The sequence below is a fragment of the Neoarius graeffei genome, chromosome 17 (assembly GCF_027579695.1).
Source record: "Neoarius graeffei isolate fNeoGra1 chromosome 17, fNeoGra1.pri, whole genome shotgun sequence".
Taxonomy (NCBI): Eukaryota; Metazoa; Chordata; class Actinopteri; order Siluriformes; family Ariidae; genus Neoarius; species Neoarius graeffei.
Genome location: NC_083585.1, coordinates 48,969,399 through 49,113,577, shown reverse-complemented (window position 1 = coordinate 49,113,577; position 144,179 = coordinate 48,969,399). Strand labels below are relative to the sequence as shown.

Genomic DNA, 144,179 nt, shown 5'->3' with positions numbered 1-144,179 from the left:
AATGCCGTTATTCCCATCACTGCTTATCCCAGTCTCTACTCACTCCAACCCTTAAATAACAGGTATTCAAAAACAATTCAACTGGTCAACAACCATTTCATTTTAGCATTTCAACATTTTTACAGTTTTAACATTTCCTTAGTCTGCAACTATTCAGGTGCGAAATGCAATGCGCCGGACTTTTGTTGTGCGTGCGTGTGTACTGTCCAGTGTGAAAAGCAGAGAAGAACACACCGCTCGAGAAACAGCGGGATATGATTGCGGGTTAATGTGAATATTCTTAGCTTCAATCAGATATATGAGAAACAATGTTATTAAGCCGTTGTGGTTATGAAATGATTCAATGCCCTGTGCGTTTGATATGATGTTCAGTGTGACTTGCTCTCCCCTCGTTTGTAACATGAATTGTGTGCCGCGTGTGCCTTGGTTGGGGTTACTTTACGGGGCTGGAATAAGTTGGCTGTGTCTTACCTGGCTCAGCTGCCCCACTGCCTTTGCTAGTACCTGCTGCATCATCCGAATCTTTTTAAAATATTTATGCAGTGATCCCCTGAGTCTCTTGGCTTCTTTTTCTCTTTTCTTTTCTGTGCTCCTGACTTGTGCATGTTGGCAAATGGCACGCACGCTGATTGTCGAAGCGCTATGATCGAACGATGTCATTTTTTTCCCCTTAATCAAAGAGTCAGACCAAACCATTTTTGCATTGGGGTGGTAGGGGGTTCTTGACACCTTTTTCAAAGACAATAAAGGCAAAAGATCTAGAAATCATTTATTGAATGCAAATATAGCACATTTCTCCCCCAAATCAACACATTTTGAAATGAAATAAAATAATCACAACTTCATGAGAGCCCAGTTCTGGGCCCTCCCCATTCCTGGGCCCGGGACAACATACCCGTTTGTCCCCCCCTGTCGGCGGGCCTGGTTACATGTGAGGCATTTCATTTTCACAAACATTTTCTGATATAACATAAGTGAAATTTAGATCAAATAAGTCTTTCAGAATTTATATTGTGCAGAAAAATCCATAATTTTTTTTGTATTTTAGTTTGAATTAAACATTCGAAGAAAACACCTTCGATGATTGCAGTTGGTTATATTTTAACAAGTCCACGTAACTGAATTGAATGTAATGTTTAGTCACAATTTTTGGGGAAAAAAAAGTTATGTAAATGCCACCTTTTGTTTTTTCAGCAGTATGACAAATGAATTTCTAATGTCTCTTGTTTTCATTCCATATATAATTGGATTAATAATTGGAAGAATGGTGAAAATCATCAAACCACATATTTGGCGTGCATTGGGTGGTACATTCTGAAAACGATATGAAACTATGGTAAAGATAACAACTATTTCATACAGAACAAAGGTAATTATCTGTGCTAAACATGTGTTTACAGCCTTACTTCTAACATTAGTTTGTGTGTGGGAAAGACAGGCTTTAAGAATTTGTACATAGGAGAATAATTGAATAGTCACACTAATGCCCTGCATAACTCCAGTTATAGTTAATCCATAAACATTGTTCACAGTAAAGTCACCACCACACGAAAGACTTAACAGTGCACTATTGCTACAATACACATTAAAAATGATTGTGTTACATTTTGGAAATCTTGCCTGAAGAGCAAACAACACAACAATCATGGAAATGTCAAGGCCCCAAGCCAGAGCTATCACACCACCAACTGTGTATGGACTCATGATAGAGTTATACCTCAGTGGCTTGCATATTGCGATGTAGCGATCAAATGACATGGCTGCCAGAATAAAAAGTACACTACCTCCATAGGAATGAAGCAAAAACCCCTGCAGGACACATGTTGGATAATAGACCATATTTGTCTGGGTTACAATATCCAGAAGCACTCTGGGCAAGGCACATGTAATTGCCATTAAATCTGCCAAAGGAAGGCTGAACAAAATGTAAAACATTGGCTTATGAAGGCTTTGCTGGGTAACAATCAATGCTAAAATTATTACATTACAGAATACTGCAAACAAATAGATCAGAGCTCCAGTGATAAAAACAGGATAAATGGCTTGAGGAGGGACATCAAATCTGGCAATTTGAAGGTTGAAACTGAATGTGGTGTTGTAAAATAGATGTTCCATTCACAACCTGCAGGAGAAGAAAACAGAAAGGTGTTATCAATTTAGCAGTGTGCATTCCCCCCCCCCCCCCCTTTTTTTTTCATTTACAGTGACTTTGGCCTCAGACTCACCTGGCAAAAGATCCAATTATGTGAATAGAGGGGAATGATATGGCCCATTTATATCCATTTCTATCCTCCCAAGATGATGCATGTTACTCATAAGCCACCAGAGAATATTAGCACCTTGAATCTTCTCATAACCATAAGATGTATAGCTTGACAGAAGAAGCTCTGTCCACAAACATTAGCACAATAAGTTAACATATGTGAATCTTATGAGAGAAGGAATTAAACAATCAGAATGACTGACTGATTTTCTTCGAAGTTGCTTTGTATTCTTTAAAGTGTCTGAAATTTTAACTTGCAGTTTATTTAAATGTATTTGTTTTTAAATGTTAACTTGTACACTCACTGAACACTTTATGAACACTACACTAATGCTGGGTAGGGCTTCCCTTTGCTCTTAAAATAGTCTCAATTCTTCATGACATGGATTTGAAGAGATGTTCCTTTGAGTTTCTGGTCCATGTTGACATGATCACATCAGACAATTCCTGCAGATTTTTCTGGTGCATTTTCATGCTGCAAATCTCCTGTTTGAATTCAGATTGGTAAGGCCAGTGAATAGCACTGAACTCATTGGCATGTTCATGAAACAAGCTTGATGTGACTGTTACCTTGTGACATAGTGCATTATCATGTTGGAAGTAGCCATCAGAAGATGAGTAAACTGTGCCCATGAACAGATGACTGATTTGTATTAATTGGCCCAAATTGTGCCAAGAAAATAATCCCCACACCATTCCACCACACACACCGAACTGGACTGTTGACGCAAGGCTGGTTGGGTATATGGATTCATGCAGTTGGTGGCAAACTCTGACCTTTCTGTATAATCTGTGTCTCTCAACAGAAATCAAGATTCATCAGACCTGGCTATGCTGTTCCAGTCTTTGACGGTCAAGTTTTGTAGGCATAGCTTCACCTGCAAACTCAGCTTTCTGTTCTTGGCTGACAGAAATTGAATCCAACATGGTCTTCTGCTGTTGTAGCCCATCTGCCTCAAGGTTTGACATAATGTGCATTCTGAGATGTTTTTGTGCTAACTACAATTGTACAAAGTGGTTGTTTGAGTTACTGTATCCTTCATGTCAGCTCAAAACTGTCTGTCCATTCTCCATTGACCTCTCTCATCAACAAGGTGTTTCTGTTCACAGAACTGCAGCTCACTGGATTTTTTTTTTCTCTTTATTGCACCATTCTGTGTAAACTTTTGAGACAGTTGTGCATGAAAATCCCAAAACATGAGCAGTTTTAGAAATACTCAAACCAGCCCATCTAACACAAGCAATTATGCCAAAGTCAAAATCACTGAGATCACATTTTCCCCATTCTGATAGTTGATATGAACATTAACTGAAGCTGCTGGTCTATATCTGCATGCTGCACTGCACTGCTGCCACACAATTGGCTGATTTAAATAATTGCATGAATGAGTAGGTGTACATATGTTCCTAATAGTGTTCAGAGTGTATGTTTTTATTTATTTATTTATTTATTTCTCTGCCTTAATTTTAAACAAATGCATTTTTGCTTAATGCTGTACCTACCTGGAGCTGGGTGTAGTCCTCTAGTACTCCACCTGACACTGACCTGCATACATGATACCTTACCATCATGAAAATGACTCCACAGAAATGATCCAGAAATGTGTGTGGAGTTTTTGAGTGTGCAGCGGTAGTGTGGGAATCCTTGTGAGCAGTTCTGCCCCCTTCTATCTGAGGAAGCCCAGCTGGTGGAGAAAAGCTGGCACTAGAAAATAAGCTGGAGTGCATGGATGTAAAGAGCGCAATCCTAAGCGAGTCCACCAAACTCCAGAACATCAGCACTGGATTCAGACCTTCAGTGAAGGTGGCTTGCCTTTTGTGTTTGCCCAGCAGCTCCAAGACTTAGATAAAATAGAGGGGAAATAGGAGGCATTTCTCATGAAGCCAGTTATTTACACAATGTGTCTACCTGAGCGATAGGATTTACAGTTTTTGAATGAGAAGCATGAAAGTAAGGAGAGGACAGGCGCGTAGCCCCATAGACTCCCATTCAAATCCTGAAAGCGCACTGACTGCAAAATCAGAAAAGTCACTCGTTTTTAACTTGCTCTAGTGTTCTCATTTTTTTCACTACAGACAAAAAAATTACATCAATATGTTCAGGAGAGCCTTGTGGCACTCAATGTGAAAGAATTTTGTGAGTATCTCCTTCCGTTTTCATGTAAATCCCCGTTGTTTGGAGGGAGCACTCTGAGGAAAAAACACCCTTTTTGTGTGCTTCTCTGTGTCTCTGCTCGCAGCGCGTGGGTGGGGGAGGGACTGCTCGCTTTCTCACTCACTCTCTCTCACACACACACACACACACAGGAGGGAGGGGCTGCTCCCTCTCAGACAGAGACATGCCTGAAGCCTCAAGGCAAGTCACACAGTCACACAGTACAGCTCAGCTCCTGCAACTGTGACTGCTACGTGCACTGCATCATTCTCACAATTTCCCCCAGGGGAATTGTCTTACAGCGCACCTAGAGGTGTGGCATGTGTATTGCATCATTTTCAGCAAGCGTTCCATTCCCATATGGACCTTATATTTTTCTGATCCGTTGCCCATGTGGACACTGAAATGACGAATTTTCCTATTTTAAAATGTCCATTTGTTTCATCCCTATTGGTGGTGACTGATGATCTTTTTGACTCGTGTTTGTGTGTATGACCCAAAATTCCAAATTCAAAACAAACAACGTTTGAAGTTGAAAAGAATGTTTTGTGTTTACTTTCTTGTTTATGTTTCTTTCAAAAATACAAATCAAACAAGGCTCCTTTAGCCGTTTTGAACATAAAGACAGGCTGGGTAAATTAAAGGCACAATGTTCAAAGTAGTGAGTCACAGTAAGCAAACAGGTACGGTCAAAAGCTCTGTGCTCCCAGTCAGCCACACCTTCTCCAGGTAGCCTCCCAATTTATAGTCACTTTCGACCTGTAGGGGGCACAGACTCACCAAATACAAAAATGCAGGCCTTAAAACATAGTAAGTAAATAAACAAAGGGAATGGCTCCTACATAACCGGCCCCTAATTGTTTAGCACGGACTTAAACAATTACAAATTATACACAAATTAGGAGCCCAATAGTTCATCATGCAATACAATTTCTCATAAATATGATTTAACATATAAACAAAAGGGCGGCACGGTGGTGTAGTGGTTAGCGCTGTCGCCTCACAGCAAGAAGGTCCTGGGTTCGAGCCCCGGGGCCGGCGAGGGCCTTTCTGTGTGGAGTTTGCATGTTCTCCCCGTGTCCGCGTGGGTTTCCTCCGGGTGCTCCGGTTTCCCCCACAGTCCAAAGACATGCAGGTTAGGTTAACTGGTGACTCTAAATTGACCGTAGGTGTGAATGTGAGTGTGAATGGTTGTCTGTGTCTATGTGTCAGCCCTGTGATGACCTGGCGACTTGTCCAGGGTGTACCCCGCCTTTCGCCCAAAGTCAGCTGGGATGGGCTCCAGCTTGCCTGCGACCCTGTGGAAGGATAGAGCGGCTAGAGATGATGAGATGAGATGAGATATAAACAAAAAAAAAATTCAATTTACACAACCTTTGTTTTCTGGTCCATTTTCTGTTTCTTCGCCCTCCAACATTAGACATAGTTTGGTGATTGGCCTTTGTATTATGTTGGTTTGAGTCTTAATTTTTGCTGTTCTCACCATTCCTCTTTTGTCAGGGTAGACTTCTGTTATTTTTCCTAGAATCCAGGAACTTCTTGGAGCTGTTGGATCCACCACTAATACTACATCACCGCACTGAAAGTTCCTTTTCTTCACGTTACATTTTTGGTGTTCTTGCAGTAAGGGTAGATACTCTAACGTCCAGCGTCTCCAAAAGATGTTTGCCAGGTATTGTGCTTGTCTCCAGCAGCGTCTGGTGTATTGGTCACTCTTCTCGAATGTCCCAGGAGGGAGAATGGGCCTGGCTTTAAGGAGCAGAAGGTCATTGGGTGTTAATGGGGTTAAATCCTGTGGGTCGTGGGTGACTGTAGTGAGAGAACGGCTATTTAGGATCGCTTCAACTTCACACAATACAGATGGAAACCCTCATCATCTAACGTTTGTTGTTTCAGAACAGAGCAGAGCACTTGTCTTATGGACCTTATAAGCCTTTCCCATATGCCTCCATGATGGGATGCGCCTGGTGGATTGAATGTCCATTCTATGCCCATTGTTCTTAGTGTGCTATGCACCTTGTCCGAGTCAATTGTTGAGAAGGCCTTTTGTAGTTCTGCTTTTGCACCAACAAAATTGGTTCCATTATCTGAACGAAGGTACTTTACTTGGCCTCTCCTACAAATAAAGTGTCTTAAAGCATTGATGCATGAACTAGTGTCTAATGAGTTGGCTGTCTCAACACCTGCCAAACAAAAGGGAGCCATTCTAGTCAGAAAAGCATTTCAAGAAGCTGGAGACAAAACTCTGACATGAGACACATGGGACAAACCTCTGTCTGAAAGACTGAGAGAAGACGCCATCCACCTGTTAGAGGAATATACGCGGCTCAACCAAATAACCTTCCACATAAGCCTCACACCAGTCAAAAGGATTGGAGGACCCTGGGGGATAACATTCTCTGATGGAAGTGACCAGAGCTATGGTGCTGCTGCGTACTTCAGATGGAAGACCGAACAAGGGCTCCTGGTCTGGCTGGTTGAGTTCAAAGCAAAGCTCACACCACTTGACCAAAAGGGAGAACCAGTGAAGGCTGAGGTCTGTGGAGCTGTCTACGCTACAAGACTCAGAAGATACATTGAGAAGCACAGTCGAATGCAAATTGAATGTTGGCTCCCTTTGTTGGACAGTCAAACTGTGTTGGGAGCAATCCAAAGAGAGAGCTATGGGTTCCAGACCTTTTTCGCAAACAGAGTTGGAGAGAACCAGAAGACCACATCTATTGAAGACTGGAGATGGATTCCAGGTGAGCAAAACATTGCTGATCTCATAACAAGAGGAGCAACCCCAGAAGATCTCAAAGAGGGCTCTGTGTGGCAAAATGGGCCAGAGTTTCTGAAACGACCTGTGAAAGAATGGCCGACAAAGTCAGCCAAAGACATTGCTGCACAGGGCAAAGAAAGTATAAACAAGCTCCAAAGGAAATGTTTCACAGCAGCATTGACTTGAGCACAGGTGAAAATGTTTCCAACCTCTGCTCCAGCCAAGACTGACCAAAGCAAGGACTTGCAAAGTGGCCCTAGTGGAGAACACCACCAAATCCAAGTCTGGAGACCACCTGCTGGTTTTGCAGTGAGGAAAATCCTTGACATCAGCAGATTCAGTAGTTTAACCAAGCTGACCAGAGTCATTGCCTGGGTGTGGAGAGCTGCCACAAAGTGGAGAAAAGTGCTGGCCAGAACCTCAACCACAAGTAAGCCAAAGGGGGAGAGAGTTCCTTCAGCCCAAAAGATCAGGTCCAGAGCCAAAGAAGCTGCACTTACCATCAGGGAGTGTGAAGACACGCTCAGGGACCTCTTCCTTGCAGCTCAGGAGGAGGTAACCTTTCCTGACACCACACTCAACAGACTTGCTGTGGTAAGGGATGAAAACACTGGACTTTTGCTCTGTGGAGGAAGGTTCCAAATCTTTAATGAAGAAAAAAATGCAGTACTGATCTTACCTTGCACATCATGGATATCTACTCTTCTAGCTCAAGAAGCCCATAACACAAATCAAGAAGAAATTGCAGGTACACTACTCCAGATGAGAAGAAAAGCTTGGGTGGTAAGGGGCCAGAGACTAACTCAAAAGATTGTTGATAACTGTGTGACATGCAGAAAAGTAAAGGCCAGAAGATGCCAGAAGATTATGAGTGAACTTCCACCTGAAAGAACACCAGCCAATCCATTTGAGTACACAACAGTGGACTTATTTGGACCTTATGAAGTGAAGGATGATGTAAGAAAGAAGGTGAAGCTCAAAGTGTGGGGAATTGTCTTCTGCTGCATGGCAGCCAGAGCTATGCACACAAATCCTGTCAGTGACCAGTCAGCTGAAGGCTTCTTGTTAGCTTACCAACAGTTCACAGCACTGAGAGGGCATCCACGGAAACTGTGGTTGGATCCTGGAAAGAAACTTGTTGGAGCCAGACCTGCCCTCGAAAAGTTCTATATGTTTCTGGACCAACTGGAAAAGTCAAAGCTTGAAAATGAAGCCTCCAAACACGGCACAGAATGGAGCTGGAAAATCTATCCAGCAGACTCACCTCACAGGAATGGAGCCGCCGAAGCTGCTGTCTGCACTGTGGAGCGGGCTTTGCACAATCTGGGAGGTAATGGAGTCTTCACATGAGGTACGTTTCAAACCTTCCTTTATATGGTTTCCAGCCTCGCCAATGAAAGACCTATTGATTCCAGGACTCAGAGCCAGGAGGACTGTATAGAATACATCAGCCCAAATTCACTTCTGCTTGGAAGAACTGGACCCAGCGGAGATCCAGGGACCTTTGACTTTGAAGGCTACTCTTATAAAAGATTAAGAGCAATCCAAACAGAAGTTGACCGGTTCTGGAGGAAATGAAGCCAGTTAGCAGGACCGAGCCAGTTAGCAGGACCAAACCTGTTTATCAGGTCCAAGTGGCACACAGCACAAAGGAATGTGGCCATTGGAGATGCTGTCTGGCTGGCTGATCAAAACACCCTGAGAGGTCAGTTCAGGCTTGCCAGACTCGTTGATGTCAACACTGACAAGAAAGGAATTGTAAGGGATGTGCATGTCAGAACCTTCCCCAGTTACCCAGTCTCTACTGTGAAACTTAAATAAAAGGTGAAGATGCTATCAACCAAAATACCTGCAACAGTTCTTCACAGGGATGTCAGATGGATAGTTGTCCTGCTTCCAGTTGAAGAACAGCAACAAGATTGAAAATGGAACAAGTGAATCCAGTACATTATGCAACTTGTGTGACCTCCTTGGGTTGAAGAACCAGGAGGTCAAGTGGGAGGTGTTGTCAGATTTCAATTCATTTCTCATGAGCACTCACAAGGCACTCCAAACCAACGGGGGGCACGCACAAGATAGTGGTGAAACCCCAACCCTCAGCAAGTGTTTTAGAGGGACCATATTTACCTGCGCACCCACTGGGAAAGCATGGTAGGAAATGTTTGGACAAAGCCCAGTTAGCCTTTCACCTGCTCCTGGAAATATGGAATGACCACAACTCCAGATCAACCTCAAAATGCAACTGGTAGGGAAAAAAAAAAAAACAACTTAAAATGTGGAAGACGCGATGAGGTCATGCTTCATCATGACTGTTAATTATTAAGTAAATGCGGTTTAAAATGGATAATTTTGGTTATGCTAATTTAAACTTGTTAAATTTACTTTGTTGAAAATGTATCTGAATTGTTAAATTTATCTTAATTTCATAGTAGTATGATACTTTAAGTTTGTTTGTTACTTTTAACCATTAACTGACTTGAGGCCTTAATTTGAATGACTTTTTGTTTGTTTGAGGGAAAATGTTTATTTCATTCATTTGGAGACTTTTTTTTTTTGGTTCACCTGTAAGGTTATCAACCTATTCAATATTATCCAATTTCATCATTTGATTATATCCACTAAAACCCAAACCCTCTTCAAGAAAAAAAAAATCAAGGAATAAGAAGAATTGAGTTGTCCATTGCATCCTTCAATGGTTGATCAGGCAGTTTTTCAAGTTTGGGCAGAGTTGTGGTCACAAAAAGCACAGAACTTGACACCTACTGTAGGTTGTGAGTCAATAGAATGTTAAAACCTTCAATGTTTCCCAGAAATGCTGATGTGCTCCAGTGCAGAATTTGAGTTTGATATTCCTGCTCTGTAGGGTGGCCTTTTGATATTAAGGGGTATTAATGTATGCCAAGAAAAATATTCCCTACACCATTACAAGAAGACAAAACCTTTACCTTTCACTGACTGTTAATATGTAAATAACTAGACAAATGTCAAAGGTGTATGCCAAGCAGATTTCAAAAGCCAATGTACTCTATGTGAATATGTACACCTACAGTTCCATGTAAGATATGTTATAAAACCAGTTGAAAGCTTATAGGCAACGGTTTTAATTTTATGCACATTTAAAACTTTTTTATATGTTCAAAAAACTCTCTAACTTCTGGTCCCAAGAAGTATTGTTAATAAGTAATAATTAAAATAAGTTAGCGCAGATCGTGGTGAATTTCTGTTTGGCTATTTTTGTGACCACTCGGCACGTGATGTCATTTAAGACAAACCAACCACTTGAGTTGAGTCCACTTCCATGTATTTTCATTGCCATTCGGCTTGAGTGCACACGTGCGTTCGGGAATTTCCAAAGAAAAAACATGCCTTATTGTTGTGTAGTGAACTACCGTATAACAATGGGACCGGGTCAGGAAGAAGTTTTTACATTTTTCTGAGAGAGGAGAAGAGGCGGAGTGAGAGGACTGGCTTTTTTGAGAAGAGGTGGAGTGAGAGGATTGGCTTTTTCTGAAAAAGAAGAGGTGGCGCAAGTGTTTTTTTTTGTTTGTTTGTTTTCTGAAAAAGAAGAGGCGGAGTGAGTGGGTTGGCTTTTTCTGAAAAAGAGGTGGAGTGAGTGGGTTGGCTTTTTCTGAAAAAGAGGCGGAGTGAGTGGGTTGGCTTTTTCCAAAAGAGGAGGGGCAGAGCGAGTGGGTTGTGTGCATGAAGCCAGAGGGTTTTTTTTTTTTTTTGGAAGAGGAGAAGAAGCAGAGAGAGTGGATTGTGCGCATGAAACAAAATCAAACAGTCAAAGAAGAAACGGAGCAGCAACGTTCAAGCAAAAAGGAGAAGATTGGAGGTAAACGTTTTTGCTTGCAATTGACAAGTCAAGAATCCTGAGGGATCCTGTACAATCATTGTGGAAATGAGACAAAAGGATATTTCCTCACTTGGAGTAGGCTATAAATAGTATAATGCTGCGGATGGCAGGCTACAGGCTAATGTGGCCTACTGACGCACTGTCAAGTAATTGTTACCTATATCCACTAGGGAGGGTGGCTTAATTATTCTTCAAAAGGGCTCTTACTTAAATTCCTACTTTTGTCGTAATACCATCATAACTACCAGGATAACTTGTTTGGGCGCGAGTCTTGTCGAGGTCTGGGGTCACTGCGATCAGAGTCGTCCGAGTCGCTGTCCGATTCCATGGCTGCATGGTCAAACCAGTGAGCCACATTCACCGATTGCTTCACAACGGCCATAGGTTCATATATATATATATATATGGTTTCACCTCTCGGTATTCAATTTGGAGAGTTCCTACTTCAAAATCGCTATCGCTTTCAGGCATTTTACACAACCTCTCACGACCAAAGTCCGTACATGTGTGCTCGGTTCGCAGGTAAACACAGAACTGCTCCCAGTCTGTTTGGCTTAAATGACGTCATGACGACGGTCCCCTGGTGGTGAAAGTGTGCATAAGTGAGATGTAAACAAACCTTCGGAAATTGGGCAAAACAGTATATTTTTAACCGTTTTCAATTTTAGGGTACCAATTAGACACTAGGAAGATTGAATTCACTTTTTGGGTTGTTGTTCTAGACAATAAAGTTGATATTCTACGTTTCACCTCCGACCATTGCCTATGACCTTTAAAATGTACTTTATAAAGAAAGCTACATTTTCATTTTTATACCTTGTTTATGAACACGCACAGGTCTGAGTTACATGCAGAGCCGCTGACAGCTTTGGCTGGGCCCGGGACAAAATGCTCTGAATGCCCCCCCCCCGGCACGTTACTTTCAAAAAGTAATTATAGTTACTTTTCCCAAAAAGTAACTGAGTTAGTAACGGAGTTACTTTGTCATAAAATTAACTAATTACCAGGGAAAGTAATTATTCCATTACATTTTGTTCCCCCTCAAAAAAAATCTAATTCAATTAGTGTAATCATAATAAAAGTGAATGTTAAATGTGTTTAATGACTGAAATGGACACTTAACAGAACCAATTAGTAACGTTATCTACACTCAGGGGCGGTCTTACCATAGAGGCATAGGTAGGCGGCTGCTTGGGGCCCCCCATCAGTGGTCGTATGGGGGGCCCCCAAACAACCTCAAAAAAAAAAAGAAAAAGCCCCTTATCATGATTCATGAACACTTCAAAAGTATGGTACATTTTACTAATATTCCTAAGAAATACGTTGAAGTAGTAGTTAAAATGTCCAGTTCATGGTTATCTGTCCCTACACATACACCCCATACTTTCACACTGGACTAGTCCATAACGCTGCGCAGCGCAGCGCGAAAGGTAAACACACAGTGACCGGAGTCTGAACAATGCGAAAATGAAAAGGAGTTACCCAAGCGGATCAAAAAAAAAAGCGAAAAGATGCTGAGAAATATGTGACAATGCTGCCTAAGTTGGGAAACTTTTTTACAACTACTGTTAGCAATAGAGACCGCGACAACAACATCAACGTCATTCAAAATGCTGAACATGATGCCGGTGCAGCAGCTCGCTGCTGTGAAGTGGCACTAGCTGAGGAGGATAACATCAAGCAAGACACGTTGTTGCCACCTTCCATCACCGATAGTGTCAACGTTGACACAAATGAGGTGGAAGAGTTATCCAGTGATGGCCATTTTGACACCGATGATGATGACCATATTGTTAGTTGGTGACAATGTTTTTTTTTATTACAACCCCGATTCCAAAAAAGTTGGGAAAAAGTACAAATTGTAAATAAAAATGGAATGCAATGATGTGGAAGTTTCAAAATTCAATATTTTATTCAGAATAGAACATAGATGACATATCAAATGTTTAAACTGAGAAAATGTATCATTTAAAGAGAAAAATTAGGTGATTTTTAAATTTCATGACAACAACACATCTCAAAAAAGTTGGGACAAGGCCATGTTTACCACTGTGAGACAGCCCCTTTTCTCTTTACAACAGTCTGTAAACGTCTGGGGACTGAGGAGACAAGTTGCTCAAGTTTAGGGATAGGAATGTTAACCCATTCTTGTCTAATGTAGGATTCTAGTTGCTCAACTGTCTTAGGTCTTTTTTTGTCTTATCTTCCGTTTTATGATGCGCCAAATGTTTTCTATGGGTGAAAGATCTGGACTGCAGGCTGGCCAGTTCAGTACCCGGACCCTTCTTCTACACAGCCATGATGCTGTAATTGATGCAGTATGTGGTTTGGCATTGTCATGTTGGAAAATGCAAGGTCTTCCCTGAAAGAGACGTCGTCTGGATGGGAGCATATGTTGCTCTAGAACCTGGATATACCTTTCAGCATTGATGGTGTCTTTCCAGATGTGTAAGCTGCCCATGCCACATGCACTAATGCAACCCCATATCATCAGAGATGCAGGCTTCTGAACTGAGCGCTGATAACAACTTGGGTCGTCCTTCTCCTCTTTAGTCCGAATGACACGGCGTCCCTGATTTCCATAAAGAGCTTCAAATTTTGATTCGTCTGACCACAGAACAGTTTTCCACTTTGCCACAGTCCATTTTAAATGAGCCTTGGCCCAGAGAAGACGTCTGCGCTTCTGGGTCATGTTTAGATACGGCTTCTTCTTTGAACTATAGAGTTTTAGCTGGCAACGGCGGATGGCACGGTGAATTGTGTTCACAGATAATGTTCTCTGGAAATATTCCTGAGCCCATTTTGTGATTTCCAATACAGAAGCATGCCTGTATGTGATGCAGTGCCGTCTAAGGGCCCGAAGATCATGGGCACCCAGTATGGTTTTCCGGCCTTGACCCTTACGCACAGAGATTCTTCCAGATTCTCTGAATCTTTTGATGATATTATGCACTGTAGATGATATGTTCAAACTCTTTTGCAATTTTACACTGTCGAACTCCTTTCTGATATTGCTCCACTATTTGTCGGTGCAGAATTAGGGGGATTGGTGATCCTCTTCCCATCTTTACTTCTGAGAGCCGCTGCCACTCCAAGATGCTCTTTTTATACCCAGTCATGTTAATGACCTATTGCCAATTGACCTAATGAGTTGCAATTTGGTCCTCCAGCTGTTCCTTTTTTGTACCTTTAACATTTCCAGCCTCTTATTGCCCCTGTCCCAACTTTTTTGAGATGTGTTTCTGTCATGAAATTTCAAATGAGCCAATATTTGGCATGAAATTTCAAAATGTCTCACTTTCGACATTTGATATGTCGTCTATGTTCTATTGTGAATACAATATCAGTTTCTGAGATTTGTAAATTATTGCATTCCGTTTTTATTTACAATTTGTACTTTGTCCCAACTTTTTTGGAATCGGGGTTGTATTATTATTTTACATTTTCCTACATCTGGCTGTGCATCATGTACGTGTGAAGACCTGTGAGAAGACATCAACAAGTAGGACTCTGTGATGTGGAGAACAATCTCTCTTTTCTCTCTCATAGACTCTCTCATTCACTCACCCTCTCTGTCTCACACACACACAACACTCTCTCTCTCTCTCTCTCTCTCACACACTGTCTCATTCTCTCTCACTCACTCACTGACACATACATTCACATGGATATGGAGTTGCTTAGAGCCAAATGCCACCTCATCTCTCCTCAGTCCACACTTCTTACCTCCCCTCACTCACTCTCACACACACACACACACACACACACACACACACACACACACACACACACACTCACTCACTCACTCCCACACACACACACACAGAGAAACACTCACTCACACACAAACACACACAATCATGTACATAGTTTTATTTATAGAATGTTTGAAATGTTCTGATATTTAAAAAAAATAAACAGTGCTGGTTTTCCTGGCATTTTGGCAAAGACAGATGTTATCTGAAATCTTGTTCTCTGTTGGGTTCCATCATGACTATTAGTTTGTGTAGTGCTACACTTTGTGTGTTCTCTGCTTTCCATCTTCATTTTGGAGTAAAGAAGTGTATGCAGGGTTTAAAGGGGAATGTTTTTTTTTCTCCTCTCCAACCTTTACTTCCCTATAGATTAGCATTACCTGCCTATCCACCATGCAGTCGGTACATTGTTTTGTTTTTTTTTGTTTCGGATTGGATGGGGGGGGCCATACATACCTTCGCCTGGGGCCCCCAATTTGCTAAATCCGCCACTGTCTACACTATATATTTTTGTGGGACAATGTGAGATGACATCTATCAAATTTAATATATTTTTGTAGTTATTAAAATTGTTACTAATTACTGGCCACTGACGAGGACAAACGCTTTGTTCCTCGACATAATGTGCATTGCACGTAGACATTTTTGCCTTTTATTTCAAGTAATGAAAAGTAATGGCTGTATTTCCAATGTGAAAGCGGAGTGTTGGGTTGACCGCTTGCCACACGAAAGCAGAGTAAAGAAAGGCTGAACGAGCAGCGTGCCAGATGAAAACAGCTTTAATAAAGTAACGCATATTTTATTGTAAGTAACGGGAACGGCATTATAACGATATAAAAAGTAATTAGTTAGATGACTCGTTACTAAAAAAAGTAACGCCGTTTATTTCTAATGCCGTTATTCCCATCACTGCTTATCCCAGTCTCTACTCACTCCAACCCTTAAATAACAGGTATTCAAAAACCATTCAACTGGTCAACAACCATTTCATTTTAGCATTTCAACATTTTTACAGTTTTAACATTTCCTTAGTCTGCAACTATTCAGGTGCGAAATACAATGCGCCGGACTTTTGTTGTGCGTGCGTGTGTACTGTCCAGTGTGAAAAGCAGAGAAGAACACACCGCTCGAGAAACAGTGGGATATGATTGCGGGCTAATGTGAATATTCTTAGCTTCAATCAGATATATGAGAAACAATTTTATTAAGCCGTTGTGGTTATGAAATGATTCAATGCCCTGTGCGTTTGATATGATGTTCAGTGTGACTTGCTCTCCCCTCGTTTGTAACATGAATTGTGTGCCGCGTGTGCCTTGGTTGGGGTTACTTTACGGGGCTGGAATAAGTTGGCTGTGTCTTACCTGGCTCAGCTGCCCCACTGCCTTTGCTAGTACCTGCTGCATCATCCGAATCTTTTTAAAATATTTATGCAGTGAGCCCCTGAGTCTCTTGGCTTCTTCCTCTCTTTTTCTCTTTTCTTTTCTGTGCTCCTGACTTGTGCATGTTGGCAAATGGCACGCACGCTGATTGTCGAAGCGCTATGATCGATCGATGTCGTTTTTTTCCCCTTAATCAAAGAGTCAGACCAAACCATTTTTGCATTGGGGTGGTAGGGGGTTCTTGACACCTTTTTCAAAGACAATAAAGGCAAAAGATCTAGAAATCATTTATTGAATGCAAATATAGCACATTTCTCCCCCAAATCAACACATTTTGAAATGAAATTAAATAATCGCAACTTCATGAGAGCCCAGTTCTGGGCCCTCCCCATTCCTGGGCCCGGGACAACATACCCGTTTGTCCCCCCCTGTCGGCGGGCCTGGTTACATGTGAGGCATTTCATTTTCACAAACATTTTCTGATGTAACATAAGTGAAATTTAGATCAAATAAGTCTTTCAGAATTTATATTGTGCAGAAAAATCCATAATTTTTTTTTGTATTTTAGTTTGAATTAAACATTTGAAGAAAACACCTTCGATGATTGCAGTTGGTTATATTTTAACAAGTCCACGTAACTGAATTGAATGTAATGTTTAGTCACAATTTTTGGGGAAAAAAAAGTTATGTAAATGCCACCTTTTGTTTTTTCAGCACTATGACAAATGAATTTCTAATGTCTTTTGTTTTCATTCCATATATAATTGGATTAATAATTGGAAGAACGGTGAAAATCATCAAACCACATATTTGGCGTGCATTGGGTGGTATATTCTGAAAACGATATGAAACTATGGTAAAGATAGCAACTATTTCATACAGAACAAAGGTAATTATCTGTGCTAAACATGTGTTTACAGCCTTACTTCTAACATTAGTTTGTGTGTGGGAAAGACAGGCTTTAAGAATTTGTACATAGGAGAATAATTGAATAGTCACACTAACGCCATGCATAACTCCAGTTATAGTTAATCCATAAACATTGTTCACAGTAAAGTCACCACCACACGAAAGACTTAACAGTGCACTATTGCTACAATACACATTAAAAATGATTGTGTTACATTTTGGAAATCTTGCCTGAAGAGCAAACAACACAACAATCATGGAAATGTCAAGGCCCCAAGCCAGAGCTATCACACCACCAACTGTGTATGGACTCATGATAGAGTTATACCTGAGTGGCTTGCATATTGCGATGTAGCGATCAAATGACATGGCTGCCAGGATAAAAAGTACACTACCTCCATAGGAATGAAGCAAAACCCCCTGCAGGACACATGTTGGATAATAGACCATATTTGTCTGGGTTACAATATCCAGAAGCACTCTGGGCAAGGCACATGTAATTGCCATTAAATCTGCCAAAGGAAGGCTGAACAAAATGTAAAACATTGGCTTATGAAGGCTTTGCTGGGTAACAATCAATGCTAAAATTATTACATTACAGAATACTGCAAACAAATAGATCAGAGCTCCAGTGATAAAAACAGGATAAATGGCTTGAGGAGGGACATCAAATCTGGCAATTTGAAGGTTGAAACTGAATGTGGTGTTGTAAAATAGTTGTTCCATTCACAACCTGCAGGAGAAGAAAACAGAAAGGTGTTATCAATTTAGCAGTGTGCATCCCCCCCCCTTTCATTTACAGTGACTTTGGCCTCAGACTCACCTGGCAAAAGATCCAATTATGTGAATAGAGGGGAATGATATGGCCCATTTATATCCATTTCTATCCTCCCAAGATGATGCATGTTACTCATAAGCCACCAGAGAATATTAGCACCTTGAATCTTCTCATAACCATAAGATGTATAGCTTGACAGAAGAAGCTCTGTCCACAAACATTAGCACAATAAGTTAACATATGTGAATCTTATGAGAGAAGGAATTAAACAATCAGAATGACTGACTGATTTTCTTCGAAGTTGCTTTGTATTCTTTAAAGTGTCTGAAATTTTAACTTGCAGTTTATTTAAATGTATTTGTTTTTAAATGTTAACTTGTACACTCACTGAACACTTTATGAACACTACACTAATGCTGGGTAGGGCTTCCCTTTGCTCTTAAAATAGTCTCAATTCTTCATGACATGGATTTGAAGAGATGTTCCTTTGAGTTTCTGGTCCATGTTGACATGATCACATCAGACAATTCCTGCAGATTTTTCTGGTGCATTTTCATGCTGCAAATCTCCTGTTTGAATTCAGATTGGTAAGGCCAGTGAATAGCACTGAACTCATTGGCATGTTCATGAAAAAAGTTTGATATGACTGTTACCTTGTGACATAGTGCATTATCATGTTGGAAGTAGCCATCAGAAGATGGGTAAACTGTGCCCATGAACAGATGACTGATTTGTATTAATTGGCCCAAATTGAGCCAAGAAAATAATCCCCACACCATTCCACCACACCCACCGAACTGGACTGTTGATGCAAGGCTGGTTGGGTATATGGATTCATGCAGTTGGTGGCAAATTCTGACCTTTCTGTATAATCTGTGTCTCTCAACAGAAATCAAGATTCATCAGACCTGGCTATGCTGTTCCAGTCTTTGACGGTCAAGTTTTGTAGGCATAGCTTCACCTGCAAACTCAGCTTTCTGTTCTTGGCTGACAGAAGTTGAATCCAACATGGTCTTCTGCTGTTGTAGCCCATCTGCCTCAAGGTTTGACATAATGTGCATTCTGAGATGTTTTTGTGCTAACTACATTTGTACAAAGTGGTTGTTTGAGTTACTGTATCCTTCATGTCAGCTCAAAACTGTCTGTCCATTCTCCATTGACCTCTCTCATCAACAAGGTGTTTCTGTTCACAGAACTGCAGTTCACTGGATTTTTTTCTCTTTATTGCACCATTCTGTGTAAACTCTTGAGACAGTTGTGCATGAAAATCCCAAAACATGAGCAGTTTTAGAAATACTCAAACCAGCCCATCTAACACAAGCAATTATGCCAAAGTCAAAATCACTGAGATCACATTTTCCCCATTCTGATAGTTGATATGAACATTAACTGAAGCTGCTGGTCTATATCTGCATGCTGCACTGCACTGCTGCCACACAATTGGCTGATTTAAATAATTGCATGAATGAGTAGGTGTACATATGTTCCTAATAGTGTTCAGAGTGTGTTTTTATTTATTTATTTATTTATTTATTTATTTATTTCTCTGCCTTAATTTTAAACAAATGCATTTTTGCTTAATGCTGTACCTACCTGGAGCTGGGTGCAGTCCTCTAGTACTCCACCTGACACTGACCTGTCTACATGACACCTTACCATCATGAAAATGACTCCACAGAAATGATCCAGAAATGTGTGTGGAGTTTTTGAGTGTGCAGCGGTAGTGTGGGAATCCTTGTGAGCAGTTCTGCCCCCTTCTATCTGAGGAAGCCCAGCTGGTGGAGAAAAGCTGGCACTAGAAAATAAGCTGGAGTGCATGGATGTAAAGAGCGCAATCCTAAGCGAGTCCACCAAACTCCAGAACATCAGCACTGGATTCAGACCTTCAGTGAAGGTGGCTTGCCTTTTGTGTTTGCCCAGCAGCTCCAAGACTTAGATAAAATAGAGGGGAAATAGGAGGCATTTCTCATGAAGCCAGTTTTTCACACCTGACTTCCTCTTTTGTTCCTTCTCCCTCTCTCTTCCACCACACAGAGTATGTCATTGAAACCCACAGCTGCAGGGGTGAGACCAGGGCAGGTGTGTTGGTGTTGCTGGGAAGCTTGGGAATTCCAAGACCAATGCCACATGATGGAAGTGGAGAAATTGGTCAGGCTCCGAGACATGCCATGGGCCTCCCTCAATCAAGCTGGGACATACTGTACTGTGTGTATATATGTAAGTTTCAAAGGGGTAAATACCATATTTTGGTGGATTCTAACTATAATCAAGCCACTATTCATCCAGATAGGGTCACACACACACAGGTTTATATGGATTAGAGGGACTTTTTCTCCGAACAGGCCCAGTGATGGTTTACATGGACTACCCTTTCCTGAGGTTCTAGAGCAATGGGAGTTGGATTAAAACACTGCAAAAAATCTGAAAAAATGTTTAGGTCACTTCAGCTTTCATGTACAAGCTACACAACTTCATGCACAGCACCCCAATCGTATTGTGGTTTACGTGGGCAGTTCTCTTTTTGACAAATGTGTGACTTACGAGGACAAAACAAAACACTTTTGGGTCTTTAAAGGGACAGTGACATCACTTTTAAATAGCTTATCATTAACATAAATACACACACCTGACAGCACAAAGCATTACTGGAACAGTTATTTTATTAACTATAAAGTGCTCTTAAACTTGAAATATTCAGCACGTATACACACATTTTAGTATTATCAGCATATAAACAAAAATATGTATAAAAATAACTGCACTTCTTAATTCTATTAGTTATCTGGCTGCATATATGATTTTGTTTTTGCAACGCCAATTGAATTATGTTAAAATGAACGTTAAACTGAACTGTAGTTACACAGTCAACCACAGTCACAACTTTGAACGCTCACATTAAGGCCCTGTCCACACGGCAACGGATTCAGGTGAATATGATAAAATTGTTTATCGTTTCGGCCTGGCGTCCACACGGCACTGGCATTTTGGGTGCCCCAAAATGAAATCTTTTGAGAATGGGTCCCAGAGTGGAAAAATCTGGCAACGGCCCCGTTGCGAAGTCGTCTGGATGAGTAGAACGGATTTGTTTACGATGATGTCACAACCACATGACTGTCAGTGCTTCACACCGGGTAGAAGTGTAACGAACTCGATGCGAGTTGTCAACAAATCCTATAACTTGGTTCATGAAACACGCTTACAAACCAGTGGGGCTCTGGAATTTAGAGTGTAGGCAGCCTGAAAAAAAGCTCAAACTTTCTTATTTAAACTGTGTTTTTAGCCACAATTTTCACTCTACACACACGATTTTCTCAAAAGTAGTAGCCACACTTGTGCTGATTCACACAATGTGTCTACCTGAGCGATAGGATTTACAGTTTTTGAATGAGAAGCCTGAAAGTAAGGAGAGGACAGGCGCGTAGCCCCATAGACTCCCATTCAAATCCTGAAAGCGCGCTGACTACAAAATCAGAAAAGTCACTCGTTTTTAACTTGCTCTAGTGTCCTCATTTTTTCACTACAGACAAAAAAAAATACATCATTGTGTTCAGGAGAGCCTTGTGGCACTCAATGTGAAAGAATTTTGTGAGTATCTCCTTCCGTTTTCATGTAAATCCCCGTTGTTTGGAGGGAGCACTCTGAGGAAAAACCACCCTTTTTGTGTGCTTCTCTGTGTCTCTGCTCGCAGCGCGTGGGTGGGGGAGGGACTGCTCGCTTTCTCACTCACTCTCTCTCACACACACACACACACACACAGGAGGGAGGGGCTGCTCCCTCTCAGACAGAGACATGCCTGAAGCCTCAAGGCAAGTCACACATTCACACAGTACAGCTCAGCTCCTGCAACTGTGACTGCTACTACGTGCACTGCATCACTCTCACAATTTCCCCCAGGGGAATTGTCTTACAGCACACCTAGAGGTGTGGCATGTGTATTGCATCATTTTCAGCAAGCATTCCGTTCCCATATGGACCTTATATTTTTCTGATCCGTTGCCCATGTGGACACTGAAATGACGAATTTTCCTATTTTAAAATGTCCATTTGTTTCGTCCCTATTGGTGGTGACTGATGATCTTTTTGACTCGTGTTTGTGTGTATGACCCAAAATTCCAAATTCAAAACAAACAACGTTTGAAGTTGAAAAGAATGTTTGGTGTTTACTTTCTTGTTTATGTTTCTTTCAAAAATACAAATCAAACAAGGCTCCTTTAGCCGTTTTGAACATAAAGACAGGCTGGGTAAATTAAAGGCACAATGTTCAAAGTAGTGAGTCACAGTAAGCAAACAGGTACGGTCAAAAGCTCTGTGCTCCCAGTCAGCCACACCTTCTCCAGGTAGCCTCACAATTTACAGTCACTTTCAACCTGTAGGGGGCACAGACTCACCAAATACAAAAATGCAGGCCTTAAAATATAGTAAGTAAATAAACTAAGGGAATGGCTCCTACATAACCGGCCCCTAATTGTTTAGCACGGACTTAAACAATTACAAATTATACACAAATTAGGAGCCCAATAGTTCATCATGCAATACAATTTCTCATAAATATGATTTAACATATAAACAAAAAAAAAATTCAATTTACACAGCCTTTGTTTTCTGGTCCATTTTCTGTTTCTTCACCCTCCAACATTAGACATAGTTTGGTGATTGTCCTTTGTATTATGTTGGTTTGAGTCTTAATTTTTGCTGTTCTCACCATTCCTCTTTTGTCAGGGTAGACTTCTTTTATTTTTCCTAGAATCCAGGAACTTCTTGGAGCTGTTGGATCCACCACTAATACTACATCACCGCACTGAAAGTTCCTTTTCTTCACGTTACATTTTTGGTGTTCTTGCAGTAAGGGTAGATACTCTAACGTCCACCGTCTCCAAAAGATGTTTGCCAGGTATTGTGCTTGTCTCCAGCGGCGTCTGGTGTATTGGTCGCTCTTCTCGAATGTCCCAGGAGGGAGAATGGGCCTGGCTTTAAGGAGCAGAAGGTCATTGGGTGTTAATGGGGTTAAATCCTGTGGGTCGTGGGTGACTGTAGTGAGAGGACGGCTATTTAGGATCGCTTCAACTTCACACAATACAGTTGGAACCCCTCATCATCTAACGTTTGTTGTTTCAGAACAGAGCAGAGCACTTGTCTTATGGACCTTATAAGCCTTTCCCATATGCCTCCATGATGGGATGCGCCTGGTGGATTGAATGTCCATTCTATGCCCATTGTTCTTAGTGTGCTATGCACCTTGTCCGAGTCAATTGTTGAGAAGGCCTTTTGTAGTTCTGCTTTTGCACCAACAAAATTGGTTCCATTATCTGAACGAAGGTACTTTACTTGGCCTCTCCTACAAATAAAGCGTCTTAAAGCATTGATGCATGAACTAGTGTCTAATGAGTTGGCTGTCTCAACACCTGCCAAACAAAAGGGAGCCATTCTAGTCAGAAAAACTTTTCAAGAAGCTGGAGACAAAACTCTGACATGAGACACGTGGGACAAACCTCTGTCTGAAAGACTGAGAGAAGACGCCATCCACCTGTTAGAGGAATATACGCGGCTCAACCAAATAACCTTCCACATAAGCCTCACACCAGTCAAAAGGATTGGAGGACCCTGGGGGATAACATTCTCTGATGGAAGTGACCAGAGCTATGGAGCTGTTGCATACTTCAGATGGAAGACCGAACAAGGGCTCCTGGTCCGGCTGGTTGAGTTCAAAGCAAAGCTCACACCACTTGACCAAAAGGGAGAACCAGTGAAGGCTGAGGTCTGTGGAGCTGTCTACGCTATAAGACTCAGAAGATACATTGAGAAGCACAGTCGAATGCAAATTGAATGTTGGCTCCATTTGTTGGACAGTCAAACCGTGTTGGGAGCAATCCAAAGAGAGAGCTATGGGTTCCAGACCTTTTTCGCAAACAGAGTTGGAGAGAACCAGAAGACCACATCTATTGAAGACTGGAGATGGATTCCAGGTGAGCAAAACATTGCTGATCTCATAACAAGAGGAGCAACCCCAGAAGACCTCAAAGAGGGCTCTGTGTGGCGAAATGGGCCAGAGTTTCTGAAACGACCTGTGAAAGAATGGCCGACAAAGTCAGCCAAAGACATTGCTGCACAGGGCAAAGAAAGTATAAACAAGCTCCAAAGGAAATGTTTCACAGCAGCATTGACTTGAGCACAGGTGAAAATGTTTCCAACCTCTGCTCCATCCAAGACTGACCAAAGCAAGGACTTGCAAAGTGGCCCTAGTGGAGAACACCACCAAATCCAAGTCTGGAGACCACCTGCTGGTTCTGCAGTGAGGAAAATCCTTGACATCAGCAGTTTCAGTAGTTTAACCAAGCTGACCAGAGTCATTGCCTGGGTGTGGAGAGCTGCCACAAAGTGGAGAAAAGTGCTGGCCAGAACCTCAACCACAAGTAAGCCAAAGGGGGAGAGAGTTCCTTCAGCCCAAAAGATCAGGTCCAGAGCCAAAGAAGCTGCACTTACCATCAGGGAGTGTGAAGACACGCTCAGGGACCTCTTCCTTGCAGCTCAGGAGGAGGTAATCTTTCCCGACACCACACTCAACAGACTTGCTGTGGTAAGGGATGAAAACACCGGACTTTTGCTCTGTGGAGGAAGGTTCCAAATCTTTAATGAAGAAAAAATTGCAGTACTGATCTTACCTTGCACATCATGGATATTTACTCTTCTAGCTCAAGAAGCCCATAACACAAATCAAGAAGAAATTGCAGGTACACTCCTGCAGATGAGAAGAAAAGCTTGGGTGGTAAGGGGCCAGAGACTAACTCAAAAGATTGTTGATAACTGTGTGACATGCAGAAAAGTAAAGGCCAGAAGATGCCAGAAGATTATGAGTGAACTTCCACCTGAAAGAACACCAGCCAATCCATTTGAGTACACAACAGTGGACTTATTTGGACCTTATGAAGTGAAGGATGATGTGAGAAAGAAGGTGAAGCTCAGATTGTGGGGAATTGTCTTCTGCTGCATGGCAGCCAGAGCTATGCACACACATCTTGTCAGTGACCAGTCAGCTGAAGGCTTCTTGTTAGCTTACCAACAGTTCACAGCACTGAGAGGGCATCCACGGAAACTCTGGTTGGATCCTGGAAAGAAACTTGTTGGAGCCAGACCTGCCCTCGAAAAGTTCTACATGTTTCTGGACCAACTGGAAAAGTCACAGCTTGAAAATGAAGCCTCCAAACACGGCACAGAATGGAGCTGGAAAATCTATCCAGCAGACTCGCCTCACAGGAATGGAGCCGCTGAAGCTGCTGTCTGCACTGTGAAGCGGGCTTTGCACAATCTGGGAGGTAATGGAGTCTTCACATGAGGTAAGTTTCAAACCTTCCTTTATATGGTTTCCAACCTCGCCAAAGAAAGACCTATTGATTCCAGGACTCAGAGCCGGGAGGACTGTATAGAATACATCAGCCCAAATTCACTTCTGCTTGGAAGAACTGGACCCAGCGGAGATCCAGGGACCTTTGAATTTGAAGGCTACTCTTATAAAAGATTAAGAGCAATCCAAACAGAAGTTGACTGGTTCTGGAGGAAATGAAGCCAGTTAGCAGGACCGAGCCAGTTAGCAGGACCAAACCTGTTTATCAGGTCCAAGTGGCACACAGCACAAAGGAATGTGGCCATTGGAGATGCTGTCTGGCTGGCTGATCAAAACACCCTGAGAGGTCAGTTCAGGCTTGCCAGAGTCGTTGATGTCAACACTGACAAGAAAGGAATTGTAAGGGATGTGCATGTCAGAACCTTCCCCAGTTACCCAGTCTCTACTGTGAAACTTAAATAAAAGGTGAAGATGCCATCAACCAAAATACCTGCAACAGTTCTTCACAGGGATGTCAGACGGATAGTTGTCCTGCTTCCAGTTGAAGAACAGCAACAAGATTGAAAATGGAACAAGTGAATCCAGTACATTATGCAACTTGTGTGACCTCCTTGGGTTGAAGAACCAGGAGGTCAAGTGGGAGGTGTTGTCAGATTTCAATTCATTTCTCATGAGCACTCACAAGGCACTCCAAACCAATGGGGGGGGGCACGCACAAGATAGTGGTGAAACCCAAACCCTCAGCAAGTGTTTTAGAGGGACCATATTTACCTGCGCATGCAAAGCATGGTAGGAAATGTTTGGACAAAGCCCAGTTAGCCTTTCACCTGCTCCTGGAAATATGGAATGACCACAACTCCAGATCAACCTCAAAATGCAACTGGTAGGGGAAAAAAAAAACAACTTAAAATGTGGAAGACGCGATGAGGTCATGCTTCATCATGACTGTTAATTATTAAGTAAATGTGGTTTAAAATGGATAATTTTGGTTATGCTAATTTAAACTTGTTAAATTTACTTTGTTGAAAATGTATCTGAATTGTTAAATTTATCTTAATTTCATAGTAGTATGATACTTTAAGTTTGTTTGTTACTTTTAACCATTAACTGACTTGAGGCCTTAATTTGAATGACTTTTTGTTTGTTTGAGGGAAAATGTTTATTTCATTCATTTGGAGACTTTTTTTTTTTTGGTTCACCTGGAAGGTTATCAACCTATTCAATATTATCCAATTTCATCATTTGATTATATCCACTAAAACCCAAACCCTCTTCAAGAAAAAAAAAAATCAAGGAATAAGAAGAATTTAGTTGTCCATTGCATCCTTCAATGGTTGATCAGGCAGTTTTTCAAGTTTGGGCAGAGTTGTGGTCACAAAAAGCACAGAACTTGACACCTACTGTAGGTTGTGAGTCAATAGAATGTTAAAACCTTCAATGTTTCCCAGAAATGCTGATGTGCTCCAGTGCAGAATTTGAGTTTGATATTCCTGCTCTGTAGGGTGGCCTTTTGATATTAAGGGGTATTAATGTATGCCAAGAAAAATATTCCCTACACCATTACAAGAAGACAAAACCTTTACCTTTCACTGACTGTAAATATGTAAATAACTAGACAAATGTCAAAGGTGTATGCCAAGCAGATTTCAAAAGCCAATGTACTCTATGTGAATATGTACACCTACAGTTCCATGTAAGATATGTTATAAAACCAGTTGAAAGCTTATAGGCAACGGTTTTAATTTTATGCACATTTAAAACTTTTTTATATGTTTAAAAAAAACCTCTAACTTCTGGTCCCAAGAATTATTGTTAATAAGTAATAATTAAAATAAGTTAGCGCAGATCGTGGTGAATTTCTGTTTGGCTATTTTTGTGACCACTCGGCACGTGATGTCATTTAAGACAAACCAACCACTTGAGTTGAGTCCACTTCCATGTATTTTCATTGCCATTCGGCTTGAGTGCACACGTGCGTTCAGGAATTTCCAAAGAAAAAACATGCCTTATTGTTGTGTAGTGAACTACCGTATAACAATGGGACCGGGTCAGGAAGAAGTTTTTACATTTTTCTGAGAGAGGAGAAGAGGCGGAGTGAGAGGATTGGCTTTTTTGAGAAGAGGTGGAGTGAGAGGATTGGCTTTTTCTGAAAAAGAAGAGGTGGCGCAAGTGTTTTTTTTGTTTGTTTGTTTTCTGAAAAAGAAGAGGCGGAATGAGTGGGTTGGCTTTTTCTGAAAAAGAGGCGGAGTGAGTGGGTTGGCTTTTTCCAAAAGAGGAGGGGCAGAGCGAGTGGGTTGTGTGCATGAAGCCAGAGGTTTTTTTTTTTTTTGGAAGAGGAGAAGAAGCGGAGAGAGTGGATTGTGCGCGTGAAACAAAATCAAACAGTCAAAGAAGAAACGGAGCAGCAACGTTCAAGCAAAAAGGAGAAGATTGGAGGTAAACGTTTTTACTTTTGCTTGCAATTGACAAGTCAAGAATCCTGAGGGATCCTGTACAATCATTGTGGAAATGAGACAAAAGGATATTTCCTCACTTGGAGTAGGCTATAAATAGTATAATGCTGCGGATGGCAGGCTACAGGCTAATGTGGCCTACTGACGCACTGTCAAGTAATTGTTACCTATATCCACTAGGGAGGGTGGCTTAATTATTCTTCAAAAGGGCTCTTACTTAAATTCCTACTTTTGTCGTAATACCATCATAACTACCAGGATAACTTGTTTGGGCGCGAGTCTTGTCGAGGTCTGGGGTCACTGCGATCAGAGTCGTCCGAGTCGCTGTCCGATTCCATGGCTGCATGGTCAAACCAGTGAGCCACATTCACCGATTGCTTCACAACGGCCATAGGTTCATATATATATATATATATGGTTTCACCTCTCGGTATTCAATTTGGAGAGTTCCTACTTCAAAATCGCTATCGCTTTCAGGCATTTTACACAACCTCTCACGACCAAAGTCCGTACATGTGTGCTCGGTTCGCAGGTAAACATAGAACTGCTCCCAGTCTGTTTGGCTTAAATGACGTCATGATGACGGTCCCCTGGGCCCTATACTACGAACGGAGGTTAACCTACCCAGAAGTAACCCAGGGTTCCCCCGCTAAACCGGGGTTAACAAAACCTGGGTATCTTGTTTGGGGTTAAACGGTACTACGACGCCAGTTATGAAGTTGATTTGTTGAACCTGTGTTAACCTAATCAGGGTTAATGCGCGTTCACGTTAAAGGGAAGGTTATCAGCGCAAATCCCCACTGTTCACAATGGCACGGTCGCCGTACTTCACGGAGGAAGAATGTTCCGTCATAATGGAAAGCTACGAGGAGTTCAAAACAACATTTAGAACCAAATCTAACACAGCGGCTGCCAATAAGGAGCGGCAAGCATGTTGGCAACGAATTGCCGATCGGGTAAATGCGTAAGTACATTCTCCCTTCTACATGTTCCAGAACAGAAGTATAGGATGAGAGAAAGCTTCATGATCAATCACAAGTCACAGAAAATGGTCCTTCGACGTGGCGCCAGTCATATATAGCTTGTTTAATGTCCGAAAAATCCTGAATAAAATTTGGTATGGTAAATTCATGGAGTAGCCTACTTAAGCTGATATGTGCACAGAGTCACATGAATTAGGATGACTGACTGTTCAGTCCCTTTGACTAAGTTGGTGTATGTCCTGTGAACATTTCAGAGGCAACAGCAGTGCCAAATGCACCTGGCAACAGGTGAAAATGAAGTATAAAAACATCATTCGTAATGGTAAGTGTGTGTGTGTGTGTGTGTGTGTGTGTGTGTGTGTGTGTGTGTGTGTGTGTGAGGCATATATAATGAAAAGATGCTCGTCTTTCACAGCCAACAAGAAAAAGGTGGCCGCCAGGTGCACGGGAGGAGGGAGGGCACCAGAAGCCCTTACCGTGGCCGAGGAGTTGGCACTCGCCAACAATAGCGGTAGGCCAATCATGGAGGGGGTAGAAGGAGGCCTACAATCCACCCCTGGTGCTGTGGAAATGTCCACCCTCTACGTGCGGGGTAATATGGCATTCAAGTTCCATGTAAGAAGTGTGTTTTCTTGTTCATCAGTGGCATGTCTTATGTGTACAGTTGAAGGAAGCAATCTGGAGACCATCCAGCCACCACAGCCCATACCCGGCTCCAGTGAGCCTCCGGCCGAGGTACCTGTAATAGCTAACATTGCATGCATTATGTTGTGTTCAGAAATTATGTAGGTGCAGCCTATGATTTATGTATGTTCTCTCAGGAGGAAGATGAGGAGACCCTCACGGCCAAATCCGACACCCACATGCAGGTTGAAAGACTCTACCACTGCTACTATATGCTGTGTCAATATTCTAGGAGGGTGCCCCATTACTCTTCAGCAGTACTGCATTTGAAGTGTGACTTGTATCAATGATGCAATCAGTCTGTGTGCTTGTGTTCCTTTGTAGGAGGAGTTGGAGCTGCCCCTGTCCCCTCCTGAGGCTTCCCTGCCAGGGACGTCACAATGTCACAAAGTACAGTTTCTTCCTCTTCGGTCCATCATTGCCAACTGTTATGCATACTAGGCTAATATGTTCATTCTGGGGTGGGGGTTCTGTAGGCCAGAGTGGACAATGTGCGCAGCCTGTATAAGAAAATGTTACAGCTAGACTGCAAAAAAAAGAGGCTGCAAATTCGGAAGCTCGAACTAGAAATTGAAAAGTTGGAGCATGAGAAGAAGGTATTATTACATTGTGTGTGTGTGTGTGTGTGTGTGTGTGTGTGTGTGTGTGTGTGTGTGTGTGTGTGTGTGTGTGCGTGCGCAAGCATTCATTTGGCTTTTCTGTCTTTTCTTTTCAGGAACGGGAAAACTTAAATAAATAAATACAGTAGGAATGAGTGGTGATTTTGGTTTTTCTTTATTTTGTGTTACTGGCTGAAAAATTGGTTTGTGATGGCCTCTCTCACTGAACGGCCTGTGGGATGGTCCAGGGTCATGGGGTCAACAACATTGGGGGGTGAGGGAACATAATTGGGAACCCTTTCTTTTCTGATGGTGGCTATGTTATGCAGTACCACACATGCCACTGTTATTTGACAGGCCTTCTCCGGCCTCACACGCAGGCCTTTTAGGCAGGCAAATCGAGCCTTCAATATGCCGAACGTGATCTCAATCCGTGCTCTTGTAACACTGTGGGCATGATTGAAGGCTCTCTGGGCCCTTGTTTGAGGGTCTGCGAATGGTGTCAGGAGGTGTTTCAAGCATGGGTATCCACGGTCCCCGAGCAGGATACCATCAAATCGCCCTTGTATGAAATGGAGAGAAATGTAGTTAGTGTCAAACAACTGTAAGATGCTCACTATTCTTTACTTAAAGAATACCATGAAGTTTGAGTAGGGACATCTGTGGTATTTTAGCTCTTTTCTGTATTGTCCTGATATCTTTTTGATGCAAGATGATTTGTGTTTTAAGGATTAGATGTAGGATTATCTTACCTTCCTCGAATCCCGCAGCTAGTGACGATTCTCTAAATATGCGGGAATCGTGGACAGACCCTGGCCATCTTGCATCCAGGCTGGTTATCATCGACTGGTGGTCACATGTCATCTAAGAACATCAAACATTTGTGCAAGGACAGGGGATATGACTGAGGTACAAGCACACTGTTACCCCTGCAAATGAGGAACAACACCAACCCATGTGGAGGACAAAACATCACCTAACGCAAAATGGGACCAGTACTGACAGGTTGATTTGAGGTATGGACATGACCTATTTGAATGTGGGCCTATATGAAGTAGACCTTTTACCTGTACGTTGATGCTATGGAAGGATTTTCTATTCACATAATCTGCCTCATGCTCTCCCAGGGGTGCACTGATGCGGATGTGAGTGCAGTCAATGGTTCCTATTACTCTTGGGAAACCTGTATATTTTGTTAGTCATATCAATTGTCAGTCACAATTGTCTCTATGAGAGTAGGCAAACAGACACAATTTGATATTAGTAATTACCTGCGATTGCATAAAACCCTTCTTTGATCTGAAGTGCGGTTAAATGCCCAGGGAACACGACAAATGCATTCATCAGTTTGTTTAGGGCAAGTACCACTTTGCGAATCATACGACAGACCGTGTTCTTACTGAGGTTTTCAGCATCACCGACGGAATACATATATTGTCCACTGGCAAAGTAACGCAATGACAAGCACATAATTTGCTCGACTGTGAGGGCCTGGCTTCGCCGGGTTACATTGCAGACTTCTGCCTCGATCAGCTGGCAAAGGTAACGAATTCCCTCAGCTGAAAATCTATATCGTTCATAAAGCACATCGTCCGGGTATGCCAGCGGATTCTGGTGGTCTCTAAATAACCTCGCCCTCCGGAGAGAGCCCCTCACAATCTGCGCTCCGATATCGCACGGGTCATCCAGGTACGCTGGCATTGTCTCTAGAGGAAATGTCGGTGGAGAGGTGGTGTTTAAAAAAGGTGTGGTTAATCGGAAACCTCGGGTTAACCAAGAACATAACCTGAGACGAGCAGGTTTGAGATGCAGCATAAGTTGCCATGGCAGCATACCTCGGTTTGAACATAGCCAACTTTCGTGGTATGGGTTAATCGGGAAGTTACGCTGCACGTGATCAAGTTACTCTCGAAGTTACCCTGGTAAGCCAGAAAACCCGCTTCGTAGTACAGGGCCCTGGTGGTGAAATTGTGCATAAGTGAGATGTAAACAAACCTTCGGAAATTGGGCAAAACAGTATATTTTTAACCGTTTTCAATTTTAGGGTACCAATTAGACACTAGGAAGATTGAATTCACTTTTTGGGTTGTTGTTCTAGACAATAAAGTTGATATTCTACGTTTCACCTCCGACCATTGCCTATGACCTTTAAAATGTAATTTATAAAGAAAGCTACATTTTCATTTTTATACCTTGTTTATGAACATGCACAGATCTGAGTTACATGCAGAGCCGCTGACAGCTTTGGCTGGGCCCAGGACAAAATGCTCTGAATGCCCCCCCCCCGGGCCAACCCACACACACACACACACACACACACACACACACCTCTCTTATCCCCAGTGTTGGGCACGTTACTTTCAAAAAGTAATTAGTTATAGTTACTTTTCCCAAAAAGTAACTGAGTTAGTAACGGAGTTACTTTGTCATAAAATTAACTAATTACCAGGGAAAGTAATTATTCCGTTACATTTTGTTCCCCCTCAAAAAAAATCTAATTCAATTAGTGTAATCATAATAAAAGTGAATGTTAAATGTGTTTAATGACTGAAATGGACACTTAACAGAACCAATTAGTAACGTTATCTACACTCAGGGGCGGTCTTACCATAGAGGCATAGGTAGGCGGCTGCTTGGGGCCCCCCACCAGCGGTCGTATGGGGGGCCCCAACCAACCTCAAAAAAAAAAGAAAAAGCCCCTTATCATGATTCATGAACACTTCAAAAGTATGGTACATTTTACTAATATTCCTAAGAAATACGTTGAAGTAGTAGTTAAAATGTCCAGTTCATGGTTATATGTCCCTACACATACACCCCATACTTTCACACTGGACTAGTCCATAACGCTGTGCAGCGCAGTGCGAAAGGTAAACACACAGTGACTGGAGTCTGAACAATGCGAAAATGAAAAGGAGTTACCCAAGCGGATCAAAAAAAAAAGCAAAAAGACGCTGAGAAATATGTGACAATGCTGCCTAAGTTGGGAAACTTTTTTACAACTACTGTTAGCAATAGAGACCGCGACAACAACGTCAACGTCATTCAAAATGCTGAACATGATGCCGGTGCAGCAGCTCGCTGCTGTGAAGTGGCACTAGCTGAGGAGGATAACATCAAGCAAGACACGTTGTTGCCACCTTCCATCACCGACAGTGTCAACGTTGACACAAATGAGGTGGAAGAGTTATCCAGTGATGGCCATTTTGACACTGATGATGACCATATTGTTAGTTGGTGACAATGATTTTTTTATTACAACCCCAATTCCAAAAAAGTTGGGACAAAGTACAAATTGTAAATAAAAATGGAATGCAATGATGTGGAAGTTTCAAAATTCCATATTTTATTCAGAATAGAACATAGATGACATATCAAATGTTTAAACTGAGAAAATGTATCATTTAAAGAGAAAAATTAGGTGATTTTTAAATTTCATGACAACAACACATCTCAAAAAAGTTGGGACAAGGCCATGTTTACCACTGTGAGACATCCCCTTTTCTCTTTACAACAGTCTGTAAACGTCTGGAGACTGAGGAGACAAGTTGCTCAAGTTTAGGGATAGGAATGTTAACCCATTCTTGTCTAATGTAGGATTCTAGTTGCTCAACTGTCTTAGGTCTTTTTTGTCTTATCTTCCGTTTTATGATGCGCCAAATGTTTTCTATGGGTGAAAGATCTGGACTGCAGGCTGGCCAGTTCAGTACCCGGACCCTTCTTCTACGCAGCCATGATGCTGTAATTGATGCAGTATGTGGTTTGGCATTGTCATGTTGGAAAATGCAAGGTCTTCCCTGAAAGAGACGTCGTCTGGATGGGAGCATATGTTGCTCTAGAACCTGGATATACCTTTCAGCATTGATGGTGTCTTTCCAGATGTGTAAGCTGCCCATGCCACATGCACTAATGCAACCCCATATAATCAGAGATGCAGGCTTCTGAACTGAGCGTTGATAACAACTTGGGTCGTCCTTCTCCTCTTTAGTCCGAATGACACGGCGTCCCTGATTTCCATAAAGAACTTGAAATTTTGATTCGTCTGACCACAGAACAGTTTTCCACTTTGCCACAGTCCATTTTAAATGAGCCTTGGCCCAGAGAAGACGTCTGCGCTTCTGGGTCATGTTTAGATACGGCTTCTTCTTTGAACTATAGAGTTTTAGCTGGCAACGGCGGATGGCACGGTGAATTGTGTTCACAGATAATGTTCTCTGGAAATATTCCTGAGCCCATTTTGTGATTTCCAGTACAGAAGCATGCCTGTATGTGATGCAGTGCCGTCTAAGGGCCCGAAGATCATGGGCACCCAGTATGGTTTTCCGGCCTTGACCCTTACGCACAGAGATTCTTCCAGATTCTCTGAATCTTTTGATGATATTATGCACTGTAGATGATATGTTCAAACTCTTTGCAATTTTACACTGTCGAACTCCTTTCTGATATTGCTCCACTATTTGTCGGCGCAGAATTAGGGGGATTGGTGATCCTCTTCCCATCTTTACTTCTGAGAGCCGCTGCCACTCCAAGATGCTCTTTTTATACCCAGTCATGTTAATGACCTATTGCCAATTGACCTAATGAGTTGCAATTTGGTCCTCCAGCTGTTCCTTTTTTGTACCTTTAACATTTCCAGCCTCTTATTGCCCCTGTCCCAACTTTTTTGAGATGTGTTTCTGTCATGAAATTTCAAATGAGCCAATATTTGGCATGAAATTTCAAAATGTCTCACTTTCGACATTTGATATGTCGTCTATGTTCTATTGTGAATACAATATCAGTTTCTGAGATTTGTAAATTATTGCATTCCGTTTTTATTTACAATTTGTACTTTGTCCCAACTTTTTTGGAATCGAGGTTGTATTATTATTTTACATTTTCCTACATCTGGCTGTGCATCATGTACGTGTGAAGACCTGTGAGAAGACATCAACAAGTAGGACTCTGTGATGTGGAAAACAATCTCTCTTTTCTCTCTCATAGACTCTCTCATTCACTCACCCTCTCTGTCTCACACACACACAACACACTCTCTCTCTCTCTCTCTCTCTCTCTCACACACACTGTCTCATTCTCTCTCACTCACTCACTGACACATACATTCACATGGATATGGAGTTGCTTAGAGCCAAATGCCACCTCATCTCTCCTCAGTCCACACTTCTTACCTCCCCTCACTCACTCACTCACACACACACACACACACACACACTGACTCACTCACTCACTCCCACACACACACAGAGAAACACTCACTCACACACAAACACACACAATCATGTACATAGTTTTATTTATAGAATGTTTGAAATGTTCTGATATTTAAAAAAAATAAACAGTGCTGGTTTTCCTGGCATTTTGGCAAAGACAGATGTTATCTGAAATCTTGTTCTCTGTTGGGTTCCATCATGACTATTAGTTTGTGTAGTGCTACACTTTGTGTGTTCTCTGCTTTCCATCTTCATTTTGGAGTAAAGAAGTGTATGCAGGGTTTAAAGGGGAATGTTTTTTTTTTCTCCTCTCCAACCTTTACTTCCCTATAGATTAGCTTTACCTGCCTATCCACCATGCAGTCGGTACATTGTTTTGTTTTTTTTTTGTTTCGGATTGGATGGGGGGGGGGGGGGCATACATACCTTCGCCTGGGGCCCCCAATTTGCTAAATCCGCCACTGTCTACACTATATATTTTTGTGGGACAATGTGAGATGACATCTATCAAATTTAATATATTTTTGTAGTTATTAAAATTGTTACTAATTACTGGCCACTGACGAGGACGAACGCTTTGTTCCTCGACATAATGTGCATTGCACGTAGACATTTTTGCCTTTTATTTCAAGTAATGAAAAGTAATGGCTGTATTTCCAATGTGAAAGTGCAGTGTTGGGTTGACCGCTTGCCACACGAAAGCAGAGTAAAGAAAGGCTGAACGAGCAGCGTGCCAGATGAAAACAGCTTTAATAAAGTAACGCATATTTTATTGTAAGTAACGGGAACGGCATTATAACGATATAAAAAGTAATTAGTTAGATGACTCGTTACTAAAAAAAGTAACGCCTTTTATTTCTAATGCCGTTATTCCCATCACTGCTTATCCCAGTCTCTACTCACTCCAACCCTTAAATAACAGGTATTCAAAAACCATTCAACCGGTCAACAACCATTTCATTTTAGCATTTCAACATTTTTACAGTTTTAACATTTCCTTAGTCTGCAACTATTCAGGTGCGAAATACAATGCGCCGGACTTTTGTTGTGCGTGCGTGTGTACTGTCCAGTGTGAAAAGCAGAGAAGAACACACGGCTTGAGAAACAGCGGGATATGATTGCGGGCTAATGTGAATATTCTTAGCTTCAGGGCCCGTTTACACGAGGACGCTGTCGGGTAAAAATGACTAAATATTTTATCGGAAGTGCCTTTCGTCTACACGGGGACGGCGTTTCCGAGGCTGAAAAACGGATAAAATTGAAAACGCCTTCCAGAGTGGATAAGTTAAAAACAGCCCCCGTTGCATATCCGTCTAAACTACCCAATACGCGAAACTCTGCTCGGATCTGCTCAGGTCGGGTATGCGTTTACGTCATACATATGTCATATACTGTACACGCCAGCCCGGGAAGTAAGAAAGTAAGTAAAAAAGTAAGAGCATGTCTGATTACATCGATCCAATGGACCTTCAAGCTGCTCTGGCAGCTTTAATAAACGTCCAGGAGTCCTTCGAACATCTATACCGAATCTGCACATATACCGTTAATGAACAGAGGCGGGTATAGTATGCTCTTACTTTTTTACTTACTTTCTTACTTACCATAGCCAGAGTAGTCAAAGTTTTCGCGGCGCAGATGTGCAGATCAGACAAGACGGAAGACGTTGCGCATGCGTGCAGACATAGCGGAGGTCTTTCACAGCACCGCCTGGCATGCACATCTGTGACAGAGCGCAATGCGTCTGTCACTAAACAGCGGTTCCTCCCGCTGGTCATGTTTCAGTGGTCAAGTGCAATGGACTAAACCACAGTTGCAAAGACATTCCAAATACAATCTGTGTTGCATGTTTGCTGTGGGTTTAGTAATGGGGGCTTTACAAGTATGTTTTGTTACGGGTACATTTGTTACAACTTTTAGATATGTAAACCTGAAATGTTTGGTACATGTGTTCATAGTAAAAGACGCGACACAGGTTTAAACAGCGCAAGCATTTATTAGTTTTCACTATAAACAATAGCGTGTAAAGATTCATTAATTGCGCATGTTTAACATCTGAATCCTTTTCTGCTAGAGTTTATCTAACATCAGCCAGAAATGTTTGTAGCCATTTACCTGCTGTAGTCTTCCGGGTGCGGGACCAAACCAGAATGCAGGGCTGAAAGCGCTTTTCAAGGTTTCTTCCGCGATGCGCGGGAAAGCAGCTCATTAGAGCGGAGAGAAATGGTCTAAAAATCTTACGTAAGTGTTTGTTGTAATATTTAAGGTCTGCACATTGTTGTAGGAGTGTAATGCATGCAGTGAAAATGTTTAGAACTGTTAAAATCTGTCTAGATGTGTTGATTGATTTTAATTGTGTTAAGACTGTGCCGTAGTCTTTTAAATATGCGCTGCACTGTTCACTGGGGGGAGACGGCCTCGGCAGGGAGAGGACGCATGACTTGAGCTCTGTGTGAGTAATGTCAGAGTAGCCTAGCTTGCGTGGGCATTTTGTCCCAGAATTTTTTTTTTTTGTTGTTTGGTTTTGTCATCAGTGTTTTTTTTCGTTTGTTTGTTTGTCCTGTTTGTGTTAACTGCCGGCTTAAGAATAAAAAGAAAACTATTTTTGTACAAGAATTTTCCTTGTTTTGCTCATCATTCTGACTGACTACTCCATCCGCTCGGCACACTCTATTACAACATCCAGTTGAATTCCACACATTTATGCGTCACCGTATAGACGCAGATTTCCTCCTTGAAAACGGTCGTGTAGACGCGGAAAAAAGTGAGAATGAAAACGGACTTTTGTGTTTTTGTTTCAGACCGTCCCCGTGTAAAGTGGGCCTCAATCAGATATATGAGAAACAATGTTATTAAGCCGCTGTGGTTATGAAATGATTCAATGCCCTGTGCGTTTGATATGATGTTCAGTGTGACTTGCTCTCCCCTCGTTTGTAACATGAATTGTGTGCCGCGTGTGCCTTGGTTGGGGTTACTTTACGGGGCTGGAATAAGTTGGCTGTGTCTTACCTGGCTCAGCTGCCCCACTGCCTTTGCTAGTACCTGCTGCATCATCCGAATCTTTTTAAAATATTTATGCAGTGAGCCCCTGAGTCTCTTGGCTTCTTCCTCTCTTTTTCTCTTTTCTTTTCTGTGCTCCTGACTTGTGCATGTTGGCAAATGGCACGCACGCTGATTGTCGAAGCGCTATGATCGAACGATGTCGTTTTTTTCCCCTTAATCAAAGAGTCAGACCAAACCATTTTTGCATTGGGGTGGTAGGGGGTTTTTGACACCTTTTTCAAAGACAATAAAGGCAAAAGATCTAGAAATCATTTATTGAATGCAAATATAGCACATTTCTCCCCCAAATCAACACATTTTGAAATGAAATTAAATAATCGCAACTTCATGAGAGCCCAGTTCTGGGCCCTCCCCATTCCTGGGCCCGGGACAACATACCCGTTTGTCCCCCCCTGTCGGCGGGCCTGGTTACATGTGAGGCATTTCATTTTCACAAACATTTTCTGATATAACATAAGTGAAATTTAGATCAAATAAGTCTTTCAGAATTTATATTGTGCAGAAAAATCCATAATTTTTTTTTGTATTTTAGTTTGAATTAAACATTTGAAGAAAACACCTTCGATGATTGCAGTTGGTTATATTTTAACAAGTCCACGTAACTGAATTGAATGTAATGTTTAGTCACAATTTTTGGGGAAAAAAAAGTTATGTAAATGCCACCTTTTGTTTTTTCAGCACTATGACAAATGAATTTCTAATGTCTTTTGTTTTCATTCCATATATAATTGGATTAATAATTGGAAGAACGGTGAAAATCATCAAACCACATATTTGGCGTGCATTGGGTGGTATATTCTGAAAACGGTATGAAACTATGGTAAAGATAGCAACTATTTCATACAGAACAAAGGTAATTATCTGTGCTAAACATGTGTTTACAGCCTTACTTCTGACATTAGTTTGTGTGTGGGAAAGACAGGCTTTAAGAATTTGTACATAGGAGAATAATTGAATAGTCACACTAACGCCATGCATAACTCCAGTTATAGTTAATCCATAAACATTGTTCACAGTAAAGTCACCACCACACGAAAGACTTAACAGTGCACTATTGCTACAATACACATTAAAAATGATTGTGTTACATTTTGGAAATCTTGCCTGAAGAGCAAACAACACAACAATCATGGAAATGTCAAGGCCCCAAGCCAGAGCTATCACACCACCAACTGTGTATGGACTCATGATAGAGTTATACCTCAGTGGCTTGCATATTGCAATGTAGCGATCAAATGACATGGCTGCCAGGATAAAAAGTACACTACCTCCATAGGAATGAAGCAAAACCCCCTGCAGGACACATGTTGGATAATAGACCATATTTGTCTGGGTTACAATATCCAGAAGCACTCTGGGCAAGGCACATGTAATTGCCATTAAATCTGCCAAAGGAAGGCTGAACAAAATGTAAAACATTGGCTTATGAAGGCTTTGCTGGGTAACAATCAATGCTAAAATTATTACATTACAGAATACTGCAAACAAATAGATCAGAGCTCCAGTGATAAAAACAGGATAAATGGCTTGAGGAGGGACATCAAATCTGGCAATTTGAAGGTTGAAACTGAATGTGGTGTTGTAAAATAGTTGTTCCATTCACAACCTGCAGGAGAAGAAAACAGAAAGGTGTTATCAATTTAGCAGTGTGCATCCCCCCCCCTTTCATTTACAGTGACTTTGGCCTCAGACTCACCTGGCAAAAGATCCAATTATGTGAATAGAGGGGAATGATATGGCCCATTTATATCCATTTCTATCCTCCCAAGATGATGCATGTTACTCATAAGCCACCAGAGAATATTAGCACCTTGAATCTTCTCATAACCATAAGATGTATAGCTTGACAGAAGAAGCTCTGTCCACAAACATTAGCACAATAAGTTAACATATGTGAATCTTATGAGAGAAGGAATTAAACAATCAGAATGACTGACTGATTTTCTTCGAAGTTGCTTTGTATTCTTTAAAGTGTCTGAAATTTTAACTTGCAGTTTATTTAAATGTATTTGTTTTTAAATGTTAACTTGTACACTTTATGAACACTACACTAATGCTGGGTAGGGCTTCCCATTGCTCTTAAAATAGTCTCAATTCTTCATGACATGGATTTGAAGAGATGTTCCTTTGAGTTTCTGGTCCATGTTGACATGATTACATCAGACAATTCCTGCAGATTTTTCTGGTGCATTTTCATGCTGCAAATCTCCTGTTTGAATTCAGATTGGTAAGGCCAGTGAATAGCACTGAACTCATTGGCATGTTCATGAAAAAAGTTTGATATGACTGTTACCTTGTGACATAGTGCATTATCATGTTGGAAGTAGCCATCAGAAGATGGGTAAACTGTGCCCATGAACAGATGACTGATTTGTATTAATTGGCCCAAATTGAGCCAAGAAAATAATCCCCACACCATTCCACCACACCCACCGAACTGGACTGTTGATGCAAGGCTGGTTGGGTATATGGATTCATGCAGTTGGTGGCAAATTCTGACCTTTCTGTATAATCTGTGTCTCTCAACAGAAATCAAGATTCATCAGACCTGGCTATGCTGTTCCAGTCTTTGACGGTCAAGTTTTGTAGGCATAGCTTCACCTGCAAACTCAGCTTTCTGTTCTTGGCTGACAGAAGTTGAATCCAACATGGTCTTCTGCTGTTGTAGCCCATCTGCCTCAAGGTTTGACATAATGTGCATTCTGAGATCTTTTTGTGCTAACTACAATTGTACAAAGTGGTTGTTTGAGTTACTGTATCCTTCATGTCAGCTCAAAACTGTCTGTCCATTCTCCATTGACCTCTCTCATCAACAAGGTGTTTCTGTTCACAGAACTGCAGCTCACTGGATTTTTTTTTTCTCTTTATTGCACCATTCTGTGTAAACTCTTGAGACAGTTGTGCATGAAAATCCCAAAACATGAGCAGTTTTAGAAATACTCAAACCAGCCCATCTACCACAAGCAATTATGCCAAAGTCAAAATCACTGAGATCACATTTTCCCCATTCTGATAGTTGATATGAACATTAACTGAAGCTGCTGGTCTATATCTGCATGCTGCACTGCACTGCTGCCACACAATTGGCTGATTTAAATAATTGCATGAATGAGTAGGTGTACATATGTTCCTAATAGTGTTCAGAGTGTGTTTTTATTTATTTATTTCTCTGCCTTAATTTTAAACAAATGCATTTTTGCTTAATGCTGTACCTACCTGGAGCTGGGTGCAGTCCTCTAGTACTCCACCTGACACTGACCTGTCTACATGACACCTTACCATCATGAAAATGACTCCACAGAAATGATCCAGAAATGTGTGTGGAGTTTTTGAGTGTGCAGCGGTAGTGTGGGAATCCTTGTGAGCAGTTCTGCCCCCTTCTATCTGAGGAAGCCCAGCTGGTGGAGAAAAGCTGGCACTAGAAAATAAGCTGGAGTGCATGGATGTAAAGAGCGCAATCCTAAGCGAGTCCACCAAACTCCAGAACATCAGCACTGGATTCAGACCTTCAGTGAAGGTGGCTTGCCTTTTGTGTTTGCCCAGCAGCTCCAAGACTTAGATAAAATAGAGGGGAAATAGGAGGCATTTCTCATGAAGCCAGTTATTCACACCTGACTTCCTCTTTTGTTCCTTCTCCCTCTCTCTTCCACCACACAGAGTATGTCATTGAAACCCACAGCTGCAGGGGTGAGACCAGGGCAGGTGTGTTGGTGTTGCTGGGAAGCTTGGGAATTCCAAGACCAATGCCACATGATGGAAGTGGAGAAATTGGTCAGGCTCCGAGACATGCCATGGGCCTCCCTCAATCAAGCTGGGACATACTGTACTGTGTGTGTGTATATATGTAAGTTTCAAAGGGGTAAATACCATATTTTGGTGGATTCTAACTATAATCAAGCCACTATTCATCCAGATAGGGTCACACACACAGGTTTATATGGATTAGAGGGACTTTTTCTCCGAACAGGCCCAGTGATGGTTTACATGGACTACCCTTTCCTGAGGTTCTAGAGCAATGGGAGTTGGATTAAAACACTGCAAAAAATCTGGAAAAAAAATTTAGGTCACTTCAGCTTTCATGTACAAGCTACACAACTTCATGCACAGCACCCCAATCATATTGTGGTTTACGTGGGCAGTTCTCTTTTTGACAAATGTGTGACTTACGAGGACAAAACAAAACACTTTTGGGTCTTTAAAGGGACAGTGACATCACTTTTAAATAGCTTATCATTAACATAAATACACACACCTGACAGCACAAAGCATTACTGGAACAGTTATTTTATTAACTATAAAGTGCTCTTAAACTTGAAATATTCAGCACGTATACACACATTTTAGTATTATCAGCATATAAACAAAAATATGTATAAAAATAACTGCACTTCTTAATTCTATTAGTTATCTGGCTGCATATATGATTTTGTTTTTGCAACGCCAATTGAATTATGTTAAAATGAACGTTAAACTGAACTGTAGTTACACAGTCAACCACAGTCACAACTTTGAACGCTCACATTAAGGCCCTGTCCACACGGCAACGGATTCAGGTGAATCTGATAAAATTGTTTATTGTTTCGGCCTGGCGTCCACACGGCACTGGCATTTTGGGTGCCCCAAAATGAAATCTTTTGAGAACGGGTCCCAGAGTGGAAAAATCTGGCAACGGCCCCGTTGCGAAGTCGTCTGGATGAGTAGAACGGATTTGTTTACGATGACGTCACAACCACATGACTGTCAGTGCTTCACACCGGGTAGAAGTGTAACGAACTCGATGCGAGTTGTCAACAAATCCTATAACTTGGTTCATGAAACACGCTTACAAACCAGTGGGGCTCTGGAATTTAGAGTGTAGGCAGCCTGAAAAAAAGCTCAAACTTTCTTATTTAAACTGTGTTTTTAGCCACAATTTTCACTCTACACACACGATTTTCTCAAAAGTAGTAGCCACACTTGTGCTGATTCACACAATGTGTCTACCTGAGCGATAGGATTTACAGTTTTTGAATGAGAAGCCTGAAAGTAAGGAGAGGACAGGCGCTAGCCCCATAGACTCCCATTCAAATCCTGAAAGCGCGCTGACTGCAAAATCAGAAAAGTCACTCGTTTTTAACTTGCTCTAGTGTCCTCATTTTTTTCAGTACAGACAAAAAAATTACATCATTGTGTTCAGGAGAGCCTTGTGGCACTCAATGTGAAAGAATTTTGTGAGTATCTCCTTCCGTTTTCGTGTAAATCCCCATTGTTTGGAGGGAGCACTCTGAGGAAAAACCACCCTTTTTGTGTGCTTCTCTGTGTCTCTGCTCGCAGCGCGCGGGTGGAGGAGGGACTGCTCGCTTTCTCACTCTCTCTCTCACACACACACACACAGGAGGGAGGGGCTGCTCCCTCTCAGACAGAGACATGCCTGAAGCCTCAAGGCAAGTCACATATTCACACAGTACAGCTCAGCTCCTGCAACTGTGACTGCTACGTGCACTGCATCACTCTCACAATTTCCCCCAGGGGAATTGTCTTACAGCGCACCTAGAGGTGTGGCATGTGTATTGCATCGTTTTCAGCAAGCGTTCCATTCCCATATGGACCTTATATTTTTCTGATCCGTTACCCATGTGGACACTGAAATGACGAATTTTCCTATTTTAAAATGTCCATTTGTTTCGTCCCTTTTGGTGGTGACTGATGATCTTTTTGACTCGTGTTTGTGTGTATGACCCAAAATTCCAAATTCAAAACAAACAACGTTTGAAGTTGAAAAGAATGTTTTGTGTTTACTTTCTTGTTTCTGTTTCTTTCAAAAATACAAATTAAACAAGGCTCCTTTAGCCGTTTTGAACATAAAGACAGGCTGGGTAAATTAAAGGCACAATGTTCAAAGTAGTGAGTCACAGCAAGCAAACAGGTATGGTCAAAAGCTCTGTGCTCCCAGTCAGCCACACCTCCTCCAGGTAGCCTCCCAATTTATAGTCACTTTCGACCTGTAGGGGGCACAGACTCACCAAATACAAAAATGCAGGCATTAAAACATAGTAAGTAAATAAACTAAGGGAATGGCTCCTACATAACCGGCCCCTAATTGTTTAGCACGGACTTAAACAATTACAAATTATACACAAATTAGGAGCCCAATAGTTCATCATGCAATACAATTTCTCATAAATATAATTTAACATATAAACAAAAAAAAAAATCAATTTACACAACCTTTGTTTTCTGGTCCATTTTCTATGTTTCTTCACCCTCCAACATTAGACATAGTTTGGTGATTGGCCTTTGTATTATGTTGGTTTGAGTCTTAATTTTTGCTGTTCTCACCATTCCTCTTTTGTCAGGGTAGACTTCTGTTATTTTTCCTAGAATCCAGGAACTTCTTGGAGCTGTTGGATCCACCACTAATACTACATCACCGCACTGAAAGTTCCTTTTCTTCACGTTCCATTTTTGGCATTCTTGCAGTAAGGGTAGATACTTTAACGTCCAGCGTCTCCAAAAGATGTTTGCCAGGTATTGTGCTTGTCTCCAGCGGCGTCTGATGTATTGGTCACTCTTCTCAAATGTCCCAGGAGGGAGAATGGGCCTGGCTTTAAGGAACAGAAGGTCATTGGGTGTTAATGGGGTTAAATCCTGTGGGTCATGGGTGACTGTAGTGAGAGGACGGCTATTTAGGATCACTTCAACTTCACACAATACAGTTTGTAACCCCTCATCATCTAACGTTTGTTGTTTCAGAACAGAGCAGAGCACTTGTCTAATGGACCTTATAAGCCTTTCCCATATGCCTCCATGATGGGATGCGCCTGGTGGATTGAATGTCCATTCTATGCCCATTGTTCTTAGTGTGCTATGCACCTTGTCTGAGACAATTGTTGAGAAGGCCTTTTGTAGTTCTGCTTTTGCACCAACAAAATTGGTTCCATTATCTGAACGAAGGTACTTTACTTGGCCTCTCCTACAAATAAAGCGTCTTAAAGCATTGATGCATGAACTAGTGTCTAATGAGTTGGCTACCTCAATGTGAATGGCTCTGCTCGTCATGCAGGTGAATAGTACGCCATACCTTTTCACCAGTGATCTTCCTCTCTTTACCTCAAAGGGACCAAAATAGTCTACGCCAGTGTTGGTTAATGGCGGCAGATCGGGTTGGAGTCTCTCTTGAGGTAAGTCAGATATCTTCTGTTCTCCAGCTCGTGCCCTGTATTGTTATGTGTGTTCTTTTTACTTCAGGGTCATCTGGTGCAAGTGGTGAAGTTGGCTTGGTGTCAACTGGCCATTTCTGCTCCTCCTCCCACAGAAAGTCTGGTCCCTGAAGCCATCTTTTGTTGCTCAGGAACTCTGCTCCTCCTCCCACAGAAAGTCTGGTCCCTGAAGCCATCTTTTGTTGCTCAGGAACTTTTCTGCGCTTTGGCCCCTTGTCACATCATCAGCGGGGTTAGATTCGGAGTCGATGTAGTTCCATTGAAATAGTGCACTTGCATCTCTAATTGCTTCAACTCTGTTGGCGATGAAGGTTTTAAATCTGGAGTGTTCATTGCATATGTACTTGATCACAGACTGGCTGTCAGTCCAGAATACAGAACTATCCAGATGTAGCTGTAAGCTAGATGTGAGCATCTTATCCACCTTTGTAGCCAGTACAGCAGCAGCAAGTTCCATTCTTGGAATTGTCATCCTCTTAAGTGGTGCCACGCATCTTTTTCCCATCACCAGAGTGACGTGGATGTTCTTCTGACCATTCTGAAGCCTCAGGTAGGATGTCGTTCCGTAGCCTTGGTCGCTTGCATCCATGAAATGGTGTAGCTGTGCATGTGTCACTGACCCAAATCCAGCTGTCTTAAAGCACCGTTGCACTTTGAAGTTGGACATCAGGGTGAATCCAGCCGACCACTTTGACCACTGCCCTCGAATGTGCAGTGGTACCTCTTCGTCCCAGCCCAGGTTCATCTTACACAGCTCCTGCAACAACTTTCCTGTTAATGTAAAGGGTGTTAGGAAGCCAAGGGGGTCATAGATTGAACAGACCATTGATAACATCCCCCTTCTAGTAAGCAGCTGTGATTTTGGCTGTACATTGAAGGTAAAGTGGTCACTGTCTATGCACCATTGTAGGCCAAGGGCCCTTTCAGTTGAGAGTTTATCTTTGTCAAGATTGAGCTCCTTCATTTCCTTGACTCTGTCCTCTACAGGAATAGAAGCCAGTACCTTTCTGCTGTTTGTGGCCCATTTGGACAGGTGGAAACCTCCTCTCTGACAGAGTGCTGTGACTTCTTTGATGAGCTGAGTTGTGCCATCTGCTGTCGACTCTGATTTTAACAGGTCATCGACATAAAAATTGTTCAGAATTGTGTCTATTACCTCGGGTCTGAAGTGCTCTTTGTTGTCTGTGGCTGTTTTTCTAAGTGCGTAACTTGCACAGCTGAGGGATGATGTTGCCCCAAAGAGATGGACAGTTATTCTGTACTCCACAGGCGGTTGTGTCACATCCCCCTCTGGCCACCACAGGAACCTGAGGAAATCAACATCACTCTCTGCAACTTTCACCTGGTGGAACATGGCGGTGATATCTGCCATCAGTCCAACTGGTTCCTGTCGAAATCTGTTGAGCACACTCACAAGATTGTTAGTTAAGTCAGGCCCTTTAAGCAATTCTGCATTCAATGCTTTGCCACAGAAAGATGCACCACAATCAAAAACAACTCTCAAGTTTCCTTTTCTTGGGTGATAGACCCCATGGTGAGGCAAATACCACACTGTTCCTTCTGTTTTTGTTTGCTGTCCTTCTGGCACCATTTCTGCGTATCCTTTGTTAATCATATTGGACATGAATGTCACATATTCCTCTTTGAATGCTTTGTTTTTATTGAATTTCCTTTTCAGGTTCTCCAGTCGTTGTCCTGCAACACAGTGGTTATTGGGTAATAGAGATTTGTCACTTTTAAAGGGTGACTTCAGACTGTAATGTCTGTCCACAATTTTGGCCGAGTCATTAGCAATTTTCAGAAAGCATTTATCCTCAATTGAAAGTTCTTTCACCTCATCACAGGCATTTTCACTGAAATCAGTGTTGTATTGTGCAATTAACATTTCATGCAGGTTGTGTACTGAAATTCTGTTGACTGTGTGAAATGGAGTGTTTTGAGTTTGCTCTCTGAGTGGACCATTCACAATCCAACCTAACAATGTTTTGACGGCATATGGGCTGTCTTCCTGGCCATTTATAATTTGCCAGGGCTCCATCGCCTTGGAGACGTTTGTGCCTATGAGCAGCCCTATGTCTGCATTGATGGTGGATATCTTCACTTCCTTAAGGTAAGGCCATTTTGACACATCATTTTGGTTTGGAATGTTTACTTTTGTCACAGGAATTCTATGTTGTGTATAAGTTTCTGGTAGAGTTATGAATGTATTGTCATGAAGTCCACTCACCTCCAGTCCAGTAATCACATTTGTTGACATACTCCTTTCCTGTCCCAGTGTGCGTAACAGAATGTTAATTTTCTTTCCTTGCATGTTAAGTTGTTGCATTAATGCATTTGTACAAAAGGTGGCAGTGCTGCCAGGGTCAAGGAATGCATACGTTTTGACTATGGTGTTGCCTTTGTTTGATTTTACCTTTACAGGTACGATGGACATGACACACCGCTCGTTGCCGGCCCCAATACGACCACATGCGGAGAGGGGAGCTGGCTTGGTGTTCTGCATACTTGGCACCTCCACTGCGTCCCGTTTTCCAGTTCCTTTGTTTGGTTCAGTTTTTCCTATGTGCAGTGTTGTATGGTGCAGCTTCCCACAAACCATGCATGACTGGCGTTGGGTACAGTCTTTGCTCATGTGGCCTATAACAAGGCAAGCAAAACAAATTCCTCTGTCCTTTAAAAATTAGATTTTCTCAGTATGCATTTTCCTTTTGAATCGAGAGCAGGTGCCTAGTAGATGGTCACCTGAGCAGAATACACAAAGGCTTAGTGTGGATTGCTGAGGGGCTGTTTTGTGGAGGAAGACTTAACGTCAATGGTTGAAACATTGGTGAACTTTGCTTTTGACACAGATCTTGCATCTGCAGGCCTTGTACTCCTACTGGGACTGCTGCTGAGAGGAGAGGTCTGTATGTCACCAAATACAGGGTCTGTAATGATTTTCACTTGTTTTTCAATAAATTCTTGAATGTGGCTCTCTGCCTGGTTGATTCTTGAAGAGTGCATGCTTCGACTCTCCATCTTTCTCTTAATCTGTAAGGTAATTTGCTGACCAGCATCTTGAGATTAGAGGACAGATCCAATTCATCCATGTAAGCTATGTCATTCATGGCATTCAAACATCCTCTGAGATAGAGCGCATATGATTTCAGGTTTTGGGACTCTTCCACCTTGATGGGGTTCCACGACAACGCTTTAGTAATGTATGCACATGAGATTTGATATTCGTTTCCAAAATTTTCCTGGAGCAGTTCTTTTGCCTTTGCAAACCCTATGTCTGGATCTAAAAATAGGCATGTTCTAACCAGCTCCTTGGACTGACCTGAAGTGTACTGTTCAAGATGGTACAGTTTATCCTTGGAATGTTCAATTTTACTTTCTATCACATGTTCAAATGAACTGATGAATGACATGTACCAATTGGATCATCAGTGAATACCTTTATCTCCTTTCGTGGTAGATTTGACTGGTCCTGTTGTTTTATCAGCGAAGTGGTGATGTCGTTTTGTCTTTGCAAAATATTATACAGCTGAACATCACTTTGAGGAGGCCCTAATGGCGCACCATCTGCTGGGGCGGCAGGTTGAAAGCGCGGCCTTGGTTGGGAGAGCTGTGCAGGGCGTGATAGTGCACGGGGCTGTGCACGTGGATGGGGCTGATTACTTACAGTTTGTAGCTGTGAAGGAGTTTGCCTTGCTGGGGCCAGGGGCAAATGGCTGGGTTGTCCCCTTTGTGCATCAGGCTGCAAAGATGGAGGTAAAGGTTGTTGTTCTATTGCATTAGGGGAAAGAAAAGGAAGGTAAGTAGCGTGAGCTTTTGGTTTAGCACCACCATTTGTTGTTTCTTTTGCAGGTTGCAACACACCAAGTTCCTTTTCAATGGTTTCCTTAGTTTCCTGTAATTTCAATGAGTTTCCTATATACTCATTCATTGCATCTGCTGCAGCTTCACTTTTAGTGCCAGATAATACAGCAACTTTTGCATTAGCTGAATCCAATTCACACGACAAACTTAACATTTCCTTTTGTTTCCTCAATTTTTCTTGCCTTTTCTTTAATTCTTCTTCTTCTTCTCGTTCAATGTAATGTTTTTCTTTAAGCACAGCCAATTTAACCTCAAGCGCAGCTTTCTCCGCTGCAGCGCGCCTCAAAGCTGAAGAGGTGCGTGAAACCTTTGATCCTGCAGGGGATTTAGATGCGCTGTCCCCCGGGTCTATGTCGTCCACTTCATGTTTACCGAGCCACTTATCCACATAATTTACGAATGCATGATGGTTTTCTCTTTTTGGTGCGTACCACGTCTCGTGATCTGTTTCACGCTCGTCTTCATTAAGCGCATATTGATATTCGCCTTGAATAATCTCAAATTCTTCCAGCAACTCTCTGTACTTCTGCATAGTAATTTTAACTTCATCAACACTTGATCCATCCTTTATTAATTTCTTTATAACATTCATCCGACGTGTAAGCTGCCCCAATTTTATCTTTCTTCTGTTGCGTAAAATACCTTCTGTTTGAGAAGCATTCTCTATCTCCACAAGTTCATCCACATCAGTTTGCGAAGCTGCATCAGTGTCTGAATCAGCCATGTTCTTACAACTTAAATGTCTTTATGCAATTCTTGTCTTTATATTTTCAAAAAATGTTTTTCCGTTCAAGAAATCATTGCAAAAACGGATATGTCATGAAATAAATACTGTATGCGCGTAATAACTTCGCGTTTTCTAACTTCGTTTCTTCAAACTTGATGCATCAAACTTAAAAGTCCATTCAATTTGTCTCAAAAAATAGGCCAGAAAATCAAAAGGTTTTCCTCCAACTAATTCATTCACTCCTTGCCTTTTCCATGAATGCGTTCCAGTTCAAACAAATCAATCAGATGCGGCCTACCGGCATTTTCAGGTGCGCGTGTCATTGGCGTTCCAATCCTTTGTTCTTCTCGGCGCTCCAGAGTCCAATACTCTGCGTAATCCAAAAGTTCCAATATCCAAAGGAGAGCTTTTGACTAATGAAATGACGAATTTTCCTATTTTAAAATGTCCGTTTGTTTCGTCCCTATTGGTGGTGACTGATGATCTTTTTGGCTCGTGTTTGTGTGTATGACCCAAAATTCCAAATTCAAAACAAACAACGTTTGAAGTTGAAAAGAATGTTTTGTGTTTACTTTCTTGTTTCTGTTTCTTTCAAAAATACAAATTGAACAAGGCTCCTTTAGCCGTTTTGAACATAAAGACAGGCTGGGTAAATTAAAGGCACAATGTTCAAAGTAGTGAGTCACAGCAAGCAAACAGGTATGGTCAAAAGCTCTGTGCTCCCAGTCAGCCACACCTCCTCCAGGTAGCCTCCCAATTTATAGTCACTTTCGACCTGTAGGGGGCACAGACTCACCAAATACAAAAATGCAGGCATTAAAACATAGTAAGTAAATAAACTAAGGGAATGGCTCCTACAGACGCGATATTTAAAAAAAAAAATCTCGTTGCCGTTGTCGTGTGGATGTAGCCTAACTTTCCTGCCAATACCCCATTATTATCTAACTTGCAAAGACCCATTTTAGAACAATGGATGCAAAGGTTGATAAAACCTTAAGGCATCAACACAACCCCAACAAAAAGAACAAACTGTGTGTTTACAGCAGTAGTTTTTGACTGCCCTTTTGCATGAACATTTAAGTTATCTGGCTACATATGGAACTTTTTCATACAGCCAATTGCCAAAGTCAAGCAGTTTCATTTTAAAGGTGTATGTTTGATGCAGAAACATCATTTTGTTAGGGAGTGACAGTGACTAACAGCTAGACAACAAAACCAACAAGCTTTCCAATGAAAATCAGATCCCTAACTAATTTTAGAAAACCCATGTTGGAAACAGATGGATTTATAAAATGAGTGACTCCAACATAATCACAACATGTATACAAAAAACCTGGATTCACAGTGGAGTTACAGCTTTTGTTTCTGTGACTGCCTCTTTGCAGCTATTCCTCGGTTTCTGACAAAGTCCCTTATATTTTGCACTGTTCGTTGTTCTAAAACAAGGTCTTCTACCAGTTTACAATGACTACATTCGTTTTTTGTGGCCAGTTTTCCTTTACTTATGTGATCCCTGAAATACTGCATGACCGCAGCAACCTCAGCCTTAGACCGCGGTTTTTTCGGCAGTCTTCTGGACTCATGTTCTTGACCAGTGTCTTGTCCTGGTAAATACACAACGAGTTGGCCAGTTGGAGCAATCACAACCTTAGTTGAACTAATGCCACAGATTTCTGTTAACTTGTTTGTGATTTTTTTTTCCCCCAAAATTTTCAGTTGATTACTCACTTTATTTGATTTTACACCTAAATTTGGCCAAGTCTTCATATTAGCTGCAGCTGACTTTAAGGTATACAAGTACTGTATATTAAGCACTGTACAAAGCTCTTAAAGTACAGTGAGGATGCTTTCAAAAACAATGCATAGCATGTAGTTTTTAATTCAACACAACTCTATACAAGGTGCAGTAAGCAGAAAAAGACCTATAAACCAATCTCTGTCACCACTACAACAGGATCAGTTCTCCTTAGTACACCTGCACACAGTTTTCAGGTACCTGTAGAAGTTGCACAGTTGTGTCTCTGCATTGTGTCTCGTCATGTAATCCCAGATTGATGATGCTTTATGAATCTGGCTGTATGTTTGGGGCTGCTGTCATACAAGACACCTCACTGGTGGTACTGTATGATGGATAAGAACCTAAACATCTAAAGTGCCAAAATCTTTTTTGACAGTCATCTACTTTTAATTGGGATCACTTGTACAGATGTGGTGCGGTTTGCTACTGCCTTTTTTTTTCCAAATTGAATTAAAATTTTAGTTTAGGAGGCTGTATTGTGATTGTCTTCTACTTAAAACACATATCTAGTCCTATGTTTATTCCATTTTACATTATTTTTCTTTTATACTTTTTGCAATTTCTATTTGCATTTTGCTTTTAATGTTTTCTTTTTGTGTCTTCTGTAAAGGTGCTTTACAATGAAACTTGCCTTACCTTCAGACAGAGGGACAGTCTCAGTTACTGTTGATGTAACAAATGACACTGTTCCTGCCAAACACATAATTTGACAAAAGTTTTTTTTAATGAGCAAAAAATTATCAACAGAAACACAACTATAAAGTGAGGTAACTTACCAAAATCACTAATGTCATGGACTTGCTCTGTGATAGAGTCTGAGGGAGCATCCACAGGTTCACTAGTCCCACACTCTGATGCCGTGAATGCTGTGCCACTGTCATCAGATTCGCTCTCACTGTCCTTGGCGTCAGTGTCACTGAATGGAATTTTGTCTAGGAAATGGTATTAGTACAATTCACATGAACAGCTTGGCAAAAAACTTAACATTGGCAATAGTATTTTAGCCTAATCTATGTAGTATACATAATATCGTCCACTTGACGATTGTGATTGACCTGTCATTATGTTGTGTGGATAAGATAGAATTTAATCATTTGTGCACACAGATTAACATCATAAAAATATCAGGAATTCAATTGCTCTATAATTTGGGTCATTACAATTGAAATATTAATTTGGACAACAATAACATCAGTAAAATTGTTACACAGTATGATGCTGTTAACACAATACAACTGAGTCATTAAACCATAATGTTGAATTTTTGCCCAATCCTATTATAGGCTTTTATGTTTGTGTTTATGAGCTGTAGACCTTGGCTTTTATTTGGACCTTTTGTTTGCTTGGAAAAGTTTGGTGATCACTGTGCTAAATGTAACCCCTTTTTAACAGGTGCTGATCACCCAGCACAGTAGGCTACAGGCTACTAAAGAGTTACCCTAAATCCCAATAAATAATGGCGCAACAGGGTCCTAAGTTCTCAGCGTTGGAGTGGTGAGTCGGCTGAGATTCCTGATACCATAAGGGTACGAGTATAGAGAGAGAATAATAAGCATGAATCTAATGAATGATAAATTTAACAGCGCGGTGCCTCCACTGCGAAAATACTACACTTACCTTTGAAGCTAGTGTATGGTGTATTTCCTCAGAATTTAAAATAAACAGTAGTTTGAGTGAAAGAACTAATAGCTAGTCTGCAGTGTGCATGTCAGAATGTTCAAATATAAAGAACCAATGAGCAGCCAATACACCCAAGATATAATTATTTTATTTATTAATAAGCAATAATAATAATAATAGGAGATATTATTTGATAATAAATGCTTCCCAAAGAAGCATGCAATGTAATCACCAATATGAATAAAATAGTAATACCTGCACAAGAAGAGCGGAAACGATTAGCCTACATCATAGAGATGTTAGATAGCACATCAACAGTGTGTATACACGCAGTACATAGTAAGAAAATAAAATTGGGTAAAGTATCAAAAGAAAAGAAGTGGAAAAGAAAAAAACAAGCGCGCAGTTGGGGCCCGTTGGTGCACAGGTGGAAGCTCTCTGAACTGCAGGCAGAACAGCAACCGCTACAATGCCCTTATAAAACGCTGGCTATCCAGGCGAGACCAGAGGAATGTGTGTGTGTCAGTGTAAGTGTGGGTTCGCGTTACTCACAATCCACTGGTCAGACCAGATGGATCAGGTTACAGATGTCGGTACAGTCACGCAGCAGATGCTCCTGAGCAGAGGGCTAGCTACTGCTGTGGGTTAGCTCGCTCGAGTAAGATGCTGCTCACTCCAAATCCCTCGGTAGCTGGCTGGGTCCCGGTCCCAACACAGTGAGTCCCCAGGAACTGACGAAAGCACTCCGGTGGGCCCAGCAATGGAGGGCAGATGTGTCCGCGAAAAAAAAACAGCGAGGTCACTCACTGGAGTGACACCGGCGTCCCAGGTACACGTTATGGCCACAAGCAGGCCAAACTATAAAAATACTCTCTGCAAAATAAGTGCTGAAATAGAGCTCATAAACAACACGATCTCTCTCTCTCCTCTGCTGCAGGCGGGAACTCACTTGAGGTTTTTCTCTCGCGAAGTGATGGAACATTCAAAAAGCTCGCGAACTCACGGGCATTAAACATATACCAATCACTATTGGCTGACAGCAAAATTCAAATAAAAATACAATGAGCAAATAAGTCTGATTGGTCCGAATGCACAGTACGTCATAACACATCAGAATAGTGAAAATATTCCAAACCACAAGGCATTATGGTAAATGGAGTTAATTACACAGAAAATAGGGCAATCCAATATAGAGTATACAATAGTGTTATTTTAAAGGACCTTACACTCTCCCCCCACCAAACAAACAGCATGTCCCCATGCTGGATTACATATATTATAAGGTGAACAGGAAAAATAGGTAAGAAAACAAATAAGCAGAACAAAAGGACCCAAAACAAACATGGCCTATTGCTTAAAAACTAGCTATGGGTGTAAAGGCAGGTGAAGTGCATGGCATAAGGAATGGCCGTTCTGTGCATGTACTTCAAAGAGCCTGCGTATTACACCACCAGGCATGAGAAACATTATACCGTGCAGGGAATGGCTCGGCAAGTGCAAAGTGTGATGCTACAACGTTCCTGCTCTGCACTCCTAGCTTGCCGTAAGTCAAGCGGGTCAGTAGGCTTCCTATCCCTATGTGACCTACGTACTAAGGGAGGAACTGAGTCTGTGGGAGCTGCAGGACAGCTAACATCCTGGTCTGTGGCTACTAAATCCTTCACTACCTCAGGAGACCTATGTGGAGAGGTAAGGAGTGCAGGGTTGAGTGGAGTTATCACATCATCTCTAGGTGTGGGCACTAACCTAGGGCTTCTAACTGTGGTGGAGACACACGGCGCAGTAGAATCTGGTACAGGCTGGGCATTATGCATGCCAGCAGTCAGAGGAGCATGTTGCACTGCATCCTCAGCATAACAACCATACTCCGAATCAGAAGTGCTAGACTGTGCATGTACCACAGGAGGCAACACCTCAGAGACACCAGTCCTACGATTTTCCCTAGCCCTTGTGTTTCACAGCCCTTGGGCCCAGGGCTGGAGCGGTGGCGACCACTGGACCTAGTCTTACCTCCTGTCCTAAAGGCAAGATATGGTTACGGTGCATCACCTTGACTGGTCCATTACCATCAACAGGCGTCAACCTGTACACAGGGAGGTCAGAAAGCTGACCAACACTGTAAAGACGTGAGCTCCATCCATCCGCTAGCTTCTGCTTCCCTTTCAGACCCAAGTTTCTAATCAAAACCCAATCCCCAGGACTCTCAGGCTATGATAGCGAACTTTCTGGTCATACCTCTCCTTGTTGCTCTGATTCATCCTATCCACAGAGGCACATGCCAGCTGGTAAGCAGCTTGCAACTCCTCTTTCATCTTTGTCACATACTTTAAATGTGATGCAAATGATGTGTCAGATGAAACACCAAAGCAAACATCAACAGGGAGCCGAGCCTCCCGACAAAACATCAGGAAATAGGGTGAGTACCCGGTAGCCTCATTAGGAGTGCAATTATATGCATGCACCAAATGTGCTATATGCTGACTCCACTTTGACTTTTGATGTGACTCTAGGGTGCCCAACATGTCTAACAAAGTCCTATTGAACCTCTCAGGTTGTGGGTCACCCTGTGGGTGGTAAGGAGACGTCCTCGACTTTTTCACACCCAACATGGTCAACATCTCAGTCACCAGTCTACTCTCGAAATCCCTACCCTGGTCGGAGTGGATATGGGTGGGCAAGCCATAATGAATAAAATATCTCTCCCAGAGAGTCCTTGCCACTGTGATAGCTGTCTGGTCCTTAGTAGGAAAGGCTTGTGCATAACGCATGAAATGGTCAGTGACGACCAACACATTGCAAACATTTCGAGAGTCAGGCTCAATCGAAAGAAAATCTATGCACACCAAATCCATGGGTTGAGAACTCTGTATGTGGGGAAGAGGAGCAGCCCTCTGAGGCAACGTTTTCCGCTTGATGCAGTGCTCACATGTCTTACAGTATTTCTCCGCATCAAGCTTCATATGAGGCCAGTAAAACCTGTTCCGAACCAGACTGTATGACTTGTCAAACCCCAAGTGGCCACTATCGTCGTGCAGCAGCTTAAAAACCAGACCATGGAATTGCTTAGGGAGCACCAGTTGTCTCACACACTGACCACCCTGCTTAACAGTCCTGTATAGCAGTCCCTTGTCAATAGACAGCTTTGCCCACTCCTTTTTCAGGATCTTAAAGTCAGGATGCCGCGTCAGGATACTACTAGCAGGCTTCTTCAGACTTGTAGCTTGCCAGACATCTCCTATAACAGGGTTGCTTTTCTGAGCTTCTTGAAGCTCACTAGAACTAAAAATAGGCAACTGATCAGGTGCTACAGCAGCAACATGACAGAATGCTGTTGGAACAGCTGACTCATGGCTGCAAATCTGATCAGCAACCCGGGAGAATGAAGAATAGCCAGCTCTCTGTGTGGCCACCACCTGACAAATAGCTCACACTCCAGGGACAGGAATCTCTCGCCACTCATCGTCAGGGGACAGACTGACGTGAGGGCATCACGACAGTGCGTCAGCATCCATGTTCCTCTGCCCAGGCCTGTACTTCAAGCTGAAGTTATAAGTGGATAATGCAGACAACCAGCGATGACCAGTGGCATCCAATGTGGCAGACTTGGTTATATAAGTCAGGGGGTTGTTGTCCGTCCTGACTTCAAAATTGGCTCCATAAAGGTAGTCATGCAGCTGATCCACAATAGCCCACTTCAAAGCTAAAAACTCCAGTTTGTGAGCTGGGTAATTCCTCTCTGAAGGGGAAAGACTACGACTGATGAACGCCACAGGACGCAATCCTTCAACATACTCTTGATAAAGGACACCACCTAGACCATTCAGGCTTGCATCCACATGCAATGGCTTTTGGGGGTCTGCAAAAGCTAGCACTGGGGCCTGAGTTAACCTTGACTTCAGGTCCTGAAAAGCGGAATCGCACTGATTTGCTCCATCTAGGGCCAAAAGGTTCAGAGGGCTGGAAAGGTTTCGAGTCAGCAGCCTGTGAACTCGAGCTCTTCTTCCGAGGCAGACAGCCCTGCAGCAACTCGTTCAGCGGTCGGCATAATGTGGAAAAACCCTTCACAAAACAATGGTAATATCCACAAAAACCCAAGAATGACCGTAGCTCAGTGACCAGTCTGTGGTCGAGGCCATGAAACAACAGCCTCTATTTTGGAGGGGTCAGTGGCTATGCCATCCTGTGAAACTATGTGCCCCACATAGTTCACAGATGTCCTGCCAAACTGACACTTATCCAATGAAAGTTTGAGACCTTCATCTCTCAACCTGTCCAGAACCTTTAAGAGTCTCTCCTCATGCTCCTCCAAGGTGCTACTAAAGACAATCAGGTCATCTAAATACACCAGAACCTCCAGAAAATTCATGTCTCTGACTGTCCGCTCCATGACTCTCTGGAACGTGGCAGGGGCACCACAGATTCCCTGAGGCATACGCTCAAACTGATAGAAACCTAAAGGACAGATGAACGCTGTCTTTTCTTTATCAGCCTCGCTCATGGGAATCTGGTAGTAGCCACTTCTCAAGTCCAACACCGAGAACCACTTACTACCAGAGAGACAATGGAGGGCGTCTTTGATCCTGGGAACCGTGTACTGGTCAGGGATGGTCCGCTGGTTAAGTGTTCTATAATCAATGCACATCCTGACTTTACCTGACTTCTTGCGCACTACAACAATGGGCGAAGCATACGGACTCAGAGACTCCGAAATGATGCCATGATTCTGGAGTTCCAGCAAATGCTGACGCACATCCTCTAGATCAGCAGGAGCTAAACGTTGAGATCGCTCCCGAAAAGGCCACGAGTCATTTAACCTGATTTCATGCTGAGTGCTTTTTGAGCAGCCTACATCCCACTCACTACAAGAGAACACTTCCTTCCTCTGCAACATCATCTTGCAGAGGTGATGTTTTGCCTTCTTTGGCATAGAAGTGCCAAAATCAAAAGAAGCAGAAGTAAGCTCACCAGCAGCTATGGGACTGCAAGTGGACGGAAACTGTGGCACCATCTCTACAGGGTATATGTGAGCGAGGGGACTACCTCTCTTCACAAGAACATCCCTGGAAGAAACATTCCTCACATTTACCGTAATCAGGCCCATTGCAACAAGGTAGGCAGACTTGGCAATTGCCTAGGGCCCCAGCCCTCGAAGGGCCCCCGCTGCCGAATGACTGGTTATGTATTTAATAGCAATGACAACTTTTTGAGCGTGGCAGCGCAGCGCCTAATGACACTTGTTGAAATACCCTAGTTCCAAGGGGGGGCCCCCTAATGCACAACAGCGCCTCCCTACATGCTTTGGCCGAAAAGTGCAATGACAGTCTGTTGTCAACCCCTCAATGCCCATCTCCGTCTAGTCAAGTGGTTGCAGAGCTCTGTGGCAAAAAAAAACCCAAAATCAAATATGAAGCGAAATTACCGCTCAGGGAGCCAGAAGAGAAAGAAGAAAAGGGAAGAGGAAGACAGAAAAAAAACAAGACACTGGTAAGTGAGAATGTACACACTCATTAATACCAAGCGGGTCAACAAGCAAATTTGGTAGCTAGCTTATGTTAATGGTAGTTATCTTGTAGACAGTATTTATAACAGTGATGTAAATGTTGTCATGCACAACAGGCTTACAAACTTGCAAGGACTGGGTAAAAATTCTAATATGTGCCACACAAATAGGTGAAAGACTGTCAACTTCTCCCAGATTAACTTATTGTGTTTATCAAAATGTCATAGTCAGAGTTAGTTTGGGACTATAATGTTGGGAATGGGGCATATTGGTGTAATATCGCTGCAGCTCAAGTCAGATTTTGGACATGATAAGCGAGAAAACAGTACTTCTTTCAATGGGACTTAAACTCAGTTTTGTCCGGATCTGCACAGTCTTTGTTACCCCAGAATGTAAGGTAGTAGAGCCAAATATTATTTGCAGTCCATTACTTTTATGTATATCATCACATTTTCAGTGAAAAAGGGATGAGAAATCATGCCTAAACTAATGTAGACCTGCTGCTTTGATGCCATTCTTGCCCTCCAGCCCTCCTTGTGACGTCACGTTGCAAAGTATGAATAGTGCGAGATACTCTCCTCTATGTCAGCATCAGCTGTGACTAATTCAGCCACAAACAACCTGGAGAGTGCATAATGCTTTTATTTGCCATGTGACCGCCATACCTGTAAGCTTAAGATAAGATTTCAAAAGCATTTGAAAAATAACAGAGTTAATAAGCTCATCATACCCATTCTTTTTCCAAGGTGCCTTGCTGAAGTTTCTGTGCCCTCCCCAGAGTGTGTCTGAAGCTGCCATTGGTGATGATGAAGGTAGAGTTGTCAGGTTCTGTGGACATTTTAGCCTGCTGTTCATTGACCTGGCCACTAGATGTCAACATTCAGCAGTTTATTTTCTTTTACCCTTGTTTTTCTTGGGTTACACTTGGCTTCTTGCTATTGGCTAATTGACTCATGGATGGCAAGTAGTTGATTGGTTGGCCTATATATAGGAGTCTGGTTTCTTTTCACTCTGCTGAGTTCTCCTGTGAGCCACCATGTGAGTACTTGTCCTGGTTTTTCACAATAGCTGTTTGCTCCACTGTTCTGAACTGCCTTTTTGACCTCTGCATCTGTTTTTTTCTAAGAAGAGGATTGTTTTGCTGTGGACTTTCTCGATTGGACATTAACTTTGAACTCTGCCTTATTTTTTGGACACATAAAAGCCTGTGATTTTTCTGTTGGATTTTGTAACCTGGGACTTGATCTTTAGATTCCACGGTCTGCTGATTATATATGATTTTTGAACTTTTGTGCCAAGTACTGTTTTGCCATTTTGATTTTCTAATTCTTTTTTTGTGCATTTTAATGACTGACCTTTTTGCCTATTTGGAACTGGAGTATACATGCTAAAGATTTATTTTGATTTTTTGATCTGTGGCTCTCAGTAAAGACTCGCTTTTTTTTGAAAACGCTAATTCTCTGCATCTCTGTCCTGAATCTCTTTCTCCTTCCGAGGGTGGCCTTGAGGTTAGGATGTTCAATCCCCATCTCAACCCAAACTGTGACAAGAGTGAAATTCTTTTATCTAGTACCTATCTGATTGCACCTTTTATAATAGTACCTTGTCAATGTACTATATATATATATATATATATATATATATATATATATATATATATAAAAAACAGAACAGGCCATAAGCACAAGAGCCATAGAGGCCAGGATCTACCAGAGTAGATCAGACCCAAGATGCAGACTGTGCAAAGAAGCCCCTGAAACAGTCCAGCACATAGTAGCAGGGTGTAAGATGCTAGCTGGATCAGCGTACATGGAGAGGCACAACCAAGTGGCTGGGATAGTATACAGGAACATCTGCAACCAGTATGGAATAGAAGTACCCAAGTCCCAATGGGCCATACCACAGAAGGTGGCTGAGAACAACAGGGCCAAGGTTCTGTGGGACTTCAGCTTCCAGACTGACAAACAGATCCTGGCTAACCAACCGGACATAGTGGTGGTGGACAAAGAGCAGAAGAGGGTGGTGGTGATAGATGTGGCGATCCCAGCTGATGCCAACATCAAGAAGAAGGAACATGAGAAACTTGAGAAGTATCAAGGGTTGAAAGAGCAGCTGGAACGGATGTGGAAGGTCAAGGGTTGCGTGGTCCCCGTGGTAGTGGGGGCACTTGGGGCAGTAACCCCCAAACTGGGAGAGTGGCTCCAGCAAATCCCAGGAACAACATCTGAAGCCTCAGTCCAAAAGAGTGCAGTACTAGGAACATCGACGATACTGCGCAGAACCCTCAAACTCCCAGGCCTCTGGTAGAGGACCCGAGCTTGAGGATGACATGGATACCACCCCCCGCCGGGGGTGAGAAGGAGATTTTTATTTATATATATATATATATATATATATATATATATATATATATATATATATATATGTGTGTGTGTATATATTTTGTCTATTCTTGTATTTAATTGGGTTTGATAATTATTTATAATGTAAAGAGTTCATTTATTAAGTAAAAATTGTAAGAATGATTACAATATGTGTGATGTTTATTTATTAAGTCTTCAGTGGGTAGGTGGCCATAAGGCCTTTCGTCGAGAGGGGGATAATTATGGGCCCCAGATCCCCCTTTGCCTAGGGTCCCCAAATAGCTTGAAACAGGCCTGACCGTAATACGACAGCAGGACACAGCAGAGACTGGATGGACTTCAGGCCGAACCTCAAGCTCAGGGACAGATGCATCATCAGCACTAAAAGGCTGGTCTACCAGGACTAAAGAGTCATTGTGTTCACCAGGAAACTTGGGCAGTCCTGAAAGCTGCAGGTCCTGCCCAGGCTTTAAAACAACAGGCTTAGGTTTCGTGAACCACACAGTACCATGTTTATCCACATCCTCCGGTGATGCACCTGTGTGCTTAATGGACTCGAAAACCTCTTTCATCACAGGGTGTATGGTCAGCGTGTTAAGAAACCCGTCACCTGCCTGTTCACGACAAGAGTGGAACAACTTCACTGAGTGTGCCTACCAAAATGGCTATACCCTCTTTGGTCTGAGGGTCAGGACACACAAGAGCTAAAGTGTCCACCACCTGAGGCACACCAGTGACCGCTTCAGTGAACTCGAGCCTAAGAGGCAAATATCCATCATATGGGTATTTGTGAGAGTTCAAACCCCATATTTCCAGATTTTCCACTGGCTGCAGTGGCAAATGCTTCAAATATGCATTATAAAAGCTATGATACAAGATGGTGACCTGAGAACCACTATCAAGCAGAGCTTTAGCATAAATACCTTCTATCTGCACAGGCACCTCAGCCGAGGGCCCCACTAACCCAGACGGCAGTTGTGATTGGCTGACTTTGATTGGAGGTGAACAATGAGTGGAACGTGTTTTGTGTGATGGAGCTCTGTGCTGTTCCTTCACTGAGCTCCGGGGAAGTTTCCCTGCTGCGTGACCCTCTCAAGCAGCTTCTGATTCACTACCCTCTAGTTCTCAGGACGTGTGCACTCTCGCTTGGTGTGGCCGTCTTCTCCACACTTGTAACAAAAAATGGCAGGAAAAGAAGAGGATGCCGTAGACTTCGGCAGGTTCGAAGAAACAGCCCTTGTGGGAACAGCTGGGGCAGTGGTTTCTGTGCTGCGGTTTACACCAAACTGTGAGACTTGAGGATTTTCAGGAGCCACGGTAGTAACAGTCAAACGTTTAGTTACTAAAGACGTCAGCTCCTTGACCTCTTTCCTCAGACTGTCAACCTCAGACATCAGGGGAGTAACAGGCACATGAGGAAGAGCGACAGCAGCAGTCACAGGAACCTGGTGAAATGTAGATGAGGCCACAGAAACCTTTGCACTCTCCCTTGCACTTACCCAGTGCTCTTCCTCTCTCACATTTCGCATTAACTGTGAAAAAGAAGGCGGAGCTTGCAAAGTGTGCAGAAGTCACACACACAAAGCCACAATGTCAGTGGTGAGAGCACCCTTGAACAACTGCTCCAGACGTGCACGATTCAGGCCTGCAGCTTCAATCCCTCCTCTCAAAAGAGCACAGTGGAGAAGCTTGTCCAAGCGATACAAGAAAGCAGAAAGTTTCTCACCATCTTCTTGAAAAGTATGGCGAAATGATGCCATAAGGTCTGCCCCACTCTCAGTCGATCCATACGTAGTGTCAAGAGCGGTTAAGTAATCAGTAGGAGTAGCAGATGGGCTACTGACTTTCAAGAACCTTACTATATCCGCAGCAGGCCCGCGCAAACTCTCAACAATGCGCTGTCGCTTAGCAGCATCACTGCACTGCCACTCAGTAATCATCTGAGTAGCCTGCTCCATCCAGGCCTCATATTCTTCCTCGCCTGGGGGAACGGGCCATAAACCAGAGAACAGCCTCAGTTTTCTATAGCCAGGCACATCAACAGATGCCTGGTTACAGCGATCAACGAGCTGGCCTATGGCATTCACAAGATCCATGCTGACATCAGATTTAGGAGGCTGCATGCCCAAAACAGCCTTCACATCACCCATAGACTTGCCTTCATGCTGTAATAATGACAATAGCTTGGCTTCAAATCCATCACTTTCAAGAACAGGACTAGCAGGCAGCAAACTACTCATTACATGAACAGCCCATGGACCTGCCTCACCTACAATTCCCACTTCAGGAGGGACAGAGCTCTGATCCAACTCAGCAGAAGTCTCGACTAAAATGTACAGGTGCCTACCAGTCTTGTCGCCACGGCGACCTCGTATCCGGGTCCTACTCAGAACCTTGACTGTGCTGAGCACACGGCTAACCACATCAGTGGCCTCCCATGGCACTCTGCTAAGTAAAATGGCATGACACAACTCCACATTCTCCTCACGGCTCCACTCAACAGCCTGACTAAGGTCCATGTTAAAAAAACTGCCCAGCAAACAGCAATAACTAACGCAACACAAACACTAAGCGAAACACAGCGATCTACTTGTTCTGGTAAACAGGAAAATCCCAGCGGTGCCTCCAAAATGTAACCCCTTTTTAACAGGTGCTGATCACCCAGCACAGTAGGCTACAGGCTACTAAAGAGTTACCCTAAATCCCAATAAATAATGGCGCAACAGGGTCCTAAGTTCTCAGCGGTGGAGTGGTGAGCTGGCTGAGATTCCTGATACCATAAGTGTACGAGTATATAGAGAGAATAATAAGCACGAATCTAATAAATGATAAATTTAACAGCGCGGTGACTCCACTGCGAAAATACTACACTTACCTTTGAAGCTAGTGTATGGTGTATTTCCTCAGAATTTAAAATAAACAGTAGTTTGAGTGAAAGAACTAATAGCTAGTCTGCAGTGTGCATGTCAGAATGTTCAAATATAAAGAACCAATGAGCAGCCAATACCCCCAAGATATAATTATCTTGTCTCGTCTTCTTCCACTTATCCAGGACCGGGTCGCGGAGGCAGCAGTCTAAGCATGGAAGCCCAAACTTCCCTTTCCCCAGACACCTTGGCCAGCTCCTCGGGAAGAACACCGAGGCGTTCCCAGGCCAGCCGAGAGACATAGTCCCTCCAGCGTGTCCTGGGTCTTCCCCGGGGCCTCCTCCCGGGGGGACATGCCTGGAACACCTCCCCAGGGAGGCGTCCAGGAGGCATCCGAAAAAGATGCCCGAGCCACCTCAGCTGGTTCCTCTCGATGTGGAGGAGCAGCGGCTCTACTCCGAGCTCCTCCCGAGTGACTGTGCTTCTCACCCTATCTCTAAGGGAGCGCCCAGCCACCCTGCGAAGGAAACTCATTTCAGCCGCTTGTATCCGCGATCTTGTTCTGTCATTACCCAAAGCTCATGACCATAGGTGAGAGTCGGAACGTAGATCGACCGGTAAATTGAGAGCTTCGCCTTTTGGCTCAGCTCCTTCTTCACCACGACGGACCGGTAAAGCGACCGCATCACTGCGGAGGCTGCACCGATCCGCCTGTCGATCTCACGCTCCATCCTTCCCTCACTCGTGAACAAGATCCCGAGATACTTAAACTCCTCCACTTGAGGCAGGACTTCTCCACCAACCTGGAGAGGGCAAGCCACCCTTTTCCGGTCGAGAACCATGGCCTCGGACTTGGAGGTGCTGATTCTCATCCCAGCCGCTTCACACTCGACTGCAAACCGCCCCAGTGCATGCTGAAGGTCCTGGTTTGAAGAAGCCAACAGGACAACATCATCCGTAAAAAGCAGAGATGAAATCCTGTGGTTCCCAAACAGGATTCCTTCCGGCCCCTGGCTGCGCCTAGAAATTCTGTCCATAAAAATTATAAACAGAACTGGTGACAAAGGGCAGCCCTGACGGAGTCCAACATGCACTGGGAACAGGTCTGACTTACTGCCGGCAATGCGAACCAGACTCCTGCTCCGTTCGTACAGGGACCGGACAGCCCTTAGCAAAAAGCCCCGAACCCCATACTCCCGAAGCACCCCCCACAGAATACGACGGGGGACACGGTCGAATGCCTTCTCCAGATCCACAAAGCACATGTGGACTGGTTGGGCAAACTCCCATGAACCCTCGAGCACCCTATGAAGGGTATAGAGCTGGTCCAGTGTTCTGCGACCAGGACGAAAACCGCATTGTTCCTCCTGGATCCGAGGTTCGACTATTGGTCGAATTCTCCTCTCCAGTACCCTGGAGTAAACTTTCCCTGGGAGGCTGAGAAGTGTGATTCCCCTATAATTGGAGCACACTCTCCGGTCCCCTTTCTTAAAAAGAGGGACCACCACCCCAGTCTGCCACTCCAGAGGCACTGTCCCCGACCGCCACGCGATGTTGCAGAGGCGTGTCAACCAAGACAGCCCCATAACATCCAGAGACTTGAGATACTCAGGGCGGATCTCATCCACCCCCGGTGCCTTGCCACCGAGGAGCTTGCAAACCACCTCAGTGACTTCGGCTTGGGTAATGGACGAGTCCACCTCTGAGTCATCAGCCTCAGTCTCCTCAGTGGAAGACATGACGGTGGGATTGAGGAGATCCTCAAAGTATTCCTTCCACCGCCCGACAATGTCCCCAGTCGAGGTCAAGAGCTCCCCACCCGCACTGTAAACAGTGTTGGCAGAGTACTGCTTCCCCCTCCTGAGGCACCGGATGGTTTGCCAGAATTTCTTCGAGGCTGACCGATAGTCCTTCTCCATGGCCTCCCCGAACTCCTCCCAGTTCCGAGTTTTTGCCTCCGCAACTGCCCGAGCTGCAGCACGCCTGGCCTGCCGATACCCGTCGGCTGCCTCAGGAGTCCCGGAGGTCAACATGGCCCGATAGGACTCCTTCTTCAGCTTGACGGCATCCCTTACTTCCGGTGTCCACCACCGGGTTCGGGGATTGCCGCCACGACAGGCACCGGAGACCTTGCGGCCACAGCCCCGAACAGCTGCGTCCACAATGGAGGTAGAGAACATGGTCCACTCAGACTCAATGTCCCCCGCCTCCCTTGGAAGCTGGGAAAAGCTCTCCCGGAGGTGGGAGTTAAAGACCTCCCCAACAGAGTGCTCGGCCAGACGTTCCAGGCAGACCCTCACCATACGTTTGGGCCTGCCAGGTCTGTCCAGCTTCCTCCTCCGCCAGCGGATCCAACTCACCACCAGGTGGTGATCAGTTGACAACTCAGCCCCTCTCTTCACCCGAGTGTCCAAGACATAGGGTCGGAGATCAGATGACACGACTACAAAGTCGATCATCGACTTCCGACCTAAGGTGTCCTGGTGCCACGTGCACTTATGGACACCCCTATGCTCGAACATGGTGTTCGTTATGGACAAACTGTGACTAGCACAGAAGTCCAATAACAAAACACCACTCGGGTTCAGATCAGGGAGACCGTTCCTCCCAACCACGCCCCTCCAGGTGTCATTGTCGTCGCCCACGTGAGCATTGAAGTCCCCCAGTAGCACAATGGAGTCCCCAGTCTGAGCACCCCTCAGTACCTCTCCCAGGGACTCCAAGAAGGCCGGATACTCTATACTGCTATTTGGCCCGTAGGCACAAACAACAGCAAGAGCCCTCTCCCCAATCCGAAGGCGCAGAGAGGCGACCCTCTCGTTCACTGGGGTAAACTCCAACACATGGCGGCTGAGCTGGGGAGCTATAAGGAAGCCCACACCAGCCCGCCGCCGCTCACCACGGGCGACTTCAGAGAAGTGGAAAGTCCAGCCCCTCTCGAGGAGCTGGGTTCCAGAGCCCAAGCTGTGCATGGAGGTGAGCCCGACTATCTCTAGCCGGTACCTCTCAACCTCCCGCACAAGCTCAGGCTCCTTCCCCCCCAGCGAAGTGACATTCCATGTCCCAACAGCCAGCCGCTGTGTCCGGGGATCAGGTCGTCGAGGCCCCTGCCTTCGACTGCCACCCAATCCACACTGCACCAAACCCCTACTGCTACCTCTGTGGGTGGTGAACCCACAGGAGGTCGGGCCCACGTCACCTCTTCGGGCTGAGCCCGGCCGGGCCCCATGGGCAAAGGCCCGGCCACCAAGCGCTCGCATATGAGCCCCAACCCCGGGCCTGGCCCCGGCTGCATCCTACCGGGCGACGTCACGGTCCTGGATTTTTTTCTCCATAGGGGTTTTTTGGTGAACTGCTCTTGGTCTGGCCTGTCACCTAGGAGCTGTCTGCCTTGGGAAACCCTAACAGGGGCATAATGCCCCCGACAACATAGCTCCTAAGATCATTCAAGCACACAAACCCCTCCACCACAATAAGGTGGCAGTTCTAGGAGGGGAGATATAATAAATAAAATAAGATATAATTATTTTATTTATTAATAAGCAATAATAATAATAATAATAGGAGATATTATTTGATAATAAATGCTTCCCAAAGAAGCATGCAATGTAATCACCAATATGAATAAAATAGTAACACCTGCACAAGAAGAGCGGAAACAATTAGCCTACATCATAGAGATGTTAGATAGCACATCAACAGTGTGTATACAAGCAGTGCATAGTAAGAAAATAAAATTGGGTAAAGTATCAAAAGAAAAGAAGTGGAAAAGAAAAAAAACAAGCACGCAGTTGGGGCCCGTTGGTGCACAGGTGGCAGCTCTCTGAACTGCAGGCAGAACAGCAACTGCTACAATGCCCTTATAAAACGCTGGCTATCCAGGCGAGACCAGAGGAACGTGTGTGTGTCTCAGTGTTACACGGTCAGTGTCAGACGGATCAGGTTACAGATGTCAGTACAGTCACACAGCAGATGCTCCTGAGCAGAAGGCTAGCTACTGCTGTGGGTTAGCTCGCTCAAATAAGATGCTGCTCACTCCAAATCCCTCGGTAGCTGGCTGGGTCCCGGTCCCGTCACAGTGAGTCCCCAGGAACTGACGAAAGCGCTCCGGTGGGCCCAGCAACGGAGGGCAGATGTGTCCGCGAAAAAAAAACAGCGAGATCACTCACTGGAGTGACACCGGCGTCCCAGGTACACGTTATGGCCACAAGCAGGCCAAACTATAAAAATACTCTCTGCAAAATAAGTGCTGAAATAGAGCTCACAAACAACACAATCTCTCTCCTCTGCTGCAGGCGGGAACTCACTTGAGGTTTTTCTCTCGCAAAGTGATGGAACATTCAAAAAGCTCGCGAACTCGCGGGCATTAAACATATACCAATTACCATTGGCTGACAGCAAAATTCAAATAAAAATACAACGAGCAAATAAGTCTGATTGGTCCGAATGCACAGTACGTCACAACACATCAGAACAGTGAAAATATTCCAAACCACAAGGCATTATGGTAAATGGAGTTAATTACACAGAAAATAGGGCAATCCAATATAGAGTATAAACTACAGTGTTATTTTAGAGGACCTTACATAAAGCATCCATGTGCCTCTAAATTAATATTCAGAAAAAACAAATATTCTCAGAAAATATCTGTAAGTGCTAATTTCTGCACAAACCTTCAATTTCAATCTCATCCAGTGATTTTCCCTGCAGGCTGGAAAGATGTCCTTTCTCCATTGACAAAAGCAGCTTGGAAATCTTGGCCAGCTGTGTTGTGGGAACTGGCAATCTGTAGAATAAATGGTGAACACAGATGTCGTGACCCAGGAAATCTGCAACCTGGTCAAGTTCATTATTTTATTTTATTTTTTTTAAATTAAGGACTTGAGTGTGGCCACATATTTCCGAAGTTGTGTCGACCTCAGGTGCTCAGGGTGCTTTGCCCCACACTGGTTTGCATGAACATGCAAACAATCTTGTCCTCTGTAATTGGTCACTGATTTGGGTCTTGCAAACAGGAAGACATTTGTCTCACAAACACCGCACTCGGTCCTTTTACTGGTCAGTAGTGAGAGAGCATCCACCATGCTTGGGGTGAGCAGAACTGCAACCTTTCTTCCCCTTTTTCCCATGATTTCGACATGGCTGAAATAGTTGCAGAGTCTTTGTTCAGTCTTTGACAACCCCATGACAACATCTTCATGGAGCTTTGTGTTGTTTCTTTCATAAAAACTTCTGAGGCGCATTTCTGAAATTTCCCCAGCACATCTCCGATTGAACACAATGATTTGAGCAAGTGTAACTTTTGCAAGTTGAGCTTAGTTCTGAGCGGTGGCTTCCTCCTTCAAGTTGCAAAAGGCACTTTCTGCAGATTCCTCGAGGTACTGGTGAAGAATCTGAACATCTTCAGTGAAGGGTAATGTTGATGGCTTGTTGTACTTTGCATCGCTCCATGTGTTCAAGGCACTGTGAGACACCAACTCAGGCCACTTGGAACTGTACAATTTCTTGAATATATCAGTGGACTTGATCAGTTCTTCATCTTCTGCCATGAGGGCCCGACAATGGATGATGTCACAGATTTTGTGTAGTGTATGTCCTAATTTCAGTGCAAGGCTTGGTGTTGTGTAGGAATGTTTTTCCTCATCAAAACCTGAAACTTTCTTCACTGCTTGCACAACTCTCTGGAAGTTAGCAGGTTTAACAGCCTCTTCCACGTTATGAACTGAGAATTCTATGCGCAGACATAGCAACAAACGCCCAACTTCACAGAGCTTCTGTCACATGTATTCATACTTTGTAGGGTCTTGTCCATGTTTGTTGTACAGTGACTGGGCAAACTGAATAATAGAAGTCATTTCACACAACTGAAGCAACCTCATCCCGTTTCATGGCAGTGAGGAGCTTCCACACTCCACTTGAGATCTGATGACAGGATGCAGACTCTAGAGCAGCAGCCAAACCCAGTACTTTGGTTCTCCCAGGTTCTTTAGTCAAATCTTCATTTTCTGGCTTGCAGGGGCATCTGCGGACATGTCTCCAGACCTCTTTCCGAAGGTACATCCCTTGGCAGTGTATACAGTGAATAAACCTTCCTCCCACTGCTTTAGCCTTTGGTCTTCTCTTCACTTTCAGTGATCCTGTTCCACCTTGTAAAACTGCAGTGTTATGTTTAAAGTTTCCCTTATTCCTCATTTTCTCTAATATTTTACGCTCTTTTGAGCATTCAGGGAGTGTAAAAGCATGTACAATTTCAGCATGTGTAGTGTGTGTTTTCATGTGGCGGGAAATCTTACTTTGTGGCTTACCACAAATGTAACAGTAACTTTTATTAGTTGTCAGATATGCTGATTCTTGGTTGTTACACTCTGCTCGATCCTGTGGCTTTTCCTTTGATAACTTTTTGATAGAATTTGATGATTCTGATGTTTCAGCAGCATTGGAAAACATGTGATCAAGAGTTGTGCTTGTATCTGACCCATAAGATGTCCCATCATCTGGTTTTACTGGTTTTATGTGAATCTATTTAGCTTTCATCTGATGAGGCAGAAAGGGGATGCTTGCATCTGAATCTTCATTGTCCTCATTTTCTGATTCAGAGTCTGGTATGTAATCCTCATCAGACACATTCTGAAGATCATCTGATACTTGATCCAGTTCTGAATGTGATGCGCTATCCTGATCTGACAGAGGTTCATCCCCAGAACATTTAGAAAGCTGTTGCTCCTGAAATGTTGAGAAAACAAATTATTTTAGCCAGTGATGGACACCTTTTATAAACAGTTTAGAAATTCAAGAACCCTTAAGTGGATACTCACCTGTGACGGGTGGTGGAAGTTCTCATTTGTACTGTAATTCATCTGAGGCAGGATTTATGCCAGATGCCTGAACAAACTAACACATTTGAATATATTATTTTTAACTCTGTTGGTCTATTTAAGTTGGCAGTAATTTAGAATAAAAAAAACAGCAAAAAAATTCACTGTTTAAGAGATACATAATTGATGTGAATGTTTGCACAAGAGTAATTCAAAGGTAGATTCAGGAAAACCTCAAGCATGGCAACCTCACAGATCCCACTGTTAAGTTTTTAATGAATCTGTTTAATAGCAGTAGATTTTGTCCATCCTATTTATATTAAATAAGGTTAACAAAATATTGGGAACACACCCCAGTATACCAGTAGAGTTCAAGAGCCTCTAAAATGACCATTAAAATAAACAGACACCTCTGTCAAACAGATTCAATAAAAACTGTATTTTGATCCTCACAAAGGGAGGTTTATTACAGGCCTGTTCTGTTATACCTCAGTTTTAGTTAGGTGTACCTAATACATTGGCGAGTCAATGTGACACAACAATCCTTTTGGATTTGTGGAAATTTCATGAAATATGGAAATTAGATGGTGATGGTTACCAAATTGAATGCTGAACTATTAGTGAGATAAGACACATTTTGACCGGGCCCTGCACTAGTTGATGTAAATGGATTAGACAAAGTAATAAACACCTTAGTCCGGGAGCCATGGGGTCGGACCCGGAATTTTTGGTTAAAGGTTTTTTTTTTTTGCTTTATCTTATAGATTTGAGGTAGCTCTTCAAGATTTAAGAGGGTGCTGGTGATATCCCTTGGGCAATTTAATATATTAACCCTTTAATGCCCTATATGCCCAAATAATGGAAGAAAATACAAAAAAAATATCAGTGTAAATACTGATATTAAATGCACCAAGTTGGCTGTATCTGATAGGTATTCACATTTTTCTCTATATTTGTCATTCAAATACATCAAATGTGGATTAATTAACCCTTTCATAACTTTTCCAAATTAGCGATTTTTATACAAGTATTACATAAACTCTACAGTTAATACAAAATAATGATCAATATCTATGTAAGAACTATACAGCATGCAAAAGAACTATATACAGCATGCACACACACACACTAATGACCAATAACTATGTAAAAGAACTATATACAGCATGCATACACTCACACCAATGATCCACTATGTAAACGAACTATATACAGCATGTATACACTCACACCAGTGACCCACTATGTAAAAGAACTACAGCATGCAATAGAACTATATACAGCATGCATACACTCACACCAGTGATCCACTATGTAAAAGAACTACTGTATATACAGCATGAAATAGAAATATATACAGCATGCATATACATTCACACCAGTGATCCACTATGTAAAAGAACTATATACAGCATGCAATAGAACTATATACAGCATGCATATACACTCACACCAGTGATCCACTATGTAAAACTACAGTATGCAATATATCAAGCATGCAAAATGGCATATACAGCATGCGCGCACACACACAAGAATAGCAAAAGATACTGATTTTCAATTAACCAAATTGGCTGTACAGTATTCACGCTTTACTGTCATTCAAATTAGTCAAACGTGTAATTGACCCTTTCATAAATTTGCAAAATTAACAATTTTGATACAAGAACTACAGTACATAAAGCATGTACGTGCATGCATGCATACACACGCACACACATACACATGCACACACACTAATGAGCAATAATTATGTAAAATAATTACATACAGTATGCAAACACACACAAAACACAAAAACTATTTAAGGAAAGAACTAAGAGTTCAGATTAAAAAAAAAAACCCTCTAAACCCTTTGCCATTGCTTAGTGTCTGTAAAAATATGCTTATGTACTGGATGCCAGCTAGTACAGAGGAGAATGTTAAGTAAACCTTACTCCCCAACGTTTTAAAAGTCGTGCTAGTCAGTGGAAGAGCAGTGTGGTTTGGAGTGGGGGTGAATCGGGGACAATGCCCTGAATTTTACTAGGGAACCAGGAACATTACTATTTCAACAGTCAATATCGTAAAAATAAGCAATCTATTAGCTTAATGTATTAGCTTAAGGAAACCTTACTGCCCAACGTTTTAAAAGTCGTGCTAGTCAGTGGACCGGCTAGTGCACATGACTCTCAGTCCACAAGCAGTGTGGTTTGGAGTGGGGGTGAGGGTAAGGTTAACAGACTTTTGAGATGATAATCGGGGACAATGCCCTGAATTTTACTAGGGAACCAGGGACATTACTATTTCAACAGTCAATATCGTTAAAATAAGCAATCTATTAGCTTAATGTATTAGCTTAAAAAAATCAGTGACTAGCATTTACTAGGTGAGAGTTGGGTGTGCTAGCCAGTGTTGTGAAACTATGGGTCTAGTTCACTGGTGAGCAGTGAGTACATGTCACTGCTCTTTCATGATTACAGTCAAATAGTTTCTCTGCTTAGCTTATGCGTGCTGTGATCTTTTGGGGGCAGTGTGATTGACAGAGTTAGCAAGATAGCTACACAAGTTGGCTTGAATTAGCTAATTGTGTCCCTCATATGCCCCTGCAGAAGTAAACACAAGGATGACAATGGAGTGTATGCCTAATAATTTAAGGCTCGCATTAACAACCAAAGTAATAGAGTAATAAAGGGCTTTTTGGTATAAGCCCCGCCCCCAATTGCATGGCCACACCCCCAACCATGGCTGGAACCCCACCCCCAGGCCTTAAACTCATCCTATTATGTTAACAAACACAAAAATAAGTATGATATATAGACTTTGGTGAACATAAAGTGAAGAATGTCAAAATGTCAGAATTTAGGCTATGACTGCAGCACATCCAACAATAAAGGGCCAATATCCGGAACTGCCCAAGGGATATCACCGGGCACCCTCTCTTATCTTAATGAGTAGACCTTGGACAACAACAAACAGCAAAAAAAAAAACTTTAACCGACGAAGCCAGGTTCAGCCAAATTTGGGCCTTTGGCTCCCGGACTACCTGTCAGTATAACACAATACAGCACAATACAAATGCTGTCCTCTAAAATAATCACAGTTGAATCTCTCTAAAACTGTTTCAGCAAAAACACTAACCTTCATGAAAGATAATTTACTGCAGGACTGCTGTATTAGACTGCATTAGTTTTAGCTAGGTTTTGCTAATGAACTGCCAAATGAGTGTATATCCACCCATTGCCCTTAGCTGCACACTGTACAAATTCACTGAATATCTCACCTTTGTGGGCGGCACGGTGGCGTAGTGGTTAGCGCTGTCACCTCACAGCAAGAAGGTCCGGGTTCGAGCCCGTGGCCGGCGAGGGCCTTTCTGTGCAGAGTTTGCATGTTCTCCCCGTGTCCGCGTGGGTTTCCTCCGGGTGCTCCAGTTTCCCCCACAGTCCAAAGACATGCAGGTTAGGTTAACTGGTGACTCTAAATTGACTGTAGGTGTGAATGTGAGTGTGAATGGTTGTCTGTGTCTATGTGTCAGCCCTGTGATGCCCTGGCGACTTGTCCAGGGTGTACCCCGCCTTTCGCCCATAGTCAGCTGGGATAGGCCCCAGCTTGCCTGCGACCCTGTAGAACAGGATAAAGCGGCTAGAGATAATGAGATGAGAGATCTCACCTTTGCATTTATAGCCAAGCCACTTGAAGGACGATACAGGTCCTATGCACTTGTCCAAGGAGGATACTGTTGTGCACACAAGGTGATTTTGACACTGATGGCAAAATTTTATGGTAACATTAATTTTTTGTGAAACAGTTTTAGTGGCAGAATATTTCACATTTTGACATCTACACAGTCCTAGAAGAGCCAATACATTTCAATCCAATATCAATGTGACAAGCAATTTACCTTTCCACTGTTGACAACTGGATCCATTTCACTTGGACTAGTGAACTGATTCTGGTTATTTTCAGTTGTCATCTAAAATAAATAAGAGCAGACAATTTTAAAAAATACCACAGTGATTACTGTCTGTTTTATTTTAGATGTTGTTAAATCAAGAAAATAACTTTTCTAGATGCGGCAAGATAAGTTTTAAAATTCTATGAAGAATGTCTTAATCTGTTCGTTTTTCAGTTTCTGTTGTCAGACAACGGAATGAGTATAAAACAGTGACTCAAATGTGGCACAATAAGATGACATGTTAACCAGCAGTCACTTTCAAAAAAGATACAGAATGCATTGATGAAAATCTATCTTTCATGAGGATATACCTCTTCAAAATATTTGGAAATTTGTGGTCTCAGAACCTCTGGAACTTCAAATTTTGCCATAAGTATTGTCATTAGGCACCATGCATGCAGCCTGTTGCAGTTGCTCCGGCTCGTTTCGCATCTTTTTCTTACTTTTATGACTTTCTTCCTTTTTTCCCCCTCTGAAAGTACTGTAGTAACTTTTTGAAGCTGCGCCCTCTCTAAAGTTGGTCATAGAGAGAGTTTTTATTTACTTTTCATGTCGGAAGGTCTACTTCCACTTCCCATCGGATATGCTGCTCGCATTGTTTACTCCAGAGATCAGCTGATTGAGCTGAAGCTGGCTTTGGAACTAGACCCGCTGATCTCCCAGATTTGGAACTTGATTTACCTTTCCATCTCTGCTGAGGCGAATCTGGTTCCCCTCAGTCATCATCTGAAGCAAACCATGGAGGAAAGGAACAATAAATACACAGGCACTGGCAATGTACTACTCAAGAGTATATTTGAGGATTGAATGAACTAAGAATCCACCTTTTCACAAAAATGAGAGGAAAAGTTTGCTTTGATCCTCATTAGACAATTTAGTAAGACATAGAATGCAAAATGTTAAGGATAATCTATCTTTTATGAAGATATATCTACTAGTGACTGGGTCCCCAACCATCAGATGTAACATAATAACTTACTATATATATTAAACTAACATACAGATCAAATGCAGGGTGTCCAGGTATTCTTAAAAACTAAAGTAATGCCACCATCGACCTCACCAGGAAGAAGGTCCTAATTAACTGGTGTACCCTGCCTGTAGTCAGCTGGGATAGGCTCCAGCTTGCCTGTGACCCTGTAGAAGGATGAAGCGGCTAGAAATAATGAGATGAGACCTCCTAAGTCACATTTGGGTGGTTCGCTGCTTAATACACACACACACTCAGATGTTGCAGTGACCTACACTTTGAGAAGTATGTGATGAGGATGTCCTTCCATACCATTGTCCATATAAATCATATCACACTCAGGTAACCAAACACACACACTGAAACAACAGTATTGTCACTAATCTGCACATTGAATTTAATTTACCTTTCCAACTCTGCCAAGTGGACTAAGCACTGAACTTGTCTGAATCGGGTTCTCCTCAGCTGTCTGAATCGGGTTCTTCTCAGTCATCATCTGAAGCAAATAAACCATGGAGGAAAGGGACAATAAATACACAGGCACTGGCAATGTACCACTCAAGAGTATATTTGAGGATTGAATGAACTAAGAATCCACCTTTTCACAAAAATGAGAGGAAAAGTTTGCTTTGATCCCCATTAGACAATTTAGTAAGACATAGAATGCAAAATGTTAAGGATAATCTATCTTTTATGAAGATATATCTACTAGTGACTGGGTCCCCAACCATCAGATGTAACATAATAACTTACTATATATATTAAACTAACATACAGATCAAATGCAGGGTGTCCAGGTATTCTTAAAAACTAAAGTAATGCCACCGTCGACCTCACCAGGAAGAAGGTCCTAATTAACTGGTGTACCCCGCCTTTCGCCTGTAGTCAGCTGGGATAGGCTCCAGCTTGCCTGTGACCCTGTAGAAGGATGAAGCGGCTAGAGATAATGAGATGAGACCTCCTAAGTCACATTTGGGTGGTTTGCTACTTAATACACACACATACTCAGATATTGCAGTGACCTAGACTTTGAGAAGTATGTGATGAGGATGTCCTTCCATTACCATTGTCCATATAAATCATATCACACTCAGGTAACCAAACACACACACTGAAACAACAGTATTGTCATTAATCTGCACACTGAATTTAATTTACCTTTCCAACTCTGCCAAGTGGACTAAGCACTGAACTTGTCTGAATCCGGTTCCCCTCAGCTGCCTGAATCGGGTTCTCCTCAGTCATCTGAATCTGGTTCCCCTCAGCTGTCTGAATCTGGTCCTTCTCAGTCATCATCTGAAACAAATAAACCATGGAGGAAAGGGACAATAAATACACAGGCACTGGCAATGCACCACTTAAGAGTATATTTGAGGATTGAATAAATTAAGAATTCACCTTTTTACAAAAAATAGGAGAGGAAAGGTTTGCTTTGATCCTCATTAGATAATTTAGTAAGACACAGAATGCAAAATGTTAAGGATAATCTCTTTTATGAAGATGTACCTATGATGTCTACTAGTGACTAGGTCCCCAACCATCAGATGTAACATCATAACTTGCTATATATATTAAACTAACATACAGATCAAATGCAGGGTGTCCAGGTATTCTTAAAAACTAAAGTAATGCCACCATTGACCTCACCAGGAAGAAGGTCCTAATTAACTGTATGCACCTCCTAAGTCACATTTGGGTGGTTCGCTGCTTAATACACATACACACGTACTCAGATGTTGCAGTGACCTACACGTTGAGAAGTATGTGATGAGGATGTCCTTCCATACCATTGTCCATATAAATCATATCACACTCAGGTAACCAAACACACACACTGAAACAACAGTATTGTCACTAATCTGCACATTGAATTTAATTTACCTTTCCAACTCTGCCAAGTGGACCTGAACTTGTCTGAATCTGGTTCTCCTCAGCCGTCTGAATCCGGTTCCCCTCAGCCGTCATCTGAAGCAAATAAACCATGGAGGAGAGGGACAATAAATACACAGGCACTGGCAATGTACCACTTAAGAGTATATTTAAGGATTGAATAAACTAAAAATCCACCTTTTCACAAAAATTATGAGAGAAAAAGTTTGCTTTGAGCCTCATTAGATAATTTATTAAGATACAGAATGCAAAATATTGAGAATCTATCTTTTATGAAGATATACCTACTATATCTACTAGTGACTGGGTCCCCAACCATCAGATGTAACATAAGTTATTATACACATACCTCAAAATCTTCAGCTTTTGATGGGGAATTTTTGGTCTCAGAACCTTGCTGAGGCATTTCCTCATCAAGACCCTGCATTAAAGAAAAATAAGATATCATAAATATCTTGAAGACATGTTGTTCCCTGTGTAATATTATGTGGGGAAAAAAAAAAAAACACTGTTTTAGGCACTCAACAGGTCAAATGACCAGAGTCTGTTGACTATGAAAACTATAAGCTTGTAATTTTGACTTACTATACACAACTTACTATAGGTACATATTAAACTAACAGATCCAGTAGATGTAGTTCTACAGCCCACCAAACACATAATTTCTGTTTCATGCATGTGACAGTGCAGCTGCGTTTATCTTGTATGAAAATGTAACTTACTCTATCGAAGCCTTTTAGACAACCAGCTGATGCACCAGTAGATGTCTTTTTTTGCCGCCGACTTGCTGATACCTTCTGAGCACTCAAAGAAAGCTCTGATGTGTGTGGTACCTCTCCGTGTTGACCCTCTGTGGACATTCCTCCTGGTTTCTGACAAACATCAGGCCAATGACATTAAGTACAAATAAATCTAATATGAGAACTATCAATTCCACAAAGAAAACATCTGATCACCTTGCATCTCCATGGCCAGTCTGAGGCCCTGTCCACACGGCAACGGATTCAGGTGACTCCGATACAATTGCTTATCGTTTAGGCCTGGCGTCCACACGGCACCGGCGTTTTGGGTGCCCAAAGCGCAATCTTTTTGAGAACGGGTTCCAGAGTGGAAAGATCTGGCAACGTTGCCGTTGTGAAGTCGTCTGGATGAGTAGAACGGATTTGTTTACGATGACGTCACAACCACATGACTGTGAGTGCTTCATGCCAGGTAGAAGTGTAACGAACTCGATGCGAGTTGTCAACAAATCCTATAACTTGGTTCATGAAACGCGCTTACAAAATATTTTCACTGTGAATATTTATTGTGTAATGGTGCAAAGTGAGAGAGAGAGAGAGAGAGAGAGAGAGAGAGAGACTCTGCCCTTAGGGCAGAGTCAATCCCGCCAGCAAAAATAGGGAAAAAAAAGGAGCGATCTCACCTCTTCAGATGTAGGTTTAAGTCCTACAATACATTCCTCAAAAAGGGCGTAGAAGAAATTAATCCATCAACGTGTATCATTCAATTTATTCCGGACCATTAAAGACGCCGCCTTCCGCGTAGAATCATACGTCATCCTCGTCGCCAAATTGGATAGGTCAAAGTGGAGAATAAAGATTCATGTGCTGCGTTTAACTGTACCAACAGGTTTACCGTCCAAACGAGATCATATGGGATTACCTTTCACAGGTGAGAAACAACAAATTAATCCATCAACGTGTATGATTCAATTTATTCCGGACCATTAAAGACGCCGCCTTCCGCGTAGAATCATAGGTCATCCTCGCCGCCATTTTGGAGAGGTCAAAGCGGAGAATAAAGATTAGCTGCGTTTAACTGTACCAACAGGTTTGCCATCCAAACAAGATCACATGGGATTACCTTTCACAGGTGAGACTGGAAAAATACTTTTCATTGTATTTGGTCATTATAATGTAATTTTACAAACAGATTTTCCTGACTTTGTGGCTAATATGAAGTCTCGCGCATAATAGTTTATGCGCATGCGTCCTTACTTCTTCTATTGTTCTGGTGTCTCCGTAATTATAGGTGATCTCCTCCCCTGGACTTATGTCTCTTACAGCAAATAGACACAGATGGGGCTTCCCTACCACTGTCAAGTACTTCATCTTGGCATTAGGGTTTATATGGTCATCATTAACAAGTCTTCCAAGAGACCCATCCTCACTGGCTGCATCAACACTACAAAAGCACAAGTAACACATAGTTAGGCAGTATTAATTAGCCTAAATTAAGAGCCTTCTGTCAACAACACTTGTATTTTCAGTAAATCAAGAGCAACATGTCATTTAATTCTAATTGGATGAAATAATGACGTAAAACACACCGCCACAGTGTCCCATTAAATTGGAACTTGAACATGAACACCTTAAGGCAGTCATGGTATATACTCCGTCTCCTCTCGCTTGTCTGCTTGCTTATTAGTTCACCTCGATACTCCAACAGGAAGTCACCTTTTGCAAATGGAGCAGTAGTGAAGATGCCACGACCTAGTTAACACACACAACAAATAACTCACAAAAAGTAAGGTGACATATTTAAAGTTTAGTCATGAATGAAAAAATCAGAGGATTCAACTGACCTTTGAAGGCATTAATGTATTTTACATTGAGTCCCACTTTGTTCCTTCCATTGCTCACATAAAATTTTGCATCTTCTTTTGGATTAATGCGTCTTCGCCTTTGCATGTTTTCCTGGCATGTGACAAAACCATTTATTACCAACGTAAATGACTGTCATTATTATTAAGTTCATTTGTAAGACAAAGATCATCAGAACACAAAAGGATTATAGCTTTTAAACATAGTTACAGTATCTACAAGGAACATCTGGACAGAAGCCAGATGATGTGCTCATAACTGTATTATTCATATTTGATTTAACACTGGGCGCGGCATGGTGGTGTAGTGGTTAGCGCTGTCGCCTCACAGCAAGAAGGTCCAGGTTCAAGCCCCGTGGCCAGCGAGGGCCTTTCTGTGCAGAGTTTGCATGTTCTCCCCGTGTCCGTGTGGGTTTCCTCCGGGTGCTCCGGTTTCCCCCACAGTCCAAAGACATGCAGATTAGGTTAACTGGTGACTCTAAATTGACCGTAGGTGTGAATGTGAGTGTGAATGGTTGTCTGTGTCTATGGCTACGTTTACATTACGTCGAATCAGCGGATCATCAGATTAACGTTCTTAAAACGATTCGCGTTTACACTAAAACCGTTAGCCGTGCACACAGCAACGCCAATACGCGGATACGCTAATCACATGACTTTAGACGGCGCGTAACATGATCCCAGTGCATTTCAGATGGCGCGTAACATGATCCCAGTGCATTTAGGGCATGCGCAAGGCTCACCACTTGCAAGTAGAAGGATGGCAAGCCGCGCAAGGCTTACCACTTGCAAGTAGAAGGATGGCAAGCCTAATACACGGATACGCTCGGCTCCGCAGGCATCCTGCGCTCCAAATCACTCCGCCCTGAACAGCGAGTGCCCTCTGGAGGGTGCGCACTCCGGCCCTGCGCAGCTCACACAGCGCGCGAGTGAAGTGAACGAGCCACGATTCGGGACTGAGCCGCTGTGTGTGTGATCCCAGCGCATATCACTTACTACTTGCAAGTGGAAGGATGGCAAGCCTAAAGACAATCATAACTACACAATGGGCAGTATTTGCATCAGTATTTTCATACTTTTATACTCTTTAATGAAAGGTGATACAAGGCGGAAGTCCGCGCCATTTTTCAGCAGTCGCGTCACATGACCAACGCCAGCGAATCAGGAAGGTGGATGTCACAGTGACGTTGTCCAATGAGACGCCAGCTAGAGCTCAGCACAGCGTATTCGCATATTCTGAATGTTTACACAGCACCGGAGCTGACACGATCTGGATTGAATACGTGGACGCTGGCGGATTCCCGTTTTCTGGCGTTTCCAGGGGGTTTAATGTAAACGGACAGTGCATCCGCGAAGAAAACGAGACAGATACGGTCTAATGTAAACGTAGCCTATGTGTCAGCCCTGTGATGACCTGGCGACTTGTCCAGGGTGTACCCCGCCTTTCACCCGTAGTCAGCTGGGATAGGCTCCAGCTTGCTTGCGACCCTGTAGAACAGGATAAAGCGGCTAGAGATGACGATATGAGATGAGATTTAACACTGTGTAACAAAAAAAAAGCATGCTCACAATTCTGCCCCTGTCCTCAGTTAATACAGTTTACAGACTTGTGTAAGCAGATAATGAACACTATGCATTATACCAGATACCTGCAGCATTGTTTCTCCTTACTTTTATGTTGATAGGTTTATAATACCAATTAATATCAGGCAAATAACCTCTGTGGAACAGGCTGTCATCTTAGTTAGTTAGTTATGTACACTAGCACACCTACAAAAAGATCTTATTGATGACATTTAGGAAATTGCATGAATGCATCAAAGTTGCACACTGGTATTAATGTTATCCTTTCCAACCTGTGTCACTAAAACAGTTGTGCATCTTTATATGGAAATCTACATCGACTACACCATAGTACTTAATATACTGTGTATACTTGGTATACACAGGCCACTTGATATCATTTATAAAACCTGTAAACTACAGGTGTAAATCATCTTGCTTCAATTTTTCTTAGACTTAGCCTAGCTAGCTTATCACAAGCAAGAAAACTAGCTGTGCTATATTATATTTCTTTTCTTATCATTTTTCTTTTTCAATCTAGAAAACCAAACCTGAGCTGCGCAGTAATATTGCCTCTGTTGCCTTCTCTACCTGCTGTCCTCTTAACAGCCAGGAGCGTAATAGTGCAGCACATTAGTGTAAGAATCGTTCACTTTGTGATACAAGCATGAAATTTGGCACAAATCTTCTTCTAGACCTATTTTACCCAAAAAGCCTAATAGCCACGCAAAAAAAAAAAAAAAAACAATATGGCCACCATTTTCCAAGATGGCCACCCTTCTATGTGTTTTTTGTCTCTATTATGATTGGATAATCCATTTTTAATTATCTTGGTGTCTAAAAATAGGTTTTTGAGTATGGGAAATTCAGTTCTGCATTTAAAAATTCTAAATTGTGGTATATTATGAAGATAAAAAAAACAAATGAATTGCATAAATAGTGTATTTTGGCACTGAATTTGACACGATATCGGGCTAGGTGGTAGAGTATTGTCTTGGAATGGCAAATTGCATAGATTGCAACTAAAATGAATCATCACATTTGCAGGCACACAGCTGTGTACATCTAAGGCCAAAGCGGTAGCATTTGCACCTTCCAAAGCATTCAGTCTTGCACCTGCATTTTGCCGACTGTTGACAGCTCTGGGCTATTGGTGGGAGTGTTGTCCAAACTATTTTCCAAATTTCACCTTCTTTTCGCCAACCCCAGTTGGCTGGGCTCTCTGTATGCATTTGACATAAAGTTGCTTGGGCCCAGATGCAGGCAGCTTGATAAGTGGCACGCTTCGCATGCTGTACAAGGGACGCCCTTGTGGGTGGAAAGGCATCATAAGACCGTTGCTTCCGGGCAAACATGTCAAGTCTTGCATCAACCCCATCAGCAGTGCTGTTCTTGTTGTACATAGTGATGACAAATTTCTCAAGCATGCTGAGATCTGCATCATCTGTTACTGGTGGATACTGGCTGAGTTTCTGAAAGACATGAGACACTTCAGGGCATACCTCCCAGGTTTTCCATGCAGTCTTTTTACCTTTGCCATGAAAGGCTGACGCAACATCACATCACATCACATCACGAGAAGTTTACCATCACTCAGGTTACGAGCACATTTACTGAGTCTGTCATTCAGCTGCATGGTCATTGCCTGCCGTAGTTCAGACACAGGTTTCATCTTTTCACAAAGGAAACACTGCTGCACTTCAAGGGTAGTTCTTCACATTTTTGAGTGTCCCTCATCAGGGTCATTCTGGACGCCTGCTGCCCTTTTTCTTGCATGCTCAAGCTTGCTGTGACTGAACAACAAACGGCAGCTTTGGTGATATTTTGGATTATTCCTTCGCAGTGTGTCTTCAGTACCACCTCCATCATCCAATCGTGACACGTCTAACCTGATTGGCAGCTGATTAATTGCTTGAAAGAGTGGTAAATGTGTGGCAATCATAGAATAACCATCAAGACTGCAAGGATAATGCGTTGGAGGAGTTTTCAATTCTTCCTTTTGATCTGTCTGACAAAGACAACATTTTGTCCAGTCAGTTTGAGATACACCACTCAGCAGATTGGAAGTGGACATTTTGTGCCATGGTGTAGGCCGAGGGGCTATCCTTTTACCACCCAACCGTAAAAAAACTGTGAAAATACCTAAGCACATTGAAGTATGGGATACACCTATGTAGGTTCAAACATCAGTGCTCTACACCTAGCCCGATCTTTCATCCAGTGCCATTTAAGTCCCGTGCGATCTGTACACCATCTGGGTAATTAAAGCCCCATTACCCTTGGCTTGGCTATCCCGCGCTGGCACATCTTGTCAATTCAGGTACAGCTATCTAACTACAATACTACAACTATCTAGACTAGGCCTACTAGTTGGTGTATACAGTTAGGTCCATAAATATTTGGACAGAGACAACATTTTTTCTAATTTTGGTTCTGTACATTACCACAATGAATTTTGAACAAAACAATTCAGATGCAGTTGAAATTCAGACTTTCAGCTTTAATTCAGTGGGTTGAACAAAATGATTGCATAAAAATGTGAGGAACTAAAGCATTTTTTAAACACAATCCCTTCATTTCAGGGGCTCAAAAGTAATTGGACAAATTAAATAATTGTAAATAAAATGTTCATTTCTAATACTTGGTTGAAAACCCTTTGTTGGCAAAGACTGCCTGAAGTCTTGAACTCATGGACATCACCAGACGCTGTGTTTCCTCCTTTTTAATGCTCTGCCAGGCCTTTACTGCAGTGGTTTTCAGTTGCTGTTTGTTTGTGGGCCTTTCTGTCTGAAGTTTAGTCTTTAACAAGTGAAATGCATGCTCAATTGGGTTGAGATCAGGTGACTGACTTAGCCATTCAAGAATATTCCACTTCTTTGCTTTAATAAACTCCTGGGTTGCTTTGGCTTTATGTTTTGGGTCATTGTCCATCTGTATTATGAAATGCCGACCAATCAGTTTGGCTGCATTTGGCTGGATTTGAGCACACAGTATGTCTCTGAATACCTCAGAATTCCTCCGGCTGCTTCTGTCCTGTGTCACATCATCAATAAACACTAGTGACCCAGTGCCACTGGCAGCCATGCATGCCCAAGCCATCACACTGCCTCCGCCGTGTTTTACAGATGATGTGGTATGCTTTGGATCATGAGCTGTACCACGCCTTCGCCATACTTTTTTCTTTCCATCATTCTGGTAGAGGTTGATCTTGGTTTCATCTGTCCAAAGAATGTTCTTCCAGAACTGTGCTGGCTTTTTTAGATGCTTTTTTAGCAAAGTCCAATCTAGCCTTTTTATTCTTGAGGCTTATGAGTGGCTTGCACCATGCAGTGAACCCTCTGTATTTACTTTCATGCAGTCTTCTCTTTATGGTAGATTTGGATATTGATACACCTACCTCCTGGAGAGTGTTGTTCACTTGGTTGGCTGTTCTGAAGGGGTTTCTTTTCACCATGGAAATTATTCTGCGATCATCCACCACTGTTGTCTTCTGTGGGCGTCCAGGTCTTTTTGCGTTGATGAGTTCACCAGTGCTTTCTCTTTCTCAGGATGTACCAAACTGTAGATTTTGCCACTCCTAATATTGTAGCAATTTCTCGGATGGGTTTTTTTCTGTTTTCGCAGCTTAAGGATGGCTTGTTTCACCTGCATGGAGAGCTCCTTTGACTGCATGTTTTCTTCACAGCAAAATCTTCCAAATGCAAGCACCACACCTCAAATCAACTCCAGGCCTTTTATCTGCTTAATTGAGAATGACATAACGAAAGAATTGCCCACACCTGTCCATGAAATAGCCTTTGAGTCAATTGTCCAATTACTTTTGGTCCCTTTAAAAATGGGGTGGCACAGGTTAAGGAGCTGAAACTCCTAAACCCTTCATCCAATGTTAATATGGATACCCTCAAATGAAAGCTGAAAGTCTGGACTTTATGTCCATATCCATTATATAACTATAACTTGAATAGGTTTCAGTAAACAGGTAAAAAAACAAAATTTGTGTCAGTGTCCAAATATATATGGACCTAACTGTATACAGGGCTGATTAGATAGCATTTGGGACACTAAACTATACTGTAACTACAGTGAGTCCTACAGTTGGTACACTACAACTAGTGAGTATAGTACTTAGCTGACACTGAACCCCATGCTGTCTCACAGCAATGATGTCACCAGTGTGCCCTGGTTGTGCTTTGACATCACTCTCTTATAAAAAGAACATCAATTGAGATTGATTACAATATTTTTACGTGGATAAAGATCATTTGGACCTTGGACTGTTACTACTTTTTAAAATCGTGTTTCTAATCAACTTATGATGGAAACTGAGAATTTGAGTTTAAAATACCTGTCGTCTTGGATTTGCTTTGGCACTAATGAATGTGTCATGCCAAATTGTATATAATGTGATGCCCAGAACATCACAATATGTCCATACACTCAATTTCTACACTGAAAACCTTTACTTTCCATTTAATATGGCGGCCATCTTTAAAAAGGGCCGCCATCTTGGATTTTCAGGTGGCTAAAGGGCTTTTCTAAAAAAGTGGGTCCTAATCATTGTTCATGCCAAATTTGTGCTTGTATCACAAAGTGAACGATTCTTCTGGAATATTGACTTAATCTGATGCACTATAAGTCTCCAGGTGTACGGCTTAACGAGCCAGGCCTCGCCTCTCATACACTCTGCCTCATCTCCTCGGTCTAAACTGCGGCAGGTGCCGCTGGCTCTCCGACCGAATGATAACACTTCATTTACAACAATAAGTTGCTGTTACTTGCAAAAACAATTGCTCAAGCAAAAAGCTACTACATTTATAAACATATAAGTTTATTTCAATTATTATTGTTTATTTCAATTATTCTTTTTTTAATTTACTGCACTGCCTGTTTGCACCATGGGTCAGAGAGGACAGAAATTTCATCTGTGCTGTATGTTGAGCATGTATAGCATATTTGACAATAAACTTGACTTGACTTACCTGTGCATGTTAATCATCCAGCGAAACATTAAGTCCTTTAATGATGATGTCTGGGCGGAGGTCCACGTGCAGCCCAGTGGGTACTGCCCACATTCGAAAACTAACCAATCACAACAAAGCCCGCCAAAAACACCCCGTGTGTATCAGAAATGTGTATGAAAGTGCAATTCAGCCATGGCCACTAGGGTCCACTGTGTTATACACTGGGATACACTCAAAAATCAGGTTAGCAGTAAAAAGGGACTTTCAGAGAAAAAACAGAATCTATGCTATTTAGACACTGCTGAATCCGAATTCGCTCTTTGAATTACGTGGACATCGGCATGGTTCTCGTAATCCCCTCAGGTCCACATAGAGTCGGTATGTAGTCAGGTGTAAAGTCCAGCCAAACCATAAAAAACAATGCACGCGTGCGCGCACACACACACGCGCACACACACACACAGAGTGATGGGTTTCTCAGCTCTTTCTCTGTGGTTACCAGCTTCTCTCTGCAAGCACACACAAATGGCACACGTAAATAAATTGCTGACGATCTGACACAAGTGGGACCCATCATGTGTTACCTGCCTGCCTCCTCTCTGTCCACAGCTGTCACACAATCACTCACCCTTTCATGCTGTACTTCATCTCTTGCACCAAGAGCTTGTGGCTGATGTACAACACAGGATGCTCCTTTCACTCCACCACCTGGGATAAAACGGCTCCCAGTGCTCTGTCTGATGCATCAGTGGGCCCCCACACAAAACTGCTTTTACCTGGGCCTGTCTGCATGGCTCCGTTCAGTGGACCAGATCTGTTGCCCCCTATTTAGTGAGGTCATTCAGTAGGCTGGTGACTTCCAAAAAATTAGATACAAAATTTTAATAATAGCCAGCCAGCTCCAGGAACTGCCTCACCCCCTTTTTTGGTCTTGTGTCTTTGGCAGGCCTCAATCGCTGCTGTCTTATCAATTTGGGGATGCACCTACCCATGACCCAAGTGTAAGCCCAGATACTGTACTTCCACCTGCCCAATTGCACACTTCTTTGGGTTTGCTGTGAGTTGTACCCATCTCAAGGATCTGAGGACACTACCATCAATGATTGTGTCATCTAGCAGCACAGCAGCATACAGCTAGCAGCATATTCATTGTGTGGGCAGATAATTCTGTTCATGACTTAATGAAATGTTGCTGGGCTACCGAACAACCCAGATGGAAAGGTGACAAATTGGTGTCACACAAAAGGAGTGAAAAAGGCTATTTTTTCTTGGGATATTGGAATCAAGGGAATCTCCCAATACCCCTCGAGTAAATTCTGTGTCGAATAAAATCAAGCTACACCTGATTTACGGAGATTATTAATGTGAGGCATCAGATATGCATCAAACTTAGACATTCTGTTGACTTTTCTGAAATCCACACAGAACTGGACTGACCTGCTGGTCTTGGACAGAAAGACCACTGAGCTGCTCCAGTGACTGTGGGACTCCTCAATTACACCCAGATCAAACATAGCCTTGAGTTAAACTCAAACCATATATATTTTTTTTGTGTTCAGATGGTACAGTGGTGCAGGTGGCTATGTACAACCACCTTGAGAGGAGTCTCAATGTGGTGTTCTCTGATGTTTGTGCAAACAGTAAGAGTTGAAAACATCAGAAAATTCCTCCTGCCAACTTGTGCTCTCTGATAGAATGAGAGATGGTCTCCATAGGGGGCTGGGGTGAATTGGGCCACACTTTTTGGACTTGCCTCTGGTTCCAGCTCCTCCCACTCAGGAATAATCATCGCCAGAGCCACAGGAACCTCCTCTCTCCATGGTTTCAGGAGATTAAGGTGGTATATCTGACATGCATCACCTCCATCTGTTCACCTGACCTCATAGTCGACTTCTCTGACTCGCCATGTGACCTCAAAGGGTTCTTGCCACTTCATGAGTAATTTGGAGCTTGATGTGGGTCAGAAAATGAGCAGTTTATCTTCCGGGACAAATTCCCATAGCAGAACACCACTGTTTTACAGCCAGGATTGCCATTCTTGTGCCTGTAGCAGATTCTCCTGTGTTAGGTGGCATAACTCCACAACTTTTTGCTCTCAGACAAATAATATATTGAATTTCATTTATACTAGAAGGTCCTGCCTCCCGATTTCCCCAATGACATCCAAGATGCCACAAGGTTTGCACCCATACAATAATTCAAATGGGGAAAACCCTGTGGAGGCTTGTGGAACCTCTTGAACTGCAAATAATTGGTGCTCAAGTCATTTATCACAATTTCATGCATCATCCTGAACCAATTTTGCGTTTTCAAGCATTTGATTAAATAGTTTGAACAACCCATCCAGCTGTGGATGGGAAACACTGATACAAATTGATTTAATCTGCAATAATTTGTACAGCTCATGAAGTGTGCATGCTATGAACACTGTGCCTTGATCAATCAAGATCTCTTATGGTATCCTGGCTTGGGAGACAACATGGAAGAGTGCCTCTGCAACACTGCATGCAGTAATGTACTCCACCAGACCTTCCGGCAGCTGAGCAATGAACTACTCCAAAACCACTTGGTCAATGAAGTCATCAACATCTCACCTCTTGGCCAGCAGCCACCTTTAGCAGACATCGTGAAGCTGTTGTGTGAAGGCAAAATGGTGGACAAGGTCACTGAGTGTCATCGTGTGGAAACATTGAGGATACTGTTCCAGTGTGTGGTCAATTGGGGCCACACAGTGGTGTAGTGGTTAGCACTGTCTCCTCACAGCAAGAAGGTTCTGGGTTCGAGCTAAGCAGCTGACAGGGGCCTTTCTGTGTGAAGTTTGCATGTTCTCCCCATGTCTGCATGGGTTTCCTCCAGGTGCTCCAGTTTCCCCCACAGTCCAAAGACATAACAGTGTTCGAAATACCTGTCTGCAGTCTGCATTTTGCAGAATAATTTTCAAGATTGCAGAAGAAAAATAAAAAAAACCCTGCAATTTTGCAGAATGAAAAAAATCAGGCTCGGGATTGAATGGTTCTCAATTTAGCAAACTAGCGGTGCTGTAAATAAACTGAAACCTGCGCCGCGCGAACCTGACGGCGTTTTCCAGGTCAAAGTTGAGCAATATTTATGTAATACAGACGAAAGGTGACGACAACCAAATAAGGGCAGTTGCCATTTTCCAATGTAAGATTTCGTCACTTTTAATACCCACCGGGAGGACCCGACAACTACCTCGGCAGTTTCTGCCATGCATCTCCCAGAATTCAATACGGCACAGCAAACATGGCTCCCAAGAAGAGGATTGTTTCTTCGGGGCAAGAGTCCAACAAAAACGCCAAGAAAACAAGGATGATTTTGTCGTATCTCAGCAAAACCGGCAGCCAGCGTGACTCCAACAACAACAGCGACAGATCGCGCGTTCGCGAGGGTGACAAAAATGAAGACGGTCGCTGTTATAGTTGCATACATATATATTGGTAAATTGTATAGGTTTGTGTATATTGTATTGTTGAATCATGCCAAATTATACTGATATTATATCCCTTTTGAAGACAGCAACAGTATTTTACCTTTATTCATAGATACTTTTGAATATTTTGTTTTCTCATACCAAGCTACACTAATACATGTTTTGTGTACATGTTCTTTTTTTTTACTAGTGCTGTCTTGCCTGTGGTGCAGACTACCACAAAGTAGAACAGTTGCCCTGTAAGACAAAGCTCATAGTTTCAGTTCTGTAGCTCTCAGTAGTTCTGTAGCTCTCAGTTCTGCCATGATTAGTTTGTACCCAGTTCTCTGTTGTTAGTTTAGAGCAGTGAAGCCCCTGCAGTCATGGGTGCCGCCAGGGGGGGAAAGGTTAGAACAATTCTAGGGGCCAAGCACTGCCATGGGGCCCTTTAAGGGGCTGATAATATGCTTTTAAGGATTTTAATAAGACTTTTGAAATAACAATGCAATATTCCATCTGGTAAAATGAGCTAATTGAATAAGGTTGTCTATTTCTTGAGTTCTTCAACATATTATCATTTAACCCTCCCCCTTTTGCGAAATGGTACGGTCCAGTTCTGGTAGAAGCGCGATGCGTTAAATCTGTGTGCTGATCAGTGCAATGCTACTTGCTGCTGTGTCGCGGTGCAGCAGCCAGCCAGCCAGCCAGCAGTGGAGTGCGTACAGTCTATGATCACTAAATATGAAGAGTGGCTGTCAAAAACGTGAAGAAAGGCAGCTGAAAGCTGAGAGGGACCGGAGAGGCAGGCAACTGGTCACTCAGTTTTTCCCAAAGAAAGGTCGCTATCGCTCACATGTGTGTTTAAAATATTAGCGAATGGTAAAAGAACAGTATGAACGTGGTTGGATTAGCCTATCAAGAGAACACTTTTACAGTTTGTACAGTGACATTTTTTCCATTTTAATAACTGAACTGACTTGTGTGATAATAAACAAGATGAAATATTATGTTATGCTGGTGCTAATAACTAGTGCTAATAACCAGTTTCATAACTAATGGGGTGCCCTAAATATGCACAGATTCAGCCTCAGGGGGACCTCCGCCCTACCAAACCACTGAACCCCCCTTTGGAGAAGGAGGTAAGCAGCAATACAACCCATAAATGCTTTAGGATTTAAGTTTTTAATGAGCGAGCGCCATATACAGTTTGCTAGATTAAAGTGTTGCTAATAACGGACACCATCAAGTGTTTGACATGGTTATGTGTTCTATGATTTATTAGCAGTCACATCACACATTTCACTACCAATTGTCCTAGCACAAAAAGGTATGTGGCAAAATCTTGAATTTTCATTTGTGATTCTAAATGTGCCAGAATTAGTCACTGACCAGTTTTCATCTAGTCCCTGGTAGGTTAATACATAAAATGTAATAACAAAGTCACAAACTCAAGGTCCATGGGCTATCAAAAGTCAAATAATGACAATAGTGCAATTGTGATGAGGGTGGGCAAAGTTGGGGGGCCCAAAATTTCTGGTGGTGCCCCTGCCTGCAGTAGTTCTCAGTTCAGTTCATGACCTTGCACATTAGAAGCCAGGCAAACACAATGAACCCAAACGTCTTTCCATTTGCCAGTTGGGTTTTATTCCTTAATGGCATCACTTCTTTGCATCATCGTAAGATGTAACAGAGTGTAGAATTGAAACCTTGCTTTCAATTTAAAACTACAGGTTGCAGATGCAAACACTGAATGAAGTACATTTTGGGTAACAATCTATTGTTCAAGCTAGAAACTTAATCTTGAGAAAATGTAACGACGTGTAACATGAAAATGAATGTTTTGTTTCTTGAAGAACAGTTGTGTTCTATTTTTTATTGTGGTGATACCTTTATTAGTATGTTGTGTGGAAGGATAATGCGTGGGTGTGATAACTAGTACTGTACATTTATGAATTAGTTGGTATACTTCAAGTTGTAGTAGCCCGTAGTGTCAGGGCGAGGGGGTTGAAAGACCTCTGGAGGTATCATGAAATGATAACTTTGCTGCAGAGAAGGATCTGTGAAGACTGAAATTAAAAATAGAGTGAGAGAATAAAGAATTACAGTAGTGCTATGAGTTGTAAAGCTAGATATGATGTAAATATAGGCATTATCAGGTTGAGAAGGGTGTAGTATGTAGGCTTGTGTATTTGCAGAAAATATTTCCAAATTGCAGAACAAAATTTTGACATTCTGCAATATTGCAGAACACTGGAAAAAAGTATTTTGACCACTGCATAAGGTTAGGTTAATATGAGGCAGCCTTGGGCTGAAGTGCCCTTGAGCAAGGCACCTAACCCCCAACTGCTCCCCAGGCACTGTAGCATGGCTGCTCACTACTCTGAGTGTATGTGTGTGCTCATTACTCACTTGTGTGTGTGTGTGTGCATACGTGTGTTCACTGCTTCAGATGGGTTAAATGCAGAGGATGAATTTCACTGTGCTTGAGTGTGCATGTGACAAATGAAGGCAGCTTCTTCAATTGCAAGATAACCCACTTGAGGTTTGAGGTCCAGCAGGTTGGAGACAGAGAGCTTTTCAACTATGAGCTGAGCTTCCCCTGACAGAAGCAACAACAGGTGGACCACTCACTGTGAGGTCTTCCTGCAGATCCATCTTGCTGTGCATGATATGTAGTAGGGCCATGGCGGCTGCTGGAGTACGGTACCTGCTGGTTGATCCAGGCTCCAAAGCACCTGCCCATCCTCCACCTGGTTAATACTGGCTAAAATAGAAAGGTGTCAGCATTAACTTTTTCAGCAGTTTGTGCTACAGTAGCTCTTCCATGGGATTGAACCATTTAGGGGAGCCTTCGTGTGCCATATGCAAATCAAAGAGCCTCGGCTGCTCATGACCCTGTTGTCAGTTCACTGGTTGCTCATTATTATTATCTGACTTTACGAAGCCTTATATCTCTGTATTGATTATTATTTGGTTTGACTTCATTAGGGCTTTTGGATTTTGTATTCTGATCTGCCTCTGATATTCTGTCTGTGCATTGCCTGACCTTTGCTGCACCTTGACATTGATTTTTGGATTCCAATTTAGATTTGTTTGCTGAGTAAAACTCTCTCACACTTACATCTGTCTGTTGCCTGCATTTCTAACACTGGATGTCATTAGTCATTTGATTAAATCCTGCATTATTCTGCCATACATATAATGTTTTAAAAATAATTTTAAGAATAGATTTTTTTTTCAGATATGTGATATGTTTAGCATTGTCATTAAGGACAGGGATTTTTTTTATTATAAAACTACCATACAGGTCATCTTGGTAATTTTAAGATATGTCACGTAAAACTTCAACCTATGTTGATGTATAGTATAATTTAAAGGATATCAGAAGCACCATATTTATTTTTTAAATGTGAAAAATAAGGTGTTAAAAATGAAAGTCAGAGTTTGCCATGCCATTCTCTGCTTTTATAAATATACTGCTCTTCTTGCAGGATCAAGCATCCTGATGAGCACTGTAACTCTGCTGTTTCTCAGCTGCTGACATTTATTGAAAGCAAGATTTTTTAAAAAATGTGTTGAGGGAGAAAAAGAAAGTGTGCCCATATGAATGTATTGTGACACATGTAGACAGATACCGTAATAATGACAGATGAGATAGACTATTTGGTAACTTGGTTGACAGGTAACATAGTTGACAATTTCCCAATTTTGACCCATAATTTCAATGGTTGGCCTTGCCATGTCATTTTCTTGAACAGATTAACATCATATTTGAAAATATAATTTAAAAAAAATCATTACATATTTGTAAACCACAACAATGTACATAAGGTAATTGAGGGTCAATTAATATATTCATTGACAATTTGTGATTATATAATTTTTTTTCTTCAAATGTCTGCCACAAAAGAAAATTACAAAGCATTTTTACAAAGTTTTAACAAAGGATTTTTGAGTTGCAAGAGGAGCTTGAGTGCCATAACTGATAGAACTTCTGCAGACATTAATCTAGTCAGACATTTAAATTAGAGAAAATCAGTTTTAAATGGATTATTTTCCTTTGTATTTAGACTTTTGAAATGAATACAAATGTGTTTTATCTTAGCTTTTTTTTATTCATCATTTTGAAACCAAGACTCCCTCAACTGAAAAACAAACATAGCAAAACAAATCAATTTAGGAACTTCATGACACATTTCAAGCTAAATGAATCTTAGGATGCACTCAATGTTTGTGTTATATAACATGCTTTCCATAAATAGGTAAAATATGATGTTTAAGAAGAAATAGAATAAATAGAATTATCATCAAATGACATGGAATGTACCCTAAATGATAGAATGACTCAAACACACAGAAACACAGAAGTAGTACCTATTTTGTGACAAAATAGGACACAGCTATAGAAGCAAATTACTTCTAATCATGCTATATGTTATCACCCAGATGAGGATGGGTTCCGTTTTGAGTCTGGTTCCTCTCAAGGTTTCTTCCTTGTGTTGTCTGAGGGAGTTTTCATTGCCACTGCCACCACAGGCTTGTTCATCAGGGATAAATACATTTATTAGGGATAACATTCTCATATGTTTAAAGTCTTTTTTTTTCTGTAAAGCTGCTTTGCTGTTGTTACAGTAAAAGCACTATACAAATAAATTGGCTTGACTTAACTAGTGTAGTAGCACTGACAGCTACAATGTGCACTGAGAGCCTGAAATGGGGAATACATGATACTGGCTAGTAGCTTTCAGAGTCAGGAAAAAAAAAGGCATCATCCCAATTAGCTAATCCTGTTTCTCCTCACAGCAACTGGTACCATTAAAATGTAATTAAACTAAATAATGCATCCAAAATTCTAATCAGTATAATAAATGTTATTACCTATAGGTCCATACACTTCAATAGTTTCTATTCTTTCTCCTGCAGAAACCTCCTGAAGAAATTATTTTAATTTTAGAGCCTACTGTAGGATATTTGTTAGTCAATAGAATATGTTAAATTGAAAACACACACAGATCTGAGTTATATGTCAGGTTATTGACCAAATAAGTCTTTCAGAATTTATATTATGCAGAAAAATCCATAATTGTTATTTTATGTATTTTAGTTTGAGTTAAACATTTGAAGAAAACTTATTCGCTAATTGCAGTTGGTTATATTTTAACAAGTCCACATAACTGAATTGAATGCAATGTTTATTTACATAATTTTTGTTCAAAAATTATGTAAATGCCACCTTTCGTTTTTTCAGCACTATGACAAATGAATTTCTGATGTCTCTTGTTTTCATTCCATATATAATTGGATTAATAATTGGAAGAATGGTGAAAATCAGCATGCCGCATATTTTTTGTGCATTGGGTGGTATATTCTGAAAACGATATGAAACTATGGTAAAGGTAGAAACTATTTCATACAGAACAAAGGTAATTATCTGTGCTAAACACGTGTTTACAGCCTTACTTCTAACATTAGTTTGTGTGTGGGAAAGACAGGCTTTAAGAATTTGTGCATAGGAGAATAATTGAATAGTCACACTAATGCCCTGCATAACTCCAGTTATAGTTAATCCATAAACATTGTTCACAGTAAAGTCACCACCACATGAAAGCTTTAACAGTGTATTATTGCCACAATACACATTAAAAATGACTGTTTTACATTTTGGAAATCTTGCCTGAAGAGCAAACAACACAACAATCATGGAAATGTCAAGGCCCCAAGCCAGAGCTATCACACCACCAACTGTGTATGGACTCATGATAGAGTTATACCTCAGTGGCTTGCATATTGCGATGTAGCGATCAAATGACATGGCTGCCAGGATAAAAAGTACACTACCTCCATATAAATGAAGCAAAAACCCCTGCAGGACACATGTTGGATAATAGACCATATTTGTCTGGGTTACAATATCCAGTAGCACTCTGGGCAAGGCACATGTAATTGCCATTAAATCTGCCAAAGGAAGGCTGAACAAAATGTAAAACATTGGTCTATGAAGGCTTTGCTGGGTAACAATCAATGCTAAAATTATTACATTACAGAACACTGCAAACAAATAGATCAGAGCTCCAGTGATAAAAACAGGATAAATGGCTTGAGGAGGGACATCAAATCTGGCAATTTGAAGGTTGAAACTGAATGTGTTATTGGAAAATTTTTGCTCCATTCACAACCTGCAGGAAAAGAAAACAGAAAAGAAGAGTTATTAATTTACCAGTGCACATTTTTTCCCTTTTTTCATTTACAGTGGCTTTGACCTCAGACTCACCTGGCAAAAGATACAATTGTGTGAATGTGGGGGGGGAGATATGGCCCATTTATATCCATTTCTCTCCTCCCAAGACCATGCATGTCACTCATATGCCACCAGAGAATATTAGCACCTTGAATCTTCTCATAACCATAAGATGTATAGCTTGACAGAAGAAGTTATGTCCACAAACGTTAGCACAAGTAAAATTTTTTTTTTCGCGGTCCAGTTTCCATCAAATCCTGCGCTCTGATTGGCTGGCGAGCAGGTCCATATCCTATGATACGGACCCCAGTTACGGGGTTTTACTACCCTGATGAAGAAGAAATAAAAGAAAACATTTCAGGAGAAAGCTAAAAACCTGTAACTGTTGCTAACGCCAAGCAAAAACATGGCTGAATCCTGAATGACTTAATTTTGTATAAATAGAGGACTACATAGGCAGCAAAATGTAGTTTTTTTTCCTGCCATGGAAGTGCACTTGTATACTGAGGAGGAAGCCATTTGCATTACAGCCGTGAATGAGGATTCAAAATGGTGGCTCGGCTCGGTTTTCCCTTTCGGGTGCTCTCGTTTTCTGTTAGAATTTGGTAAAGAAAAAAATAAATATATTATTTACCAGCTTAAGGTCGGTCTGTATGGTGAAATTCCGTGACCTCAGCCTTGAATACTGACCTCGGCCCAGAGGGCCTCGGTCAGTACTTTCAAGACCTTGGTCACGGTATTTCACAATACAGACCTCCCAGCTGGTAAATAACATATATTAATTTTTTTCACGGTCCGGTTTCCATCAAATCCTGCACTCTGATTGGCTGGCAAGCGGGTCTGTATCCTACAATACAGACCCCGGTTATGGACCTCTGGCGACTCGCTCGTTCACAACAACAAACATAATAGCATTTTTTGTCAACATTTATCTTGTATATATATATATATATATATATATATATATATATATATATATATATATATATATATATAAGATTTATTTATAAGTATCAAAAATCATAAATTTTTGCCAGCATTTTTCAGTATAATAGCATTAATTTTACATCATGGATAGCGATAACGACAGTGTTCACAGCAAAAGCGAGTTTTACTACCCTGAGGAAGAAGAAATAAAAGAAAACATTTCAGAAGAAAGCTCAAAACCTGTAACTGTTGCTCACGCTGAGCAAAAACATGGCTGAATCCTGAATGATTCAATTTTGTATAAATAGGGGACTACATAGGCTGCAAAATGTAGTTGTTTTCCTGCCATGGAAGTGCACTTGTATACCAAGGAGGAAGCCATTTGCATTACAGCCGTGAATGAGGATTCAAAATGGCGCCTCGGCTCGGTTTTCCCTTTCGGGCACTCTCGTTTTCTGTTAGAATTTGGTAAAGAAAAAAAAAAATATATATATATATATATATATATATATATATATATATATATATATATATATATATATATTATTTACCAGATTAAGGTCGGTCCGTATGGTGAAATACCGTGACCTTGACCTTGAATGCTGACCTCAGCCCAGAGGGCCTCGGTCAATACTTTCAAGACCTCAGTCATGGTAATTCACGATACGGACCTCCCAGATGGTAAATAACATATATATATCATGTGAATCTTATGAGACAAAGAATTAAACAATCAGATTGACTACCTTTCTTCAAAGTTGCTTTGTACTCTGATAATCGCATCAGACAATCCCTGCAGGTTTTTCAGGTGCACTTTCATACTGCAGATCTCCTGTTCTACTACATTCTAAATATGCTCTATTGGATTTAGGCTGGGAAAGGCACTGAATAACACTGAACTCATTGACATGTTCATGAAAAAAAGTGAATTTTACCTTGTAACACAATGCATTATCATGTTGGAAGTAGCCATTAGAAGATGCATAAACTGTGGCCATGAAGTGATGAACAAATAGGTTGTGGCATTCATGCAATGACTGATTTGTATTAATTGGCCCAAAGTGTGCCAAGAAAATATTCCCCACACCATTCCACAAACCCAACCAACCTGGGGTGGGTTTCCAAAAAGCCTCAATGCAAAGAGCATCTTAACTAGGAGAGAGAGTGTTCATTGTGATGCTCGCTTTGCCATTTAATGATGATCTTTGTGCTACAATGCTTTTGGGAAACCCACTCCTGAACTGCTGACACAAGGCAGGTTGGGTCAGTGGATTCATGCTGTTGGTTGCAAATTTTGACCTGTCTATACCATCTGTGTGCCTCAACAGAAATCAAGATTCATCAGACCTGGCTATGTTTTTCCAGTCTTTGATGGTACAGTCAAAACTGTCTGGCCATTCTCCATTGACCTCTCTCATCAACAAGGTGTTTCTGTTCACAGAACTGCAGCTCACTGGATTTTTTTTTCTTGCACAATTCTGTGTAAACTCTAGAGACAGTTGTGTCTGAAAATTCCAAAAGATCAACAGTTTTAGAAATACTCAAAATAGCCCATCTAGCATCAGCAATCATGCCACAGTCAACATCACTGAGATGACATTTTTCCCCAATCTGATGGTTCATTTGAACATTAAACAAAACTGCTGCCCAATGTCTGCATGCTGCACTGCATGCCTGCCACACAATTGGCTGATTAGATAATTGCATAAATGAGTAGATGTACACGTGTTCCAAATAAAGTGTTCAGAGTGCATGTTATTTTTTAAAATTATTTATTTGCCTTAATTTTAAACAAAATGTATTTTGCTTAATTTTGGGCAGCATGATGGTGGTGGTTAGCACTGTGGAAGGAAACAGGTGCACCCGGAGGAAACCCATGCAGACACGGAGAACATACAAACTCCACACAGAAAGGCCCCTGTCAGCCATGAGGTTCAAACCCAGAACCTTCTTGCTTCTTTGGCCAGACTATCTCAGACCTCTAATGCTGTAAACCACAATTATGAAAATGTATTTTCCATATATATGTATATCATAAAACATTACAGTTGTAATAAGATAGATAGATAGATAGATAGATAGATAGATAGATAGATAGATAGATAGATAGATAGATAGATATTCTTTCCAAAAAACAATAACAGTTACAACTTAAAATGCCCTTACTTATCTGACATTCACATGATGAAAATTTTGCATGATGCTCAAAAGGGTGAAGCTTGATTCTAAGAGGTCAACTGTTCTCTGTTAACAGGGAAAAATGATCTGAATGTCTGCATTTTAATGCAGAAAAATGGCTGAAATCATATTACAATGGACACAGGTTCTGAATGGGTTAATCCCATTACATTTATCATATTCTTCTTCCCTATTGGTTGACCCAGAGGTTTTCTCAAGGCAATTACTCATGAAATGGGCTCACTCAGGCATTAAAAAGGATGGGTCATAAATTCTTAATGTATATTAAATGGCAATCTGGGTTAAAGAACTTTGCATTATCTGAAAGTATGAGCATCTGAGGAGTTCCATCATATTGTGAGGATTTAACTATTGTTAAATTGTACAAAATTTTGCCAAATTCTGTGATCAGAGATTTGGGTTAAGGAATATAAGTGCAATATTAGATTAGTAATAATAATAATAATAATAATAATAATAATAATAATAATTCATGTGCATATTTTAGGAAACCTATGTACTCATTTGCAATTGTCCTATCTGTTTTAGGACTTTTCTTCTTGCCACACGATAAAGAGAGAGATAATGGATTCCAATATGTCAACATATTCAATTCTTCTTACTTTGGAACCACTGGGCATATCACCAACTTATATTTTACCAATGTTCATGTTTGGAACCCTTACATATTGTGCTATTTTGTTTTTCAATATTACGTTACTGCTAACAATTGCTCTGAACCAAAAGCTTCATAAACCGATGCACATACTGTTGTTTAACCTGCCAGTTAATGACATTGTAGGTGCCTCTGCCCTTTTCCCTCAGATTATGGCCAGTATGCTTTCACAGAATACATCAATCACTTATTCTGCATGTTATGTGCAAGCCTTCTTGATACATTTGTATGGGGCTGGATCATTTCTTATTCTGACCACTATGGCTTATGACAGATATATTGCAATTTGCTGCCCATTGAAATATCACACCTTGATGTCCACAAATAACTTGTTGAAAATAATAATTACAGTGTGGACCATAGATTTTACAGTGATTGGTTTACTACTTGCTCTCAGCTACCGTCGAGAGATTTGTAGCACGAGAATAGTTGACCCTTTCTGTAATAATCCAAGTTTGTTGAAGCTAATATGTGGGGACATAAGGTTGAATAATTACTATGGGTTGTCTCTTACAGCTTTGCTACACATTCTAACACTGTTCATAATGTTATTTACTTACATTCAAATCCTAATCACCTGTGTCTCTAAAAGACAGTCTGATGCAAAAAGCAAAGCAATTCAGACATGCGGTACACACCTAGTTGTTTACTTATGTTTAGAATTCATTTCACTGTTTGCCATAATTTCACACAGATTTCCTAATTTATCCCAGTCCATAAGAGGCACAATTGCCACATCTTTGATGGTATTTCCTCCTTTTCTTAATCCTCTAATATATGGTTTGAAAACAAAGGAAATTCGACAGAACGTTACTGTCTTGTTCTGTAAAAAGATCTCTCAGTCATAAGAGAAAATTATTAGTAAGTGAGATGTTTAATACTTATTCATTTCAGAAACTACAACATGATCTTTATCAAACTATAATATTAAAAGGAAAGGTGCCAAAAAAGGCTCTTCAGTGTAATCCATTTGAAAAATAAAAGTTTCAGAAAATAACCTTTATATTCATGGTTCTCTCACCATTTTTTTACAAGAAGACAAATAATAATTTTCCAGAATGAAGTTCTTTTTTACACTACCATTCAAAAGTTTGGGGTGACTTTGAAATGTCCTTATTTTTGAAAGAAAAGCACTGTTCTTTTCAGTGAATATCACTTTAAACTAATCAGAAATATACTATATACATTGCTAATGTGGTAAATGACTATTCTAGCTGCAAATGTCTAGTTTTTGGTGCAATATCTCCATAGGTGTATAGAGGCCCATTTCCAGCAACTATCACTCCAGTGTTCTAATGGTACAATGTGTTTGCTCATTGCCTCAGAAGGCTAATGGATGATTAGAAAACCCTTGTACAATCATGTTAGCACAGCTAAAAACAGTTTAGCTCTTTAGAGAAGCTATAAAACTGACCTTCCTTTGAGCAGATTGAGTTTCTGGAGCATCACATTTGTGGGGTCAATTAAGTGTTCAAAATGGCCAGAAAAATGTCTTGACTATATTTTCTATTCATTTTACAACTTATGGTGGTAAATAAAAGTGTGACTTTTCATGGAAAACACAAAATTGTCTGGGTGACCCCAAACTTTGGAATGGTAGTGTATATATTGGCAAAGTTTAAAGTTCAACTTTTATTTAAAATTGCATTATGTATTCTTAATTTTAGAAATTAATATTATAAAATTGGGGCGGCACGGTGGTGTAGTGGTTAGCACTGTTGCCACACAGCAAGAAGGTCTTGGGTTCGAGCCCAGCGGCCGACAGGGGCCTTTCTGTGTGGAGTTTGCATGTTCTCCCCATGTCCGTGTGGGTTTCCTCCGGGTGCTCCGGTTTCCCCCACAGTCCAAAGACATGCAGGTTAGGCTAATTGGTGGCTCTAAAATTGACCGTAGGTGCGAATGTGAATGGTTGTCTGTGTCTATGTGTCAGCTCTGTGATGACCTGGCGACTTGTCCAGGGTGTACCCTGCCTCTCGCCCATAGTCACCTGGGATAGGCTCCAGCTTGCCTGCGACCCTGTAGGACAGGATAAGCGGCTACAGATAATGGATGGATTATAAAAATTGCCCTCTGAGTTGTCAGAAATAACACTGATTGATTAAATTTAAATCAAAGCCCTGTATTGTCTCGTCTCATCTCATTATCTCTAGCTGCTTTATCCTGTTCTACAGGGTGGCAGGCAGGCTGGAGCCTATCCCAGCTGACTATGGGCGAAAGGCAGGGTACACCCTGGACAAGTCACCAGGTCATCACAGGGCTGACACATAGACACAGACAACCATTCACACTCACATCTACAGTCAATTTAGAGTCACCAGTTAACCTAACCTGCATGTCTTTGGACTGTGGGGGAAACCGGAGCACCCGGAGGAAACCCACGCGGACACAGGGAGAACATGCAAACTCTGCACAGAAAGGCCCTTGTCGGCCACGGGGCTCGAACCTGGACCTTCTTGCTGTAAGGCGACAGCGCTAACCACTACACCACCGTGCCGCCCTGCCCTGTATTGTATTTAAATTAATTACAGTTTTGGTCAGAAGTTTACAAACACAGACATGAATGTCATCATGGACATGAATATCATGGCAATATTCAGCTTTCAATGATTTCTTTGAACTGTTCTTTTTCTGTGGCAGAAAGGTTGTAAAACATACATTTTACCTGATTGTTGGGGGAGGTGCAAAAACAAAACAAACAAAAAAAACAACAAGAAGAATTTCATGCATGGGTTTTGGGTTTTCTGAAATCAGCACAAGGTTAAAATTATAAATCCATACTCTTCCCCCCCACCCCACTTTGATTAGTAATTGCGTGGTGCTGAAATTTCCAAAATGTCTTAACTTGCCAATGTCAAGGCCTCTTAACTTCTTGTTAGGGTTCATAGACCGCTGCTCTTAGCTTCTCTGTCCTAAGATTAAAAGGGTTTCTTTGCACTCATTGGTTTAACCAACACACAGTATGATAGGAATGACCAAGAAGCTCAGTGCAAATCTGAGAAAGAGGATCATAGGTTTACACAACACAGGAATGTCTCTTGGATCCAGTTCGAAACAACTCCAGATTCTAAGACCATCATTTCAAACAATTGTATGTAAATACAAGCTATTGGGAGGTGTAGCGATTTTGCCAAGCCACTTTGCTGGAAAAAGACCCAAACTGTCACCTTTTGTTCAAATATCCAACCAGCATTCTGACAAAAGTTTTTTTTTTTTTTTACTCCCAAAAGCATCTGTTCAAGGTGAAACACTGAAGGGACATTGGACCAAATATTTGGTGTGCTGTATGTATCTTTTTGACCATGAATATAACGATTTGGCTTCAAAATTATATTCAGAATTTCAGAAAACCCAAAATAAATGGGCACCAAATTATTTTTTTTCCTATGAAAGATATATGTTGTACAATGATTCTGTGACAGAAAAAGAACATAACAAATACATTTTTGAATGCAAAACATTGCCATGATGTTCATGTAGATGATGGCGCTCATGTCCATAATGAATGGCGCTCATGAATGTAAATTTCTGACTGCAACTTTATGGCCTCTACAGTCACCTGATGAGAACCCAACTGCACACTTATGGGAGATTTTGGAGCAATGTGCTAAACAACACTCTCCTCCACCACCATCATCGATCCATCATCAGCAAAAACCCACCAAGAGAATATCTTGGAAGAATGGTGTTCATCCCTCCAGTATAGTTCCAGAATCCTGGAGAATCAGTGCCAATGTGGCATAAAACTGTTTGATTGGACTCTTGGTGGCTAATCACCTTACAATGAAATCATGCTTTTTTTGTTGTTGTAGTTTTTTTTTTCTTCCTCCATTTGTACCCTGTCTGTGCAAGTACTTATTCAGAGTGAGTTAAGATCATACTCAACTTGCAAACAGTGGTTGTTTCTTTATACTGGGAATTCAATTCACAAACTTTCAAGCAGTAGGCCAGAAACCTATACACTGAACTGGAACATCTGAACTGGAACAACTGAACCAGCAGTACACCTGGAAAGATTGCATGTCTAAAATACACTTTTACATTCTGAGTGAAGGGCACTTGAAGAGCACTTAGATAGCACAGACCAAGGACAATTTTTGACTCTTCAATAATAGTCAGATCTGTAGCTGCAACCACTTCATATGTCTGTATATATTTCCAATATTATTAGAATTATGTACTGACTGGTGCATCTTACAGGATTACTGGTTCCTGTGAATGTGGATTATGATATAGAGATTTCTACACTTACTATGTTTTGTTACTATTGAACTTTACTGTCATTTACTGGATTTTAAGATGTAAGTCATTTTAGTGCAGACTTTCACCAAGAGCAAATGCTGTACCCCGCATTAGCAAAAGTAAAACTGACTTTGTGGATTTGCTCCATGCCTCGGTTCCATTGGAAAATTTTACATTTTCTTCCTTGGCCCATGCTACACCCTTCCACCATGTTTCATGGAAATTGCATTGGAAGTTTTTGTGCAAGCTTGCAAAGACAGAGAAACAATTAAACAAACCAAAACACTGAAAACAGACAGACAAACTGAAAACAGAACCTCTTTGCCAAGTTTGTTTTCAGTTTGTCTGTCTGTTTTCAGTGTTTTGGTTTAATTGTTTCTCTGTCTTTGCAAGCTTGCACAAAAACTTCCAATGCAATTTCCATGAAACATGGTGGAAGGGTGTAGCATGGGCCAAGCATATGAAAAGCATATGGCAAAACAAATAATTATAGAGTGATAAACTCATCACTTTTGGTTATTCAGGTAACTGGCAGAAACATGCATTTATACCAGTTGGGGTTAATCTTGATTGAAGCTACTGGAACATTTATTCATATGATGTCCAGAGTAAATTTAAATGTCTAACTGTGGTTTGTCATTAATTATGCTATTAGATTAATTACCCAGCAAACACACACGTACAGTACATACGACGTAGTGGTTAGGTAGTGGTTTGGTAGTCAGGGAAATACGTCGTAGTTACGTAGCAGGCACGTCCTAATACAACGTCGTGCCAATACGTAACGACAACGTAGTGGTAATACGTAACAGACACGTTATCTGGCGACCATCCAGTGACGTATGTCCTACTACGTAGTCTACATGTTGTGTGTATTTTCTATTTGATGATTGATGTATTAATAATTTGCTTTTGTACATTTTGTTGTATGTCTCTATGAATAACATTAACAATGTGATCTTGGTCTGTTGATGAATTGATCATGGTTTATTTAACTTTAAAATAGCACTGAATGAGGCCATTTCAATGAAATAAAAGTTTGTAGATTCATTATTTTGCAGTTAGGCATGTCTTATCAGTTTATCTGCATTGTAACCCTCTAATACTATTAGTGGTATTTTTTACCACATCTAACTATTAGTGGTATATATATTTTTTTATCCAAAATCATGTTCGGTACACGCAAAACTTTAACTGAAGGGAGGACTTTCACATGATCCATGATTGCCAACAAATTATTTCCGTGACCAGTGATTTGAGCCTGTTTCTATTCCTGTGATATGTGATTGAGAATTTTTATTTTTGTGATCCCCCAGTGGCGGATCCGGGGGAGGGGTATAACCCCCCACCCCCCTTCAGCGACCAGGGGAGGGGGGGTATAAAAGAGTAAACACAACAGTAAGCTTGAAGCAAGCAAAATTATTCAAAATATGCTCAAATTCACTGAATGAACATGTACATTTTCATTTTCCAGGGCACATATGCCTTTGGGCCGTTCATTGATGCTTTTCGTAGAAATTATCAATATCTCCCCCTTTTTTTCCAAATCCAATACCCGCCCCTATCCCGTGACCCCCTCCACCACCCCACCCTGTTAATTTGGTGGGAAAAGGGCATATGCTGGCTGACCTCTATCCCATCATGCTTTGCCGGCTCTGGATTGCGTCGGTCCTTCAAAACCCGTTGAAGGATCGACTTCCCGCGTCCCAGTTGTTTTTAGTGGTGTGAAGGGAAGGTGTTTTGTTATAATTGGAGAGCTTTGATTGACAGAATCTTTCAAGGTAAGAATGTTACCCTTGCTATTGTTGTCACCATGTGAATGTAAGGTGATTAACTCTGACGATATATTATATGCAAATGTTATTGTTAAATTTTTATTTTAATGAATGTTAGTGTGTGAGTCTCTACCGCAGGAAAGCGAGCCGCAGCGCCATATTGTTTGTGGGGGATGATGACCGTGGTGTAGGAGTTCCGGCTCCCAGTGGCAACCTGTTATTGAATGTTAGTGTGGATCCTTTATGGTGTAATTTCATTCACTTTTTTAAACCATGGTTTAAAGCTGTGAAAGTTTAACTACCTCTTGATTTCAATCAAAAGATGACTTTGGTCAGTTATTTAGTATTGTTACAATATAAACTGATAAACATGCATCCTAATATGAATGTTTGGTGAAATTTAAAAACTAAATTGTTTCACAAAATTTTTTCTGTAACAACATATGTAGACGACTTATTGGGGTATTTCGAATGTTTCATAAAGCTGTTCCACACTATTTCAGTTTGTTTTACTGTTACTGTTTACTGTTAAAGATTGTTATGATGCAATCTATAATCTAAATTCACTTAGGTGGAATTTCTTTTTATCTCTTGGGAATATCATTCATCTCCAAGGTTTGCATATTACATTTAATAAAAACAAACAGTAAAATCTTACCATTAGCTTAATTAATTCCATTCATTCTGCAAGATATTAATTGCTTTGCAAATTTGTCTCAGATACAGAGGACCTTGAAAAGCTGTTCAGGCCGAGGAGTACAGATCCACGGCAAAATACTATATCAGACAGTGAGTTCTATTCTTACTTACAAAAGAGACATGCTAGCATACACATTTTATGAAAAGATAGAAACACTACTTGAATAAATGACTTACATTTGTGATTTGTCAGTCTGAATATCTGTGTCGTGACATCCAGTACTAATAATATTACATATTGATGTGTGGTATTTTATCATAAAATCCAACCATTTTTTGAAATTTATGTCTTTAATTCATGAATGCATAATGCTCACTCGTTTTTATGTGGCCCATGACACTAACCATTTCCTTTTTATGTGTTTTTATAGATTATCAGAGAAAGGTTCTGATTAAGACAGTAGTGAGACCAGCTGTGATGTATGGATTGGACATAGTACCCTTAACGAAGAGACAGGAGGCAGAGTTGGAGGTGGCAGAGTTGAGGATGTTAAGGTTTGCGACAGGAGTGACGAGGCTAGACAGGATAAGGAACGAGCACATCAGAGGGACAGCATATGTGGAGAGCTTGGGAATTAAGCTAAGAGAGATGAGACTGAGATGGTATGGGCACATCCTGAGAAGAGATGCAGAGCACGTTGGAAGGAGAATGTTGAGGATGGAGCTGCCAGGCACACAAAAACGAGGAAGACCAAAGAGGAGATACATGGATGTGGTGAGAGAGGACATGAAAGTGGCAGGTGTGGTAGAGAAGGATGCGGAAAACAGGGAGCAATGGAGACGAAAGAATCAGAGAAAGGTTCTGATGCGCCTAGATGAAATTGTGCAGAATTATCTGTAGGTACTTACCTCTTGCAAATATTTTATGTGTACATACATCACTTAATCTGACCATATAATGGTAAACAAGGATTTCCCAATTTATCATTGATTATAATTATATTTGCAGGCTCGTGCTGCTGTGGCTGCAACAACTAAGGAGACAACTACTGTACCAATCCACCATTCATCTGATTCAGAAATCAGAGACAGCTGTTAGCTATTTCACTGCTAGAATTTCTATTATTGAATACTGGTTCACCATTAAATATTTTCTAGAGTCAGAACAAAAATAATGATTGGCATGTGTGTAAATATTGCAGTCAGTCTCTGTAGGTTTTTATGCCATTTTAGTGTAATGTAATGTCTGACAAGCAGCCATCATAAAAGTGCAGAATAATACCTTTAAGTTCCTTTGCATATTCATGATTACATTTGATTCAGGTAATGCATGTATTAATCTTCTATTTCATCCTGTGAAACTACAACACGTCCTGTTATGATTGTCAAGTGTACTAGTACACACGGTTTTATATATATATATATATATATATATCTCATCTCATTATCTCTAGCCGCTTTATCCTTCTACAGGGTCGCAGGCAAGCTGGAGCCTATCCCAGCTGACTACGGGCGAAAGGCGGGGTACACCCTGGACAAGTCGCCAGGTCATCACAGGGCTGACACATAGACACAGACAACCATTCACACTCACATTCACACCTACGGTCAATTTAGAGTCACCAGTTAACCTAACGTGCATGTCTTTGGACTGTGGGGGAAACCGGAGCACCCGGAGGAAACCCACACGGACACGGGGAGAACATGCAAACTCCACACAGAAAGGCCCTCGCCGGCCCCGGGGCTCGAACCCAGGACCTTCTTGCTGTGAGGCGACAGCGCTAACCACTACACCACCGTGCCGCCCTATATATATATATATATATATATATATATATATATATATATTTTTTTTTTTTTTTTTCACATTTCTAACCTAACCTGGCTGATGCAGCTATTTTTTTTTTTTTTTGTTGAAATAAATGCACCAACTATGCAAAATATTGTTGCTTCTTCCATGTTTTCTGCATAATATTACTCTGGTTTTGTAAGGTAGTAGAAAGGATGTGAAAATGTAAGGTGGTGAGAACGTGCCCATATGAGTGTGAAAGTATCCATAGGGTAGTGGGAAGGTCCCCATAGGGTAGTGGGAAGGTGCCCATAAGGTAGTGGAAAGGTGGTGGGTACGTAATTTCTCTGTTAGTCCAGAATTTTATGTAGTAACTATGTAAAAACACTATGTAACATCTACCAAACCACTACGTTGTAAGTACGTAGTTAATACGTAAAATTGTTACCTGGGTTATTGTCAGGGATGTGGGGGAAACTGGAACCAATCTGACTTTGGGTAGTCTCATTCAAAGAAATTTTAAACTGTAAATCTTAACAGCACATTATACATACATACATACATACATACATACATACATACATACATACATACATACATACATACATACATACATACATCTTACCAAACATTTGAGGTTATTTAAGCTGATGAAATAAAACTTACTCAAACAGGAATTTGAGGTAAAGTGAATTAATTAAAATGTATTATATTTACTTATTTTCTCTCAGTTAATTTCCTTGGTCATGACAAAACCTAAACTACAAAATTCATACTTCTTTGAGTATGTCTTTTGGAGACAAAATGTTTACATTTTTTCCCTGATTATACATAGCTTGGTATCTTGCAATCCTGCTCATATTTCAGTGATATTCACTCTTTGATACCATGTTTTAATTTAGTGATGTTTCTCATGTATAGGTTAAGGAATAACCCATGTTGAACTGTGCTGTTAGAAAATAATCTTTGCCAGGGTGGTCAGGAAGTCAGGGGAATGTAATGGCAATTTCCCACAGCATGATAATGGCTCAATTCAACTCAACTTGACAAGACCCAACTTACTTGAGGTACCAGGAGTTCGTTTTCCACTATCCCCTGACTGTAGCTGGTCATCATACTGATGCTGCATGAAATTGCAGTGATGTCATCTTCAGTGTGATGCGTGCACACACACACACACACACACACACACACACACACACACACACACACACACACAAACAAACAAACAATGGAGAATATAGAAGGCATGCTGTTGATTCTCAGGATGCAGCTGTTTGTTACATCGCAGAGGCAAAGTTTCAGAAAAGGCTGAATGCAGCAAAAGAAAAGTCTGCTGAGGAGAAAAAAGGGAGACTTTGGGGAATACTACTCCAATGTTCAGATGATGAGAGGACTGCTCAAAGGTGATGCAAGAGGGTATGCTAAACTGGTAGCAAACTTTAGCATAATCTTTAGGGTCAGAGTCACGATATACAAATAGTCCAGTGTTACAAAATATTTAATGAACTTTAGCCTCCACTGTTATTTATTAAAATGTATATGCCATGTACACTGATCAGCCATAACATTGTGACCACTTCCAGGTGAAATTAATAAAATTGATTATCTCATTACAATGGCACCTGTCAAGGGGTGGGATACATATATAAGGCAGCAAGAGAACAGTCAGTTCTTAAAGTTGGTGTGATGCTGAAAAAGTTAATTCTGGGTAAAACAGAAAGGTGTCAGCATTAACTTTTTCAGCAGTTTGTGCTACAGTAGCTCTTCTGTGGGATTGTACCATATGGGTTAGGTTTCGTGCCCCATGTGAATCAATGAGCCTTCAACACACATGACCCTGTCACTGGTTCATCGGTTGTCCTTCTGTGGACCACTTTTGGAATGTACTAGCCACTGCATCCTGAGAACACCGCACAAAATGAACCATTTTGGAGATGCTCAGACCCAGTCATCTAGCCATCACAATTTGGCCCTTGTCAAATTCACTGAGCTCCTTATACTTGCCCATTTTTCCTGCTTCCAACAGATCAACTTCAAGAACTTACTGTTCTCTTGCTGCCTAAAATATCCCGCCCCTTGAGAGGTGCCACTGTAATGAGATAATCAATGTTATTCACTTCACCTGTCAGTTGTCATAATATTATAGCTGAACAGTGTGTGTGTGTGATTTCAGATGCTTTACTGTTTGCAAAATTACTGCTACAGAAAGTTTCAGAAGCATCTGTTTGGGCATTCAACCAAGTTACCAAGTAGTGAGATGTGATTGTTCCTATCTTGACTTTTTTGTGCTTGGCAGATTTTCGACAACCAGAAAATCTACCAAGCATAAAAAAATGGTTGAACTATCTTTTTCTAGACAAAATGGAAGGTGGCATTGATTTATTTAACTGATCATTGTGAGTTTGTAGATGTAAATCATGACTTTTCCATGCATACTAAGGTGAAGTTTGGTGTTCTAAAGGTTCTGTCTGAGGTCTTGTGATTTTTTTCTTTACATATGCTACCTCTGGGGACTATTATTCATAAACGTTATTATCTCTCACTGTTATGCTGATGACACACAGTAGTGTGTTTTAGCAAAGCCAGATGAGAGACACCAGCTCGATAAATTTGAGAAATGTGTAAAAGCCATGAGACAGTGGATGCTTACAAACTTCCTTCTTCCTAATTCTGACAAGACAGAAGTATTCCTACTCAGATTCTATGAAACTAGAAGTAAGCTTTCTGATTCCATAGTAACTCTAGATTTCATAACTCTCTCTCTCTCTCTCTCTCTCTCTCTCTCTCTCTTTTTTTGCTTAGATATTAATTTATGACATCTGCATTATTGATTTAGTCAATAAAGGAAAAAAATTTTTTCCAAACAATAGTCTTTCACCAAACTTGAATTTTTGTGCAATGTTAATCACAAATGTCCAAACTTTGCTCCAGTTAACATGACAAGGATTGACAACATGGTCAATAGGATCCACGTGGACCCCTACCTGGCAACAGTGCTCAGAAGAGCAACAGGTGATTCCAATCCTATATTGAACCTTATGGTGCATGCAATGTGCTTGAAGCGTATGGCCAAGAGCTATCACTTGTGCCGAGCCTTGCTCAAATGTGCACAGACATGACAACAAATAGTTGGGATGGTCTGATGAAATTGAAAACAATGATCGTCGTTGACCTGTATTGCACTCAAAACAATACAATAGATCATTATTTGATGCCTGACCAGATTATTTATTTATTTATTTATTTATTTTAATTTCAATTGTGATTCTTGCAAGTCAGTAAACATTTGCCACTTTATAATGTTGCCATTCCTTCACACAACAGTTAAAAGCTCTGTAGGGACTGAACACACCAAGTAATGAAGCATTTCAGGTGTTATTTTGTCCCACTCTTTCTGTGAACACGTATTAAGGTATGCAACAGCATGGACTTGTCATTGTCATATTTTTCATTTGAAACGTCACTACAAATTCTCTTTTGGGGACAGAGGGGACAGACACCCTCATCTTCTGCAGCCATGCATTTGTAATGGTTTTGCATTGTCTTGTTGAAATATCCCTGGAGAAGGTGTTATCTTGAAGACAGCCTATGTTGCTCCAAAATCTCAATGTACTTTTCTGCATTAATGTTGCCATGACAAATGTGTAAGTTACCTTTTACAAAAGTACCGACACAACCCTATAGCATGACTGACACTGTTTTTTGGATTTGTTGCTGGGAACAGGCTGGATGGTCCTTACCATCTTTGATCCTGAGCATACGGTGTCAATTTCTTCCAAAAAGACCTGGAATACTGATTTGTCTGACCACAATACATGTTTCCACTGTTACCCCTTTTCCACCAAATCAGTTCCAGGGCCGGTTCGGGGCCAGTGCTGGTGCTGGTTCACAACTCGTTCAACTTGTGAACCAGCTGAGAACCAGTTTGCTTTTCCATAGCTCAGGGTGCTAAGGGGAGCCATGTCATTACGTCACTGTATATGTTAGTTACGTCACTGTGTTTGCATAAACCTTGGTGCGAACATCGAAGCAACAACAACACGAAGAAGAAGAAGCAGCAACAACAACACAGACCACTGCTGCTTTACTGCATCCATGATATCTCATCGCTTATTTAAAAATGGCGCCCTCTCGTGGTCTTGCTATTGTTGTTGGTCTTAACAACTCCGCCCCCCCCCCCCCCCCCCACTGACGTAAGCAGTTCTTTCCTCTAGCCCAGCAAAGAGCTGGTGCTACCCTGGAACTCTTTTTTGTGGCCCAGACAGTTCTTTGCCAGTGGAAACAGAAAACCTGGTTCCAAACTAAGCACTGGCCCTGAACCAGCCCTGGAACTGATCTGGTGGAAAAGGGCTATGTGTGATGGTCCATCCTAGATGACTCCAAGCCCAGAGAAATCAATGGTGCTTGTGGACACAGTTAATATAAGGCTTCCTTTGTGCACAGTAAAGTTTTAACTGGCATACGTGGATGTAATTCCATATTGTAGTGCTTGACAAAAGTTTGCCAACATAATCCCAAACCCATTTGGTTATATCTATGAGAGATGCATGATGATTCTTGATGTAGTGGTTTCTGAGGGATTGGAGATCTTGGGTGTTCATCTTAGGTTTGTGCCCTTGCCCTTTATGCACTGAAATTAACTCCAGATTCCTTGAATTGTTTTGGGTGTAGTGGGTGCCAGGTAGGGGTAGCACCTCTGTCAGGGAAACAGTCATGCTCCTCAGAGTAGTTCATCCACCTTGGTTCCCACTTGTTACTCGGCTCTCACCTGTGGCTCCAAGCAGCTGTTAGCATGCAACAGCGGCCATACACCAGAAACCACTTCAACTGGTGGGCTAAACCAGGTGAGGGTAGTTAGCTAATGGGTTTAAAACCATCAGTGAGTTAGGGCTTGCCTGCCTCAGCATGTTAAGATTGGACCCAGTGGTCAGCGCAGAGGAAACCGCCATATGATTCAACAAGCAGGATTGCAGATCCAGCAAAGTGTGTTGAAGCACTGTGAGCACGATGAGGCATGTAGAACATCATGCTCATCCACTGCATCCATCTCCATCTCCAGCTGTCTTTCCATTGGATTCAGATGGTCTCAAGTGAGAGAGTGTGGTTAACGTTGCACAACTTTACACTTTAATAAAATCTTCACGTGAGTCATCTTATCACCCAACAACAGGTGGCAACAGGTGAGCAACAAAGCAGCAGGTGTGGGTACACTGGGAGTCATAGCTGCAGACCTGCACACAGGCAGCTCAAGCCATATGGTCATTCTTTGCTGAACAAGAGCAGCAGAGGAATTCAGCAGCACCCCGAGAGACTGAGCAGCCCTCTACAGGATTGCACTGCTCACCTCCATGGCATGAGGAAGGGGCTACAAAAAGGTGCCCTTAACATTGCCTGCTCCACCCTGACCCTGACCAGCTTACTGATAGAGACTGCCCCCTTATTGCAGTCAAACAAAGACCAGAAAGAAAATGGCAAGTAAAGCTGAGGATCACTCATCTCACCATTTCAATGTGGAATACTTGCACTCTCCTGGACAGAGACTCCACTCATAGACCTCAGAAGAAAACTCTTTTGATTTGACAAGAGCTTGCCAGATACAACATCGACATTGTAGCCCTGACTGAGACCAGATTGGCTGGTGAGGGCTTGCTGAGTGAAAGTGTATCAGGCTACACTTTCTTTTGGAGTGGGCATGAAGCAAAAGAGTGATATTATGCAGGTATGGGCTTTGCAGGCAAGACGTCTCTTGTGGACAAGTTGGCTGGTAAGTTTGCCACAAGTGTCAGCACTTATGCTCCAACTATGACCAATCCAGACAAGATGAAAGACAAGTTCTATGAAGAACTGCATGATGTCATTGCTGCTGTTCCCAAAGCTGATTAGCTCATCATTCTTGGTGACTTCAATGCAAAAGTTGGCTCTAACAACTTCATGGGATGGTGTGGTCAGCAAGCATGGTATGGGTCACCAGATCTTATGTCCATTACGTATTACCACTACAGTGTCATTATGTATTCCCACTATGTTGTCATTATGTATATGTACATAGCTTTTTGTTTTTGTCTATGCTTTGTATCTGTTTGTACTAAGAGAGCTAAGTGAAACCGGAGTCAAATTCCTCATGTGTGTTCACATACCTGGCAAATAAAGTTTATTATTATTATTTTTTTTCTGTCGCGCTTGGCTTTTTTTTGAGGCATTTCCCATGCACGAAAACTCATGAAATTTGATACACACATCAGTCATTGTAACTGCTTCTCAGCCACAGATGTTTGGCCCCGGGCATGGCCCAGGGACTTCATAGCGCCCCCTATGCATTAGCCACGCCCAACAGGGGGTGAGGTAATTGGGCTTATATGCGTTTGGACATATGGTCATTTTTAACGTACTCCTCCCAGACAGTTCATCAGATTCATGTCAAACTTGGCAAACATGATGGCAAGATATTGCTGATGTTGAATTGCGAAGGGATTTTTGATATGTTGTAATATGTTGAAATGGCAATATTATGAATTTTAATACTCGCCACATAAACAGGAAATGTGTCATGAAGTCATAGTACATTTAATGATTTGGCTGAAACCTTTCAGGTTATTAGAAAATGTGATTATTATGACATCTAGATGCCCAATATGCCTGTCTGGTATAGCACCACCAGCTGGCCAAGGAAAGAATAGGGTTTTGAATATGTGTGTTTTGACACATGATGAATTTTAGCATACTCCTCCTAGACAGTTCATGAGATTCATGTGAAATACGTTATACGTGATGCCAAGATGTCACTGATATTAAATTGCGAAGGGATTTTTGATATCTTGTAATATGATTCTGATTCTGATACTCTTTAGCCGTTATGGCATCTTTATTAACAATCACGATCTTATACTTTCTCTAGTCATGGTGGGGAGATCTGAAACTTTACAAAATATTGGATATTGTGAGTCTGATGATATATACAATTCTGTGCACACTCATACACACACTCACAGTCATATGCGTATTTATGCATACACACATACACTCTCTCACAAGTATGCACTCACATGCACACTCAACATCTATGAGCACACTCTCTTTCACACACACACCTTCTCTCTCTCTCTCTCTGACAAACAGACACACACACACACTAATAGTGACCTGCCATCATTGTGCATTTTGTTGCAGACATATGAAAACTCTGCATGTACTGTACACACACACACACTGCAGACACAGGAAAGCTAAGATGACTTAAGATTACAGCGTGAGATAGAGATGAGGAGGAGACACATATAGTTTTGTACATATATAAATGTACATTTTCACACCAGAGAAACACACACACACACACACACACACACACACTTACAGTCTTTGTTTATCTCTCATCCATCAAACAGTCATGGCATTTGCAACATGCACATCACCTTTGAACATTTGATGAATATATGACATGTGACTGTTTTGTTGGGTGGCGGAATGTCCTGGGTTGTGGAACCACACGTGCAAGGGCCCATCAAGGCCGCTAGTGGCTTTAATTATTATTATTGTTATTATTGTTACGTATTACCACCACATTGTCATTAGGTATTACCACTATGTTGTCATTACGTATTACCACTACGTTGTCATTGTATTACCACTACGTTGTCGTTACGTATTACCACTACATTGTCATTACGTATTACCACTACATTGTCGTTAGGTATTATCACTATGTTGTCATTACGTATTACCACTACGTTGTCCTTATGTATTGGCACGACATTGTATTAGGATGTGCCTACTACGTAACGACAACGTATTTCCCTGACATTACGTAACCACTATGTCGTATATACATTGTGTGTTTGCTGGGAAGCATTATAGATCGTGGATGGATGGGAATTCTATGAACGTTTGCATTTTAGAAAAAGAAAAATCTGAGAATCATTGAATATTCAGGGTTGCAGGGTCTGAAGGGATTAGAGTGTTACCATGTATTTTAATCCCATTAGATTGATTATTGTTCCAACTCATTGGATTACCCAGCAGTTGTCCCAAGGCAAATGGCCATGAATTCAGAATGTATAAAAAGTCAAACTGAAGTAAATTGTTAAGACTTTCATTCATTCATTCATTCATTCATTAAATTTGTGCATATTTTAGGAAAACTGTCTAAACCTTTTCATCTATTTTCTGTCTATTTTCCATTCAATAATGAAAATAATAATGAACTCTAATACAGCTAGGAAATACAATTCTAATACAGCTATGCTTCATCAAGCTAGGACCGCAGTGGTCTATGAACCCTAACAGGAAGTTACAGTGGTGCTTGAAAGTTTGTGAACCCTTTAGAATTTTCTATATTTTTGCATAAATATGACCTAAAACATCATCAGATTTTCACATAAATCCTAAAAATAGATAAAGAGAACCCAGTTAAACAAATGAGATAAAAATATTAGACTTGGTCATTTATTTATTGAGGAAAATGATCCAATATTACATATCTGTGAGTGGCAAAAGTATGTGAACCTTTGCTTTCAGTATCTGGTGTGACCCCCTTGTGCAGCAATAACTGCAACTAAACATTTGTGGTAACTGTTGATCAGTCCTGCACACTGGCTTGGAGGAATTTTAGCCCATTCCTCCATACAGAACAGCTTCAACTCTGGGATGTTGGTGGGTTTCCTCACATGAACTGCTCGCTTCAGGTCCTTCCACAACATTTCCATTGGATTAAGGTCAGGACTTTGATTTGGCCATTCCAAAACATTAACTTTATTCTTCTTAAACCATTCTTTGGTCGAACGGCTTGTGTGCTTAGGGTCGTTGTCTTGCTGCATGACCCACCTTCTCTTGAGATTCAGTTCATGGACAGATGTCCTGACATTTTCCTTTAGAATTCGCTGGTATAATTCAGAATTCATTGTTCCATCAATGATGGCAAGCCGTCCTGGCCCAGATGCAGCAAAACAGGCCCAAATCATGATACTGCCACCACCATGTTTCACAGATGGGATAAGGTTCTTATGCTGGAATGCAGTGTTTTCCTTTCTCCAAACATAACGCTTCTCATTTAAACCAAAAAGTTCTATTTTGGTCTCATCTGTCCACAAAACATTTTTCCAATAGCCTTCTGGCTTGTCCACGTGATCTTTAGCAAACTGCAGACGAGCAGCAATGTTCTTTTTGGAGAGCAGTGGCTTTCTCCTTGCAACCCTGCCATGCACACCATTGTTGTTCAGTGTTCTCCTGATGGTGGACTCATGAAGATTAATATTAGCCAGTGTGAGAGAGGCCTTCAGTTGCTTAGAAGTTACCCTGGGGTCCTTTGTGACCTCGCCAACTATTACACGGCTTGCTTTTGAAGTGATCTTTGTTGGTCGACCACTCCTGGGGAGGGTACCAATGGTCTTGAATTTCCTCCATTTGTACACAATCTGTCTGACTGTGGATTGGTGGAGTCCAAACTCTTTAGAGATGGTTTTGTAACCTTTTCCAGCCTGATGAGCATCAACAACGCTTTTTCTGAGGTCCTCAGAAATCTCCTTTGTTCGTGCCATGATACACTTCCACAAACATGTGTTGTGAAGATCAGACTTTGATAGATCCCTATTCTTTAAATAAAACAGGGTGCCCACTCACACCTGATTGCCATCCCATTGATTGAAAACACCTGACTCTAATTTCACCTTCAAATTAACTGCGAATCCTAGAGGTTCACATACTTTTGCCGCTCACAGATATGTAATATTGGATCATTTTCCTCAATAAATAAATGACCAAATATAATATTTTTGTCTCATTTGTTTAACTGGGTTCTCTTTATCTACTTTTAGGACTTGTGTGAAAATCTGATGATCTTTTAGGTCATATTTATGAAGAAATATAGAGAATTCTAAGGGGTTCACAAACTTTCAAGCACCACTGTAAGAGGCCTTGACATTGGCAAGTTAAGACATTTTGGAAATTTCAACACCACTCAATTAATAATCAAAGTGGCATGGGGGGAAGAGTATGTACATTCTTTATCCTGGATTTATAATTTTGACCTTGTGCTGATTTCAGAAAACCCAAAACACATGCATGAAATTCTTTTTTTTTCTTGTTTGTCCCCCCCCCCAACAATCAGGTAAAATGTATGTTTTACAACCTTTCTGCCACAGAAAAAGAACAGTTAAAAATAAAATCACTGAAAGCCGAATATTGCCATGATAATCATGTCCATGATGACATTCATATCTGTGTTTGTAAACTTCTGACCAAAACTGTATTTAATTTAAATACAATACAGGGCCTTGATTTAAAATGAATCAATCAGTGTTATTTCTGACAACTCAGAGGACAATTTTTATAATATTAATTTCTAAAATTAAGAATACATAATGCAATTTTAAACAAAGGTTCTACTTTAAGCATTGCCAATATATAAAAAGAACTTCATTCTGGAAAATTATTATTTGTCTCATTCTTGTTAAAAAAAAATGGTGAGACAACCATGAATATACGTAAAGGTAATTTTCTGAAACTTTTCTTTTTCAAAGGGATTACTCTGAAGAGCCTTTTTTGGCACCTTTCCTTTTAATATTATAATTCGATAAAGATCTTGCAGTTTTTTAAATAAATAAGTATTAAACATCGAACCAAATAATAAGTTTCTGTTATGACTGAGATATCTTTTTATTGAACAAGAAAGTGATATTCTGTCGAATTTCCTTTGTTTTCAAACCATATATGAGAGGGTTAAGAAAAGGAGGAAATACCATGAAAGATGTTGCAAATGCTCCTCTTAAGTACTGGGATACATTTTCAAACCTGTGTGAAATTATGACAAACAGTGCAATGAATTCTGCACATAAGTAAACAACTAGGTGTGTACCGCATGTCTGAATTGCTTTCCTTTTTGCATCAGACTGTCTTTTAGATACACAGGTAATTAGGATTTGAATGTATGTGAATAGCATTACGACCAGTGTGAGAACGTGTTGCAAAGCTGTAAGAGACAGCCCATAGTAATTATTCAACCTTATGTCCCCACATATTAGCTTCAACAAACTTGGATTATTACAGAAAGGGTCAACTATTCTTGTGCTACAAATTTCTTGACGGTAGCTCAGACCAAGTAGTAAACCAATCACTGTAAAATCTATGGTCCATAACATAATGATTATTTTCAACAAGTTATTTGTGGACATCAAAGTGTGATATTTCAATGGGCAGCAAATTGCAATATATCTGTCATATGCCATAGCGGTCAGAATAAGAAACGAACCATTTCCATACAAATGTATCAAGAAGGCTTGCACATAACATGCAGAATAAGTGATTGATGTATTCTGTGAAAGCATACTTGTCATGATCTGAGGGAAAAGGGCAGAGGCACCTACAATGTCATTAATTTGCATGTTAAACAACAGTATGTGCATTGGTTTATGAAGTTTTTGGTTCAAAGCAATTGTTAGCAATAATGTAATATTGAAAAACAAAATAGCACAATAGGTAAGTGTTCCAAACATGAACACTGGTAAAATATGAGGTGGTGATATGCCCAGTGGTTCCAAAGTAAGAAGAGTTGAATATTTGGACATGTTGGAATCCATTATCCTTCTCTTTATTATGTGGCAAGAAGAAAAGTCCTAAAACAGACAGAGAAAATGCAAATATGTATGTTTCCTAAAATATGCACAGGATTGTTCTTCATCATCATCATCATCATTTTTATTATTTTTATTATTTAAGACATAGACAACCTTTATTGTCATTCAGTATGCAACAAGTATACACAGAATGATATTTATTATTAATAATAATATACTACTACTACTACTACTACTAATAATAATAATAATAATAATAATAATAAATTAAAATGCACTTAGTTTTCTTACCCCAAATCTCTCATCACAGATGTTGGCAAAATATTGTACAATTTAACAACAGTTAAAGCCTAACAATATGATGGATCTTCTTAAATGCTCATCCTTTCAGATAATAAAAAGTCATTTGCCCTAGATTGCCAATTAATATACATTAAGCATTCATGACCCATCCATTTTAATGGCTGAGTGACCTCATTTCATGTGTCAATGCCTTGGGAAAACCTCTGGGTAAACCAATACGTTAGAAGAAGAATAAAAATGTAGTGTGATTAACCCATTCAGAACCTGGGTCCATTGTAATATGATTTCAGTATTTTTTCTTCATTCAAACACAGACATTCATATAACTTTTCCTGTTAACATAGAGCTCTGGTTTATCTATTATAGTTAAATTTTGCCCTTTTGAGGGTAACATGGAAAATTTCATCACATACATATCAGTAGAATAAGGACAATTTTAATTTTGGAAAAAAATGTGCTATGTATGTATTTATTTATTTATTTACTTAATTTCTTTATTACAAGTGCTGTGTTTTATAATATTAAAAACAATAATGTAACATACACTTTCATAATTGCAGCTTACAGCATTAGAGGTCCAAGTTATTCTCCCCAATTAATATTTGTCTCATAGAGATCAACTAAGTATTATACTGCATGAAATGTGGGATTTTCCTCAGTAAACAGCACTGTAATGTGTCATGAGAATGTGTAGGCATCACAGAAAACTGCCAGGAATTGACATTAAGAAGTTTGGCAACTGACTCCCCAGTCCCTCAGTCTAGGGATGGCTGTAGTACATTTATACACTCACAAATTATAGCTTGAATACATTTATCTTCGGTGAGTAAGTATGATATGATGAATTACCCTGTATGCCAGGAGCAATGGTTAATAATGTTATTTAAAATAATAAACAAAACAGTAGAGTTTAGTTCAACAGTTTATTTTAATCAGGGTTCATTAGCTTTGTAAGAGTAAAATTCAAGTTATTTTCTGTCACACCCGCGTGCATTTGCATTTGGAGCATGCAGCGGCCTCAGGCTGCAACTCACATACAGGGCCACACTGAAGCTCATCAGGGCTAATTACTATGCATCTGTTTCTGATCAGAGCACAATCACAGCTTGCAGCATGTAAGGCATCTCTTTACACACAGATTTTCGAAGGATATGCTCTGTTTTATGTGTTTGACATTACCAAGTTGTTTGATTACTGTTTTGCTACTCTGGTTTTGACTTTGTTTCTGTTTTCCTGACCAAGTATTGTCTTGCTTATTATGTACTGTTTGCCAAATGTCTGAACTCTGCCCATTTCTGTTTATGCTCTTTGCCTCACATTTTGGAACTGTTTGCCAGCTTGCTTTTAATAAAACTTTTTCTGCACTTACATCTGTCTCCCTCATCCACTCTTGTAACAGAATACTTTGCCCTCTACATGGATGTAGCAAAAGAGAGTAGGCATGCTGAGCAACACAATGCCAGAGTCACTGTGCCTATTGAGGTATTTCACTCACGTGACCAAGTCATGTGATGCTGCCATTTTGGACGGCACGGCTCGAATCAGTTTGAATGCGAGGAAGGCGACAAACGAAAAACATAAAAGAAAAAGGAGCGAGATGCAGAAAACACCTTCACTATCCAGTGACGTAGGGCATTTACAGGGCGAGCAGAGGGAGAGATATTTGCAAAAATTGAGGTTAGCAGGCTTAGAGAACGACGTTTACCTGCTTCCACCAGGATTGTTCACTGACGTACGGAAGTACACGAAGCCCTCGTCTTTACCTGACTTCGGCCCACATGATCTGTATACCTATGTCGTTAAAAACCCATCGCCATACACAGGTATTGATCTGAAAGCGTATAAGAGTTTGGATGCCTACAAATATTTTGTGTCAGGCTGGGTAACATGCCTACATCAGCGGGTCGTCCCTGGAGCCGGTGGTCGCCATCTGATTACAGCTAAGGTTTGTTCACATTTTCATTTACTTTCGGTCCTCAGGATAAACAAAATGTTATTAAATGTCATTGAAATAACTTCTTAGTCTGTTGAGACATGGCCTGTTATAAATTTGCTGTTACCAGGCAATGACTAAGAACTGTATTATTAGGGTCGGTGTCTGTGTTGTAGCAGTGTATTAGCAACTAGCTGTTAGCACTAGCTAATGTCAACAACATAGTAGCTGGTATGTTACTGTAGCAATGTTTACGTTCAGTCATTTGGATGACTTAAAACCTTTCAGTCTCAAGTTTTTCCTTTACTGGATTTACTAGTTTACTGAGCTAGCGCGCTCGGCCAAACCGGGAGCCATCGCGCGCTCTCCGGCCAGGCCGGGAGCCATCGCGCGCTCTCCGGCCGTGCCGCGAGCCATCGCGCGCTCTCCGGCCGGGCCGCGAGCCATCGCGCGCTCTCCGGCCGGGCCGCGAGCCATCGCGCGCTCTCCGGCCGGGCCGCGAGCCATCGCGCGCTCTCCGGCCGGGCCGCGAGCCATCGCGTGCTCTCCGGCCGGGCCGGGAGCCATCGCGCGCTCTCCGGCCGGGCCGGGAGCCATCGCGCGCTAGCTCAGTAAACTAGTAAATCCAGTAAAGGAAAAACTTGAGACTGAAAGGTTTTAACAGTCATCCAAATGACTGAACGTAAATATTGCTACAGTAACATACTAGCTACTGTTGTTGACATTAGCTAGCTTGCCGTCCAAAATGGTGGACACCGGGGCGTCACGTGACCCTGTGACGTCAGGTGAAATACCTCAATTGCTGGATCTGTATGGTTCATCCAGCACATACGGTAGGATTAGACACATCAGCACCCTATGATGGTATAGACTATCTGCCCAATGGATTTTTGTTCCAGTGCAGGCTCTTATATGAGGACCTGGTGGACCACAAGCCTGCAGAGAACTTCTGGGAGAGATGAATGATTTACTGGCTCACTGGACAGGCAAAACAGTGGGCCAAATACCTTCTCACTACAGAAGATCCATGCCTCAAAGCCCCCTGTCTTTCAGTGGCATGCTCAAGTTCCTGTACCAAGCCCAAGAGATGGAAAAGCCCCAAGAGATTTTTTTTTTTTTTTTTTTGGGGGGGGGGGGCGCTGATAACTGTAAGGCTGACACAGTGGCAGACCAGGAGGCCTTCGCTCCAGAACTCCCTCCTAAGGCCAACACAATGGCAGAAGGGGAGGCCTTTGTTCCAGAGCTCCCTCCCAAGTCCAACACAGCAGCATATGGGGAGGCCTTTGCTCAAGAGCTCACACCATAGGCTGACAGGGCAGTCTTTACTCAAGAGCTTGCACCAGATACAGACAGAGTGGCCTTTGCTCTGGGCTTCAGGGAGGACACTGTTGCTCCACCTCCAGGCTTCAAAGAGGATGCTGTCACTTGAACCATGCCTGACCAGATCCCTGCCAACTGCTCTGTTAATGTCATGCATGTTCCCCCCAGTGGCAGCTGGTAGTCTTTCAAACAGGGGAGGCTGGTCAGTTACGATATTTCCAGATTTTAAAAGAAAAAAGAAAAAACACATCAATTTTGCCCATACTCTTGCCTCTGATCTGGCTGATTGTTGGCAGGGTCACAAACTGTGAAATAACAGGTTCTTTTGGCCCATTAGCCTACTGTCCAATATACATGATGGTGGTGTTGGGGGGGGTATATTTTAACATTTTATATTTTAAAATTGTGGCATGTGGCATGTTGTTTAAAAATCGATCATTATTGAAAGCAGCTCTTTGTCAGGAACCTCAGCAGTAATAGCAGAGTGTTCTGGAATAGGCACAAGCACTGACCTTGGGGAGTCAAACATAGAGCTGGGTGCCACACATTTCATTCAATGACACTTTCCCTATATTTTACTTATTTTGACTGAGAAATGTTTTATTGACAATTTTGATAACCCTTCACTTTTAATCCAGGTCTGTAGTGTGAAATGTTCTCGGCTGTGTTTTTGTTTAAAAATGTTTTCCAAATTGTAGCTGTGTTTAATTCATATCCAGAAAAATATATATTCCAATATAATATACTCAGCATAAACATTTTAAATAGATTCTATATTTTTGGTCCATCCATGATATATTACTAAAGTAGCCTATTTACTGTTGTTGATGTGGGTCACTTGCTGTTAGCCAATTCACTTTCTCATACCAGGAGAGCTGAAAGGAATGAGTATTATTCCCTACCTTTTTCACCAAGTCAATTTGAGGTGTTGGTCTACCCTGCTCTTTAATTTTAATTTTTTCCTCGAAAGGAAGACTGGCAAATGGCTTCGCCAAAATTAAATCAGCAATGCTTGGCATCCGTGCGCAGCTTTCTTGCTAGCTGACTAGCCCCCCCAAGTTCAAGTTCAGTCACTCAAATAAACGAAATTTCTGGAACTCAGATAGCAAACTTGACAACACTATATTTACACTTTATTTACAATGAAAATATATACAAACTAAAAAAGCTGGTAGAAACCGTATGTAATGAATGAAATCGAAATGTAAGCTGATATCTTACAATACACCACACCACTTGTGAATCCGCATGGGACTGAGATGAAATTCATCGCTGCCTGTCTATATTTGAAACAAGCTGTCAATCAAAGAAAATATCTGGCCGCTTTCACCAATCACCAGTCTCCTCGCGGAATGCTTTGCCATGTCCCTCCCACTGTGAGGCTGGGAGTCTGTGGGAGTCCGTGGGCGGGCATTTTCGCAGTATTTGTCCAATAATCGTCTTGCATTTTGATATTGAAAAGCGCATAGCTCCCAAATGCCATTGAAGTCCACTGAGGCTGGGCTGCATCGCGTTGTCACGAGGGGGAAAAACTCACACACACATTAGGCGAACTAGGGAAAGTTATAATGGAATGATTTTGCACTGTAGTTGGGTTGAGCACATATATTTCTATGATTCTGGATCTGAAATAGCAATGTTATAAGGTCGGCTATAACATAAGCCTAGCGCAATTCATCCTACATGATGTTCATCATTTTTAGAGGAGGCTGAGCCTCCCTCGTTGTCTTAGAGCAATCGCCCGTGGTTCCCCCATACTTCAGGGGCCTTCAGGTCACATCGGCTCACACCTCACCCACCAAGGGACACTCAAGTATCAAGGACATGTATCAGCTCTTCACGGCCAAATACTGGTGGTCCTACATGCCCATTGACATTCATGATTATGTAACATCCTGCACTGAATGTGCAAGTTCAAGAATGCCAGAGCCCATGCTTATGCCGAAAACTTACTACATACCTGTCTCTAAGCCCAAATCTGAGACCAAATCCCTCCCTGTGCCTTTGCCTTAGTGAGAACCCATGCCTATGCTCATGCCAGAGTCCATGCCAATGTCAAAGTCAAGGTCAGAGTCCATGCACATGTTCAAGTCCATGTCCATATCCATGCTGATGCCACAGTCCATGCTGATGTTAGAGTCTAAGCCAGAGTCCATGTCAATGCCCATGCTGATGTTTGACTTCATGCCAATGGTCAAATCCATGTCCATACCAATTCCAGAGTTCATGCTGATGCCAGAGTCTAAGCCAGAGTCCATGTCCATGCCCAAGCCCATGCCCATGCTGATGCTTGAGTTCATGCCCATGGTCAAGTCCATGCTCATGCCAGGTCCATGCTCAAGCCCATGTCCATGCCTGAGTCCATGCGCATGTTTAAACCCTTGTCCATGTCTAAATTCATACCTGAACCTCAGCCCATACCCAAGCCCAGTTTCATGTCTGGGCCTGTGCCTACATCCATGCATCCATACAAGCCAAGCCTAAACCCAGGTCCCCATCTTCATCCACACTCCTGTACCTGGCCTAACCTGAACCCAAACCCCATGTTTCTGTGCTATGTCTTTCTTGAGTCAGAGTGGAGCCCTGAGGGGACTTCTTTTATCTCCAGGTCCTCTTCCATGGGGCCAACCAAGGAGTTTTTCACTCCTGGAGGAAGTTCTTTGGGGGGGTTCTTGTCACTTCCAGCAACTCATGTGCAAATCACATGCAGCACCACACAAAGTGGAAGTCTGAATCTCAAAAGTAGTCCGGAAGCACACCAAATTCTCCATGGAAAACATGGGCATTATAAACAATTTGTCCCAGTTAAAGATACTGCCCCAGGACCCCCCAATAAACAAATAAATAAATAAACTTTGTGCTTTGAGCTAAACTATAGTGTGTCTGTGTACAGTATTTTAAGTGCTTTTCCAATGATTACAATCAGTGGTAAAGAAAACATAATCATGGTTACGCACAAGATTATCTACATATTTGAACCCATAAATTGTTCCTAGATACAGCTAATGGAGCCTAGTGACAAAAACAACCCTGAAGGAGAGTATCATAAATTCAAGCTAAGTAATGCATTATAATTTCTCAGTGATCTTAGAAAAATATTTGTAGCAAGCTAATGCACCTTAGTGTCTCAGGCCTCTAATATATTGGCATGAGAAAGTTCTAACTTTCTAAACTGGCTAACAAAAATACATTTTACAGTTTTACCTGTTGGTCCTTGTAACACTGAGAGCCTGGCTCAAAGATAATCATGGCCTCAGATACAGAAATCTAAAAACATTCTAAAATTCTACAGTATACTATACAGCAACCTTTAAGTATAAAATAATCCTGCATGTGTTCAAACTCATTTGGACTAATTGCCATGTACCTGTTCCTGATCAGAGTGCAATCACAGCTCACACATGTAAGGATTCTGTTCACACACAGAGATTGTGAAGTATATGGTCTGTTCCTTGTGTCTGAGATTACCAAGCATGTCAATTTTTATAACAGCCAATTGAAACCAGTTTTTAAAGGTTTGCACAAACTGACTAATTAATTGAATAATTTGAATGAAGGTAGAAGGTTGCAAGTATTAATGAAGATTTGTAAAAAAAAAAAAAAAGCCAGTGAGTCTGTCTCCACACATATAATGATGCCTATTGAACTCCAGAGCACAGTTCATACTCCTGTGTAGCTTTTTTGTAGTAAGTCATAAACCATAAAGTACAGTTATGTACACTATACAGTAGACATAGATCTTTGGCAGATGCCATGTACCGTAGATCATTATAATATTCAGAGTCAATTATCTGTACATTTCTCTCATGAATTTCTTGGATACTTGGTTGATAAAAGCCTAGCCTTTCTTTTTCTCCTGAATTTCCTCTGATTTGGTCACATAGAAAATATAAATATTCATTTCAACTCAGTGTTATCAGGGTTTCATTGTTAAAAACAAACTGAACTTTGAGCATACGACTGAAACATACAGTTTCAAAATGTATTAAGTTTTAAGTTCAATCTCTGACAGCCAGTCTGAATAATGCAGTACCACTGATCAGTACTATTTAAAAATACTGATGTACAAGCACAGGCTAAAAGTACTATAATATATGGAACATACATTTCCAACATTAATAGTAAATAATAGAACAAAATAAAAGGTTTTATCAACTTCTACAAATATTCTAATTATCCATAAATATCTTTGTTATGGAAATAATTGTTTAGCTTATTGTATTAACAGAAAAAAATGGGTTAGGGATTTTATTTTTCTCATAGAAAAGGGGGTTTGAATATTTATGCAGCAGAATTTTTAGGTTTTAGATTTATGGGAAATATTTGCTGACCAATCATTAATCTTGAAAATTCACTGAAAGAGAACATGAATTTGCATTTAAAAACATAAACAGGAAATTTGTGTTTAGCATACTGGGGAGTGTGGGAACTGGACTGTCCCTAAAATTAGGCCCATTTCTAGCCATTTATAAGGGGGATGGGGGTTGGGGGGTATATAAATTCTTTACCCTGCATAATTTTGACCTTGTGTTGATATCAGAAAACCCAAAATAAATTAAAGCTTGTGCAAGAGATTCTTGTTTATTTGTTTTAAAATCATGTAAAATGTGTGTTTTACAATTATTCTGCCACAGAAAATGAACAATTCAAACAAATCAAGAAAGCTAATTATTACCATGACATTCATGTCCATGATTACATTCATGTCTGTGTGTTTAAACATCTGGACACAACTGTTAGATTTCTATAATTTGCAGTCTCCAAAAACATTCAGAGAGGCCTTGATTTAAATTTAGTCAGTATTATTTGTGGCCACTCAGAGTATAATTATAATAATAGTTATTTCCACAAGTAACAATAAATAATGTGGTTTTAAACAAATGCTGGACTATAAACATTACAATTATATCCAAAAAAGTAAATGATGGTAAACCATTATTTGTTTTATTGTTGTAACAAAAAAAGGGAAAAATAACCATATATGTAAAAGTTATCCCGAGAAAGTTTTTTTTTTTTTTTGTCCCCCAGTGGCATTGCTCTCGAGCCATTTCTGGCAGTTTTGTTTTTAATAATATAGTTCTAAAAATAATGCATTTAATTTCTAAAATGAATAAGTATTAATATCACATTCAAAATAATTTTCTCTTATGACTGAGAGATCTTTTTATGGAAAAAGAAAGTGATGTCCTGTCGAATTTCCTTTGTTTTCAAACCATATATTAAAGGATTAAGAAAAGGAGGAAATACCATCAAAGATGTGGCAAGTGCTCCTCTTATGTACTGGGATACGTTAGCGAATCTGTGTGAAATTATGAAAAACAGTGAAATGAATTCTAAACATAAGTAAACAACTAGGTGTGTACCACATGTCTGAATTGCTTTGGTTTTTGCATCAGACTGTCTTTTAGATACACAGGTGATTAGGATTTGAATGTATGTGAATAACATGATGAACAGTGTGAGAATGTGTAGCAAAGCTGTAAGAGACAGCCCATAGTAATTATTCAACCTTATGTCCCCACATATTAGCTTCAACAAACTTGGATTATTGCAGAAAGGGTCAACTATTCTCGTGCTACAAATCTCTTGACGGTAGCTCAGACCAAGTAGTAAACCAATCACTGTAAAATCTATTGTCCATACTGTAATTATTATTTTCAATAAGTTATTTGTGGACATCAAGGCGTGATATTTCAATGGGCAGCAAATTGCAATATATCTGTCATAAGCCATCGCAATTAGAATAAGAAATGATCCAGTTCCATACAAATGTATCAAGAAGGCTTGCACATAACATGCAGAATAAGTGATTGATCTAATCTGTGAAAGCATACTTGTCATGATCTGAGGAAAAAGGGCAGAGGCACCTACAATGTCATTAACTGGCATGTTTAACAACAATATGTGCATCGGTTTATGAAGCTTTCGGTTCAGAGCAATTGTTAGCAGTAACGTAATATTGAAAAACAAAATAGCACAATAGGTAAGCATTCCAAACATGAACACTGGTAAAATATGAGGTGCTGATATGCCCAGTGGTTCCAAAGTAAGAAGAGATGAATATGTTGACATGTTGGAATCCATTATCCCTCTCTTTATTGTGTGGCAAGAACAAAAGTCCTAAAAGAGACAGGGAAAATGCAAATGGGCACAGGTTTTCTCAAATATGCACAGGAGTTTTTTTTTTATATAATTCATTTAAAAATGAATTGAGATTGCTTACCACAAGTCTATGATCACAGAATTTGGCAAAATTTTGTACAATTTAACTATAGTTAAATCCTCACAATATGATCGAACCTCTCAGATGCCCATCCTTTCAGATGAGGCAAAGTTCTTTACCTCAGATTGCCATTTAAGAGATGTTAAGACTTCATGGCCCATCCTTTTTAATGACTGAGTGACCCCATTTCATGAGTAATTGCCTTGGGAAAACCTCTGGGTAAACCAATAGGGAAGAAGGACAAGATAAATGTAATGGGATTAAGGCTACATCCACACGACAACGGCAACGAGATGTTATTCAAAAATATATCGCATCCAAATGGGCAACAATCAGTAAAATATCAGGTCCATATGGCAACGCAACGCTTGCTGAAAACGATGCAATACACATGCCACACCTCTAGGGGCGCTGTAAGACGGTCCCTTCAGAGACACCAGAACAATAGAAGAAGTAAGGACGCATGCGCATAAACTATTATGCGCGAGACTTCATATTAGCCACAAAGTCAGGAAAATCTGTTCGTAAAATTACACTATAATGACCAAATACAATGAAAAGTATTTTTCCAGTCTCACCTGTGAAAGGTAATCCCATGTGATCTCGTTTGGACGGCAAACCTGTTGGTACAGTTAAACGCAGCTAATCTTTATGCTCCGCTTTGACCTATCCAATATGGCGGCGAGGGTGACGTATGATTCTACGCAGAAGGCGGCATCTTTAATGGTCCGGAATAAATTGAATGCTACACGTTGATGGATTAATTTGTTGTTTCTCACCTGTGAAAGGTAATCCCATGTGATCTCATTTGGACGGTAAACCTGTTGGTACAGTTAAACGCAGCACATGAATCTTTATTCTCCGCTTTGACCTATCCAATATGGCGGCGAGGATGACCTATGATTCTACGCGGAAGGCGGCGTCTTTAATGGTCCGGAATAAATTGATTGCTACACGTTGATGGATTAATTTGCTCTTCTACGCCCTTTTTGAGGACTGTATTGTCGGACTTAAACCAACATCTGAAGAGGTGAGATCGCTCCTTTTTTTCCCTATTTTTGCTGGCGGGATTGACTCTGCCCTAAGGGCAGAGTCTCTCTCTCTCTCTCTCTCTCTCTCTCTCTCTCTCTCACTTTGCACCATTACACAATAAATATTCACAGTGAAAATATTTTGTAAGCGCGTTTCATGAACCAAGTTATAGGATTTGTTGACAACTCGCATCGAGTTCATTACACTTCTACCCGGCGTGAAGCACTCACAGTCATGTGGTTGTGACGTCATCGTAAACAAATCCGTTTTACTCATCCAGACGACTTCACAACGGCAACGTTGCCAGATCTTTCCACTTTGGAACCCGTTCTCAAAAAGACTGCGTTTTGGGCACCCAAAACGCCGGTGCCGTGTGGACGCCAGGCCTAAACGATAAGCAATTGTATCGGAGTCACCTGAATCTGTTGCCGTGTGGACAGGGCCTAAGCCATTCAAAATTTGGGTCCATTGTAATGTTTTCAGTCATTCTTCATGAACATGCATATATTCAGTAAACGTTTCCTGTTAATAGAGTGCCAACCTATCAGAGTCAAGCTTTTGAGTGTCACATGGAAAATTTTCATCACACACATGTCAGGAGAGGAAAGACATTTTAATTGTTATTGGTTTTTGGGAAGAATGTGGGAGTAAGTTTGTTTATTCTTAGTGAATATTTTTGCATATATACACTGAACAAAAATATAAACGCAGCGGTCCATATTTTATGAAATACAAATGTTCAGATAGAAATTCATTTTCATTTTTATTTTCTATGTGCCCAAGCCCAGTCCAGACGAGAACGTCGTCGCCCCGCAGTCAGGTCCAATCCTCGATGAGGTCTACGTGTATGGAGGCCAGCTTCTTTGAGTCGGTTTCTCACAGTTTGACTGCTGACCCTGCGATTGTGTCTCCCCATGGTCTCATCTGCGGTCCGTGTTGCAGTCCGGCACCGATCACGCAGGTGGGTCAGACGGATATGCCGGTCTTGTGCTGGAGTGGTGACACGTGGCCTGCATGCATGTGGCATGTTGTCTGTGATGCCATGCTGCTGAAATCGTCGTCGGAGGCGGACTATCGTGGAATAGCACCCCCAATTGACGCCCTACAGCTCTGATGGACATTCCAGCCTGCAGCATGCCAATGGCTCGTTCCCGGTTGATTCTGGTTGTCTGTGGCATCTTGACATTTGAACATTTTTGTCATTTTAGGGTGGCCTTTTATTGGCCCCACATAAAGGATGGTCATGACATGCATTACTCAGTGAAATTTTTGTCTGCAATGGTCACACCCGACTGGATCATGGATTATCTCAAGTCTGGGCACTGCTCAGAACTTGAGTAGAGGGACATTTTTTTTTTTTCAAAAAATGTTTACTGGTATGCTATACTATCATTTGATGTGGGCAGAAAAAAAAAATCAGTATCGGATGTACAAAATAAATAAAATCTTTAGGTGCTGCATTTATATTTTTGTTCAGTGTATTTTATGATGTTTAAAAAAAATCACGGAACATACATTTTCATAGCTGCATTTTACAGCATTACAGGTCCAAAATATTCGAGCTGATGTATATCTATGGTATTTAAGAGAGATCAACTCAGTATTACATTGCATGAAAATTGAGATTTTCCTCAATAAATGGCACTGTAAATTATGGTTATGGAAATATTGAGCTTTCAGTGATCCTTTTGCACTGTTCCTTTTCTGTGGCAGAATGATTGTACAAGATACAGCTTTAATAGAGGTAAAAAAAAAAAAGGAATTTGGTGCCCATTTATTTTGGGCTTTCTGAAATCAGCACAAAGTCATAATTATACATACAGGGTCAAAAATATACAAAATGCACACCTAATATTTGATTAAATATCCCTTAGAAATTTCACCTTGACCAGATACTTTTGATTCTGAGAAACTAATCACAGGGTGACAGTTTGGGTCTTCTTCCAGTAAAGTGGCTTGGCAAAGTGGTAACACCTCCCGATAGCTTGTATTTCCAGACAATTGTTTGAAATGATGGTCTAAGAGTCTGCAGTTGTTTAGAAATGGATCTAATAGACGTTCCTGTGTTGGATGATGTTCTTCCTCAGATTTCCACTGAGCTCCTTTGACTTTCCTATCATGCAATGTGTTGGTCAATTGAATTAGTGCAAACAATGGAATTAGTGCAAGTTAAGACATTTTGGAACTTTCAGCACCACTGAACTACTTATCTGGGGGGTTGAGTATATAAATTCTTTACCATGGATTTATAATTTTGACCTTGTGCTGATTTCAGAAAACCCAAAATAAATGAAAGCTATCAAATCAATTTTGTATTTTACAGTCATGTAAGATGTATGTTTTTCAATCATTCTGCAACAGACAAAGAACAGTCTAAAGAAATAATTGAAAGCTGAATATTGCCATGATGTTTATGTCCATGATGACATTCATGTCTGTATATATAAACTTATGATGTCAACTGTATGATTTACACGATTTTCATTCTCCACAAAACATCCGGTGATTTAAATTTAGTCAGTATAATTTGTCACTACCAGTAGGATAATTCTTATCAGATTTATTCCCAAAATTAACAATAAACAATGCAATTTGAAACAAATGCTGAACTATAAAAAGAACTTAATTATGGAAAATTGAGATTTGTTTTATTGTTTCACCAAGAAAATGGTAAAAGAAACATAAACATACAGTGTATTTAGTGAAAAGTTTTTCCAAAGGCATTACTCTAATGAGGTTTTTCTGGCATCTTTATTTTAATAGCTCATTGCTCATTTGGCTCTGTGTGTGTGTGTGTGTGTGTGTGTGTGTGTGTGTGTGTGTGTTCGTGTTGACTGCTACAGATGGGTTAAATGCAGAGCTGGACGTTCACTGTCCTTCAGTGTACATGATACGAAATCAAGGATTCTTCTTCTTCTTCTGAATAGTATATGTCTGTCAATATTGTATTGTAGTTTCTGAAATTAATAAGTATCAAACATCACACTCACAAATAATTTTCTGTCATGACTGAGAGATCTTTGTACAGAACAAGACAGTAACGTTCTGTCGAATTTCCTTTGTTTTCAAACCATATATTAGAGGGTTAAGAAAAGGAGGAAATACCATCAAAGATGTGGCAAATGCTCCTCTTAAGTACTCGGATACATTAGCAAATCTGTGTGAAATTATGGCAAACAGTGAAATGAATTCTAAACATAAGTAAACAACTAGGTGTGTACCGCATGTATGAATTGCTTTGCTTTTTGCATCAGACTGTCTTTTAGAGATACAGGTGATTAGGATTTGAATGTATGTGAATAACATTACAAACAGTGTTAGAATGTGTAGCAAAGCTGTAAGAGACAGCCCATAGTAATTATTCAACCTTATGTCCCCACATATTAGCTTCATTAAACTTGGATTATTACAGAAAGGGTCAACTATTCTCGTGCTACAAATCTCTTGACGGTAGCTCAGAGCAAGTAGTAAACCGATTACTGTAAAATCTATTGTCCACACTGTAATTATTATTTTCAACAAATTATTTGTGGACATCAAGGTGTGATATTTTAATGGGCAGCAAATTGCAGTATATCTGTCATAAGCCATCGCAGTCAGAATAAGAAGTGATCCAGCCCTATATAAATGTATCAAGAAGGCTTGCACATAACATGCAGAATAAGTGATTGATCTACTCTGTGAAAGCATACTGGCCATAATCTGAGGGAAAAGGGCAGAGGCACCTATAATGTCATTAACTGGCAGGTTAAACAACAGTATGTACATCGGTTTATGAAGCTTTTGGTTCAGAGCAATTGTGATCAATAATGTAATATTGAAAAACAAAATAGCACAATAGGTAAGGGTTCCAAACATGAACACTGGTAAAATATAAATTGGTGATATGCCCAGTGGTTCCAAAGTAAGAAGAGTTGAATATGATGACATATTGGAATCCATTATCCCTCTCTTTATTGTGTGACAAGAAGAAAAGTCCTAAAACAGACAGGGAAAAATGCAAATGGGTACACAGGTTTTCTCAAATATGCACAGGTTTATATATATATATATATATATATATATATATATATATATATATATATATATATATATATATATATATATTTACATACACTTGTTTAAAAATTTATATTGCTTACCACAAATCTGTGATCAAAGAATTTGCCAAAAATATTGTACAATTTAACAATAGTTTAATCCTCACAATATGTTAGTAACTTCTCAGATCCTCATCCTTTCAAATTATGAATAGTCCTTTACGTCAGACTGCCATTTCATAGATGTTAAGGATTCATGGCCCATCCTTTTTAATGACTGAGTGACCCCATTTCATGAGTAAATGCCTTGGGAAAACCTCTGGGTAAACCAATAGGGAAGAAGAATAGAACAAATGTAATGGGATTAACCCAATCAGAACCTGGGTGAATTGTAATATGATTTAAGTCATTCTACATTCAAATGGATATATTACCTAGATAGCAAATGATGTTATTTCAATGTAGATATTTGGTCAAGATGGTTGATTTACAGTTATAGTTGAACACTGATGGTGGATCAGCCATTAATCAACCACTGATAAAATAAAAAGTTGAAAAAATGTGTTCGAATCAACGTAATGGTTGAAGGAAACATTTGATCAATGTTGAATATATGTTGATTTTGTTGTCATCATACACTGCACCACTGGACGGGAGCCTGGGGTGCACTCTGGGTGAGACCATTTAATGGGAGGGGGGTTTCCTATATTTCACTGAATTTAATTTATTTAATTTAGAATTTTAATAGAGCACAAGGAACTATGAAGAATATATTATTATTTATGGTTATGTGCAAATCTTGTTAGTGCAACATGTAAGGAAAAAACGAACAGAAAATTCTACCGTACCAGCCGCTATTTGGAATGGTCCAAATAACCGTCTCTCAGAAGAACTTTCAGAAGACCTTGAGCTCTGTTGACGACGATACTTGCGACCATAGACTGTCCGTGCTTGCGACTGAAGAAATTTGCTTCAACAACACTGGCCAGTTCTCCTCTTTGTGGTAGTGTGGTTAAAAATAGTGATTAAGTGAACATGTGCTTGTACACATGGTACTCTGATGGACAAGAACCCCATCCCACCTCACGCCCAGTGTTCCTGGCATAGGCTCCAGATTCACCACCATACTGAGTAGGATAAAACAGTGACTGAGGATTACTATACAGACTTATTATGACATGTTATGTATTCTCATCTCATTATCTCTAGCCACTTTATCCTTCTACAGGGTTGCAGGCAAGCTGGAGCCTATCCCACCTGACTATGGGCGAAAGGCGGGGTATCTACACCCTGGACAAGTCGCCAGGTCATCACAGGGCTGACACATAGACACAGACAACCATTCACACTCACATTCACACCTATGGTCAATTTAGAGTCACCAGTTAACCTAACCTGCATGTCTTTGGACTGTGGGGGAAACCAGAGCAAATATTCAAATATTTTGTTAGTCAGGCAGTTATTTGAATTTTACAGTAAGTTTAACTGCTAGTACTGTATTTAGGCAATATTTTATTGTCCAGGTAAAGACTGTATAATCCTTTCTGGTTCATATCATATCTGGTTCATGTCCACAGACAGGCCTTTCCATCATTGTGTACGGTGAAACATCAACATCAACCCAATTTCTTACGGTGGTGCAGTGGTTAGCACGGTCGCCTCACAGCAAGAAGGTTCCAGGTTCAAACCCAGCGGCTGGCGAGGGCCTTTCTGTGTGGAGTTTGCATGTTCTCCCCGTGTCTGTGTGGGTTTCCGCCACAGTCCAAAGATGTGCAGTTAGGTTGACATGGGGCGGCCTTGGGCTGAGGTGCCCTTGAGCAATTCCCAAATAGCAAAAATCAGTTGAATCAACATTGAAATAGCGTTTGGCAGAAAACATTGAAATAATGTTGAAATGATATTGAAAGTGTCCCCTTGAATTCGAGTTGAATCAACGTTGAATTTTCAACCCTATCAGCATTGAATCAATAGTGATTCAATCATCATCTAAATAGAAATTTCTATTTAGATGATGGTTGAATCACTATTGATTCAATGCTGATAGGGTTGAAAATTCAACGTTGATTCAACCCGAATTCAAGGGGACACTTTCAATATCATTTCAACATTATTTCAATGTTTTCTGCCAAACGCTATTTCAATGTTGATTCAACTGATTTTTGCTATCTGGGTTCAGATAACTTTTCTTGTTAACATAGCGCCGCCCAATCTGAGTCAAGCTTTTCGAGTCAACTGGAAAATTTTCATTACACACATGTCCGGAGAGTCAGGATTCTTCAGAGTAGAGTTCTATAAATATTGTATTGTAGTTTCTGAAATGAATAAGTATTAAACATCTCACTTACAAATAATTTTCTCTTATGACTGAGAGATCTTTGTACAGAACAAGACAGTACCGTTCTGTCGAATTTCCTTTGTTTTCAAACCATATATTAGAGGATTAAGAAAAGGAGGAAATATCATGAAATATGCGGCAATTGTGCCTCTTATGGACTGGGATACATTAGGAAATCTGTGTGAAATTATGGCAAACAGTGAAATGAATTCTAAACATAAGTAAACAACTAGGTGTGTACCGCATGTTTGAATTGCTTTGCTTTTTGCATCAGACTGTCTTTTACCGGTAGATACACAGGTGATTAGGATTTGAATGTATGTGAATAACATGATGAACAGTGTTAGAATGTGTAGCAAAGCTGTAAGAGACAGACCATAGTAATTATTCATCCTTATGTCCCCACATATTAGCTTCAACAAACTTGGATTATTACAGAAAGGGTCAACTGTTCTCGTGCTACAAATCTCTTGACGGTAGCTCAGACCAAGTAGTAAACCAATCACTGTAAAATCTATTGTCCACACTGTAATTATTATTTTCAACAAGTTATTTGTGGACATCAAGGCGTGATATTTTAACGGGCAGCAAATTGCAATATATCTGTCATAAGCCATCGCAATTAGAATAAGAAATGTTCCAGTTCCATACAAATGTATCAAGAAGGCTTGCACATAACATGCAGAATAAGTGACTGATGTATTCTGTGAAAGCATACTTGTCATGATCTGTGGAAAAAGGGCAGAGGCACCGGTAATGTCATTAATAGCCATGTTTAACAACAGTATGTGCATTGGTTTATGCAGTTTTTGTTTCAGAACAATTGTTAGTAGTAATGTAATATTAAAAAACAAAATAGCACAATAGGTAAGCATTCCAAACATGAACACTGGTAAAATATGAAGTGGTGATATGCCCAGTGGTTCCAGGGTAAGAAGAGTTGAATATGTTGATATATTGGAATCCATTGTCCATCTCTTTATTGTATGGCATGAAGAAAAGTCCTAAAAGAGACAGGGAAAATGTAAATGGCTACACAGGTTTTCTCAAATATGCACAGGTTTTTTTTTTTAATATATTTTTATATAACTCATTTAAAAATGAATTTATATTGCTTACCACAAATGTATGATCCCAGAATTTTGCAAAATTTTGTACAATTTGACAATAGTTAAATCCTCACAATATGATGGAACTTCTCAGATGCTCACCCTTTCCGATGATACAAAGTTCTTGACCTCAGATTGCCATTTAATAGATGTTATGAATTCATGGCCCATCATTTTTAATGACTGAGTGACCCCATTTCATGAGTAATTGCCTTGGGAAAACCTCTGGGTAAACCAGTAGGGAAGAAGAATAAAACAAATGTAACGGGATTAAGCCATACAGAATCTGGGTCCATTGTAATATGTTTTCAGTCATTCTTCATGAACATGCATATATTCAGAAAACATTTCCTGTCAATAGAGCGCCAACCTATCAGAGTCAAGCTTTTGAGCATCGCACGGAAAATTTTCATCACACACATGTCAGGAAAAGAAGGACATTTTAATTGTTATTGGTTTTTGGGAAGAATGTGGGAATAAGTTTGTTTTTTCTTAGTGAATATTTTTGCATATATATTTTATGATGTTTAAAAAAAAATCTCGGAACATACATTTTCATAGCTGCATTTTACAGCATTACAGGTCCAAAATATTCAAGCTGATGTATATCTGTCTAAGATAGATCAACTCAGTATTACATTGCATGAAAAGTGAGATTTTCCTCAATTAATGGCACTGTAAATTATGAATGTCATGGAAATATTGAGCTTTCAGTGATCCTTTTGCACTGTTCCTTTTCTGTGGCAGAATAATTGTACAAGATACAGCTTTAATAGGGGTAAAAAAAAGGAATTTGGTGCCCATTTACTTTGGGCTTTCTGAAATCAGCACAAAGTCATAATTATACATACAGGGTCAAAAATATACAAAAGTTAACAACTGTTCATGGATATCTGTAGGCATGGGGATGGCATGAGATAAGCAGCAATCGGCTCGGTCACTGCTGCACGTGTCTTGACAGGCCCAGCTCACAGCATAGCAACTGCCCACCAACAACATGCCAGACTACCTGGACATGAAAGCAAGTCATCTTGCTGCATCTCAGCCACACCCCAGACCAACAAAATCAGCAATTCTGCATGCTGATGATGGAGGTGGTCAGTTGGCTGTCTGCCTTCATCCAATGACTCTGTGACATCTGCCAGCAGTGGTCAAGGGTAGACCATGACACCAAGGGGATCATTGGTGCAGTTGTGATAGAGCAGTTCATCACCTACGTGCCAGAGGGAATGGCAGAGTGTGTCCAGTGCAAGCGGGAGGCAGACACAGTGTGGGATGTGTCCAGCATTATCTGAGAAGGCGGTTCCAGTGCCATCTATGTCAGCCCTGTATCAGAGGGACATGGAGGGTCAGGAAGACTTCACCCCTCCACCCTCCCTTGGCATTCCCCTCAGGGATTTCCCAGTGAAAGAACTACACAATGAGATTCTGACCAAGTGAGAGGAAGCACTGGTCAAACCCTCCAATGTCACCTTGAGCTTGTCCATCATTCTTCTTCAATCATTAAATATAGCCTATATTGACTGACAATGTACTCTCAGACCTAAGAAGAAACGACCCAGTTGATGGATCTGAAGAGCCATAGGGATCCCCTCTTCCATGTGGCTCACCATAATATCATGGCTGGACACTTGGGACAAGATAAAACAACAAACCATCTTATGGCTTGCTTCTACTGGCTGGGCATTCATCGTGATGTTCACAGGTGGTGTGTGACATGCTGTGAATGCCAACTAGTAAACCCTTTGTTCACCCCAAAAGCACCATTGTGTCCCCTCCCTCTAATTGAAACTCCCTTCAAAACAATAGGCATGGATCTCCTTGGGTCAATAGATCGGACTGCATGAGGGCATTGCTTTATTTTAGTCCTCGTGCATTATGCAATGCAATACCCGGAAGTCAGACCACTCTGCAACATTTCCGCATGCAATGTTGCAGATGCACTGTTTAAAGCTGTCTGCTGAGTCAGGAATCTGAAAGAAATCCTTACTTATTAGGGCACTATATTTATGTCATACACACTTTATGAACTCTATGAATTAATGGGTGTAAAATCAATCAATCCCTTTGCTTATTACCCAAAGACAGATGGCTTGGTCAAACTGTGTAAGCAGATAAGCCACCAAGAGCCATTTAGAACAAGCCCCTACAACTGCACTAGAGGTATAAACACTATTCTTCCAAAATATATTCCTTCAATGAGTGTTTTAATCATGGTGGTGATCACTCCCATAGATCTTTACCTGGGTTGAGATCAGTAGTGAATTCCATAGTATAGTATATACATCATTATCATATTCAAAAAACATTCAGTGAGGTCTCAGGCACTGTGAATAGGAACGTGTTCATGCCACTGCTTTCAAAAAGGATCTCCTCTATGGAGAATTGGTCAAAGGAAAACATCCCACAGGCAGATCAAAACTGCACTACAAAGACATTTGCAAGAGGGACTTGAAGACTCCAAGCATCGACCTGAACACCTGGGAAGCAGTAGCCTCAGATCAACCAGCCTGGAGACAAGCTGTGCAGAAAGGCCTCTCCAAGTTTGAAGAGACAATTGTTGAGCTGTCTGAGGCAAATCCCAGTCAGACAGACCAGCATCCGACTACACCTGTTCTCAGTGTGGCAGGGATTGTCACTCCCGCATTGGCATGTCCAGCCATACTTGACACTGCATTAGAACAACCCAGAGCGCAACTCCATAGTCTCTTGAGACTGATGGCTGCCCAAGAAGGAGTGTAATGTTTCAAAGATATTTTCCAAACTTGTGAATAAATAATTGTAGTATCTGACCAGGTGGGTGGAGCACAGAAGCACGGCAGACCAGAACTGGCGCCATCCACTGGACCAGATCTGGTGCCCCCTTTTTAATGAGATCAGTCAGCAGGCTGGTGACGTCCGAATAATTAGGTATAAACCTATGATAGTAGCCAGCCAGCCCCAGGAACTGTCTCACCCTCTTTTTGGTCTTGGGCCTCGGGCAGACCACAATCGCTGCTGTCTTTTTAATTTGGGGATGCACCTGCTCATTGCCCAAGTGGAATCCCAGATACCATACTTCCACCCACCCAATTGCACACTTCTTTGGGTTGGTTGTGAGACCCGCTCACCTCAGCGACCTAAGGACAGCCCTTAGGTGTTCCAAGTGCTGCGGCCAGTCATTACTGTAAATAATGATGTTGTCCAAGTAGGCGGCCGCGTAGGTGGTGTGGGGGCAGAGGACCCTATCCATAAGCCACTGAAACGTACCGGGCGCCCCAAACAGCCCAAAGGGAAGTGTGATGAACTGGTGTAAGCCAAACAGTGTGGAAAAGGCTGTTTTCTCTCGGGATAGTGGAGTCAAGGGGATCTGCCAATATCCCTTTGTCAAATCCAGTGTCAAATAAAAACAAGCCATGCCTAGTCGATCGAGCAACTCGTCAATACAAGGCATTGGGTACGCGTCAAATTTAGACACCGCGTTGAATTTCAATTGTCCACACAGAACCGGACCGACCCGTCGGCTTTGGGAACCAAGACTACCGGGCTGCTCCAGTCACTGTGGGACTCCTCGATGATGCCCATTTCGAGCATGGCCATTGCCCTGGCCATCCGCATTGACTGCCGGGTCCAGACCCATCGACGAGAGAGGGCCCGCCAGACTCAGTCAGTCACCAGCGCACGGAGTAACCCAGCCCCTTGTACGTCTCCTGCTGTTTCTCCGCCGAGCCTTCTGGACCAGTCAGAGCCCATGGAGATCGGCTGTGCTTCCCTCAGTTTGGCAGAGCGCCAGCGTCGGATCACCTCCAATCTGTGCCTGTACTGTGGGGGTGATGGTCACCGTGTTGCCTCTTGCCCAGTAAAAGCGACGAGCTCATTGAACATAGGAGGGGCCCGGCTGGGCTCAATGACTATCCAGTCCTCCACCAGCCAGAAACCTATGCTCCAAGTTTGTCTTCATCTGTTGGACTCCACCCACACCCTGGTTGACTCTGGCGCCGAGGTGAACATCATGGACACCGAGCTTGCATGCCAGTTGGGTCTGCAAAGCCTTCACTTATCCTCTCCCGTTCCAGCCAGGGCGCTGGATGGCCATCTTCTTGGCACCATCACCCACCTCACTGCCCCTGTCCCGATGACCCTGTCAGGCAACCACCACAAAACCATCCAGTTTCACCTGCTCCATTCCCCTGACCAACCTCTCATCCTGGGCTATCCATGGCTCCGCCAACACAGTCCTCACCTTGACTGGGCCACTGGCACGATAAGAGAATGGGGCAAGGACTGCCACTGGACCTGCGTACGAGCCGCCCCTCTAACCCCCCGTACTCCACCTGCCAGCTCTGCCCCCTCCAAGGACCTGCCCCTCCAGGTGGAGTCTCGTAAGCTAGCACCTCGGTTCGTCGGACCATTCCCTGTCCAGAGGATAATCAGCCAGTCTGCTGTCCGGCTCCGACTGCCCAAGTCCATGAGAGTGCACCCCACCTTCCATGTCACTAAGATCAAGCCAGTGCATGAGAGCCCGCTGGTCCCAGCTGCACCTTCTCCTCCTCCTCCTCGTCTCATCGATGGTGGCCCGGTCTACTCCGTCCGGCGACTGCTGAAGTCACGACGCAGGGGCAGGGGCCTCCAATACCTGGTAGATTGGGAGGGCTATGGTTCTGAGGAGAGGATGTGGGTCCCTGCTGGGAGGATCTTAGGCCGTACCCTCATCAGCACCTTTCACCGCCTGCATCCGGACCAGCCGGCCAACCGGAGGGGCCGACGAAAGGGGTCTTGTCGGAATGACGATGCGCCCACCGCTACTGTCCCTGAGTCCGATCCTGAACCAGATCCTGAGGCCTTGGACTCTGACCGGTCAGAGGAGTTCTGACCCTCCACTGGTATTCCCCCTCCTCCCGCCCGTCTTTGTGGATCTGTGGCTAGGGACTTCTGGAGCCGTCCCTTGAGGGGGGGGTTCTGTCATGGTCCTACCTGTGGGCTTCTCTCTTCAGGTAACATCTCCACTCAGCATTACCGGCCACGCCCACACTCACTTCCTCTTATTAACTTCCAGTGGCTGTCATTGGCTGTTGCTGATCACCTGCTTCCCCCCGTGTGTATTTAAGCTGCAGTCCTCCCAAGCTTCTGTGTCAGATCGTCTGCAACTCTCAACCTGATAACCTGCTTTGTGTTCCTACTACTCTGACTCCTGAAATTGTTCTGTTCAACTCTGTCTGCTCTCCAGCCCCGGTAACCTGATCTGCCTTCTGTCCTGTTGACTCTGTGTTCCAGTTTGCTCTCTAACTCCTGCCTGCTGAGGGACTGCTTGCTTGGAGACTGCCTGAAACCCAAGTTCTGTCTGACTACACCAGATCCTGTCAGGTCTCAGCTGCTAAGCAGGGTTGGGCCCAGTCAGTACGTGGATGGGAGACCTCAGACGTCACCACCTGCCTCTCGGTTCTCCTGCCTCTGGACTTCAACCACACACATTCTCCCTTTTCCCCTATTATTAATAAACTGTGGTTTGAGCGCACTTGATCTCCTCTCCTGTCTGTTCCGTGACAACATTTCCATTTACATCTTTCATTACTCTTACCTGCTGTACATCCCT

At 41.5% G+C, this 144,179-nt stretch overlaps 10 protein-coding genes and 1 pseudogene across 10 annotated transcripts; 1 reads left to right on the top strand and 10 right to left on the bottom strand.

Annotated features, from left to right (window-relative positions):
- Window positions 1-1,164: 1,164 nt before the first annotated feature.
- On the bottom strand, window positions 1,165-2,115 carry LOC132901192 (olfactory receptor 52B2-like). Its single transcript, XM_060943531.1, has one exon. The coding sequence runs from the start codon at window positions 2,113-2,115 to the stop codon at window positions 1,165-1,167; it is 951 nt and encodes a 316-aa protein (XP_060799514.1).
- A 14,738-nt stretch (window positions 2,116-16,853) lies between these two features.
- LOC132901191 (olfactory receptor 52B2-like) lies at window positions 16,854-17,804 on the bottom strand. The gene has a single exon (XM_060943530.1). The coding sequence runs from the start codon at window positions 17,802-17,804 to the stop codon at window positions 16,854-16,856; it is 951 nt and encodes a 316-aa protein (XP_060799513.1).
- An 11,962-nt stretch (window positions 17,805-29,766) lies between these two features.
- LOC132901189 (putative nuclease HARBI1) lies at window positions 29,767-31,600 on the bottom strand (annotated as a pseudogene).
- Window positions 31,601-38,832: 7,232 nt separating this feature from the next.
- LOC132901188 (olfactory receptor 52B2-like) lies at window positions 38,833-39,783 on the bottom strand. The gene has a single exon (XM_060943529.1). The coding sequence runs from the start codon at window positions 39,781-39,783 to the stop codon at window positions 38,833-38,835; it is 951 nt and encodes a 316-aa protein (XP_060799512.1).
- Window positions 39,784-62,823: 23,040 nt separating this feature from the next.
- LOC132901187 (paraneoplastic antigen Ma1 homolog) lies at window positions 62,824-63,771 on the bottom strand. The gene has a single exon (XM_060943528.1). It carries the CDS (start codon window positions 63,769-63,771, stop codon window positions 62,824-62,826), a length of 948 nt encoding a protein of 315 aa, XP_060799511.1.
- Window positions 63,772-95,502: 31,731 nt separating this feature from the next.
- LOC132901186 (olfactory receptor 52B2-like) lies at window positions 95,503-96,453 on the bottom strand. Its single transcript, XM_060943527.1, has one exon. It carries the CDS (start codon window positions 96,451-96,453, stop codon window positions 95,503-95,505), a length of 951 nt encoding a protein of 316 aa, XP_060799510.1.
- Window positions 96,454-100,212: 3,759 nt separating this feature from the next.
- LOC132901185 (olfactory receptor 52B2-like) lies at window positions 100,213-101,151 on the top strand. Its single transcript, XM_060943526.1, has one exon. It carries the CDS (start codon window positions 100,213-100,215, stop codon window positions 101,149-101,151), a length of 939 nt encoding a protein of 312 aa, XP_060799509.1.
- Window positions 101,152-119,376: 18,225 nt separating this feature from the next.
- On the bottom strand, window positions 119,377-120,315 carry LOC132901184 (olfactory receptor 52B2-like). The gene has a single exon (XM_060943525.1). The coding sequence runs from the start codon at window positions 120,313-120,315 to the stop codon at window positions 119,377-119,379; it is 939 nt and encodes a 312-aa protein (XP_060799508.1).
- Window positions 120,316-129,013: 8,698 nt separating this feature from the next.
- On the bottom strand, window positions 129,014-129,952 carry LOC132901183 (olfactory receptor 52B2-like). Its single transcript, XM_060943524.1, has one exon. It carries the CDS (start codon window positions 129,950-129,952, stop codon window positions 129,014-129,016), a length of 939 nt encoding a protein of 312 aa, XP_060799507.1.
- Window positions 129,953-134,126: 4,174 nt separating this feature from the next.
- Window positions 134,127-135,065, bottom strand: LOC132901181 (olfactory receptor 52B2-like). The gene has a single exon (XM_060943523.1). It carries the CDS (start codon window positions 135,063-135,065, stop codon window positions 134,127-134,129), a length of 939 nt encoding a protein of 312 aa, XP_060799506.1.
- A 2,456-nt stretch (window positions 135,066-137,521) lies between these two features.
- Window positions 137,522-138,466, bottom strand: LOC132901180 (olfactory receptor 52B2-like). The gene has a single exon (XM_060943522.1). It carries the CDS (start codon window positions 138,464-138,466, stop codon window positions 137,522-137,524), a length of 945 nt encoding a protein of 314 aa, XP_060799505.1.
- Between the last annotated feature and the right edge of the window lie 5,713 nt (window positions 138,467-144,179).

Bases quoted from the DNA above. Each gene is read 5' to 3' on its own strand.
- LOC132901192 (XM_060943531.1), bottom strand. From the start codon at position 2,115: ATGGAACATCTATTTTACAACACCACATTCAGTTTCAACCTTCAAATT.
- LOC132901191 (XM_060943530.1), bottom strand. From the start codon at position 17,804: ATGGAACAACTATTTTACAACACCACATTCAGTTTCAACCTTCAAATT.
- LOC132901188 (XM_060943529.1), bottom strand. From the start codon at position 39,783: ATGGAACAACTATTTTACAACACCACATTCAGTTTCAACCTTCAAATT.
- LOC132901187 (XM_060943528.1), bottom strand. From the start codon at position 63,771: ATGGACCTTAGTCAGGCTGTTGAGTGGAGCCGTGAGGAGAATGTGGAG.
- LOC132901186 (XM_060943527.1), bottom strand. From the start codon at position 96,453: ATGGAGCAAAAATTTTCCAATAACACATTCAGTTTCAACCTTCAAATT.
- LOC132901185 (XM_060943526.1), top strand. From the start codon at position 100,213: ATGGATTCCAATATGTCAACATATTCAATTCTTCTTACTTTGGAACCA.
- LOC132901184 (XM_060943525.1), bottom strand. From the start codon at position 120,315: ATGGATTCCAACATGTCCAAATATTCAACTCTTCTTACTTTGGAACCA.
- LOC132901183 (XM_060943524.1), bottom strand. From the start codon at position 129,952: ATGGATTCCAACATGTCAACATATTCATCTCTTCTTACTTTGGAACCA.
- LOC132901181 (XM_060943523.1), bottom strand. From the start codon at position 135,065: ATGGATTCCAATATGTCATCATATTCAACTCTTCTTACTTTGGAACCA.
- LOC132901180 (XM_060943522.1), bottom strand. From the start codon at position 138,466: ATGGATTCCAATATATCAACATATTCAACTCTTCTTACCCTGGAACCA.